Below are 144,179 nucleotides of genomic sequence, written 5' to 3' on the forward strand. Positions count from 1 at the left end.
TGTGGAAAATAACCGAGAAAAAATTTTCAGCATAATTTAGAAGCATAACTGAGACTTACCTGTTGTTTCAAGAGCGGAAGAAATAAGTGAAGAAAATAATGCACTGTGATGCTGCGTAGAAATATTTATTTCCCTCACTTTCTATCAAGAGACGTCAAATTTGGAACGCATTTGCGTAAAGTTTTTTTAAATTCCCACGCGACCTTCTAGCGCGTTATTGTAAATCTCCACCCGGGCATTAATATTAATGAAGGTGGGGGGGCCTCATATGCAGTGACGTCACGCACGCATTTAGCACTGTGCTTGCGTAGATTTACATTTTCCGTCACTTTCTGTTAAGAAACGTCACATTTGAAGCGACTGTGAGTAATAAATTATTTATTTCAGTTCGACCTTCTGCGTTAGTGTAAAATTTCACCCACTCATGAATATTAATGAGGGGGGGTTGGCCTCATGCGGAGTGACGTCACGCGTGGGACACACAGACATTATGGCTCATTATCGTAATAAATATCATGAATCTTATTTGTATTTGTTCTCTGATCCGTGTAATCCGTTTTCGGCATTTCAGGCTACTCCCGTGCATGTATCTCTCCAAGCTTCTTTGGGTACTTTTAATCTTATTTTGTATGTTTGACCATATTCATGTAATCTCAGTCTCTCTGCTCCATCTCTATAAGCGGTTTTGATGATTTCTATAAATGTTTAGTTAAGGCATCTCTGTGAGTGTTTGAGTGCATTTTTCTAGGCTATTTTAATGCATATGTAGATATTAAATTTTTCCCTTAACAAAAAAATGAGCATATGGATTTAAATGAAAGAAGACGTAATTATGCAAAGTGCCATGCCCAGAAGCAGAACGTTGTCTCTACGTACTGGTTATGCTCTCCCAACAGTGCCTTCAAAGGTTGGACCAAATCCAGCATTTAAGAGCATTTCTGCATTCCATTACACATTTAAATCTTGTGGTGCAGAATTAGCAAACTCCTGGTACTGTATACAACATAAAAAATATATCATACATAAATAGTATATACAAGCCATTCATATATATATATATTTTTGCCAAGCAAGCAGTGCGGTTTTCCATGATCGAGCTGGTGATATGGGGTGGGGAGAGGGCAGGGGATTCTTACGAATACGCCAGCACTTCTGTGGCATCATAGTTGTAAATTCCTGCTCTCACTCAACCAAATAGTATTTATAGGCGTTTTAGATAATTGTGTTTCCAAATAACTGTCCGCTCTGGACAGATTGATTGTACGCAGGCCGAGGTTGTAAATAAAGGTTGCACAGGGCAGTATAGGCCCAACTTGTTACAGAGATGGATCGCGTTTACAGAAAATTAACCTGTAACCCTCCGCCCTCAACCTGCCTCTTCCTCCTTTTTGAAAGGATTGGAATGTGTTCACACACCCCTGAAATGTTGAGGAGGAAAAGCAATTTCTGATCTGTAATGGCTGGCGAATGGGGCTTCTGTCTGTAGCAATTGCAAACTGGCAGAGGGATGGTCATATAAAAACAAATGCCCATCACTGTCAGTGCCAGCGGAGTGCAAATGACCAGCACCGGCAGTGCACATTGGAGCATTAAACACGCGTTTAAGGGGGTGCTGACTGTTTATAACTTGGGAGGTGACATTTTTTTTAGAAATTTACAAATTCCACCAAATCTTAAAAGCGTAGTTGTAACCCAAAGTCAAACTGATTTTCTGCTCAAATGAGCATTCCGACATTGGTAATCTCCTGCTACAACCCTGAAAAAGTTGTGGAAACTCTATATTCCGATAACGGGGGCCAATATTTTCATAGGACAACCACGGTTGACTTGCCCACACAGTGTGGCACTCCTTTAATGGACCCCCGTAGGGACGAAGGGCTGAGTTAACCTCCGACCAGGATTTGAACCGAGCTGATTGCTCTTCCACTGGGCCACCTTGGCCTCTATCTCTTCAGACCAAGACATGATTGGGTGAATCATCATTTAAAGTTCAATGTCAGCATATGAGCCTCTTTAAAAATACATAATAATGGTATAATTGAATAACTGAAATTAATTGAATGGGTTGTTTGTGTGTGTGCCTTTGATTTAGAATTAATATTGATGCTAATGCATTTACACAGTTTTCAGGAAAGAGATTCATAATGGGTGCTGTGGACAGCTCTTTCTGAATGTAATCCAAGTCTTTGTGCACATGGACTGGTGCAATCTTTCATTGTCTTGCATTTGTAAATGTTCCTTTTCGCCAATATAGGTACACGTGCATGATTAATACTTGCTCGCTGACAAAACTTGCCACAACAATCTAGAAGATAAAGCTAAACTCAGCCACTCAGAAAATCAAGTCAAAATCAAAATCTATCCCGGCTGAAACAAGCAATGGGGTAGCAAACATTTATGTTGGCAGCTCTTATCTAATGGCCAAATTATGCAATGCCATGGAGTGGGCCCATACACAAATAGAAAGATATGATCTCTCTCGCTGTCATACAGCATTTGAAGATCAATCGGTAAACACAATACAGCAGTTTTATTTCGGGTATGATAATCCATTCGGTGGCGTCAGGAGTCGCTCGATGTGCAGCTGTTTGCCCATCTTGTGTAAGCAGATAATGGACAATGGTTACTTATGGAATTAACAGATTGCACTTCAGCACATTGACAAGATGGTGACTATAGTTTGCCATGTGTGAAGGAAATATCAGCACCTACGGTGCGTGTGTTGTTCAAAAACGATTAAGTGCAGCCTCATTGCCATCTATACACAGGATGGGCACTGTCAAACACGTGACAAGGTAGCTAATAGTTGACCAACCCCGCTGAGATGAAAGGCCAAGTCAACCTTCACCTGAGATTTGAACTCATAACATCAGAATTTCTTGTCAATTGCTATCGCTTCGTTGCCACCTGGTCACCTACATAAAGAAAAGTCCTGCCTGCAAATGCGCAAAAACAGAAAAGCAATTAATTCAACCGCTGCCCATCAAGACAATGGCACGGATGGCACCAAAGCAATTTCTATCGACTTGCAACCAACCGCGGTCGAACGGCTAAAGATTCGAGACGTGACTTCATAACATTATTGCTGTTCAAAAAAAGTACATGCTTATCTCTGCAACACACCATCAATATCAATAAAGACCTTAATCTGTATGTATGTCTCAAAAACCTCTAGGGTACTTCCCGACAAGGTAGAAAGCTGAAATTTGGTTCATATGTAGCGTCTAGGAAACAAATAACAGCAACAATTTGAAAATCCGAGATTTTTCATTTTAAGGACCCCAAATCTCGATTTTAAGTGCTCCATGAAAATGTTTGTGCCTGGTGTCATTCAGAAACGGTTGAAAATGTGATTGCAATTTTTTTTCATTTGATAAAGCGTTACACACCAAAAAAATGAAAGCGAGGATCATTGTTCTGTATTTTATTGTTTTTGAGATATTTCGGATTAAAGCGGATTTGAATGAAAAAAAATCGCATTCTATGATGTTCAAATCTGAATAATTCGAAAACGGTAAAAGATAGGAGCTTCCCCTGATAGACTGTTAAGTTAATTAATTTTTTTCTTTCTAATAAAAAAAGAACAAAATGATTAAATAGAGCGGTTTCCGATAGTTACGTCTTTAAATGTAAGAAATTGAATCAAGTCGTCAACAAAAAATGTTTGCAGAAAAATACAAATTTGTTGGTATAGTTGTTATTGTATGACCGTAGATACAAATTGTAAAAAAACTATATCAGCTTAATTATTATATTTAATGAAAACTTTTGCCTGGAAAGACAGGCTTCATGAACTAGTATGTAAATAATATTTGTTTTTATATATTAACATTATTGTGCCATTTATGTATGAATTCATTTTTGCATGGGAGGAACCCTTTATTTTTCAGCTAAGATCATTTATCTTCGGTCAAACTTCTGCAAACCCATTTGCCGTCAATTGACACCCTGGATACCAACGCAAAATGAGGTGTTTCATGTCAAGGAGAGAGAGGGAATTTTCTAGGTGAAATGTTTTAATATCAAATAAAGTACATACATTCACGCAAGATGATGAGAATAAGATGGGCGTCCTCGATTTGACACCACTTTTTGCTGGAACCCCCAAGATTCCATACAAAAAAACCGACAAGAATGAGAACACACACGCTGTACAAAAAAAATCTGAAAAATAAGAAAGTCAGGAATCACACCATGTGGTAGGCAGTGAAATGGAATGGTCTCTCCAGGACATGAAGTATTGAATGTGTGTGCTGCATGTACACTCGCCTGTAGGCAGCGCTCCCTCATACTCGCGGATGAGAGACGCATGCAAAAGTAATGGTGGCACAATAAAACGAGTCGTAAAATAAGATGTGGAATATTCCAAAATGTTAAATAATTTACAAATCTGTTTCGCATTTGAGAAGGATGCTCTTTAGTAATATGCCTTGATAAAAAAGTTGAAACCAGCATGCTTTCCATCATAATGGTGCCAAGCAAGCAATGAGCCAGATTAACATAATGCAGTAGCTCGCTGCGTATCGCGTTTCCGTTGTGAGAATCATTGCACGCAAATTTTTACTCGCATTGCTCCTTGCCACACAAAAATAAAAAAACAAGAATGCACTAAATGTGCAATGTGGCCCAAAAAAATGTGACTTAATAATTGGAATCTGAAGTTGTAACTTTCTATAAATTAAAAACCAAGTTTCGATTTAAAGCTTTCGTGACTGCAGGGATTCATCTTGGTTCTTTCGGTAAAGTCACGTAGAAGGGAAGTAATAAAATAATAAAAATAAAACATAATAAAACAATTCTCACGACGTTTCGGCCACAATGCAAGCAGCCGTCCTCAGGCGGGGACGGCTGCTTGCGTTGTGGCCGAAACGTCGTGAGAATTGTTTTATTATGTTTTATTTTTATTATTTTATTACTTCCCTTCTACGTGACTTTACAGAAAGAACCAAGAAGATAAAAACCAAGTATGATTCGTGCAAGAAGTGCATAATGATCACGTGGGAATGACGAGTGTTCGAATTAATATATCATGCAAATGGGAAATGGTAATACATTAAATCTTGACTTAAAGATTTCGTGACTGTAGGAATTCATATTCTTTGGGTCTTTCCGTCAAGTCACGTAGATAGGTTAAAATTAATTAAAATAAACCAAAAACTACGAAGTTTCGATCACAACACAAGCGATCGTCATCAGGAGTAAAAAAGAGGGTAATACATTGTTTTATAATCCTATTAGGGTTGCCTTTGGAGAAATAAAGGTCAGAGAAGGAATCTGACTGTAAGCTTTGTTTTGCTGTTTAAGCCTGAAACAAAAAGGAAGGCAATATTGACTGGCAATATACCAACAGAGCTGGGAGATGTGCATCACAGAGGACACTGTCTTTATCTCATAGCTTCCTGCATAATCCAAAGTGTTGATCCCTTGTTCAGTGTAAGCCAAAGTGTTGATCCCTTGTTCAGTGTAAGAACGCAAATTAAAACCAAACCTTACACTCCCTGGCATGTGTCTGCCAGCGTGTGTTAGGCACGTGTCATTTCACGTAAACAGAAAAAAAAATGCACAAATGGGACAAGCCAAACTTGTGCTTAACATCTTCTTGACAGTAATAAGGGAGCTGTTTTGTCTGTCTCCCCAGGTAAGAGGCTTCGTAACGACCGTGGGCTAATGGTATTGTGGCTGTATCTCACCATTGCCATCCGAAAGGCTGTTTAGGCCTGTTTAATTGTACACAACAGATGGGTGTGATCACCTTTGGGACCTACTTGTTCATTACTGTGTGTGGTCACACTATCTATACTCTGGCCTCCGTTAAGACGCCGCGTTTCAGCAGCACCTGTGACTTGACAAATTGCAATATTTCACATGAACCAGGGAAACAACGTAGGAGAGTGGCTTTTCCCTCGATCGTGTCTGTGGCTCAATTATTTTTGTCTGTGTTCTAGAAGGAGTTCACGAACTCCAGGACCAGACAAGTGATTTTAGAAATTAGCGGTAGATTATCTCTAAATCGGATATTTGCGAGTTCAAATTACTGTCGGGAGATGACTCAGCCCATCATGCCTATGTGGTGAATACAATGTGCGCTTTTTTGCGGGGAAGTCAACAGTGGTTGTCATATGGAGAGATAAACCCCTGCCATAGGAACGTGGAATTTCCACCACTGGATCACAGCTGTAAATGGGAGCTGAGCACAGCCTCAATGCTCAGCCGTGTGACACCACCGTCTACCCAGCTCTTGACCTGCCCTCTTCACACCCCCCTCCTCCCACCAATTAGCAATTACATTTCCTTCCAATCTCAGAATTTGAGGTCCTAACCTGGCTTTCTATGGTAAAAAAAACGTCCTCCGGTGATGGTGCCAATGGCCTGCCCACCTTTACCTCCCACCTAGGGTGCCGTAGTGAGATATCAACTACCTCGTCTGGTATACAGGAGTTCGTGGGTTTGATTCTGACCCTCACGCCTGCATATTTGGAGTTTGCATTCTCTCTCCCCGTGGTCACGTGGATTTTTATCCGGGTCCTCCAGTTTTTCCCTCCACATTTAGAGTATTTGGCTGCTATACATTTCCACATGATAAGCCACTTCGTTGAGCTATCATATGTGGCCAAGTCGCTTCTGAAAAAGAGCTGCATAGCTTAGTGGGTCTTACCTGGTAAAATAAACAAGCTTAGTTTAGTTTCGTGGCGAGCTGCATTGCAAAACCGATAAGCCATATTATCAACATTGCCATTCTTGAGGTATCCAACCCTCCTAAATAGAAAACTGCCTTCATGTGCCCTCATCATAAAGGTGGCGCTACAGACAACCCTCATGATTACTGCCTTGTCTCAATCCTTTCCCCTCATCCAGATCTTTGAGAAGATCTTAAAATCGCAAATCACAAATTTCACCTCAGAATATGCCATATTCCATCCTCATCAAGAAATAGCGCAGCCTGTGGTACTTGATACTACTGACTTGATCTTCAAAAGTCTTGAATCTTGTCATAATTTTGCCATCCTATTCCTCAACATGTCTAAAGAATTTTACACTTTGGATCACGCAGTGATGTTGCAAAGGCTAAAATGCCTACATCTTTGGATTGTGCAATGAACTGGTTTTACAACAACTTATCTGACCGTTTTCATTTATTATCAATAATACATCATCTGACAGGACCCCCATTGTGAAGGGAATTCATCAGTGCTCTGTTCTTGGTCCAATCCTGTTTTCTCCGCACATCAACTATGTAGGCATCACTAAACTGCGCTCTGACATTAACCTTTTTGCTGATGACACAGCTCTGATGGCATCTGGAAATTCCATGGAGGAGTGTAACAACAACATTCACAACAGGACTTTCATAAACTTCAACTTAATGCCATAAAACTTTGCCTCAAAACTTGTCCTCCGCCTGCCTCAAACCTGTCTTGCCACCTTTGCATATTGTGGTTCTCGACTAAAACCCTGTTGAGGGAGTTGACAACTCTAATATCTTGACGTTCTACTGGACACAAAACTGTTTTTCAAGACTTACGTTGACGACATGGCCAAAAAGATGAAAGATAAAAATGGGTTCCTACACAGCAATGCTGGATTTTACATCGATTCCGCCAGAATATAGTTAAAGTCACCATCCTGCCCATATTTTATTATTTTGACACCATCTACCGCCTTGCTTCTGAATCTACCCTAAAACGTCTCATGCCATTATACCACTCAGCTCTCCGTTTTTCCCTTGACGCCCCCTATGGACTTCATTATTGCAACCTGTACGTTGACTCAAATCTGTCGACCCTGGATCTCCACAGGAACCATCATTGGGCTGTCTTCATCCTAAAGGTCCTCTTAAATAAATCCACCAATTGCCTAAAATACCACTTAGTTCCTCTAACTTCTTTAAGTAACCCCAGAAGTGCCTCCTTATTCTTATTGTGAATTAAATTTGTAAATACTTTGCGAAAAAGTATTTCTGCGTTGCTGCGCTATATTTCTGGAATACTCTTGCTGCTGCTCATCTGCAGCTTGGTTCCCTTCACTCCCCCTCTTTACGTCCCACATTAGACCAAAACACTAAGCTTACTTGCACCTGCACCAAACATTTCGCCGGTGCCTTTTGCTCCCACATTAAGCTTGCACTATTTTTTTTTCGATTCGCGTATCTCGATATCACTATTAAATTAAACTATGAATCTTACATGCACCTACATTTTTTTCTGGTGCCTCTTGATCTCAAAATGTATTTGCACCATTTTTCGTTGTATTCGCGTGCGTTTCGCTTACGATTGTTAAATACCTCATTCGTTGGTTGTGCAATGTTCCTTAGGGGCCCTGTTCTCTGCAAGCTTGACTTTTTTTTGTCATAATTTTTTTTTGTCGTTGCTGTGTTCACTCACCGCCACGGATTTCCTTGGGAAATATAGAGCATTGGTCAGTGGCCAAAACGGGATCATCTGTTTAACACACCAAAATAAACTTAAACTCATTTTGAGCAAGAAATCACTCTTGATGTACAGGAATGATCCAGTAATTGTCATAAATGTGGAGGCCAGAGTGGGTATCTTATTTAGAGGGTGGCTTTGGAGGAAACACACAGCACACAGCACGCTTTGCACACAGCTGATTAAATGCATAAACATCGTAGTTTAAAATACGATTCGTGTTAAATACCATGGAGATTTAAATTGCATTTTATACAAAGAAAAGACTTCGTTGTAATTGCCAAGTTAGGGAAATTATTATCATAGTTGCCTGCGTTGGTTCCACACTCTTTTCCCGTTTTATATTTTTTGTATCTGGCTATTGTTAGACACTTTCATGAATGGCTTTCTGTTTCTATAAAATGTGTATATATATAAAAGCACTCCATGCAGTGGCAGTCCAATGACTTTATATGTGATGAGGGTGCCAAGTAATGACATTGCAGCTGCTTCTGATCAATCAAATCTCCCAATGTTTCCCTCCACGGCATCCAGAAATCATAGGGCTTCATTTTATGCTGCATCAGGAACGTAAATATAAAACATTTTCTTGCTAGATAATTAGACGGCACTCGTTGTTGGCATCATCACTTGCCTTGTCAAAGGGCAGGTCAACTTGCAGCATTGCACTTAGGTCTTGCGTCAAAGTCATGAACCAATTATTTATTTTCAGCCTCTTTGATGCCTTTTTGCGAGCAGCCCATGAACCGATTGTCAACCAAACCCGTCGTCCGCCTCTTCATGAATCCCGTCGGTCCTGCATTAACTGCTTGCCCTGCCTCCCGGTGATTGGCCGGGTTCATTACGGTTCTCATCCCACCCAGGGTTCATTACCCAAGATTAGACCTTCGGCCTGGGAAGCTGTGTTTTATGTGGATCCCTGTGGAACTGGGCCACGTGCTTGGAGTAACCACGCCCTATGTTCTCATATCTGTCATTTGCCATAGTGGGTGATTTTGGAATCAGAATATTTATTTATACTGGAGGAATCCGATGAGCTATAAAGCAGGTCAGAACGTTACAACATCAAATATACAAACACAATAAGAATGAAAATTATAGACAAGGTGAACAAATAACTTTAAATTAATTTTAAACTGTTTATTTTTTTATTTACTAGGTAAGGCCCACTGAGCCATTAGCTTATTTTTCAGAAGCGACCTGGCCACAAGTGATCGCTCAACGAAGTGGCTTATCATATGGAAATCCACAGCAGCAAAATAATCTAAATAATATAGACCCATGTGCTGCCCTTTTGTCGATCCACTGCTGAATGAGGGCCTTTCCACACATTGTAGATCATGAGGGTTATTTTCCCAACCTCGCCACACTATGATTGCAGGTTGAATTTCGGTTTAAAGTTTTCGTGACTGCAGGGATTCATCTTCTTGGTTCTTTCGGTAAAGTCACGTAGAAGGGAAGTAATAAAATAATAAAAATAAAACATAATAAAATAATTCTCACGACGTTTCGGCCACAACGCAAGCAGCCGTCCTCAGGTGAAGAACAGGTCTGTCGAGAAGACAGAGTCTGAATGACACACCCCAAGCTTGGAGCGTCTATTTAAGCTGGGTTGGAGGGGGGGGGAGAGCGCCTTGACAAAATGATTTGCATATCAAGAGGAATTTAGCATATTAATGCGAAATGCAGATATGCGATTAGTACTACTTGTGAAATGCGTACGAGGTAGGCGGGGGGTTTAAGGTCATATTATGCCCGTGCATTATGAAGGATTAGCAGCATCAAAGGGAGGGGATAGGGGTAGCATTAATAAAGGGAAAGAATGTTAATAGTATGTAGCTGCAGTAACTAAACCACCACGTATACAACTAAAGTATAAACTACATAGTATCATTAGTATACTAAATATACTCTTCAATAAGCTGAGCTATTAACACTAAGTAATACATTACAACTTACCCTACATTGCTGGGGTCATAAAAAAGATCTCCAAAATCCTGATAAAACACAAGATCCAGCTCCGATTCAACACAGTACATAAAATCCGTGATTTGGTCCCGTCTGTAAAAGATGTGGGTCCAGACATACAGTACCCTGGCGTCTACAAACTAAGTTGCCTCTGTGGTAGCAGTTACATTGGAGAAACCAAACAACATGTCTCGGACCGCATCCGTGAACATAAAGCAGACTTGAAACACGGTAGGACAAACACCTCAGCCGTGGCAGATCACTGTTACAATTCAGTGGGCTCACATGATATTGACTTCTCCAAGACAGAGGTTCTCTGCAAGCCATCTGGCTACCATGAGAGATTCGTTCATGAGGCGATCCACATATACAAACACAGAGACATTTTCAACCGAGAAGATGGATTCTGGCTCAGCAATCATTGGAAGGACGTAATAAACCATTTCGGATCTTAACTGATTGTGTTCACGTTTACGGTGACTTTCAGACCGCAGTCCACTCACTGGCATTGACTATATATCTTGTATTCTCCGCAGGGAATGGATTCTTTGCTCCACTGCAAGTCTCCTACCACCACTCTCCCATTGACATATTTCGTTGCTTCCTCTTAGTATCTTTCACGCAACGGTCAATGTTATAGTGTATAGCGGATTGTATAATAATAAATAGTATAAAATTGTAATGTTTTATACAATGTATAAAGTAATATATAGTATCGTAATTGTACAGTGAATATACAGCAGTGTGATATACAGTAGGGTAGGTAGAATAATACATAGTGTAATATTACAATGTATAAGGTATAGGGTGGTGTATAGTAATACAGTATATAATGTAATGTTGGGTTTGTATATGGCAGTATATAGTACGGGGTATACCCGTGTGATGTAAGAGAATAAAGTTTAGCTGGAAGCATATTATTTTTTTTGCGACATAGAATTGTAATGTATTACTTACTGTTAGTAGCTCAGCTTATTGAAGAGTATATTTAGTTCTAGATTTGAAGCTTTCGTGACTGCAAGGATTCATATTCTTAGGTTTTTTCGGTAAAGTCACGTTGGTAAAAATTAAAATTAATAAAAGTAAAATAAAAAAATCAAAAAAAAATCACGATGTTTCGAAGGCAACACAAGCTTCCGTCTTCAGGTGGAACCGTCACAGCCCGACAGCTGTATCAAGTAAATGAGAGATTACAAGAGATACCACTCCGTATATATAATGGTTGGGGGGGGGGGGGCAGGAATGGCTCACTTTTCATATTCTTAGGTTTTTTCGGTAAAGTCACGTTGGTAAAAATTAAAATTAATAAAAGTAAAATTAAAAAATCAAAAAAAAATCACGATGTTTCGAAGGCAACACAAGCTTCCGTCTTCAGGTGGAACCGTCACAGCCCGGCAGCTGTATCAAGTCAATGAGAGATTACAAGAGATACCACTCCGTATATATAATGGCTGAGGGGGGGGGGAAGGGCCAGGAACGGCTCACTTTTCATTATTATGGTAAGGTGCAGCTTGAGACTATGAATAGACTACATAACAAATGACTGAGCCTTTATTATGGAGAGGTGCGGTTTGTGACTATGCCTAGCCTACATAACAAAATGCTGCATATGAGACAGAGCCTCTGCCATGTAGATGGTAATAGACTACATAACAAATGACTGAGCCTTTATTATGGAGAGGTTCGGTTTGTGACTACGCCTAGCCTACATAACAAAATGCTGCAAATGAGACCGAGTCTCTGCCGTGTAGATGGTAATAGCACAAAAGTGTAATATAGTATATTTAGTATACTGATGATACTATGTAGTTTATACTTTAGTTGTTTACGTGGTGGTTTAGTTACTGCAGCTACATACTATTAACATTCCTTCCCTTTATTAATGCTACCCCTATCCCCTCCCTTTGATGCTGCTAATCCTGCACAATGCACGGGCATAATATGACTTTAAACCCCCCGCCCACCTCCTACGCATTTCACGAGTAGTACTAATCGCATATCTGCATTTCCCATAAATATGCTAAATTCCTCTTGATATGCAAATTATTTTGTCAAGGCGCTCTCCCCCCCTCCAACCCAGCTTAAATAGACGCTCCAAGCCTGGGGTGTGTCATTCAGACTCTGTCTTCTCGACAGACCTGTTCTTCACCTGAGGACAGCTGCTTGCGTTGTGGCCGAAACGTCGTGAGAATTATTTTATTATGTTTTATTTGACCATATTTCACCTTGCTGGCATGTTTGGGTTTGTGAAGGTAGGGAGCATAAAACATGGCAGCATGGAAACACATAAACATACCACGTAACAACTGCAGACACCTCTCCAGTCATTTTGAAGGTTATGGGTTAGATCGCGTAAGTATTAATGTGTGGTAACCCTCCACCATCCGACACAGCCAGTAAGGTTTGTCACGTAAACAAAATGCGTCAATAAGTTGCTACTTCAGGCAACCGGTGTGTTGGAGAGTAAATCCACAACATTAACAATTTGGGTACTGTGACGTTTCAATGGTGTTGACATCGACCGGCATCATCAGGCGATTTGCCAGAATAGTGAAGCAATCCACCTGCTTCTGGTCTTAAATAGAGCAAGATGACGTCATCGCTGTGAACCAATCTCAATTCACTTCAGCTTCAAGAAAGAAGATTCCACTGGCCAGCCCTTGCCTTTGTCGCGATGTCTGAGACTCACTCGAAGCCATCTAGGACCTAATAACTGAACATTTAAATTAAGGATACTTTTGTTCAATAACCTCATGACCACGGGCAAGAGGTCATTCGATGTTGAAAACATGACATTCAACAAGCGTCGCAATTTAATGTTTTTAATTCCTACTGCCTTGGCTGGGTTTAAGCGTCAGACTCCAAGGGATGCAAGGATTTATCATACAGAGCCACTGAGCCACATAGCCACCCATTAGCTGATGTTTAGCTTCTTCCCTTAACAAATCTAATACTTCTGGAGATATTTTAGGTTTGATTTTAAGATGCAAAACCTTTGCCATAATACAATAGATGTGGAGTGTACAACATGTGTTGATTTAATTTAGCAAAATACAAAACACCGATGGCAATGAGTTTGATGTTGCAAAGGGAATAATGACGCAGCGAGGATGTGGAGTTATGAAAATTGGTTTGTGTGGGTGCCTGGGCGGATTGTTACGTCGCAAAACTGTGATAGATAGTGATCCTGTTAGGGAGCCCTTCATCCAACAGTGGATTAATCATGGCTGATGGCAATGATTTCGATACTTGGCGTTCAAAATAACTTAACCTTTTTTTAATGTAGCGCTGCAGTATATGTTTTACTTCTCGAGTATTTCATAATCATTCAACGTTACGTCTGTCACGCAAATTACACGACCAAAGACAACTTGAATTATGGTTGTAGTAGTAGCCATAAGAATATTAAAAGTCACCCGAATGCAAATTCAAAGTAAAGTTCAGTACTATCGCTCGAGAAGACCAGGAGACGTACGGCACTTGCACTCATTAACTCGCATCACGTGCGCAGGAATCATTAGAAGCTTCCTAGCTTATGCAGCTTGGCTGACATTTCCCGCATCCAGATGTCATTTTTTTCTTAGCAGACCTCAGATCACATTAGCGTTTCCTGATTGCATTGGGGGGGGGGGGGGGTTCTTTCTGCAAGTGACATAGAATACTGAGTCTCGCAGCAGATGCAGGGGCTCTGGGCGATCGGTTGCTTTTTCTGCAACAGCTGTTTGCTGTAGCTTAGACGGATGTGCACGGGCAAGTGCCAGGTCTTAACAAGTGTAATTTACCACAAGGTCAGATGCCTGCAGATACTTAGGGGTGGTGTGGGTGTGTGTGTGTAAAGAGGTTCATAGCTTACCTTAGCCAACATTGACCTTAACACCTTTGGCTAATGGTCTGAAATGAATGCTAATCGATGGGTATGGTGCGATTCGCAAGCCAATTGTTCTTGTGATAGCAACTTTTCAGCAATATGTTAAGAAACATATCGTCATATATCATCATCATCTGCCACTATTAATCTACTGCTGGATGAATGCATCTCCTAGTCACCGCCATCCTTCATGGTCTCACAATGCAACAGCAACAAAAATAACGGAAATTAAATTGAAAAAAAGAGTTATCGCGTGTCAAGGTAGTAAATGCAAATGGAATTGTAAATAAGGTGACGAGCAATTCACATTCGCTCGCGGAAAGGGTGGGGGGGGGGTTCGCGTGATGGCAGCCAGGCAAACAAATTGTGCACAGACGAATCTCTTGGAATAGTGTGGGGTTGGGTGCCATCTCCGAACACGGGCACGCGCATGGACGGGTGAGAGTGGCCACGTGGGCGGTGCCCGCTGGAGCGAAGGCTGCAACGCGATGGGCTGGGGCAGCTGCTGCTGCTGCTGCGGTGGATGAAAGCAATCGATAAACGTAATCCTTTCACCTCCAGCTCCTGGAATGGAAGAAATGGAATTAGGTTTGAACACTGCGTTGCCTTTGCGATTGTTTTTTTTCTTCCCCCTGCAGCCGATCTGTACAACAGAATGGTTATTGCGCGACTGAACGTGTGGTGGTGGTGATGAGCGAGAGTGAAATTGTAGGAGTGGGGGGGGGCAGTGGGGAGTGCGAGAGGGGTGGAGACAGACTTGTTAATGGGTTGCAGGCAGCTCTACCCTGCTGTGTTATGGATATTGCGGTGGTGGAGGAGACGTCCTCTGTAAGTACGTCAGTGTTCTTCAGTCATTTTCAGAGGGGGCCACTTTGGCGGATAAGACATCAGTGTGAGGGCCGCCACACCATTTAAAAACCATCGGGGTTTGACAGCAGCACGATGATGATGATGGGAGGTGTTTTCACGTGCCGTGTATTGTCCGGGACTGCATGTCAGGGGCTGCACTAAAGGCCATCAGTGGCCGCCAATCGCGCGCGGGCCCTGCAATTAAGACCGCTGACGAATGTTGAACTTTATTTGCACCGTACGTAGCCAACCGTGCTCATCGGAGGTGCGGAGGAAGGACAAGACAACCTACAATTGCTTGAAAAAGCAGTGGTTTCCCCATGTAACGTTTGAAAACCACCGCCGCCTCCCTTTTGTACGGGTCTGAGAGGTTCGTACAGTGAGGAGATGGAGCGATGGAATTAGCTCGTGTGCATGGGCTCAGTTGGATCGTCGCATTGCAGGATCCTGAGAGATGGCGTTGACTTGGGACGTCTTCGTCCAGCAAATGATTGATTGTGGCTTGTGAAAAAGATTATGATTTTCTTCCTACTCATGAATGCTATCTCGCCTGCAAGTTTGCAACCTTTTTCTATATTATACTACTGTACTTTGAAAGTACGAAGCATTTTACTATATCTCATTCAGCTGTAAAAGTCACTGTGTGAACTTAAACATAAAATAACAGTTTAAATAAAATATAATTATCGAATTTTTGTGTATTGTCACCAAGAGCAACGGAAGGTGTCAATGTTTCAGCCAACTGGCCTTCTTCAGGAAATACTGATGTGTACAGAAATGAAGTCATAAATATTGAAAAAGGTGTTACTAGGATTGCTGGTGGGGTTTAGTCATGGTGGGGCTTAGTGGCTGGGTGATGACAATCCATTTGGAATTCAAGTCACCAGAGTGTGAAAGGGTGAAATGTGTTTAGGCCTTTTGAAGATAGAATACTAAAACATGGCCAGGTATAATTTCTTGCATTCTTACATCAGAATTGGCAAGAACACGATGTTGAAGCTCAGGATTCATTTTCATGATGCTCTTTGTGTAAAACCACGAGTAATGCTGTGAGGAAATATGTCAGTACCGTTTTACAAATTTTAGCTGGAAAAAGAGCAATGGTGGAAATAAAACCCCACAAATTTCTAATCCAAACCTATCTCCTTTGATTGCTTTTCATGCTGAGAAGTAAATAAAAATATCGAAAGCCATAGGTCAAAGTTGATCACGATGTCTCTTTTGAACCATTGCAACATGAAATATCACCTGGCCAAACGGCCTCTTGCGAGCTCAGGTGCGATTTGTGGGATTGCCAAGCCCCATACTCTTTTTTTTACAGCTGGATCAGCCGAGCTGTGTATATATATTCCATCTGCATAGAATAGCGATGAGCGCAAGAAGTCGTTAATAAGAAAAAAACGTTTCCGATCTATTACGCGTAGACTACCGATATACTTCATCCTGAATATTTTGCAAGTGGGATGCAGCGATTTTTTATAATGTTGCATACTAATGTTGAGACACCATGTGATGCATTTGATAACCGTCCAACTTCAGACGTGTTTAGCTTCCCATGCCCTAACTCACAAATGCACTGTTTACAGTTTAAGTGATTTTGACTGTTATCTGCGACACTCGGCACTTTACACACTGAAACTGAAGAACCCGAACGGTGTTTAATTTATTTAACATGGCAAATCGCGTGGGTGCTTTGCAATGCTGAACGAACAACTGGTGACAAGATGGATTGTGCTTTCCTGACCTTGATGGATTACTTCGTGAAGTATTGCAAAGGCAACATTACTTCACAAACCTCAAACAATATGGTGGGATGGTGGTGGGTGGGTGGCGGAGTGTGACTTTATTTATTAATATCTCCAACAGCGATGCGTTAGTCAATTAAATCAACTTGGATTTTACCTTGCAGTGGTAGGAGGCGTCTCGTTTGTAATTTACATCTTTATTTTTCCACGTGTTGTGTCTCTTGTACAGGTACATGATCGGTCCGTGCAGTTAAGCTCTACATTTCGAATATATTTTTAGCATGTTTATGTTTAGTTCTACGTATGTGTATGCGCGTGTATATGTGTGCATGTGTGTGTGTTTGTGTGTAATAGGTACTCACTAGCAGCGCTTGCCCTCACAGCCTTTGTCGGTTTTTACAGCGGGATTGTTGCCTTAGTATTTATTTGTGTGGATCCTTTGTTGTCTGTGAGGCCACACCCGTAATAGCAAATATCGCTGTAAAAATGACCTCGGCATGCTGGGGGTTTTACACCAGAGAGCGTGTGCCAAACAGCGCCGGCAAGTACGGTGCAAATCGTGTGATTGATGATGTACTCGCAGTGCATTATGGGATGTGCTGCCCCGATCAATGATAAGTTCTTTTCTGCGAAGAAAAAAAAATGACTCGGAGTGGCCAACACAACTCGCATCGGCTTCTGGCAGATGAACCCACGATGGCTTTCAGAAAGGGACCGGGCCACACAATTCCAGTTCCTTTGTTTAATATGCAGTGAGTCCATGTACCACGAGAATCCAATAATAATAGCAAAAGGTGTCCTAAGAATGCGATGCCGGAGCAACAACGGTGACCCAACAGTTCAGAAAAAGAACAGCAAAACACCAAACAATGCACAAAGGACTTTCAGTGCAAATCTGTCATCATGAAGGACTTTTGAACTCACTGAAAATAAGAGGTGGCCAAACTGCAGAGTACCTAGAAAGTGTGTCACCTGGCGGGAAACGATCACTGTGGGAATTTAGCATTTGCGATAAAGATGTGACTACTGACAATGTTCAGAAAGAGGATTTGTTCAAGGGCATTAACTTTGGAATTGAACCCAGGTCACTCTTGCAAATTAGACTCTAATGGTATCTTGAGTTGTTCACTTGTTTAAACGTAAAAAAAAAACGTAAGCTATCTAAGTGCTTAACGAGTGAAATGACTCTACTACCGATTATCGGTTTTAATACTCGACGAAATTGGATGACAATAAAATATAGGGAAAGGAAATGCTTCACCTTTGTAACCACGTGTGCCGCTGGACGGGAGGTGATGCGTTGGAGGTTGGCTGTGTCGACATCAATGAAGTCATCAGCTTTATCACCCCGTGCGTGGCTCGTGAGGGGGGGGCGGGGTGGTCTTCGGGCTTCTGGTGGCAGGATGTGGGGCAGGCCTCCAATTTTTTTAAAAGGGGCTCGAGTGATTGTCCATTACAATGTTTAATTGAATAATCGACTTAATCCACTGATCATCCCAGCTGCAATTCACTTTCTCCTGCGTGCGTGCAGCTTGCGAGCTGATGGCCCAGGGGATCCTGGCGCTGGTGAGCAGCACGGGTTGCAGCCAGGCGGGCGCTCTGCGCGCCCTCACCGACTCGCTGCACATCCCGCACCTGTTCGTGCAGCGCGGGGCTGGGGGCTCCCCTCACAGCGACTGCCAGCGGCCCCGCGCGGGTCCCGGCTACACGCTGGTGCTGCGGCCGCCGGCCCTCGCCACGCAGGTGGCCCTGCGCGCCGTCACCGAGTTCCACTGGCAGCGATTCCTCGTCTTCTACGACTCGGCCTACGGTAACGTCGTCCGCGTGGTTGCTGCTTGTGACGCTGCTACTTACTTACTGGTGGTTGTGTATTGGGGAGGCGGAGGTGCATCGCTGACCCAAGTTCGATTCACGCTCACGGCCAACACCGGTGACGATTGTCTGAACCGGCCTTGGGCCTCCCCCCAGGTCGACTCAGCCCCACATGAGTACCTGGTGCGGTGTGTAAACATCACCACTGGGGAGACAAAGGCGGCCGGGCATGGTGCTGACCAACGACCCCTCGTGTGCCATAACGACCTTCATAGGTGCTACTCGCTTACGGCACTTGCACCAACATTCTGTCACAGGCTACACGGGTGGGATCTTTGTCTTTGGTGGTTGTGTGGCGTGCACGAACACAGCCACATGTGACACACACAACCCTAGGGGGCAAGAGGGTCGCCTCACATCATGTGGGTTTGTGGAGGTGCACCGAGCCTGGCACAAGCGCCGTGGCGACGTCACCGCCACTCAGTGGTGAACGGCTGGTTGTTGTTGTTGGAGGTTATTTGACCCCACACTTGGGTTTGACGATACGATGCCATGCGTTGAGAGCTGACATGGCCAAGCGGAAGCGCGTTCAATGTACTGCACCGTGCCCAGGATTGCGGTTCGAGTCCAGCGGCCGACCTGGCCAATGCTGCAAAGCAAATGTCTGCTTCACAGGAGGGGTGGGGGCTAAAGTTCTCGCGGTGATATGATTCAAAACAAAAAGGAGAAGGCCAACGCGTGCTCGCATCATGGTACAAATATGCCACATTTGCAAATAACTCACAAATGACCGAATTTCGTAAAGCCGCATAGCAACAATGGGCCTCCACTTGCGAATATACTGAAGGCAACAATAACTCATCTGTGCCACAGCGCCTCCGTGAAGGACCAAAGCGCTCACACCAAACGTATGAAGAATTCAATTCGATGTTTCACCATGGGAATTGGTGAAGGCAGGGACTGCATGATACAGTATAACAATAGATTTCGCTGCACTGCCGTCTGCCACTCACAACTTTAGCTGGGGAACACTGCCTGTGTGTGCACATGCAGAACGCACGCATTACGTTGCAACAACAACAACAAAATTAATTTTGCAAGAAGCCACGATGCACCACAGTTCCAACCGGCAATAATTCCCTTGCCCTTTTACACATCGACGACGGGTGAGCGGCTTCACTGAAGACCGCGCGGCACTCTTGTGCATCCATGCACGCATGTGCACGCTTGCCTGCGTGCGCATGCTCGTGATCACATCCTCGCATGCACGCGGTTTTCCACTTCACCTACTCCTTGTTTCCCACGATTATTTGCCCAAGGTGACTGGTCCCCACTCCCCCCCCCCCACATGTACATGCACCTCCACCCCCAACATCCCACACGCATCGTGCGCTATTCAAATTGTGCTTCGGCGGCCGTCTGGAATGCTCTCTGTTCCGATATTAGGAAGCCACAGGAGCGACGATGCACTTTTAAATCGCCTATATTGAACATTTTTTTGTTTAGAAACTGCTTTTGGTGTTTAGTTTGTTGCCTCCCCGCCCGCCCGCCCGCACCTATGGTTAACGAGGTTGACTATGTACGATGTGAAAGAAGTTCAACATACATACATAAATGCACCCTTCCCCCCCACCACACACACTTTAGGAGAATGTAAAAGCAAATACTGGAACACTATTCTGCATAGCTCCATTCTTTACATTCACATACAAATAAGCGTGTATATCAGTCCATCTGTCTTTTGATTTTCCAGATTGATGCTGATCCAGCAGCATTTGTTTAAGTACGCAATTACTTGACTGATTTTGACCTGTCTGGGTATCATCAGCCGGGTCAGGCTTGTTAAATGAATGCTGCTGTGTTTTACTCGGTGTTATCGGTAAGGGCACTCCAATGAAACTATGGGGGCTCATCGAAGTTAATCAACGCAAAAAGCCCATGACAATTGTATACACACAGCAAGAAACCCCTAATGTCACGCGCACACACATGCAAACACAAATGTGTGTACACTCTTTTTTCTCTCTCACAATTCCGACATTATGATTTTAATATCCTTCCTCAGCCTTTTATATTTTAAAATATTTATATTTTAACATTTATTTTCCAGCAGCTAACCTTGCTTTGATGGTAAACCTCCTGGTCCACCCTCCCCTAATTCCTGCTGCGATAAAGGGCAGCTGGACACACCAATTCCCCTGGCGATTCAGCTCTGGCGCTCGTTTAATAACTTTGCGAGAACTGACAGATTTAATAAACTGCCTCGTTTACTCTCTCTCTCACGTGCAATGCCACCAAGTGATCCATGCTGAGCCCATGGGAGCGCTGGGTGGGTGGGTGGCTGGAAGAGTTCTGCGAGGGTGATTGGGAATTGGCAGAGGTCATTCAGGTGGTTGTTGGCTCAGAGAAATTTTCAAAAAGGCCCAGACTGCTGACATTTGCGGAAGATTAATGGTCAGGGTTCACCTGTGGATTCTGCCTCTTTCCGAATCTAATGCCGCCCATACGGTTCACATTATTGGTGAGTATGTGAGCAAAGGGTGCGTGCTAGTGTGTGTGCACGCGCGAACAGAGTGCGCACGTGTTTGTGTTGGAAAAGGCACCGATATGAAATCAATTTTACAGAAGAACACTTAGGGTGGCGCGTATATTCTTAGCATCGTTGTTTTATTTAATCGGCAAAGCTCATATTTAAATTTGGTTAAGCGTAAGGCAGATATCTCATGAAGAAATTTATTTCATTTTTTTAATCAATGTTATAAATGTTTTCATACGTTACCTGTTGGTGGACATTTTAATGATAAATAATTACTGCTTGAAAGAAAACTGGAACAATTGCTGCGTTTTTAAAAAACAATTTTATACTTGTGAAATTTTTATTATACAATGGGAAAATGGATTCATAAATTGTAAAATATTAGAACAGTAACTCCACAGCAACACGTAATGAGTTTGTGTACCTACAATACTGCTTTTTTATGCATTGAACGAGGCCACATAGTTTAAATGGAGTGCTTTGACTATGAATTACTGGCAATTCAGCAGCATTTGTTTAACAAAACCTGGCTGTTGATGAGATCTAGAGAGGTCTCATCACAACAAGTACAGAGTTTTCGTAAAAAAATTGCTCAACAATATTGGTCTGGGACGCTAACCGAACAATACATTTAGTTTGTATGCAGAAGCATACAATGAAGTTTTGTTCCATTATATTATATTTGACAACAGTTAAGCATAGGGAGTGTACTCTTGTGACCTCTATGTCCAATCCACACACTGCCTTTTTTGCCAAACAAAATTCAGATTTCATAGCAGTATGCTTGATCTCCCGGGTAGAGATTACCCCGATTAGTGACTTTCAACACAGCCCACCCATGCACCTGGACCGCTTTCGAGATAGCAATCACATTGCAAGTCTTCTGATCTGAGAGATCGCCTGACAGGTGGGTAATGTACTGGGCCTGTCGCTTTTATATTTATTCAGGCGAGTGGCCCAATTAGCCACTGACAGTGTCAAGACAAGACACCATTGCCCTTTAACCCCTTGTGTGCTGTTAGTATTGCCACCGCGGGGGTCGTACACCCTGGCACTTAATCATCCTTGATATGGACAGAGGAGCCTGGTGTGGTTTCACATTTTATATTTTTTCTTAAACGCATCATCGGTTAAAATATAGTTCAATGCTAAAACGAGGTACATTTCATCGGCCGTTATCTATCCACTGCTGGATGGAAGCCTCCCCATGCCAATGCCATCCTCCATGGTTTTGCAATGCCGAAATCCATCTCGCTGCTGCACATGATCTGATATCATCACCCCACAGTTGTTATCATCTCAGGCGTGTACTCTAACTTTGGCTGCTATTCTCCCACCGTTCTCACCCATCAGCAATCGTCCCTTTTAGTCATGTATGTACAGTGAGGGAAAAAAGTATTTGATGCCCTGCTGATTTTGTACGTTTGCCCACTGACAAATAAATGATCAGTCTATAATTTTAATGATAGGTTTATTTGAACAGTGAGAGACAGAATAACAACAACAACATCCAGAAAAACGCATGTCAAAAATGTTATAAATTTATTTGCATTTTAATGAGGGAAATAAGTATTTGACCCCTCTGCAAAACATGACTTAGTACTTGGTGGCAAAACCCTTGTTGGCAATCACAGAGGTCAGACGTTTCTTGTAGTTGGCCACCAGGTTTGCACACATCTCAGGAGGAATTTTGTCCCACTCCTCTTTGCAGATCTTCTCCAAGTCATTAAGGTTTCGAGACTGACGTTTGGCAACTCGAACCTTCAGCTCCCTCCACAGATTTTCTATTGAATTAAGGTCTAGAGACTGGCTAGGCCACTCCAGGACCTTAATGTGCTTCTTCTTGAGCCACTCCTTTGTTGCCTTGGCCGTGTGTTTTGGGTCATTGTCATGCTGGAATACCCATCCACGACCCATTTTCAATGCCCTGGCTGAGGGAAGGAGGTTCTTACCCAAGATTTGACGGTACATGGCCCCGTCCATCGTCCCTTTGATGCGGTGAAGTTGTCCTGTCCCCTTAGCAGAAAAACACCCCCAAAACATAATGTTTCCACCTCCATGTTTGACGGTGGGGATGGTGTTCTTGGGGTCATAGGCAGCATTCCTCCTCCTCCAAACACGGCGAGTTGAGTTGATGCCAAAGAGCTCCATTTTGGTCTCATTTGACCACAACACTTTCACCCAGTTGTCCTCTGAATCATTCAGATGTTCATTGGCAAACTTCAGACGGGCTGTATATGTGCTTTCTTGAGCAGGGGGACCTTGCGGGTGCTGCAGGATTTCAGTTCTTCACGGCGTAGTGTGTTACCAACTGTTTTCTTGGTGACTATGGTCCCAGCTGCCTTGAGATCATTGACAAGATCCCCCCGGGTAGTTCTGGGCTGATTCCTCACCGTTCTCATGATCATTGCAACTCCACGAGGTGAGATCTTGCATGGAGCCCCAAGTCGAGGGAGATTTACAGTTCTTTTGTGTTTCTTCCATTTGCGAATAATCGCACCAACTATTGTCATCTTCTCACCAAGCTGCTTGGCCATGGTCTTGTAGCCCATTCCAGCCTTGTGTAGGTCTCCAATCTTGTCCCTGACATCCTTGGAGAGCTCTTTGGTCTTGGCCATGGTGGAGAGTTTGGAATCTGATTGATTGCTTCTGTGAACAGGTGTCTTTTATACCGGTAACAAGCTGAGATTAGGAGCACTCCCTTTAAGAGTGTGCTCCTAATCTCAGCTCGTTACCTGTATAAAAGGCACCTGGGAGCCATAAATCTTTCCGATTGAGAGGGGTTCAAATACTTATTTCCCTCATTAAAATGCCAATCAATTTATAACAATTTTGACATGCGTTTTTCTGGATTTTGTTGTTGTTATTCTGTCTCTCATTGTTCAAATAAACCTACCATTAAAATTATAGACTGATCATTTATTTTTCAGTGGGTAAACGTACAAAATCAGCAGGGGATCAAATATTTTTTCTCCCTCACTCTACATTGAACTTCTTTCGCACAGTACATAGCCAACCGTGCTAATTTAAGGTGCGGAGAAAGAACAACAATCTAAACACAAAAATGCAGTTCGAACGATATGAGTTTTCAATCTGGATTTAAAATCGCATAGCTTCAGTGGCTCCATAATATCGAAAGGAAGACCATTCCAGATGGCCGCAGAAGCGCATCTGAAAGCACGCGATGCAGTGAGCGTCCTTGTTCGATTGCTCGCTAAAAGCCGCTGTGAGGATTTCCGGAGTCCACATGTTGGTGTATGCTCCTTGACGAGTTCAGCAAGGTATTGTGGTTAACTTGTGACAAGCACTTGGTGTGCAATGAGCACGACCTCATAACGTATTCGTCCGGCAACAAGAAGCCAATGTAGCTCAGCAAGCACTGGACGGACATGGTAAGATCTTGCAGTACCCATCAAGACACGTGCCAAAGAGTGTTGTACACGCTGTAACTTCTTGCCAGACATCCCGTAGAGCCAGTGAGTTGCAATTATCGACCCTTGTCAATACTATGCTACTACATGCCACCGTGTTGGCTGTCAGGACTCAATAGTGGTCAAATGTGTCCTACAGCCCTGATATGAACATTGCAGGACCTCCACGTGGTGATCAAACGACACATTTTGGTCAAGTATGGTGCCGAAGCTCTTTAGACGAGGGGACCACTGGATCCTGGAGTGTGTGACAGCCACACCTGATCCTCTCACAATTTGTGTGTGCCAACCGGTAGAACCTCCGATTTTTTGGATTAAGCAGCATTTTGTTTCGTGCAAACCACACGTGCACCAATCTTCGAGGTTACCGAGGCTCTCCACGTCTAACTTTGACTTCACTGCAGTGTACAATTGTGTATCATCAGCATATTGATGGAAGTTGAGAGACGTATGTTGATAATATGAAGGGCCCGAGGACGGACCTCTGTGGTATCCCAACCCGGCATGGAATAAGCGACGACTGTTCGTCACCCAGCTTGAGGAGCTGCCAAAGGCCATTTGCTTTTTTAAACAATGCGAGGTTTCTCGCCTGGGTGTGTGCTTTAATCCGTGCGCTACTCTTCCCATCTCATTGTATTTTGAAAAACCAAATCTCTTGGTGCTTTCTGCATATGCTGACGTTTCTGTTTCATTTCCATTTTGGATTTTTTTAGCATTGTCCATGTTTGTGATCCCGGTATCAAATTCGGGCAATATGCACTGATTGTAAACGTTCCTTTCTCAGCCCATTGGTATGTTGTTGTTTTTATTCTTAAATGACACTCTCTAAATTCACTGCGACCTACTGTCACTCACCTCTCTCTCAGTATGTTGATCGTGGGTTCACGCGAGGGATTCACACTCTGCTCTCTTTCACCCCCCGCCGCCGCCGGAAATTTTTTTTATTTGACTCAATTAAATAAAATCTAAATGTTTGCTAAGCTAACTGTTTATTTTGAGCAGTTCTTTTAAAAAAAAAACATTTTTTTAAAATAAGTCCTTCTGGTAATCCACTTTGATCATAAGTTGCTCTTAATTTCCTCTGGTCTCTTGAGTCGTTTGGTTGGCCTAGCAAAGGGGTCCAATTTACAGACAAAATTTGCATTAAATCAATGTTTACACAGTCCAGGTGTTGAGTGCTTTAATCAGCCTCTCTTAGGCCCTGTACACACAGCATGCTAATGCAACTGTTATGTTACATTAAGTGCTCATTCATTTGCAATTCACACTCAGAACTCCTTTAAAGTGCCACAGAAACACATATGGCTCTGGGCAACAGAAGCCCTGTTGTTCGGTAGATTTGAAAATCATTCATCGCTGCTGGATTTGCACGATACTGGTCTGACTATATGGCACGTTGTCAAATCATAATAATAATTATGAATTACAGCCCGCTACGATCCACTGCTGGATGAAGGCCTGCCATGTCATGTTGTTCATGGGGTTCGTTTGTCCATATCTCACCATGCTGCTCAGTTAGGGCTGGTGGAGGGTGGGGCGATGCAGGACGGGATCAGATGTTGCTCGCAAAACCGCTGTTAGCCGTGGCAGGGAATCAAACTCATTGCGGTCATAATGGATGTTGCCACCCAATGCAGCAAAGCTCCCCTTGTGTATACTGTACAGCGAGACCAATTGAATGTGTGCATCGTATTGGCATTGAATTTGACATGAGGGGGGATGCTGCCACGGTGTAATGGTCAGCACGCTGGACTTGCGCCCCAAAGGTTGCCTGCTCGGCTCTACCTCTCGGCACGGCAGTTGAAACAATGGAGCAAAATTGTTAAATGCCCCCCACCGTCTTTGCCCATCATGCGGTACAAATGGATAGCGCCACAGTTCGTCGATCAGTGGGTTGCATGCGGTTGGGTAAAGTGTGGCTACTCCACACCCTCTCTCAACATGTCCGGCCAGCGTCGAAGAGAAGTCCAAATGCTTTGTCTCGTGGGTGCCCCGAGGGCTCCCCCGAGTGTTGGCCCTTCTGCCAGCAGTGACGTGAATGAGATAATTGCGGGGGCTGTGCCTTCGTTCCCCAATTTTAAATATCAACATTTAACATGCGGCATCTACTGCCGCCTTGGAATTGGTTGAAGGACCTTAACATTCAACTATGACATCGATAGAAACTGTTGCTTACATGCCGTACGAAAGGAAGACAAGAACGTCAATATCCTGCAATCTGCTTCCAGCGACATGAGTCCAAAATGTATTTAGCCACCCATTATAAGCTCAATGTATCGTGTAATACAACTACTAATTAATAATCATAATAATTACCAATTAGACATTGTATATAGTTGTTACATTATAGTAGTAATGATTCATTTTGACAACGCATATTTCCCAGTCCTTTTTTTTTCGTCCACTTCATGTATATTTATAGTGCGTGACTCATGAAGAGCTAAATTTGCCTTTGTGCTTTGTGCATCGCCCAAAGATAGATGAGGCACTAAAATAGACTGGCTCAGGTGTCTGTAATGAAGTGTACCGCCACATTTTTGTTCATAAGCACAATAGCTCCTGCAGCATTGACAGTTTCTGCACAGGTGTCAGATTTCAGGGGGTAATGCTGTTGCCATACCCGCTGAGCCTTTTGGATTCGCCCAATTTTAATCTATACCTCGTAGTCCACAACAATCATCAGCACGCACGGCTACAACAAAGTTTGCCAGGGTCAACAGATGTGAATTAAAATTGGGCAAATCCAAAAAGGCCAAGGGAGACCTGACGAAGCATCGCACCCAGCGTTTAACCCCCCCACCGTGCGTGCACAAATACGACGACGTTGTCAGCTGATCCTGGGTGCATGTTTGGTGACGAGCCAGGGGGGCTTTTTGTCGAGGGGGTGGTCGCCACAGCGGCCCCCCGGAGTTCACGAGCGGTGGTGGCATGCGCGCGCTGTCCCCCACCCCGCCCACTAGCGTCCCGATTCTCACGCACTGAGCGTGAAAGGGGTGGGGATGACATCGTTACAACTGGCACAGACATTACGCCTGCATACATAGGGGAACATGTTAATGGAAGCGCTCCATAATTAATGTGACCAATTGCATACCAGCCAGTGGGTTCGTGCGTTGATATATATATTCTTTTCTATTCTTGGGTATGGCAATATGTTCAGAGGCTAAATGGCAATGTCGAGGTCTGCTAGCCACGAGAGGGCTTCAGGAGATAGTTCGTGTCGTTTTTTTTCTCTTCCTCAGTTGAAGGAGCACAGACTACAGTGATATATATGTAACAAAAAAGAGATGAGTCCCGAGTGGACAGATTAATTGCCTCGCGAAGTAAAATGTGCCTCACTGCTATCTCTCCATCGAAGTGTAAAGTGGTTGTTATTTGGTTGAGGAGCGTTTTTTTTGCTTCTAAATAGGATACTCTGTGGGCAAAACCAGTTTGAGATAGAAAGGCATTATATCTGGGCTGGTCTGTGATGCTTGATACTTTAAATTATCCATCTTCGTGCCTGCGGCGCGAGAGCCAGGTAGGAACCAGGCAGGACGAGGGTGAATCTGATTTGGAGAAAACCGGTCACATTGTTATCGCCGTACGTTATACACAGATTTTGAACACATGCTCGGAATATAAATTTACCGAGGCTCTTTTTAAACCATTTGCGCTGCGTCTTTTAATCGCACGGCAATATTTTACGTGCTCTGTAGGAATTTACGTGCCGCGAGTTTATAGTAATCGCTGGCTAATGTATTCATGCGGTGATTTTTCCCCACCATTCTTTATGTGCACTGCAGAACTCATTAGGGCAGTAAATGTGCATACATTTGATTCATTGAATGTAAGCGTCGCTCCCCTGGGAAAGGTGTGTGTGGATCCTCCTGCTGCTCTCAGACAAACGTATTGATTTACTAAGAATATTGAATCAAAGATACGCACATCAACTCTCTCCTTTACGTTATTTTAATTTCATTACGCATTTGCATGTTAATGTTTTTATACATTTTGAAAAATAAATTTGGCGTAATGTTCGTTGTTCACTTGCATCATTTTCTAGCATTGGACGTTGCACTTTCCCCAAACCCTTTGATTTTGCTTTCATGAAAATAAATACCGTCGAGTGATGTGATTTGTAATCATGTGCCCATGTGTGAAAGCATGTATTCTTCTCCAGCTTGCAAGAGCCTTTGTCAGGACAAACACATTATTATTTGGCCGCAGCTATGCAGGTCACAGATATAAAGATGAGTGAGTGGCAAATGGAAGGAGTGGGTCAAAGTCTATTCGTCTTGACCCTGTAACTGGGTGGCATGTCAGAAAGATATTGCTCCTCTTGTTGACTGTTCACATTGGAATCATGCAGAGGGCAAAGAGCCCTCAGGACATGACGAGGAGGACACTGGAGCAAGAGGCAGCCGGCCAGATTGTTCGAGATGGCCAACTCACCTTTAAGGAGCTCATGCACACCCAACCCCTTGCACCAGGCACACATGCGTGTACATGCACTTATTTTTGCCCATAGATATAAGGATGCTCGCAGATACACGTGGAATCTGCAACGTGTGAATTTTAAGCAAAGCCAATTAATTGAGATTATTTGAAATGGACGCACCTTATTTTCGCACCTCCAATTAGTACGGTTGGCTACGTATGGTGTGAAAGAAGTGCAACATACATACACACATTTAAAATGCTACTGCAGTGGTTTTGTGATCGAATAATTACAGTCCCTACTTGGATGTCTATAAAGTTATATAATGTTACGATTAGTTTATTCAAGTATGAAGCTGAGCTTTGGGGTGAACAGGACACGTACTTTCGCACCTCTGATTAGCATGGTTGGCTACATACGGTGCAAAAGCAGTTAAAAATACATTAATATTTGCATAAGCTCAAGAAATCTGCAAGAAATTACATTTAACCGTACACAACAAAAAGTTAACACGGGTAAAATTTAATTAGCAAAACCCAGCGTCTGTGATTGACCATTAGCCAGAGTGGAGATTTGTCCAGGTGAGGCTTGTAGCGATGACCGCCGAGATGAAATGGAAAACACTGCGGTGCGAGCAGGTGAGCAGGCATGCTGGCGACCGCCTTTTAATAAATAGTGGGTCGCACGTAGCTCGGACCACGTCGAGGGTAGATTTCAAAGCGGAATGTATCAAACATTCGGTTGTTGTACTGTTTAATAAGAATATTGCATGAATATTTCAAGAGGAGGGTACAGAAACAGACACACATCTTGCTGAGTGTTATAATTAATCATTCAATGTATGGCCTGCATGCAATTAGCCAATAACCAAAAGCTCCCTGGCAGACGAATGCCCATTCGTGAAATGCCCCAGAGATGTGAAAATCAACACACAAATACAGCCATTTCCAACCTCGTAAAATTTCATGAATCGTCTGTTAAAATCGCAATTTTGGAAAGGTGTGGAAATTTGAAGTTTGTTCGAGTTTATCATAACCTTATATTTAATGCAAGCCTGTCAAAGCCCACAAGGCTGCAATATGTGTATTTGGTACACGCGTTTTCATGTGCAGACCATCGCCGCTAACACTCTTTGCTTGATTTGTATTTATGCCTGTCTGCTGTCCTATCCACTGTAATTGTATTCGTGTTGTTTTCTCATGTCTGTAATTCATGCATACACTTATGCATTGGCCTCTATATTACATACATTTGCCTGGTTGTCGTTATTTGCAGTATCTCTCTATCGATAATATTTAGTTTTAATATTTGTATTGCTATAAGATGCATTGGTGTAATCTGTGTCTTTAATATTATCTATGTAGCATGTTCCTATGTATCTAAGCCAGCCAGAACCATTGAGACTTTAAGTTACTGTTACATTTTATGGTCATCCAATATTTATTAAGGATAACTATGATAGTAATTTTAAGATCCTTGGCAGTCCACTGCTGTATGAACTTTTCCCCATTCCATCTCAGTCAAGGCGATCGTTTGACCATACGTCACCAGCCTGGGCAGTGTGGGTTGGTAACCGGAGGTCCAGGACTGGCCCCAGATATCACTCTTCTCTAATATGAGCCGTGGCCAGGAATATAACTCAGGTCACTGGATTCATAATGCAGCCAACCACAACACCACCACTTGTTCGCAAGCGCCGTGTGTTTGAACCACTGTGCCGCAACTACTCTCTAGCGTGTGTATGTATTTACATGCATGATATGTATTCTGTATGTACTGTACTGAATGCCAAGGATCTTACACAGAATGCAATTCTAGTAGCTATTCCCCAAGGCTCTCTGGTGTATTTGGTCATCATACTGGCCCAACGATCTCTTCTCTGCAATCAATGTTGTGGGATTTGGTGTGGGCAAGTAGATGGAGCCACTGACTTGATACTTTGTCAGAAGATTGACTCCATATCCTTTATTTACACCATTGAAATAACACTTCCTTTTCTTCAAGGCATATCTGGGGCTTAAATTACACAATAATGCCGTGGCACTCTTACATCAGAACAACTCTCAATGTTATTAGTTGGCATTGGAAGCAAAATGCAAAAATCCACAAGTACAATCATCGATTTATTTTTATCTCAAAATATTCACGCAATTGATACGGGCATGAATACTTAATTAATTACTATGTTAGGAACTACAACTGAAGATGTAGGTTTAGTTGCAATGTTTGTATGGCTGTAACAGTTAAATGTGTGAGTGATGCATTTATTCCACTGCCAAATAAAAAATACAAGCTGACAAACTGACAAGCCAGAACATTGAGTGAGCCTCCATGTTGTGTTGGGGTATCTTAGGCTTTATCCTTATTTCCAACATAAGTATGATATAAAGATACCTTACATGCAAAGGCATGGAGAGGTTCACAGTAATATTTGTTACAAGTGGAGAAATGTGGACAAGCAAATGCACAGGCAAACAGATGCACACAGACAACACGTAATCTTCATCGTCAGTAAATGTCTATCCACCGCTGCAATGAAGGTCTTCCCACGCCATCGCCATCCCCAATCAGTCTTCCAATGCCACAATCCATCTCAATTCTGCACATTCGCTAATCCCATTATGTTGGTAAGCTGCAGTAAGTTCCATAACAATTGGTTCCGGGGTTTATATAGTTTTTTGTTTTCGCATATAAGTGTCCTTCGATTGACAGACATACAGCAATACCATTGGACCATCAGTTTGGGTCTGTTCACTGGATGAAAGCTGCCCCAAGCTACTGCTATCTCTCACGATACTGTGATGTTGTAAACTACCTTGATTAAAAAACAAAAATACAGAGAGTAAGCCAAGCACCGCTCACTGATACGTGGAATAATTTAACCCAATATTATGAGATGCCGATGTAATAATATAATATGTTAAAACATTTCTTGATCAAGCATGGAGTGAGAATAATTAACATAAATTTTACTCCGAAAATACAACGCCTACCTATTCTGCATTATTTTAATGGCCTGCCGATACAAATGACGAACGATGAGACGTACCAATACAATTCTGACACGTATCCCTTCAACAACCCTTCGGGGGCAGATTCATTGTCCCAAGATGATCCAACAGCTTCAAAGGATGACAATGGTTATTTGCACTTATTCACTAGCACATGCAGTGCCTCTCTGCATGGGGCTTCTCTAGCAGTGGAATGGAGCAGCTGGGAGCATCTGTCTCGCGGGGTAGCAAAGCACACAAAACACAAACGCACAATTAAGAGACCATCTGAGATTTTTTTTTTAATCCCATCATTTCCTGATCACATTCTGCCCCTCACTCCGGGCTACTGCGGCGGAGACGGGGTTGCGATTGTTGGCAAGCACTTCTCATTTCACACGGCGCAGCGCAGGCAATGGTTCGCAAATATGCGGTGACATTTTCACGGTTTGATTGACTTTTCCAGTAAGGCAATTTGCAGCTGTTCAACAGTTAATGAATCATGTTCTTTTCCCTGATTCTGAACAACAAAAAGGCTATAAAGAAACCCATTAAATATGCCCAAGATTGTGCAGGTAGAATCGTATCTTCGTCCTGTTTTCTTCATTCTTCTTTTCACTCGAATGCATGTTTCACTCTTCTGATTTTGCGCGTGCCCGTAGGCAATTTCCTTTTCCAAGAATTGAGGAAATTCATTTGTTTTTGACAAGATGAACAAGCCCGCCTGTCCCATGAACACTACGTTGTGTTAATTAAGCCACGACTGCCAGTGTTCGACCTCAAAACGCACCCTGACACATTGTGAAATAGAAAATGTAGCCTAAGGCTATGCTGGCCCTGTTCCATTAACATACAAAATCTTCCATTTGACTAATTTTCTTATAATAACCACGACACTGGTTTGGCATTTAGTGAGAGAGTATGAACAAGCCTCCTCATTATGGGGCACGTGCAGGCAGGTGTGCAATAGTGTAAGTGCACTACAGGTGAGCAGCTATATCATAGGACCGGCAAAACAACCCCCTATCTCCTCGGTGGTGCCAAACAGTAATGCTGCGGTGAGCAGTGCCATGGAGGGAAGGCCAATTTCAATTGGCCATTCCCCTCATGGCTTTTGTCGCCACCACAGCGGCCAAAGGGGGCTCTGGACGGGTGTGAGGGGCAGGTAACCCCTCAACTTTCAACCTAAGTACCACTCAACTACGTGGAAAAAATCTAACTAAGTTCGTGCGGGAGGCCCCGAGGGGACAGGCATCTGTGACATCTCCTGGCCAAACCCCAATTTTCAGGGTTCCTCCAGAAACATCAAAAAGCCATTGCATGTGGCCACGTGGAATGTTCGAACCCTCACTCCTGAGGAGAGGCTCCCTACTCCTCTGTCAGGAGCTGGACCGGTACTGCCTGGATCTCTGTGGTATTCAGGATGTCCGGTGGACTGGCTCTGGCCCCAGTCACCATGAGGGGTGGACAGTCCTCTACTTGGGGCAGGAGATTGCCAAGCAACAGGGAGTGTCTCTTCCACTTAACAAAATAATTAAGGGGGCGTGGGAGCATGGCGATGAGGTGTGGAAAGTTGTAAGCCCCAAGCTACTGTAGGCTCGCCTTCCCATAAACCAGAGGCAAGCAATGGTGTTGGTGGTTACTTATGCCCCCACCAAAGATGAACATCAGTGGAGAGATGCAGGCAAGGCCGATGGGTCAAATGCCTTCTATGACCTCCTGTCACAGGTGCAAGCTAACGTGGCCCTTCAACATAGAGTCATCCTGTTGGATGACTTTAATGCCCGAGTGGGTCATGATGCTGGCTCCTGGGCTGGAGTGATTGGAAGGCATGTGCCAGATCAGCTCAATAACAATGATAGGCGGCTGCTAGACTTCTATGCAGCCCATGGGCTTGTAATTACCAACACGCTGTTGTGGCATCGGCGCATCCACATAACCTCATGGATGCATGCCAAGTCCGAACAAGAACATCTGCTGGACTATATAGTGACGGAACAGTGGATGCAAGCCCATGTCTTTGACACCAGGACCTACAGTGGAGATGATCTGCCCACTGACCATTGGCTTGTCATCTGTAAGATGCACCTGCCATTCCTCCACTCCAGTAGTGGGTGCATATCTAGAACTCCATTCAAACCCACAGTGGCCTGGTCCCAGCTAGCTGATGAAGGTTGCAAACGAGAATTTAATCATCTCTTGGGTTGGTATCACCCCCCCCCATATCCTGATGCCGAGGGGAAATGGGTGAGGTTGAGTACTGTGGCTCATGCAGCTGCAATGGCTGCTTTGGGTACATGATCCAAACTTCCCCAGAGACCTTGGGTGATGGAGGAGGTGTTCCAGCTGGCTGAGAAAAACCGACAGGCCCACTCCCACTGCCTACAGCATCCCACGTCGGAGAATGAGGAGGTGAACCTCAGCTTTCGCTCGGAGGTTCGGAGAGCTGTGTGGTGCTGCAAGGATGGGTGATGGTCACGGGTTGCTTAGGAGATGGAGTCTGCCTCAGTAGCCTGCAATCACATGTCACTCTTAACTCCATCAAACACCTATCAACATCATTTGGGGAAAGAAAGGTGATCCAATCTTCAACCCCCAGGAACAGGTTTGCAGATTTGCATAGCATTTCTGTGAGGTCTTGGGAGAGGGGAAATCCCTCAGCCTGGAAAACATCATGGGGCAAAATAGGGATGACTCTGCTGAGGCTGTGGTTCCTCATATATTGGAAGAAGTAGTCACCCCCTGTGAGTAGCTGGCTGAGGTGCCATTTGTTGAGGAAGTATGAAAGGCAATCCAGAGTCTGAGACCAGGAAAAGCACCGGGCAGAGATGATCTCCCAAGCGAAATGCTGAGGGATAGTGGCGTTTCTGCACTGACTGCTCTATATTATATTATAATAACAGTCTGGACAACTGAACGGGTCCTGCTGGATTGAAAGGATGCCCCGGTGGTCCCCCTCTTTAAGAAGGGGCCCGCACAGACTGTAACAACTACAGGGGCATATCCCTCCTGAGTGTGCCGGGAAAGGTCCTGGCAATGATTATTTAACATCGCTTTGCCAGGCACGCTGAGGAGAGGCTTGCAGAGCCCCATGTGGTTTCAGTCTAGGGTGGTCCTCCACGGATGCCACATTTTCTGTCCATCTGCTACAGCAGAGGTATAGGGAATTCCAACAGGACCTACATATCTGCTTTATTGACCTGGTCAAAGCCTATGATACCATCAATAGGTCTGGGCTATGGGTTGTTTTGTGTGCTTTCGGAGTCCCTGACACTCTGCTCACGTGTAAACTATGTGTCAGGGAGTCAGAGCTATTCTCTGTTCACCTTGGAGTACGACACAGATGTCCTCTGGCTCCCACATTATTTAACAACTTTTTCGAAGATGTAGTTCATGAAGCTTTCCATGTCTGTACCAGAGGAATCTCCATTTGGTACAGATGTTGTGACATCAGGGATGTCACTGTATGGTGCCGGCCCAGAAGGGCCACGCCATCGTGGACAGCACCGTGTGGGTGGCTGTGTGTAATACCAGCCCTAGCGGGGCTTGGCGAGCACTGGGATAGTGCGGGCACCACGCACAGTGTATGGTGGGGGCTCCCACGAGGGGGAGTGGGTGAGCGTCAGCTCAGGGGCAGGGTTGCCCCATACCATGGCACTCTGGTTGACCCCATAGACACGTGATCCGGAGTGTCCACACAATGGGCCCCAGGTGGGGGGGGCTAGTGGGTGATCACGTGTCCGGGGAGAGCTCGTGAGCGGGATCGAGAGAGAATGAGAATGCTCGAGAAGGCGGGCGGGGCCGAGGGCAGAGCGGCCCTGTCCGTAGGGGGATATAAGGCGGGTCCCTGAGAGGGACGGGGTCGCTTTCTTATAAAAGCTGGAAGCTCTTCGTCCTACGAGGAACCACGTGGTCGGAGACCCGAGTGAGGGTCCGATCCTTCGTAGCAGTAACTCCGCTGTATAGTGTAGTTAGCTGGGTGGTCACCACCGTAGGTTGTATCTGGTAAAGGGGCAGTTACCCCTTCGTGTTACGGTGTTACAAATAAATATATTGCCTCTAAAAGGAACAACGTCTGCGACTCAGTTGGACTCACTACACAAATAGAGTGGGAGGCTGATCAATGCCTGGGTGCGGTCAAGGGATGGCTCCCTATTGGTCAACCATGTTATGTATGCTGATGATCTGGTGATTGCTGCTCACTCAGAGGAGGATTTGGAAGTGCGGTTGCTGAACCTGGAACGTGCCACTAAGAGGCGGGGCCTTACCATCAGCTCCACCAAAACAAAGCACCTACCTGGGTATTTTGTGCCATCAAATGCTCCACCCTCTCAATTCCCCATTGTTGATGGGGCAGTTGGGGAGAGAGTGGAGCGTTTTCCATACCTGGGCAGTGTGCTTATGACCAACTGCGGTTTGACAGCAGAGTTCTCACTCCGAATCAGTCGAGTGACATTATCTTTTTAACGGCTGCATAACGCGGTCGAGAAGCAACCTGGTCTGTCACTCCGGCCGAATCTCCGGGTCTTCTCGGCCACGGTCATGCCCTCCCTACTCTATGTTTGCGAAACATGGACCCCCCTAAAGGAACATCTTCACTGGTTAGAAACATTTAGGCTGGCCTGCCTATGATCCATCCTAGGTTTAACCAGGCTGGAATGTGTGAAGAGCTCACAAATCCTTGAAAGATCAGGATAAAGTCCCATCGATGACCTCCTCCGGCAGGCAAGGTTGTGTTGGCTGGTTAATGTAGCCCGCATGCACAGCCACCACATGCCTAAACAGCTTTTGTTCGGCCGAATAGAGGGGGATAAATGGGCGCGGCCGGGGCTAGAGAAGAGGTGGGGTGATGTGGTACAATAGGATGTGGAGCTGAGTGGATTTACCAATGATAGGTACCAGTGGTGTCAAGATCAGCCTTTGTGGAGGAGGCTTGTGAAGGAAGCTACTGGGCATTTGGAGGCAGTCGCCCTCCAGCAACAACAGATGACAGAGGAGCGATGCTCACAACAATGAGCGGAGTGCCGGGTGACTAAAACAAAGCAAGTTGGCACATTAGGGGGCACAGATGGTGCATCGGCTAGTCATCTTAGTCAGTCAACCCATGGCACATGGGTTTGTCTCGTGAGCTCCTGCCAGTGGGCGTTTGATACTTTAAAGTGCACTTAGCCTGCCACAAGCGCTGTGGTGACATCACCGCCACTTAGTGGTGATTGGCGGTTGTTGTTGCATTACAGGTAAAGATATTCATCTTGTGCATCGGTACTTATTATGCATATCAATGGCTGTTTGAGCAAACTCGTTTGCATGAATGCAGGTGTTTTTTCCTGCCTCTGGGTTATTAGTTCAGGCCCACGTAATCTGTGGCTGCGTGAGTCCGACTGCGTGTGTGTGTGTTAGGGAGCAGTAGCGTAGCGGTTAGTGTACTGTGGTACGAACCCGGTAACCTGAGTTTGATTCCCATTCGTGGTTAACATAAGTGACGAAATTATGGAGCTTTCTCAAGGTTGACTCAGCCTTAAATGATTACCTGGTGTCGGATCTAAAAAATCAGCAATGGCAAGACAAAGTTGGCCAGGAGCGGTTCTGGCCACGCTGTGCCAGCATTCATAGGTGCATTGCTATCATCACTCGCACCCGGAACGCTGCATGGCGACAGGAGGTATCTTTTTCTGGCCGTGCATCCCTGCTTGTGCGTATCTGGGTGTGCGTGTGCATCTAGCCATGTGCAACCGGCTGTTTGTCCATTTTGCCAGCTTGTGACACCTGCGTGCGTGTGCGTGTGCACCGCCGGGTATCTGCAGACCTGCGGGGCTTGCAGTCATTCCTGGACCAAGCGACGCGGCAGGGCCTCAGCGTGTCGCTGCAGCGCGTCGACGCTAATGTCAGCTCCCTGCTGGCCGGCCTCTTCTCCTCACTGCCCATTGAGGAGCTCAACCGATTCCGCGACCTGCTGCGTCGTACCGTGCTACTGCTCAGCCCACGCAATGCCAAGGTGTTCATCGCCGAGGTGAGGTCACGTTATTCAGAGGCCGTGTTTCCTCTGAGCCTGTGTGTGCGTGTGTAATTGGGCACGTGTCTTCGTTCATTTGAGTACATCCAATCGAGTCTTATTCTGGTCTCGTGCAGGCTTTCATAGAGCGACCGTGAGAGCAGCAATTTTAAATCCACGTGGCATCACTATTCAGGGTACGCGAATGCCTTTCAGGTTGGGCGCAGCCTGCAGATTAGAAACCGTGCAGGCGAAATTTATACAGTGCAGGAGAAAACAACGTGACAGAACACGAATACAAAGAGTTGATGAATTGCAGATACACCACCACATTTTTATTTGGGGCAGCGCTACGTAATGTGGTCCACGGTTAGGAGTTTGCAACTGGATTCTCGTACAGGAGCGACCCTCTGATTACCTGAATAAGTAGAGGACCTGCTCTATACAAATGACACATGCAATTACAATGGTGAGCAGGTAAAATAAGTATAAGCACAAAGACACCAATTACACCTCGCATTTAATTAAAAACCACACCCCTTGCTTCTTTGAACGCTCGAGAAATAAAAGCCCAAGACTTTTTCATTTTTCCCCCCATTAACAAAAACTGGTTCACGTTAATCATCAGGTACTTAATCATTTCCGCGGCAATGTGGTGGAGCGAAGGGTTTTGCCAGTGGTGAAATTAAGGCGATGAAAGGTGTCCTTCACTTTACCGGGTAAAAAAAAATCAAGGTCTCCATCACGGAGGGGGGTGAATCACGTGTTTTTGCACATGCCACACACACACACCGGGCACGGGGTGTAAAAATAACACGACACGAGGACAATTGGGGCGCGTCCTTTGTGATGTGCCCCCCCCCTCCCGCGACGCCACGGCATGATTTGCTGATTTGGAGGAAACCACGCTTGACCTTGTTACAGATTTAATGTTTGGGTTTTTGCGAGATGATGGACACTGTAAGTATTTTTTTTAAAAAGATTGCACACTGCGATCACTCTCCCCGCTAAATGCTGACCCTGTAAAGTCTGGTATGAACGTATGTGCATTTATTGTGGAATGAATGAGCCCTTGTTGACGTTTTAAAATCGCAGCATCGTCGTATTTTAAAATGGGCATAAATATAATGTCTTATGGAGTTTTTTTGTATAAATACCTCGGTGGCGAGATGTTAACTACCTCACCTGGTATACAGGGGGTCGTGGGTTCGATCCTGACCCTGACACCTATATTTGGAGTTTGCATGTTCTCCCCCTGGTGGTGTAAAATTTTCTCCGGGTCCTCTGGTTTTTTCCACCAGATTTACAATCAACATTTCAAAATAGAGTCATTGCTGTAAATGCACTGAAAATCCTTATCTTTAAAATCTTTATTATAAGTAATAGATCGATGTAAAAAAAGAATGTTGATTCCACTTCGGCTCCATTTACAAGAATCCTAGTATTTGTAATCTGGGGTATGAAGTCATCAAGTCGGACCATACCTCTGCTCCGAACACAAACTAAAATCTCACCATTATCTGACGTCACATTGCTAATATTTCCGGCCTCCAGCCATTTACACTCATGAGGTGGAGTTTGCGTGTTCACCAGCGATATTGTCTCGGTTTCCCCGCATCCCAATCTGGTGGATCTCTGGAACTGGATCTTCTCTCCCTTCCTCTACTAAATTCATTTTGATGTGTTTACCACTCACCGAATGTAGATATTCACTCAAAAGTCTTCTCCACCTCAACTACTGGAATTGAATTAATGTATGTTAAACTTCTTTCGCACCATACATAGCCAAGCGTGTTAATCAGAGGTGCGGGGAAGGAACAACAAACTTAACACAAAAAGCAGTTCGAAAGAAATTAGTTTTCAATCAAGATTTGAAATTGCATAGCTCCAGTGGCTTCTTAATATCGGAAGGAAGAGCATTCCAGATGGCTTGCGAATCATATCTGAAAGCTCGTGATGCAGTGACCGTCTTTGTTCAATGGTTAACCAAAAGCTGCTTCTGCGAGGATGACTGAAGTTTGTGGGATTATGTATGCTCCTTGACGAGATCAGCAAGGCATTGTGGTTCTTTTGTGGCAAACACTTTTGTGCAATGAGTACGACCTTATAATGTATTAGTTCAGTAACCAGAAGCCAATGCAGCTCAGTGAGCAACTGGACGAACATGATCGGATCTTGCAGAACCCGTCAAAACATGTGCCAAAGAATATTGTACATGCTGCTGCTTGGTAATGTTTTTGCCAGACGTCCCATAGAGTAGTGAGTTGCAATAATCGAGCCTTGTTGATACTATGCTACTAGACACCACCGTTTTTACACGCGACCGTTTTGGCTATTGTGGTCAAATTGCAGGACCTGAATATATTCTGCACGTGGTAATCAAATGACACATTCTGGTCGAGTATGGTGCTGAAGGCTCTTGAAATGAGTAGAAAACTGAATCCTTGAGCCAGTGACAGCCACGCCTGATCCTTCCACGATTTTTTTTCGCCTGAGCCTGAGTGTCAACCAGCAGAAGCTCTGATTTTTGTTTCATTAAGCAGCATTTCATTTCGTGCAAACCACACTTGCACCACTCGCATGCAATCTTCGATGTTACCGAGGCTCTCCATATCTAACTTTGACTTTACTGCGGTGTACAATTGTGTATCATCAGCATATTGATGGAACTTGCTGTCACGCCACGACATGAGAGACGTATGTTGATAATAGGAAGGGCCCGAGGACGGGCCCCTGTGGTACGCCAACTCGGCATGGGCATAGGAGAGCCAACTCATTGAAGTGCAAACGATCTTAATGAGTCGGTTGGCAAATCTGCAGGAGGCTCCGTAAGCGAGTCGGACAGTCTCGAAGCACGTTTTCTTCCAAGGATGCTCCAGACTGCTCCGCGTCTGCTTCAGACTGCTCCGCGTCTGCTTCAGAGTGATCACCTTGGGTTTCAGCCAGTTACTGTGTGCCGTCCCTGTGCTTGCTAACGTGTCACCGAGAAACAAAATCTGGACTTCTCAATTGCAAATGCAAGAAAAATTGTGGCATCCTCTCCGATCGGCTCTCTTCCTTTCTGGTCTCTTTCCAAAGCTGTTTTAAAACACATTCTGCATTTTCCACGAATAAATGATGGATTCAGGTCCTTATTGACACAAAAGACAAGGCAAATGTCTCTTGATAACAACAATTAAGTACCACCTTCAGCAATTCCTTTTCAGCAGTCAGATTAAGCACCTTTGGATTCACGGTGCAATACGTACGACGGCTAGTCATCCAAACTTAACACGACTAGGTGCGTGTGGTCCAAGATGGTTATGTTAGATATTGTGCTTAACATGTGTGCTCCAGAACTTGCATTGGTTTTCTTTTTTGTAAGGCTCTGCAAGCTCGAAAATAACACCCCACTCTCTACCAACAACTGGGAAATTATTTCAGGCCCTGCCAGTCCCAAAGGAAAAGGGGTGAAGAAGCAGAGGCAGAAGCGTGTTGTTGTGAGCCGTAGTGTATCGAGCGGGTGAGTGTTCGAGCGAGCAAGTGAGTTGTGGCTTGCAGTGTCGTGGTCGAAGTCGGTCCGCTAGGCCAAGTCCTTAACATGTGTGGAGGAATCAAGCTCATGGCAACAGTAACCATGGTAATAGCAATAGAAGAAGGACAAGAAGGTGACTTACTGATTCTTCCCAGTGAACAGAGTGAAACGGTGAGTGCTGGTTCACCAGTCACTCTGACCGCTTTACGTGTCATAATATCAGTGAGGTAGTAACTGGGTGCTGCCCATAATAGTTTTTCTTTTGGGGTTAGATGGCGTGAATATAAATGTGTCGTTATACCCGTAAGGTTTGTCACCTAAACAGAACGTGGCCAATTCGTTACTAAATGAGCACACCGGTTGTGTGTTGGAGAGTAAATCAACAACAATTCGAGGACGACGTTTAGCCGGCAATTACAAGCAGCCTCATCAGGCGACAGCCAGAATTGGGGAGAATTTATCCTGTCATATCTGCACCCCAGATGTGATCAAAGCAGGATTCCAACTTTTACTTATTTCATGCTAATTGTAGCAGCAAGAGTTGAAGAGCCTTTGGTACGTAAAAAAAACAAGCATCTCTGATATCTCCTCAGCCAGATTAGTAATATAGGCATTCCACGGCAGCTCAGATGAGATTGTTGTGCCGAGCAGATTAATGCTTTTATCATGGATAACAATGCCATTGTTAAATATGATGGGAAGAGATGTGCAATTGCCATTATTATTGGCTGTGGCTTTTTTAAAATTAAGGTGACGAAAGGTTTTGTAACCTCCATCAAGAATGGTTTTCAAATCGGTGGCGATTTATAGTGAAGCATCTGCACTGCTCCACTTTTAAATCCCCTCCAATTGTATATTTCCCCCCAAGTTCTTATGTTATAACCTTCCCCGATTAAAGAAACGTGTTATCTCGTATCTATTGTCGGTCGCTTGATATGTTGAGCCTTTTGCACCGGTGCTCAATAACCGTGTTTACAGGGAAATGTCATTAAAGTACCATGACTGAAGAGATGCTGCCGTCACGTGAGGTTCAGCGCTCTCGACTTACAAAACAAAGCTCGCCGCTTTGACCTCCTGGCGGTGGGAACGACTGGCACGTTTATTAACACTCCCACCCACTGCCTCTCGCCGCCCAGCAGTATAAATGGGTACACCGCAGCCAATCTATCAGCAGGTCATCTGTGATGGGGTCAAGTGTGCCTCCTCCCACCTTTTTCAAGACACTTGGCAAGTTTCGGAAGAGTAGGCCAACATACCATGTAGAGGTGCTCTATGAGACGCTACCTCTATTGGATGTGCTTCCACTGGTGGTGGCGTTTGAGCAAAGCATTTGCAGGGTTGCACTTTTACCCTGGACCTTAACTCGGTATCAGGCGGTGGTGGCGCCCGACTGTTGAGGCGAGGGTTGGTGGATCACGCAAATGTTGGCAAACTCCATTGCCGTGGGCGTCGAGGACATGCAATACCTTCGTTTGCCAAAATGCAGTAGAGAAAATGTGTAGTCTACCTCTTCTATCTGTTCGTGATAGAATATTTGCCCCCCTTGCACACATTGGTTTTCTCCGGGTGCTCCGGTTTCTTGCCACGTGTAAACACTCTAAACTATCTTTTTTAATTTTACCAGGTAAGACCCACTGAGCTATAGAGCTCTTTTTTCAGAAGCGACCTGGCCACAAATGATAGCTTAACAAAGTGGCTTATCATGTGAACATTTCTAGCAGCCATATATTCTAAATGCATGTTTCTAAATGTGGAGGGAACAACCAGAGGACCCGGAGAAACATCCACGCGACCACGCGGAGAGAGACATGCAAACTCCAAATATACAGGTGTCAGGGTCGGGATCGAACTCACAACCTCATATATACCATGCGAGGGAGTTAACATCTCACCACCGTGGCGCCCGTCACTCATAAATTGGCTGAAAACATCTCCATATGTAGAACACCACAGAGCTTGGGCAATTATTGTCGCTGGCTCACTGCCCGGTTGCTGCCTCACTGCTCGTCTGTGGTTTCTCGTGCTTGGGAGTCGTCCTCTCCCTTGCAGATTGAGCGAATGCCGTGCGGCGCATGACGAGTGAAATTATTATTCCTGTCGATCTCTCACCAGTCTCCAGCGTTGAATTCAGTGCTGAATATCGGTCACCATGTGCAGCTATCACAGTTGGCAGCGCTTTCTCCATCAACACAATCCGCATCTGTAGGAGACTTTGTGACTGAGCGGAGCCCCCAAGTGACTCTACCACTGGCATGGCTTAACTAGTAGGTCATTCCTTTATAAATGTTTTATTGATGGGAATTTCCACGACGATACAAAATCACACAAAGCGACTTGGAGGGCGTCCTGTGCTGGTTCCCACTAAAGACCCCGGCAAGTATTAATGCCGCTGCTGTTTGCGTTATTTTAGTTTTAAATTAATTTGCAGCCAAGAATTAATTAAGTGAACACGTGATCAAAGGGATGCTGATGCCAGTGGCTTGCTGCACGAGCAGCCTGTAAGTGTAGAGCCTGTGATGATCTGTGAGTCTCTACATTTCTTATACTCATAACGCAATGTGCTTTCTGCGAAGTGAACACACGCACAATGTCATACAAACAATAATAAGAAATAATGTCCCCCGTGTTAAAGTGTTTCTTTTTTTGACCACTTAACTTTAACGTTCATTATTCTGAAGGAGGAACAAAACAGGATATTCAAACCCACCTTATGAGTGCACATGTTGGGCGACCGTTGGTCAAGTTTTCTCGGAAAGAGTCCAGACGGTGGTGATAATGAAATATGACTGATGTACGGGTGGCTTTAGCGACATCAGCGTGTCGCTAACTACGGTTGGCTTTTTATTTTTAATGACAAAGTGCACAGGTGGTGTATTTTGTACTTAATGTATTTGTTTCTGTCCAATGCCGTGCACTGTGCTCACTGTTGACTTGTGCGAGCACATACCGACGATAACAGGACTGTCAAAAAAGGGCCGGAACTATGATGATCAAAATTCAAATTCGGTGGTCGCGAAGAGCCATTATTTTACACTTTTAAACGGTGACTCAACGTTTTCGATTCGAGATCCATTTGTGTTGCTGCTGCTGCAAATAAACGCTAAATCCTGAGATGGTGCCGTTTAATCGTCTCCATGGTGACACGCTGGAGCGAATTGCCCCAGCAAATGACTTCCCCCTAAGCCTGGGCGTGTGAATGCGTGGCATTATTGGTTGGCAGAAGTTAATCATGCAGAAGAAAAAAAAAACTGTAATACAAAATCATGTTTCAAAAAGTCTGCTAAGCAGGAATATAAATAAATAACATTTTAAACTGATTTCAACATTCTGAGTCTGCAAATTGGAAAGGGCGGGCATGCTGAGCTTTGTAAGGCCATTACTTCGATGCTGTGTTAACTTCTTAATTACGGGTGATAAATCACACTCCGTGAATTGTAAATAATAGATAAGCAAGCCTACGTCGTAACTGGTACAGCGTGGAGGAGAGCTCCACTGGTTGCTGCGACGATGCGCTAATCCGTTATAGCGCCGGGCTCTTCGGGTTAATGCAGATGGCAAGAGAAATGAGCGTGATGGAGAGGGCGCTCAGTGGCCTGGAAAACGGGAGACCGATCTACATTATATATAGCGTTTGGTTTTCCATCGCCTCGTTTGATAATGTTCCCTTCACACAAATCACGTCGAAGCTTCCATAATTTCTCACCTTTGGGGCACAGAGGTAGTGCCCGCATATTGTATACATCGGTCACACTATCAAATAAGCCCTGCCCCCGATGAACAGGCATGCGCATTGCATAGGTCTACATTTGCATTATCCGGACAGAGACGAGCGGGCCGGTGTTTTTGCGCGTGAATGTTTGTCATGGGAATGACTCGCTTCTACTTGCCCTTTGGGCATTATTGCCCTCTTACCGTCATCTCGTGCAGTTTAGTTTCATTGTTTGTGCAGGTGAGGAGGAAGGATAGGAGCCGCTGGGGGAGAGAGATTTCCAAAAGATTTAGCTCGGGCCAATAACCTGCCACGAGTCTCCACAATTAAAGTGAACCCCGATAGATAAATAAAAACGGCCGAGTGTGAATTTAAAGGGGTTGTGCATGGATTCGGGTGTTGCCGAGGTGGATGGAGCGCCAGCAATTCTCTGATCTTGCCCAGCGTGCGTTTGGTGACTGCGTTATGCCATCGTTTGCTTGCTTAAATATTCCTTTGAAAGTATATGGGTACGTTTCTGCGCGTGAGAAATACAAATATCGTGATATTCAAATGGTTCACTATTCGAATGTGTGGTAATTCTTTTAAATTGGCAGTTAAAATGAAAGTGGCTGCTGATATATTATTGAAAGTGTTTTTCTTACATGTTTCCCAACATTTTTACGTTTTGTCATTGCACTTGTGACAAAATTCGTATTGTCCATACATATGGATGCGTACGTTTGTGAGTTTGATTATACATTTTTTGTTAAAAGCCACCCTTATCACTCGATGAAAAGTTTAATATTTGTTTCGCCTAATTTTACATCGTCTTGTACTATGCAGACATGAGGAATGAGAAAGATCATGACAGATGTGGAGAGAGAAAAATACAATTTATATCCTCCCTCCAATCAAATTGAACACATTAAACAAAGATTACGTGATTAAGACATAACAATAACACATCTGGCGCCTAATCTATGTAAATTATGTGCGTATGCTTCCATATTGCTAAGTATGCATTGGAGAATGTCCTGCATCACCTTCCCCTCATTACAAAAATGCTGTGTTTAAACACGCGAACATATCATTTTGTATTCTACCGCGTTCGTTTCAGCGTTGCTTGTCGTGAAATATTTTGGCCATGCTCAGAATAGCTTAGCATCGATCACGATTCGCAGTGGAACAACGTCCACACGTCAGGTTTGAATGATTCGTCTTCTTGCTCGCGAATGAGTCGTGGCACCGGATTTAGAGCAAAGCCGCGCTACGAATTCGCCCGCTTGAGTTCAAATTCTCGACTGTGGTTAACGTCCGCAGGTGCCGAGTGACATTCGAAACCAATTCTGTCCCTCCTCTCTGCACTCATCCAACTCATGGACAAGCCATGCACTCACCAGCGTGATAAACTAATGGGCAAACAACCCTAATGAGCGAAATGCATGGGGGGGGGCTTCATCTGTCAGTGGATTGACAAAGAGCTGATCGTGATTGTTATAGTACCCTTGCACACATTCCCATCAAGGACATTGCGATACTTTCTAGCCCGAGTCAGATGCCTCTTCACCAATAGGCCTGCCCCCCTCCTCCTAGGGGATGTTTCGCCTGAACTGTATATAACTTAAAACGCTTGAAATAGGGGAATGGGTACCATCAATTCTATGTTTTATCACCCCATGGCAGATAATCAATAGTGTAAGCTGTGATATGTTAAGGCCGGCGTCATAAAACTAAATGGAAAAGAGGCTAGAGGGATAAACACGCAAAGCTAAAAATGGAGCATCCCAATAAATCATGATTGCGTTTACAAAAAAAAGATACTAATGCTAAATAATACGTAGTCACTGCAGCAAAGGTTACAACACGATTACAAGTTTTAGTCAGTGTAAAAACGAGTCAAACCTACTATTCTGAACAAGTAGCATTGCCAAGATTGTTTGACTATCATATATTTGTTTACATTTTAAGGCAGTGTTGATGATGATGACGCTTGATGATAAAATATTTCCAGCTCATGCTGGTCTAGTGCAGCGAGGAACGTCTAATGTGCTCTTTGGACCTGAAACTGATCGCGTATGGATCCTGTAGCCTGGCATATTTATTTGCAGTACATTAAACACGTTTATGTGATTCTGTTGACTTGCAGGCTTTATTATTAGATATCGCGCCTGTAAAATGTTATTAGTAATGCCACTAAAAGTCGTGCTTTTTAAGATCGTAAGAAATTTACATTTTTAGAGTATTTTTAGGTTTAATTTTAAATTGTTCCTTGGCTTTTTATATTCATTTCCAGATAATATGCAATTCACTGTTGTATATACTGACCCGCTACATTGTTTAAGTTGTAGACTAATTAGGATCTAGTTTGAATATAAAATGTGCAAATTGTCACCATAATCAAAAACATTACATCACAATCGATAGATTTATACCAACGTTTACGTGGTCATGATTAAGAACGACGATGCACAATTGTTTATTACAAATGTGAAACTATGGCTTTAATTAGGAGGTAAAACTGATTGCTAATGTGCATATTAACCCATTTACTTTGGGTTCGGAGTTTATTTGATCTCAGAATGTTTACATGTTTGCACATACACAGTTTAATACTCGCATTTTCGTAAGTGGCAACCCGTAAAATATTGTTGCTCAATCTGACAACATCCAGTGTTACATAACCACAATATATATGAAGATTGCCACTTCCATTTAAGTTTTTCAATTTGAAGATATCATTATAATGATACACTACTCAAGACTAACTTTACAAAAATACATCATTTTACTAATGGTTTTAAACAGCTTCAATCATGCTGGCTTGTATCAAGCAACTGAGCTGTCATTCATACGATGTTGACTTTCAGTGCTTTCCTGACTTTTTTTGTATTCCTTCCCAATTGTGTAAATCCTTCTCTCTCTGCGTGCCCGTGTATCCATCCCTTCCTATGCCGTTTCCCCATCTCACCACCCATCCCTCATAAAAGCACGAGCTCTCATTTTTCCACCTGCCTATGCAATGCGTTGCGGGATTACTCATTAGCATGTTTGAACCCACTCCTGGAGCTATTATGCAGCATATCAGCATTTCATATGGCTGAAAATCCTCAGATCCACTCACTCTTTTCTCTCCTCATACCCAGCCAAACCTGTGTCTTGCTACTCCCGAATATTTAACAGTGACAATTATCAAATTACGTTGAGCTCTCTTTCCAATTACTAGGATTTTTCGTCTTATTCCATTGTTTGCATCATTGTCCAATGGATTTCTAAAAATATCGCATGTGTTTAACAGTTTACGTAAAAGTACATTCTGCATACAGTTTTGTGTATTTGTTTACGTTTATTTGGGGTTATTAGGGTATATATATATAGTTTACAAATTTAAGCAAATCCAAAGAAACTACTGAATTGAGTTTGCTTTTTAAATCCTGTATTAAGTGTCAGCATTGATTTGTTTTCTCCTATTCTGTTCCTTCAACCTAAATCTATGGTGTTGAACAATGTATTATTATATTGGACTTTAGTCCGCTAAAATATCTGATTGATATTTTCTTTAAGAATATTGATTTTGCAATGAGTTGTGACCATACTGTGAAAACATTTCTGCAATTTAATACGACTGCATTCCCACGCGGGATTGGTCGCATACAGTGTTTTTTTGCCAAAACAACAACAATTTCAATGCATTTAGTGTCGAAATTCAACCGCATCTCATCACACTTTATGAAAGTGAGGGACAACATTCGAAGGTGAAAGTAGAAGGGCAGGAGGGGGAAGTTAAGGGCAGGGAGAGGAGAGAGAGAGCAGCACCAATGCCACAACTTTGGGCCAACAAGGCCAAGTACAGAGACGGTCACCACATCGCGCACTTTCGGATGCACTTCTGGAACGCTCTTCCTCCCGATATTAGGAAACCACTGGAGCTATGCACTTTTAATTCTAGATATAAATTTTTTTCGTGTGTTTAGTTTATTGTCCTTCTCTCGCACCTTCGATTAGCACGGTTGGCTATGTACGGTGCAAAGGAAGTTCAATATACATACATATAAATACAGAGGCGTGAAGCAATCGGGGCCCAGTGAGTTCTCGGGCAGTCCCAGATGAGTCGGAACCTATTACCAACGAGTTACGGGGCCAGCCAAAGCAGCACCAACGAGTCCCAGCATAGGCTCGAGAAGGCTGGGACTCATCACCGAAGAAGTCTAGGGGCAGCCAGGGCAGTATCAACGAGCCTCAGGGCAGCTTCACGGGCAAATGGAGTTTGGGAAACAGAAGGGAGGCAAGAGGGAGGAGTCAGCGTGAGGGTTAGGCCAAGCAATGGGCAGGAACAAACCCGGACGAGGTCAAGGAGAAACATACAAAGTAGAGTGGCAGGGAGGCAGAGAGTTTGGCCTGGGCAAAGGTTGGGTTGGGCAGCAGCAACATCACCACTGCACGGCCACCTTTAAACCAAGAGGAAGTTGGAGCACCATGCTAAATATGAAAAGCCACCTAATAATGATAGTGTTATCAATTTAGCCACACATTACATAGCATTAACATTGCGCTTGCTGAAAGTCAATGTTGTAGTCCAGTCGTCTCGGTGGGCGCAAGATTGAAGATCAATTTTTTTAAATTACATTTTTACATACATTATTATGAACATCCCACACTTCCATCTGCGATTTGTATGCACATCTAACAAAGTGACTGTAAAATTACGCTGGAAAAAAAACGCTTCCGAATGGAAGAGCATCGGGCTATTACGCTTCTCAAAGTCCCGATTGACGGTCCTTAATATCCTGCCATATGTTTTTGCTCGAAAAATAAAAATCAGCGGTCAGGTAGGTCAACGCAAATTGCCTGTCGTTTTACTTTTCGAGAGTCGTGGGCACGGTCCGTGCCGCTCGCGATGGGCGCTGCTGCCTTGCTGCAGCCTCGCGCTGGCTGGCCCGCTCCTCGTGCCACCCGTGGGTAGGGGGGGGGGGTGTGATCAGTGCCGGATTATCCCAGTAGCAAAAGTAACTACAGTACATATGCTACGGGCCCCGCACTTTCAACGGCCCCGCGCTCAATACTTTCAAGCTATCAATTCCCCTTCAGTGATTCTGCACTTGCTCTATTACTATAGTACTATACTGCCTTCAACTTTTATGAACGGCAAGGTGTTTAAGGTGAGCGATTTGTCGTAATATCTGGCTGTATATCAAATGAAAAAATGTAATTACTTTACTCTCCAAGTAAAAAATGTGTGTTTAATTTGTAGGTGTTTTTTTTTATTTAGGGCCCCTTCATAACATATGCTACAGGCCCCGCACTAGCTTAATCCGGCACTGTGTGTGATGGGAGGCACACGGGGGCGGCGGGTTTAGATCCTCTGACAAGAGAGTTCTCAACATCCGCTCCGGGAATTCGGTGTCTTTTGCAATTTTTACCAGTGCACAGAGAGAAAAAAGAATGAGGTTGGGCGCGAGTGCGCATGCAAGCTGGGTGTTTTGCAAGGGGCTATTTTGCTCGCTGGTCAAACATGATTTTGGCTTCGAATGAGGAAAACAAGTCTGGTGCTCAAATATACTTTAAAAAAAAATTCTGATCATAAAAGTCTCCACTGTTTTATAGTTGTTAAATGTGGCTCCTTTTAAAACCGTACATTTTATATACAATCTTTTTAATTGCAGCTCATACATTGCAGGTTAATAAATGTCTCTAGCTTTTTTCACAACTTAAATTTATAACTTCTTTAAACTTATGAGTACAATTAAAGTTTTAGTTTTATAAAGTTGCAATTATCATACAATTTTGAAATGCTGCAGTGATGTCATATTTAACACTCTGGACTCACTATCTATATTACCTCCCGGCGAGGCAGCTGATAACAGGCTGCAAATCCCTGGCGTGAGCAAGCAAACAATTTCAAGGCTGCACCTTTATCTGTCACTGTAACGTATTCAAGCAGGCTTCTTATACCTGTACTCAAATACTCCCAATTGACTTTGAAACCTGGAAAACCATTGACGTAAAGTTGCCTGTGGAAACCGCCATTATTAATGCAAGTATTTTTTTCCTGCCTTTGCCAGACTTGTCTGTCTGTTTTTTTTTGCAGGCTATTGAAGCCAACCTGGCTGCAATGGACAGCCACTGGATATTTGTTAATGAGGTAAGGTGACCTTTGTTAATGCGTTTTGTTGAATTTTGCCATATTAATAAGTGGCTTGTCGCATTAAAATGCAAGCTTTGTCGTGAGAAAATCAAGCAATTTTGGATTTCCGATACTTCGTTGACAATGGTGCATCATCACAGTAAAAAAATACACGGAGGTAAAGAAGGACCATCTTGTGCTATGTAAAAGGGCCATTGATCAAAACCTCGCCCATTATATATATTTCACTTTAAGACAGTGTCAGTGATGAATTTGTTTGGTTCAGATATGAATGTTAAAGAAAAATATATAGTTACGCTGTTATACATCTTAAGGTAACCATGATGAAAACGTCATCGCATTGCTTTTTGTTCAGCGCCGTGACTTTGAAAGTTTCTCTGGTCAGTGCCAGGATGATATTAATGATGCAGCGGATTCCCCAAGTGGGTCTAAATGGAGTGTTAACAATAAACACAATCGGTGCGTGGGTCGGACAGGTCACGCGAGCCATCTGTCGGGTGTCCGTGACATCTGCTCCCCTCCCTGCAGGAGATCAACGACGCCGAGATCCAGGAGCTGGCCAGCACGGCCATCGGGAGGCTCACCGTCATCCGGCAGAGCTTCCCGGTCGCGCGCAACGCCAGCCAGCGCTGCATACGCAACAACCATCGCATCTCTGAGTCCCTGTGTGGCACGGGCGACGCCAAGTCCCTCGAGGTGCGAGGCGATCGCCGGCGCGCCGGCGCGGCGAGCTCTTCCCACGTTAGCCCCACGGGCATGGGGCAGCTCCCGGCTATCTCAAAAGCCCTTGATTTGCGACTCTGCCAGACGTCGACAAATTTGAGGTTACTGCTGAAAATGAGGCGGGGGGGGGGGGGGGGGGAATTGCCCGATATTTTGAAGCACTGAATTTGCTCTGATTCCGGGCATCGGTCGTCCAATTTGTGCAGCCTGAAAACCGCGCACCTAATGGCATTTTGTGCGCCTTGTGAAGAAACCCTGATGACCCCCATTGACAGCAGGGCCGAGGGAGCTGGGTCGGTATTGATAGGGTTTGTTAGTATAATAATTGATGCTGTCCTTTAGAGGCTTGTTATAGCGTCATTGTCGGCGACAATGACACTCTGGGGCTGAGTCAAGTGATCGTTTGTAATCCTGTAGTTCACCTTAACAGATATAATACATCGTAGCATCTTAAGAATACAGGTAGATAATCCCTTAAGTGTATCATTTGTATTATTGACACAGTTACGTATCTATTCTAATCAACAATCATTTGTTATTATTATGATTCTTGTCTTGAGCCTTTTTGTACAGAGTCATGTTCAGTAATAGATCTTGCACTCACCAATCTAAAAAAAATCACCGATGTCAAGTCAATTTACTTTTGGTTAATACGTGGTGCCTTTATGCCATAAATCTGCCACCAAAAGCGCCATCACATAAATTTTCGTATATTTCATTATACAATTTGTGTTCTCATATCATATTGTAACGTGCTAAGTCGCAGTTGTTGTTTTTTCTCCAGAATATATAGTTCAGTGCAAACAATTTTTTTTTGTTCGTCATCACACACCTCCAATTAGCACGGTAGTCTACGTACGGTGTGTAAGAAGTTCAACATACATAAACTCTGCCCTTCCCCCCACCAATCCAGCCCACTCTATCTCCTTTAAAGCATAAAGCGGATTTGGAACATAAGCAATTCATCAACCGTCTCGGCAGTGCTGCCAAAGCCACGAGTTCCTCCGGGGGCCGTGCCCATTAAACATTTTGTCATTTTTTATTTAGCTGGCCTCTTTTTGAGGTGGTGCGCACGTGAGGCCAGTTTGACCTATCTGACGGCGCGACAACACAGCGGAGGAAGAGAGGCTTCGGAGTCCCCACGGAATCTGTATTTATGCCCTGCTGAGAATGATTTTAAGAGTCGGTACAATTGGAAACAATATGGCTAATACAGAGGAGGGTGCTGGAAGATCAAAATGGCCAGATGTCACCATCACCACCATCATGTTTATTTATATATTAATAATAAGAGAGTAGTTTAACAAATCATTGGTGAGCATCTCAGTGAAAATCAACTAAACTAAACTTTTTATGTCTCCAGGTGAGGCCCACTGAGCTATATCATTCTTTTTCAGAAGCGAACTGGCCACAAATGATAGCTCAATGAAGTGGCTTATCATGTGGACATTTATAGCAGCCAAGTACTCTAAATTCATGTTTCTGAAAAACCGGAGGACCCAGAGAAAATGTTACGCAACCACAGGGAGAACATGCAAACTCCAAATATACAGGTGTCAGGATTGGGATGGAAGCCACGACCTGCTGCATATCAGACGAGGTAGTTAACATCTGGCCAGCGCCTCTCTCACTGATGAAGATGATGTAAGCGTATTTACAAAAATAGCTTGGAACAAAACGTATTGGAGATGTGGTACACATGGCTGCTGTCGTTCTATGGCGGCGACGTCATCTCGAGCGTTCTGAAAGATGTTGTCTTAGATATTCCTCAAGTTTCCCGAAGGAATATCATGCTGGGGTATTTTTTGTATTTCTGGTTTGGTAAAGATCACAGCAAAAACAATTAATGTTCCATAAAATAAACAAGTTGTGATAATGCTTTCAGCATGAATACGATTGGAGAATGCAGTTAAATAATTAAACACAACGAGTGGGTTGTGAGGCACTTTTAAGAGTGTGAATTCACGAAACTTTTAATTAAAGGAATGGATTTTGTTGAACTGATGTCTGTGCAAGAGAGGTGATTTTCTAGAAAAAAAGCTTGCATTTTTGCTCGATAATTTTCACTATTCTTCCTCAGCTCATCCGAAGTGCACTAATTTTCACTCGATTCAGTAGACAAAATTCAATCTTTACCGCCGTGCGAAGATTGCACTCCGATTGAGAGCACTCGGTGGAAGCACTGCAGTCAAAAGTCATCTTCCTATTCTTGGTTCTTTCGGCAATCTTCCTCTTCATATACCATAAGACATATGAAGCACTGTACAGTATCTCTTATCACTCTCCGGTCAATGAATTTCCCTCAAACCCAAATACTGCGGAGGAGCATTGCCAACCTTTATGTTGTTATCAGTAAGTAACATGCTATCCACACATTGCAGCGATCCAATATAAAAAATTGGCCCGTTTCTTTTATGTTCCACACCGATATGTTTATCACGGCAGAATATATCTCAATCATATCTCTTTTTCCCCCTCCCTTTGTCTACGTTCCCACGAATGTCCTTTTCTTTTTTTAAATGTATATTAACTTTTTTTTTTAAAGCGTTGTATTCGTCTCTTGAGTGGCTTCATGAAGTTGTGGCACATCTCCGATGGCTTATGTTGATTTCCTCTCCGAGCAAAATATTGCCACAATTTCATCAGAAAAAATGGCTGTTAAATTTGAGGAAAGTCAACTGCGGTTTTAATATTTCGTATTCATAATTCGTTAGGCTCGTCGATAAAGTAAACGTTTTCTGAACTTGCACGGTCACAGATCTGAAAATAATTTAGATTCATGTCACGAAACATTATACAATATAATTGTAATGTTTCGTATCCTATCGGGTGAATGTAAACTGTGTAATCAGGAATTGAAATCTCTCCAGAATTTCTGGTGGTTAGAAGACTACAGGATACTTGAGACTTAGAGGGTGGGAAATCTGTAGATAGAGTGTGTCAATAATTGCAGCAAGCTTAGCTTTGATGATGTGTTTATAATCCACGAGGCAGGGTGGTATTTTGTTATCATCAATCAAAGGACCTAAAAAACTAAATGCAGAGGATTTCGGGCCCCCTATGAATTGCCAGAGTGTGTTTGTGTACGTCTGGTTTATATAAATTGACAGAGTGTACGTCTGGTTTATATGTGCCGTCGTGCTTGTGTGATACATGTTGCATATTAAGCAATTCATCATACGCTGTTTTTTATTAAACATTTTCTGGCACGGACACTAGACGCAGAAGGTACTGTCATTATATGCGATAGCCTGAAAGGGTAGAGAGATTAAGATCATTAAGCACCATTACATACACTACGCAAGTGAAATCCGCCAAATGCGAGGTGTATGACATTAACTTTGATTTTCATATAAATATAAATTATGCCATCCCTTCCTTTTTTCATATTATCCAGCCACAGTGGGTTTTATCGTGTTAACCCGCTTATCTGTATTCTCCGGGGTGTCTCTCGAGCGGCTTTACCAGTCGGCCTGCGAGCGCATGAGTGTGCAAACCGACGCCATTGACATTGCACGCGCACCGCTCCACCAACATCGCTCTGTCTCCCCCTGTTGTGTGTGCGGAATGCGTGGAATGCGTGCAGGTGTCGAGCCGCTACGTGTACGACAGCGTGCTGCTGCTCGCCAACGCTTTCCACCGCAAGCTGGAAGACCGCAAGTGGCACAGCATGGCCAGCCTGAGCTGCCTGCGCAAGAGCTCCAAGCCGTGGAACGGAGGCCGATCGATGCTGGACACCATACGCAAGGTGCGATCTGCGTCGGCATGTGGCCTTCCCCCGCAGGGCTTGCGAGATGTGAACTACCTCACCTGGTATGCAGGAGGTCGTGGGTTCCATCCCGACCCTGACGCCTGCTGTATATTTGGAGTTTGCATGTTTTCGCCATGGTCGCGTGTTTTTTTATTTATTCCGGGCCTTCCGGTTTTTCCCTCCACATTTAGATTCACGCGTTTAGAGTATTTGGCCATGACAAATTTCCACGTGATGATAAGCCACTTCGTTGAGCTATCATTTGTGGCCAGGTCGCTTCTGAAAAAAATAGTTATATAGCTCAGTGGGCCTTACCTGGTAAAATTTAAATAGTTTAGTTCATTGCTTCATTCTGGCCGGAGAAATAGCAAAATCAACGACGACGACTCACTTTTGTAATGCGCCCGCCCGTACCCTAACAAACGTGTGAAAGCACAGAAGCAGAAAAGGAGCAGACGGGAGGGGAATGAGATGGACCGATGAAAGGGATGGAGGGAAAAGAAGCAATTCATGGGGTCTGAACGCCACGGATGAAAAGGAAAGTCTGAAGGAGAGACTTGAAAACAGGGAGAGGGGACCAAGCGGAGTTGACTGCGGAGGCAGTCACACACGCAGGTCCGAGAATAATTTTGGAACTTCACAACGATCCTTTGAATACATATATATTTTAATCTTAATTTAAAGCTTTCGTGACTGCAGGAATCCATTCTCTTTAGTTCTTTCGGTAAAGTCACGTAGGTAGAAAAATAATAAATCACGACGTTTCGATCGCCACACAAGCAACCGTCTTCAGGTTGCTTGTGATCTATTATTTTTTCTACCTACGTGACTTTACCGAAAGAACTAAAGAGTACATTTATATTTTCTTTACATAAACCTGGTCATAGAATTTAAAGAATATCAGGTACAGCAGAATAGTATTATGGGTAGGTGTACTTCTTACTCTCGTGGTAGTGCCTTACACCGACAAACCCGCCTCCAAGCTAGCTGACCTGTGTTTAGGAAACAATTGAATGAGGAATGAATCTGCGCTTACTTAGCAAGGAGCGTCTCACCGCAAGACATTAAACTATTTAAAAACTATTTTATTTTATTTTACTAGGTAACGCCCACTGAGCTCCATAGCTCTTTTTCAGAAGCGGCATGGTCACAAATTATAGCTCAACGAATCGGCTTATGATGGGGACATTTATAACAGCCAAATACTGGAAGCCCACGTTTCTAAATGTGGAGGGAGAAACCAAAGGACCTAGAAAAAAATGCCACACCACCACGGGAAGAACATTTTAACTCCAAATATACAGGTGTCAGGGTCATGATCGAACCCACGACCTCCTGCATACCAGGCGAGGTAGTGAACATCTCGCTACCGCGGCACCCCATCATGGATTCATCTGGCAGTGTAATTGTTTTAAGGCAAAGAGAGAGAGAGAAACAAACGTAAGTGTTCGTCATGTTCGTCATTGTTTAATTTTAAAAATGAATGTGTGCAGGTGTTCTAAGTGACAAAATAATTAAAAAGTTGTACTGTTGAAAAAAATGTTGGCTCAAAAACTAGGAATGTTTGACACTATCATTTGAATTATTAAACAATTTTGTGAATAAGATAGTGTTTGCTTTCAATTTGTTGGATTAATTGGAGAAATCATACTTTTTTTCATTTAGCAAAAAAAATAAGTTTATATTACATTAATATATATTTTAATTAATTAACCAAAATACTTTAGCAATCGTGATCTAACGTGACAGCCTTGCTTGCTGCTGACATGAACCAGATAATATACCAGCTTATACTACAGCTGAGAGCACGGGCTATTCCAATAAGTTATTGAAATTACATGGTTGTTAAGGGATATATAAAGTATGTCTATATTTTAATTTATCATGGATTAGTATCATAATTAAATTATCTGTCGAATGGTAAGTCTTTGGCTCAAACTCCCTCCATCATGTCCAATGTTGACCTTCCTTAGTTTCATTTTGTGGAAAGTATGATCATGTGGCGGGATTAATAAGACGATATATATAAATCCTCGATAAGATAACAACATACGTATTTTAATACTTTGTGAATGTTTCTCACTTTTCCACATTTTAACATTTCCACAGCACAACCACTCTCCTGTCCCTGTCCCGTCTCCCCACCAACAGGGCCGAGTGAGTGGCCTGACAGGCATCCTCGACTTTGGAGACGATGCTCTCAACCACAACGTTCAGTTCGAGATCCTGGGCACGAGCTACAGCGAGCTCTTTGGCCGCGACGTCCGGCGGGTATGTTGTTATCTGTCGCGAGAGTGGTGGGATGGAGGATAGGTAGATCTCTCACTGGCTGGGCGATCTAGAGGCTGGAACTGAAGGCCTACGCAGACGAGCTAACTATTAACTAACACATTTTTTTTTTTTTTTACCAGGTAAGGCCCCCTGAGCTATGTAGCTCTTTTTCAGAAGCTACCTAGCCACAAATGAGAGCTCAACTGAGTGTCTTATCATGTGGAAATTTATAGCAGCCAAATACTCTAAACGCATGTTTCTAAATGTGGAGGGAAAAACCGGAGGAACCGGAGAAAAATCCATGCGACCATGGGGGGAGAGACACGCTAACTCCAAATATACAGGCGTCAGTGTCGGGATCAAACCCATGACCTCCTGTATACCACACGAGGTAGTTAACATCTCGCCACTATGGCACTTATACCAAAAACCTCATAAAACATTACTATTAATCTGTATACGCTGTGCATACTTTGCTGTGCTTGGACAACACAATCTCCATTTTAAAATACACCGATACTACGATTTCAAAATTTCAACAAGGTATGTAACATCTCACCACCGTGGCGCCCCAGCCTGTCACGTGGGGGCCCCTTGTTAATTGGCAACAACAACGAACAAAAAGGCCCCGAAGTGAGGCCCTGTTTTGTTTTAGGTCCCACGGCAAATTGCCCATTATGCCCCACCCCCCCCCCCTGCGGGCTGGCTTTGCTTGCCGGTTCCATGTCTCGATGCTTGCCGTGCCGCCGCAAGGCATCTTATCATCTCACAAACCCTGTCTTTCTGAAGCGGATTCGCGAGTCGGGCAATCCCACGGCATTTCTTTCACGGGCTAGATCAAATTGCGCTTGTGTCATGGCCATGCTCGCCCCATCAGCAATGCATTCACCTGTCATAAATCGGTAACTTTGAAATTCCAACAATGCGTCCCGACTAAGGACCGTTGAAAAGTTGAAAAATAAATTACCCTCAACTACGGTGTTATGATGTTGAAATCTAAGCGGCGTTCATATAAAAGATCTGCTCACACTCTCATTCTGATATGATCTAGCATGAGCGGAGGACGCAGGAGCCTCATTGAGCTGCCAATCAAATTCACCGTTAGCAAATGGCGAAAACACCGCAAATCACTTGACAATCCCGAGCGCTAACCACGAGCGTTACCATGGTCTCACAACATTCGTCTCTGCATGTAATGGGTCTCGCAGGCAGCTTTTCTCGGCAAATATAGACATCACATCAGCACACAGCGGTCTGCTCTAACCCAGCACACCATACATTAGCGCCGGGCAGCTCACTCATTGTTAATGGTAATGTCACTGAAATGCATTATTAAGGAGCCTGTGAGATGCAGACCAACACCCACCACTACATCCCCCGGCCAATGAAAATGTTTGTCTCTGTTGGATTTTAGGTATGCTCTGAAACTGCCATGAACGATCTACCTTTGGTGTTATTTGAAAGCTCACCTATACACATTTGAATTACTCGATTAGTAGATGTGTTCCTCCTGTGGAACGGAGACAATTTTAACCCAAGTGCCCCAATGCAACACTACGTCGTTGTGCGGAATGAATCAAAGTGGATTTCCGAGTGTGAACAACAGCTTAGATTTGCACAGCCTCCAAAGCGAATATTATTATTAACGCAAAAAACTAATACAGTCATAGAAATGAAAAAAAAATAGAAAAGCTTTTGAATCTGCAAAGGGGGGGGGGGGGGGGGTCTGTAAATGTTTGCCTTGAGACGCCCGTTACTTTGAGCTGAGTCAGCACACGGGAGGGAGTGCTTGCCAGAGGAATCTTGCTATGTGTTCAATGCCAAAAGGCAATCGTGTCGAGTCGTGGCACTCGCCTGCCAAGAAAGAGAACGGTCTTGGGATTGTATTACTCATGGTGTAAATGTAATTATGAGTTGAACAATGAACATGCCTTTGTCAATCCACTGCTGGATGAAGGTATATATCCGGGGACCGTATTGGTTACAGGGGTTGTTTGACTGTCACGTCAGCACACTGGCCAGGGTGGGTGGTTAGAGGGGTGAGTCAGGAGTTGTTCAGGCGTCACTCACCACTGATGTTGGCTGTGGCTCGGAATTAAACTCAAGTTGGCAGGTTCATAGCGTAGTTTGCTAACCACTGCGCCACCACTGTACTTTACACAATTGTCCATGTGAGTTATTTCGTCATTATTGTTCACATCCTGATTAAATACTTGACATATCAATGGTTACAATGTCTAAACGTGTTGAAGTGCCTTATATGTCCTGTATTGTCAACTTGACATTTTACCCTATTTTAGTCATTAAGACTCCGGTAGACACACTGACACTGCCATTAAACTAATTTGCAGACAGGATTTCTTTCTTTCTTTCTAGTAGAGCAGTCGGAGTAGACATGGGGTGAGAGAGTGCACAGTTTGAAGAGTCTGGCTAGACAGATGTTGTTGTCTAGTTTTGCTAAGCACCACATTCGATAAAGAGCATCTGACAAGGTTATTGAAGCGTTTTACCAGCTAATTAATTTCAGATTTAATTATGCACAGTTTGCATCGCTTTGATGGAAGAAACAGTAGGTTTTGTTTTTTTGCATTTTGTTAAATGTTGGATGAGTTTAGGAAAGTTTGAATTATTGTCATTGAGGCAAAGTTAGCTGTACTATACTATCTCCTATTAAAACTGTTGGCGACCGAAGGTGCACAAGAAGTTAAACATGCATGCATACTACTCTCGTTCAAACGAGTACCGAGATTATAACTTGAAACCATCTTTATCCTCAGCAATCGGCCATCATTCCTTGTTGCGACACGTCCTGCCCAAGCCCACGCACTTGTATTCACGAAACAAGGATTGGAACGTGTACGATAACAAGTCCACCTAAGCAGATTTAGCGCCGAAACTATCTCACGTGCTGGTGCTTGGCGAATTGTTGCATTGCAGAACCGTGAGAGATGGCGATGGCTTGGGTGGAGGCCCTCATCCAGCAGTCGAATGATCACGGTTGATGGTGAAGATTGTAATTGTATTAAGACTATCGGTAAACAAAAAATATGCTGCAAAGCCAGCAAATGACATCAGCACGAGTTTTGACACCGACATATACATATATCGTGGAGCAAAAACAAAACCCATAAACTGAAGGATCTACGCATGAAAGGTGCCTTACGAATGTAAACGATTGTTTTTAATGTGAGAAATGGTGCCCACTAACGCGCCGTCGTTCAGTGCAGAAATGCGCGCTGTTCGTGTGTGGTGGGGAAAAGGTTGCCGTTGCATGGCCGGCTGTTTAGTATTCTCCGCGACCTGCGGTTCACTCTGAAGGAAGGAGCAGAGAATTTGGTACGTGTGAATGGTGCCCTTTATTAACTGTGTTTGCCGAGGCTCCGGGGAAATGATTTGGTGTCGTCTTGTGAGGGCTTCAACAACATTCTTGTGAAGCAATAAAACACAGCTTTATAAAATATGAACAAATGTGGGCAAAATTTTTGTTGAAGGCTTTGCTTCACAATATAACTAAAATATTCATGTTAATGTCAGGAACAAAAACTTCATTGGAAAGTCGTACGGCTAATCCCTTCCCAATTAAGCAGCGATTCATTAATTTTCAAAGAGAGTCGTAGCCTTTAAAGACGGTGTGAATTAAACACTAAAAAAGTGTTTTCTAGATCCTGGAAACAAGGGCTGGATAAGATGTATCTAAGGACAAAAACGCAACGGTTCTTTAACGTCTTGCTGTGCTCGAGTCCAACAAGACGCACAACTGCTTTTGCTGCTTAGACTTAACGTAAGGGTTCAATTTGTGCACCCTTCGATAAATTACATTCCCAGCCTCCACGTTCACATCATTCTAAACATCCATCCCTCTGCTACTGCTGTATTTATGCTTCCAGGCTTCAGTATAACAAAGCACTGTGTCATGTCAAGGAGGAGTAAGTAGACCACTATTTTTTTCCCAAGTTTTGCATCATTCCATAATGTTGGAACAATGCATAGAGGTTATTAAAGAATGCACTTGAGAATTCATGTTATTAGAATTTACAAATCAATAGAATCAGTTTTGATGCATTCACCTGTCATATTTAAGTCAGAATTGGAGCCCAATTCACGTGTAATTTGCTTTCATGCAGTTCTCCAGCCTCGGCTGGGCAATACCACACAAGCGATTGCACCAAATGTATACAATAATTCCGAGCAAGATTCGTCTGGCAGAATGGGTGGAGGCCCAATCTGCCAAAAAAAAACCTCTCAAAACACAGCCAATTGGTGGGTGTCGGAGTTCCTTAGATAATCCAATCAGAGCGCCTTCCCCTGCCAGTTATACCGAGCCAACCAATCAGCTTCCATTCATCTCGCACACAAGCTCGTGCATGTGAGGGTTGCTCAACACGAAAAGCTCATGCATTTCAGGAACTGTAGCGCTCAGCCACAGGCGGCTTAGGGCCACTTAAAAACAAAGTCGATGATCGCAGAGGCGATGCCCAAGATGAGTGTGAAGACAATGAAGATGACAGCGATGATTACAATTACAATGTCAAGGATGATTTTAATACTTGACGTCGAAACGTTTTCGCAATCGGGCAGAAACTTTCACCATTGTTTACACCGCCCTAACCCCATCCTCAAATCAACTACCTGCCATGGGGGAGGATTATTTGATTAATCATGCCCACATGGATTTCAAGATGTGAAATTGGACTAATTTTATGCTAAAACTGCTGTCATTCTGCCAAAAAGTGGGAATGTGACCCCTTGATATTGTGGCTGTTTAGCCCTCCTTGGGAAAGCAACAATAATGAAACGTTGAGGTTTTTTTTTCTCTGCTAAAAGTGAAACTAATATTCATATTAAGTAAAAATTCACACGTACATCCCACCGTGTGCATTCTTTGTAACGAATAAAGATGTTACACTTTCCTTCATATTCTGCACGTCAACCGCAATCAAAGCCACTATTTCGTACTGTGGGCATTTCAAGTTACACTTCAGTCATTCAAAATCTATGCACTTAAAATTCCAAATACTTGTATGTCACGAGTAACAGATACTGTGAGCACCGTGGCCCTTGCCTTTTACATTCTCGTAACTTTATTGAAACACTCGTCCACATTGATCGAGCATTTAAAGAGATGGCACACTTCCAGACACAAACACACATGGCCTTTTGGTGGGGAAAGAATACAATCGAATTACATATACCCAAGATCACATTTAATGTACAGCTATTGTGTTAAGGTTGCATTAGGTTAGTCCTTTAATAGTTTTGTGCCGTGTATTTAGAATAGCACGCCTTTATACCGCAGTATGTCAAGCAGGTATCTATAGTGCACTTCACACATTTGTAAATAAATATCTTAACATATCGATAAACAAATATTGTCCGTATTTGTGAAATACTCGTGTCTGGGTGGGTTCTTAAAAAGACGTAAGGCGTCCGTAATGTGACGTTACAATCAAATGTGCATGTTTGCACGGTTATTAACACTGCAGGGTGGCACAGTGGCAACACTTGTACATCGCAGCATGGAGTTTGTTTATTCTCTTCCTCTGTTTTGCATGGGTTCCCTCTGGGTTCTCCAGTTTCCTCTCGTATTTAATAACGTAAAATTCCATTGATGTTGGCCGAATGTCCCAAAAAAGAGTCTTTGGGCTCGGTATGGATTTCTCGAGTATGCAAGTAATTATTATCGTATTATAAACGCCACGCTTTGCCTCCAAGCGGAGTCTGTGGACCCGCTGTTAAGAAGCCCTGAAATGTCCCCGTTGAATCGTATCAGCTACCATTAGGATGCCACCTGATTTACTCCGAGCATCTCAGCTACCCACCCGGGCAGAATCCCATAAACTCTTGGCAAAAAATGTACAAACACTGAAACACTCCCATGGGAAATCATGGCAATGGGAGAAGCATGATTGACACTGTGCCGATTTCCCACGCTAATTTGCGCCTTCCCCCTGCGAGGCACTGTGCGTCCACATTCTTCCCGCTGCGCAACCTCTTCGCTCTCCCTGTGCAACATTAACATACCGTGCGTGTAGATGCTTTCACGCGGGGCACATTGGAGCTCCTCGTCGGCAACAGTCACCCAGGAATACACTTCACAGCCGAGATATAATAAATACATCACCGCTCACCTTCCGCAGGGATTCTCCGTCAGGGATCCTCCGACGTACGGCACTAAATATCCCTCCAGGTTCCTGAAGTGTGTTGCGGATTTTTTTTGCATTCGTTCTTTCACGCGTGCAAGTGAGGGGAATGCAAGAGTAAAAAAGACAAAATACATCCCTCTTTGTTGAGGCACGTTTGTATGTTTCGTCCCAAAGTCATATTTTCTGGAAAAATCTTGCCCAAATAGTCACGACACGAGTGTGCGGTTGTTATTGAAGGAGCGTGTGCAATTGCCGCGCACGTGGAAGTATTTTTTTTCAAGGATCAAGATTTCTCTCTCTGATATCTCAAGAGATGAATGTCCTTGAATGAATTGAATACGACTTACATCCGTCTAAACAGCTGCAAGGTAATATTGTATGCTAGTGTAGTGTCTGTCATTGCAAAGGCTCACCCTGCTGTCGCGTGTCAAGTCGCTGAAACGGAGTCATAGTCAAGATGTGAACCAAATTATTGTTCAGCTCATGATGAATCTGCATGGACGAAATAACACATGATGGGCTTTTTTTCGGCGTACTTTCATTAACCACACAATGACTTGAGTGGCCTGGAGGAGCCTTCACGGACCCTTACCCATCCTTTCTTTCACCAAAGTTCACCGCATGCCAATACCATGTTCAACCTAATTGTGTTCTTGCACAGAACGAAGAGGAAAACTTAAATTATCAGGGGATATTAAGGGATTCTCATGGAATTACGATGAGGAACCCCTAAATTGCATCAATATACTGAGGATTAGATGCATTTAAGTGTCAGAAGTTTGGCAATCACTTGGTATGAATATAGAAATTGGAGAACGATTTAATTTTATTAAAACCCAAAGGTTATGCGGAAGGATGTTCTCTAATACCCACGAATGGTAATCTCCCTGACTTTCTGCTTTAATCACACGGCAGGCAGGCTTCTCACCGACGACGCGTTATTCACGCGTGGACCTTACATTTGTGCATGAAATCGGATTCATTTGGTCCCCAGGTTAAATGTATACTTATGTTTTTTTTAAGTTGTATTTCCGTGCATCGCATGCAACATTTGTTATTCTGCACAACTGCCATTCGGAACTATCAGCCTTTAATTTGTCCCCATTCTTTTTGTTGCCTCTTGGACAGCCCTTTTAATGGGTCATCCCAGCTCTGGACATTCATCACCTTTTAACTCTGATGATCTATATTTACTTTTGCCCCATTTTGCCCAAAAGTTATCGAGCCTCGTAGCCAATAGATTAAACATGTTTAAAACCTGTCACGTTTCTAGATTCACTCAAATGTTTCGTAGACTGTGTAAAACTTTCCCATTACCATATATATGGGATGCAAGGAAGATATGCCACAGAGGGTGGCTGCCTAAATCGCAACAGATGCACACTGTGATGCGTGCAAGCTGAAGAAGCTATTATTGCTATTGAAGGAGGTTTTCTTTTTTATTAATCAGATATATTTAAAATGTTGTTGTCATTTTTGCTATTTATACTGTGCCAGAGGCATTGAAACATGCTAATTTAGCCACAACACATGAAGTAATGATGCACACAAATAAAATGACACGAACTAATATAGCACATTACATGCTTCCACTGGGAGACTTTAAGACGGAATAATAACATAGCTCTCACTTGAAGACGATTGCTTGTGTTGCGATCGAAACGTCGCGATATTTTTATTATTATTTTTCTATCTACGTGACTTTACCGAAAAACCCATAGAATATAAAATATAGAACACCTAAATGTATAATTTGGAGATACATATTAGTGTAAGATACTCGTAGTTGCTAATACATAGTTGACCATCGGCTTGATGAACAAAAAGCTTTTAAAACGTTTGTTTTAATCTTATCAATTTATTACATGAAACGTATTCCCTTTGACAATAGCTGTGAACCCGTGACACACGTCAGATGCACTGTGCACGTAGGCACGTAGTGTAAGACGCCTCTGATGAGCTCAATAAAAACACTTTAGATGCAATTAATTCATAATTGGCAGCTCTTTGTCAATCCACTGCTGGATGAAGGCCTCCCCTATGCTGTGACGGTCATGGCGGTTATTTGTCCATACTTCACTGTGAACGGTAGCATAATGATACATATTCACTAAAATTAGGGGGCGCAAGGTTAATAATTTGCAAATCCTCCATATCTAAAACAAAAAATTAGCGGAATGGTCGCAAGGAAAGAGCCCGTTACCAAGCGTACAATTTTTATGGAATAGGTTTTAATTTGTCTTTGGACCAACCAAACAAAGAAACCCGTGTTGCAATGAACTCGTAAAATTCACTCGGGAGTGTTTTTTTTTATTCCGATGAATGAGGGGATGGGGGGGGGTTAACTCGACGCACCGCAACTCCGTCCGCCATCCCCGCTTCCACACGCGCCTCGCGGGTGTCCCCAAGACAGCCCCCGCCAGCCGGCGCACCGTCAGCTATCATCACCGTTGAGCTTGTTTGTTTTTTGCCCACAGCCACAGGCGTTGTAAAGATAGCTAAAATAAAAAGCATCCGCCGTAATGAGGTTCAATTTAGCTTCAATAGAATGTTTGCACATTTTGTATTATTCTGTATAATAAGTTATGGATGGATTACTTTTTGCTGTTGTTGTATTAGGCACGGAGACGAACTCATTTTGTAACACTTGGCAAAAAAGTAACATTACGATGATTCTGTACAATTTCAAAGTTAAAGTATGTCATCTGCAGGTCAGCAAACTAATACCAAAAAAAAACTAAATATTAAAACCGAGAATAGAGTAAGAACGATGGAGTTGATTAAATGTAGCCTCTCTGGGTGACATTCAACTCCCAAATGAAAACTTGAGTTGAAATCTTGACGTCGGGGCCACTATCGCGTTATTCGTCCAGGTTTAACATAATCAGTACTCATTCATGAGACGTCAATCATCTGTGTATTCAGGCCCTTGTTTAGCATGTTAGGGTGCCAGTAAAGAAAATCTAGTTTTTTATTCTCAGGGTCTACGCCGCCAGATTGTATTCATCGCCTATTAAACTGAAGCACTGTAACTTTTAAAGGCAATCAACTCCATATTTTCCCGGTTGCTCAGCAGAGTTGAATGACGTGTTGCAGTCAATACACAGAGTCAGAGTGTATGCAGGGCCACAGGTGCAGGGAAGAAGTTGAGAGGATCCCAAGCAACATCCCGAGCAACCTGTAAATACTGACAGAGTAGAGTGGCATCCTCATCGGGTGACCTTTACACAAAAAGTAACAAATTGAATTGAGTGGGTTTGATCCAAGGAAACTGAAACTTCACTTTTCCACATGCACAAAGTGGCACTCTAAATATCTCTCGCTTTCCACATTTATTTTGTGGTCTCAGATTATTTGTTCCCTTTTTGCTGCTATGTATTATATCAACCAACTTTCAATGCGATATCCATTACTTTACTAGTTATGGCGTATAATTGAAAGTGTTAACATACCTTTAATAATGTTGCTCCTGTAGGCATTTTTATATTGTATTCGTGTTCGTGTAAATTTGGCTGCAACCTAACGTAGATTTTGCATGTCATCTATCTTGGTTTGGTCTGCAATTAGCTTTGCCATCTCTTTCATTTAGTTAATGTGCAATAGCCTGTGGTGGCTTCCTGTGTTCAATATGTTGACGACTTCACTAATATTGAGCCTGCCTGTTAGAATCAAGTACATTTTATTTATTATTTCACCGTTTTAGTTCATCTTCCTTCATTTTACTTTAACACGTAGGCTTTCGCGACCAATATCATCCATAATAGAGTTTGTTTTGGGTTAGATCGCGTAAATATATAAATGTGTCGTTACAACCCACCACCACTCGACACAGCCAACTAGTAAGGGTTGTCACGTAAACAGAACGTGCCAATTCGTCACTAGTACAGCACATCAGTGTGTTGGAGAGCCAAGCCACAACATTTATAATATGAGTAAGACGTTTCACCAGCAATTACAACTAGCTTCATCAGGCGACAGCCAGATTTGTGGAGAAGTCCACCTGTTTCGTTCCTTATATAGAGGCGTAAATGTGGTGACCACACTTCTGCGTTCTTGCACAAAGTGGGTGGGGGGATTACTGAGTAAACGTACATTATGCATGTACATTATGCGAGCCCTTTGATCTTGTCCTTCCTGTCTATTGTGTGTATTAAAATAGCCCTACCAACGGTATTCCCTATTGAAATATGCTGCCCTTTATAGGCAAGCATTTAAACAATGTATTATTTGATTATTCACTTCCACGTAGCACTAAGGCAGTAGCTATCCGAACGGTTAAAATAATTTATATTTCTTTAATTTTCTATAGATTATCTAATTAGTCTTGGCCAGGAGTAGCATGTTTTGCACAGAACTTCAACATTATCAAAATCAATTGAGTGTCTTTGTTGGCACGTGTGTTCTGCCACTGCCGACAGTTGTATTTGGGAGAATTTAATCTTTTTCTGATATTCTTTTAGTCTCGTGCTGATCATTCGTCCTGTTCTCCCAACATAACATTTACCACACGTGCAGTTAATCATGTACACACCTTCTGTTGATTGCTTCAGTAATACATCTTTTGTACCAGATATTAATTTCTGTATTTTATGTACCGTGCCAAATCTGACTCGGATGTTTTGTTTTTTCCAAACATCTGGCTAGTTTATCAGTTACTCCCGCAATGTACAGTGATTGATCGTTTTTATTACTTGGGCAGTTTCAATGCTCATGTTATTTGATTTGGTTTTGGTATTCAATGCCCAGTTGATTTGTACATCATTGTAACCGTTCATTTGCAGCGCTTCTTTAACATGTTGAATTTCACTTCTCAGACTGTCACCATCTGACACTTTCTTAGCTCGATGAATGAGCGTCTTGATAAGAGCAAATTTCTGTGCAGGGTGATGGTGTGACTCTCCCAAATGCAACTGTCAGCAGTAGGAGAACACGCGTGCCAACAAAGACACTTAATTGATTTTGATAATGTTGAAGTTATGTGCAAAACTAGCTACTACTGGCAAAGACTAATTAGAGAATATATCGAAATTGAAAGAAATAAAAATAATTTTAACCGTTCAGATAGCTACCGCCTTAGTGCTGCTTGGAAGCGAATCATCAAATAATACATTATTTAAATGCATGCCTATAAAGGGCAGCATTCTTCAAAAGGGATTACCGTTGGTACGGCTATTTTAATACACACAATAGACAGGAAGGACACGATCAAAGGGCTCGCATACTGCACATGCATAATGTACGTTGCCTCACTAATCCCCCCGCCAACCACTTTGCTCAAGAGCGCAGGAGCGTGGTCACCACATCTATGCCTCTGTATAAGGAACGAAACAGGTGGGCTTCTCCACAAATCTGGCTGTCGCCTGATCAAGCTAGTTGTAATTACTGGCGAAAAGTCGTACTCAGATTGTAAATGTTGTGGCATGGTTCTCCAACACACCGGTGTGCTGTACTAGTGACAAATTGGCCACGTTCTGTTTACGTGACAACCCTTACTAGTTGGCTGTCGGGTGGTGGCGGGATTTAACGACACATTAATATTTTTACGAGATCTAACCCAAAAAAACCCCTATATTTATTCATTTCCTCCTATTTTTAAAAAAAAAGGGTCTTTATCATTTCCACGTTTGCTGGCTGTATAATTTCTGTATAATTTCCTCGCTCCTATGCCAAACGTTCATTCTCCTGCCTGTACCTTACACGGTACCTGCTTTTGTATTAAAGTCACCGATAATGATCACGCTTCTTATTTTGTATGGAGTTTGAAAACAGCAGCAGCATGCTACAATTCTACTTATTATATTGTTAGCCATTCCACGGCATCTGGGGTAGCTGAGTGGAGTGAGTCCACTTGTTCCACTAAGATGCGTGTGTTGCATTAGGCAGTCGTCATCAGTGATGCGCTTGATGGTTTGCACCTCACCAAATTCGCACTTTGGTGAGTTCTTGATCTTCCATCTATGGACAAAATATCCACCCACACATTCCATGCTGAAATGCACGTTACGCTCAAGGGGCAGACCTGCGATTCCTCGCTGACGCCACTGTAGTGGGTATTTTGCCTACTCTTCCATGCTGGGCAGACGTCTCAGTAAAGGTGTGAGTACCCACACTTTTCTCCACCACACGCAAACGTCCCATTAACGAATCATTCGATTAGCAGGTACTAAACCAACTACTCAATTAGAAGTTGATTAATTTCGTCAATTGATTATTTCGGATGTCAGTTTGTATGTATATATGTTGAACTTCTTTTGCACCGTACGTAGCCAACCGCACTAGCAGTTGGCATCCTATGGAGAGATTGGCCACGCGTTAGGCCTGTGGAGCTTCTACTGGCAATTCAGGGCCTCCAGTCGAGATGTTATAGCCCTTTATTCATCGGCGCATAAAGACGCCGAGTTTGACTTGCGAATCGTGTGGAATGCACACCACAACATGGAGGTCTTAATTTAAGAAAGACGTGCTTCAAAAAAAATAATGGGGAAGTAGTTGAATTTCCTGTCTACGTTCATAAACTTGTGCAATAATGCGCATTTGTTCGCAGACTACCTCCTTATTTGAAATGTAGACGCAGGTGTTGCTGGGAGATGTGTCTGCTGCGCTGCTCGTTAAGTGGGTGAGCATTATTGATGACACTTGGCCGACAGTGCATGTTAGAGAATGCCAAGGAAGATTACGTCAATATCTTACTTTTCAATGGTTTATTTCCCTTAACAGGCTTGGGTTTTGTTTGCCTGGCGCAAACATGGACTGTCAAACGGCGGGATCATACGTTAGTCTCTTCACAATTATTTTAGAGCTCAACTCATTTGGCATTGACAGAGCATGTATTAACATTGCGACTTCATTGTAGACTCTCCGACGTGAAAGCCTCACCACAAGGCAGCGACCGCATTGCGCAGAAGCTCAATGCATTGCTAGAATAACAACAAAAACAGTCCTCAATACATTGGTCAATAACACTGCCCTTAAAGGGAAATATATATGAATGAGATAATATTTCGAGAATGCATGGCCCTCGTTCACAACACGTAGATAAGGGCATAGATGTAGAGTGAATGCATCGCTATAATCCATTTGTACGCCATTGTGATGATAAACCCAGACAGTGTTCGTAATTGCCATGCCAGTGTTTCATAATGAGGAATTTCATTGTTGGTATTGCTGTTGTTGCTGCTGCTGCTGTTGTTGATCACAGTAATGGAAATGGTGGTCAGTGAAATGGTGGCTTGTAGATGCTAAATTGAACTTTGTGCGTGAATACAAATGCAACTTCAGTCTTTCCCCCCACCCAACCCATCCCCGCATTGTTTCTGCGGTTTAGCCTTCACCTGATTCCATCAATATATTCAGCAAGATTATTAATCATTATTTGCCAGAGCCATGTTGCGTGAGCTGAATGTGTAGGGCCGATTACAAACGTAGCATTATGGCTGACAGCCTGCTGTCTCTTGGAGAGAGTGGCTGCTCGTTACCACATTATTTAGCTGTCTGTCCACATGTCACGCGGTGGTATATATGCCTCTTTTATAGCCAGGTATAGCCGGGGTAATAATAGCACGCTCTGTCTCAATGGCGCATCACCAGCATTCACGACTGGAGTCCATGAAAATACCAGCGATGATCAGAAAAGCAGTTGGAAACTGTACACACACAGAACGAATAACGCCGGTTCTAACTGATCATTATTTTTTATAGAATAACACAAAAAGGGTTTTAAAAAAAGTGCAGCCATGCAATTACTTGCCAAATTGCCGGTAGCAAGGCCTTGGCCAGAGGGCTCTGGAGAGCCCCTCGAGAAAAATAGCTTGGTCTTCTCTTCCACACCGCCAGACATCTAGGTAAGGTGGGAATACTCACACTTTATCGTACTGCGGTGTTGCCATTGATCGGGTGGACAGAGGCAAGGGGGAGAAGGGATTTAAGAAATAAACTGCCTCACCTACAGCTTGAAACGACAGTGTACTGACCATTAACACCATTGCAGCATCCCCACTCTCATGGAAAGTGGAATTCTAAATGTACCTGATGGAGTTGAACAATTATGTGCATTGAATGCCTTAGCCGTTTTCCACTGTTACAGACATTTTTTATTTAGTCTAGTCTCTGAGGAGGGCCAATGAAAGAAAACAAGAAAAAAAGGGTTTTGCGTCGTCGATAAACTGGCAAAATAATTATTATAATCGTGCATATAAGTTATATCTATTTTTGTGCGTGTTTTCTATTAACATAAAACATGTGCCTGTGTGTGCGTTTGTGTACACTTTTACATGACATTCACCCAAGTTTAAACCATCGCTCCACTGAATTTGCAGGCTTTGATCTATTATTGTGGAGCCACTGGTCTTGCTTCCATTTTACATCAACTTATCAAAGGAAGTAATCAATACCATTTTACACAAGCATAAGCCGTGAAATGTGAAATGTCACTTTTATTTAAAATGAGAACTAAACACTTCAACAAAAATGCAAATAACCCAGTTTTTCTTGCTATAGTGCACATTTTAGTGGTGTATGTATCTGTGTGTGTGAAGTGGGGAACGGTAGTGTAGTGGTTGCATGCTGCCCTACGAACCTGCCGTCCCGAGTTCGATTCCTCACGGCCAACAGCAGTGACGATTATCTGAACCGGTCCTGGGCCACCCCTAGGCCAACTCAGCCTCAAATGAGTATTGAGTGCAATGTCTAAACATTTCCACGAGGGAGACAAAGGCGGCCGGGTGTGGTGCTGGCCACCCACCCCCTCGTGTACCATTTTGACCTTCATAGGTGTTGACAGCACTTGCCCCAACAGTTTGTTGAAGGCTATAGGGGAATCTTTGTCTTTGTGAAGTGGGGGCACTGTTGTTAGCGCACTTTGCTACAAAACTGGCGACCAGAGTTCGATTCCTGCTCGCAGCCGATCTCAGTGACATATATCTTAACTGGTCCTGAGCAACATCTGGATTGACTCAATTGAGGTCCTGGTGTTGTATGTGTAGTGTCGTCTGTGCGTGCGTGCGGGTGGCGTGCATCACACACAAAGTCAGGTGCAGGAGGCACCGCTCTGCCCTCTTTATTCGTTGTTTTTGCCGAGCTTACGCCACCACTCGGGCCCCCTCTCTCTCCCACACACGACCCCGCTGCCGCGTGCCCTGTCCGCGTTGCACCGACAGCGTCGACCGAGACAGCCAAGTATCTTTGAGAGAGAGCTAGAACGTGAACTGTAAGTTCAGATCTGTGTTGCAGTTGCAGCTGCTGTCCAACAGTCAGCGCGATGTCACTACATCTATAAAAATGTTGGCCACCCAACATGTTAACAGATGCAATAGGTGCTGAAGGCTACATGATAGATCTTTATAGTTTCTGCACTGCACTATGAACCCAGGAAACTGGATTTGATTGCTCATTCCTAACGAGCAGTATACGAACTGGTTCTGGTCTTCCGTGAGGTCAATTCAGCCTTGAATTAATGCGTCAACATCAACCACATGACCCCGTTTTTCGCCAATGAGCGAGAAGGGTTAGTTGGTACCACGTGCAGTGACAAATACTACCCGTATCAACTACATTGGCAAATGTCCACTGCTTGCATGAAGCTTTGCATACATACTGTGTGATTTACAAGACTCGTGTTTATAATACCTGTCAAACGTGCAACACATACTCTTGTTTCATTACCTTTTTAATTACCTTTTTAATTACCTTTTCCCCAAATGCAGTTACCATAGTGGACTTGCTATCTATCATACGTGTGCGTGAATTAAAATGCCTCAAGAAAATCACTGTTAGCATGTGCCACCCATTTTTTAGGGGCCAATAGCTCAAGGACTATGCATGTGGTGAACTGTAACACGCTCGCCATCGTCAATAGCCTGTACGACTGTGCAAAGAATCTCTGTCTCTATGTGAGCTCTTTGTATTCTCTTGCCTGTTGCAGCTCGCAGTGTGGGACCCGGTGCGAGGACTCAATGGCACTTTGCGAGACCGTCGCCTCGAGAACAACATGAATGGCATTTCCCTGCGTGTCATCGCTGTGCTGGTGAGTCACGTATAAATGGAGGACCCAAAGTGCACTTCATCAGTACCCCATTAACGTACATGGATTTTACCATTCATTTGCTGCAGTTGGTTTCGATTTCAAATCCTGGTACGGGGTTGACTCAGCCCATGATCCCTCTGGGATCGATACAATTAATTGTCCTATACAGAGACTAGCCCCCAGCATGGAAACGTGGAGTTTCCACCACTGGATCAAGGCTCTTAATAGTTGAGTAACGTCTCAATGCTCATTTTGAGCACGAAATAACTTTGATAATTTATCGTGTAGGTTCGTTTACATTTGGCCTCTGTATGTTCCCTGGAACAAGATTTAAGTTGTTTAAAAAAAATAATTGACAGCGGACGAAAGCACGTCCTCCAAACTGCGACGCACGAGAGTTCTTGACCCGGCCGTTGTGCCCATCAGGGGGGGGGAGGGAGCCTTTCCGGCATCGTCCAGTGAAGTCGGCGGTCTAGTGAGAGGTGTGTCGTCCTGAAGGACCCTTGTCTGGGTCGCGAACACGTATTTGCATTCATTCAGAGAGCAGCTCCGTTCATTGAGTAAAGGTTAACAAATCGTGTTCGCAAATGGAAGTTTTGACTTCGGCAACAGTTGACACAGGAATTGATTTACAGACATATTTGACTGTGACTGCTCTACAATACGGGGCTGGGTATATTGATAGGCAACTTAGCGATAAGCGCACTTTACAGCTGAAGCAATTTACATGAATTCAACGGTTTAGATTCACCCAGCGATGCCTGCATGGATTTCTTTTAAAGCACGGCGTCTGCTCCAAAGCATATTGTGCGAACCTGTGACACAATTGACAACAGTAACGCTTTCCGCGCCTATGTAACAGCGCAAATAATTACGAGTTTTAAAATGTGTCCAGGAAAGGAAAACCACATCACACTAGGCTCCAACGTGATTTAATAAGGGACATGCCACTATTCTTGGTTCTTTTGGTAAAGTCACGTAGAAGGGAAATAATAAAATAATAAAAACAAAACTATCAAATTCTCACGACGTTTCGATTGCAACACCAGCAATCACCATCAGGTGTGAAAACCACAGCAAGAAAATGTTCTGCTTGTGTTGCAATCGAAACGTCGTGAGAATTGTATCGTTTATTTTTTATTATTTTATTATTTCCCTTCTACGTGACTTTACCGAAAGAAGCAATAATATGAATCCCTGCAGTCACGAACGCTTTAAATCGAAATTGAACATGCCACTGTTAATAATAATAATAGCTATGATGTCATGTTTATATGCAGAAAGGCTTCACTGAGTCTCACGGCTCTTGTTCAGGAGGGTTCTGCATTGGTATCTTTAGCATACTGGTGAATACAACTCAAAAAGTCCCACATAGATGGTTAAGTAGGCGTTGCTGTGTCCAAAATGTGCTTGATGAAGCGGCGCTCACCTCTAAAGTGTGGGATCACGGCTGTGCACCATCACACCCAGCTGCAACCAATGGAGCACCACGTTACATGTGAATATGCACATGCTCAGATATTGTTCTTTGTGCATACATTAGTCATCAAGTTCCTATATGTTATATGTAAAAAAAAATCTACCTAAAGATATATCACGAAAGTATATAATCAAGAGGATTTAATTTGAACTGATCTAAAGATATGTTAAAAATGTATCTGCATTGTGAAATTCGTTTTATTATAATTATAAACCAATTCATCAATTCATCCCACTCAAGAACAACAAAGAATTGATAGGTTCATTATAGAATGTTTCCCATTATGCATTTTTTTTATTTTTATACATTCAAACTAATTGTAATGTTGCATCAATGTATATAGTACAAGATATTCAAAGATATTTCATCATGCCATTCAAGCAGAACATTAAAAAAGCATGCCTGAACACTTCATGTTGGCATTACATAAAATGGTAATGGCAGTGGATAATCATAATATACTCAGTCAGGTATAAAAACACATTGTCATCATGTTAAGGAATGGATTTGACATGAATCATCGTCGCCCGATTAACCTAGCTGAAATATCTCAGAGCTCAGTGCTTTGCACACTTTTTTAAAGCGTGGCAAGGTATGTGAATACGAGCATACAATGCGGTTTCAGGAAAGGGCGGTCCTGCACAGATGCCATATTTTCTGTCCGTCTGCTTCAGCAGAGGTGTAGGGAATTCCAACAACACCTACATCTCGACTTTATTGACCTGGTCAAGGCCTATGATACCATCTGTAGGCCTGGGCTCTGGGTTGTTCTTCGTGCTTTCGGAATCCCTGACCCTCTGCTCACTATCATTAAGGACCTTCATTATTGTGAGCGGGCCCGGGTAAAACTATGTGGCCAGGAGTCAGAGCCATTCCCTATACACCTTGGGGTGTGACAGGGATGTCCTCTTGCTCCCACATTATTTAACATCTATTTTGACCATGTAGTTTATGAAGCCTTCAATAGCTGTACCGAGGAATTTCCATCTGGTACAGATATAATAGGAGGCTGATCGATGCCCGGGTGCGGTCAAGGGATGGCTCCCTATTGCTCAACCATGTTATGTATGCCGATGATCTGGTAATTGCTGCTCACTCAAAGGAGGAGTTGGAGGCGCTGCTGCTGAACCTGGAGCTTGCCACTAAGAGGTGGGGCCTTACCATCAGCCCCACCAAAACTAAGCACATGCCTGGGTATTTTGTACCATCGGACACTCCACCCCCACAACTCCCAATTGGTGATGGGGCAGTTGTGGAGAGAGTGGAGAGTTTCCCATACCTGGGCGGTGTGTGTGCTCATGGCCGGCTCCGGGTTTAACAGCAGAGGTCTCACTCCGAATCAGTCGAGCAGCATTATCTTTTCATCGGTTGCGTAACGCTGTATGGAAGCTACCTGGTCTGTCGCTCCGCACGAAGGTTCAGGTCTTCTCGGCCACAGTCATTCCCTCCCTTCTCTATGCTTGCAAAACGTGGACCCCCCTAATGGAACATCTTTGCCAGTTAGAAACATTTAGGCTGACTTGCCTATGATCCATTCTGGGTTTAACCAGGCTGGATTGTATGAGGCGCTCACAAATCCTTGAAAGATCTGGACAAAGTCCCATTGGTGAGCTCCTCCGGCAGGCAAGGCTGCGTTGGCTTAGCCATGTAGCCCGCATGCCTAGCCACCGCATGCCTAAACAGCTTTTGTTCGGCCGGATCGAGGGGGCTAGATGGGCACGGCATGGGCTAGGGAAGAGATGGAGTGATGTGGTACAAGAGGATGTGAAGCTTAGTGGACTTGCCGATGACTGGTCAAGATTGGCCTCTGGAGGAGGCTCGTGAAGGACGCTACTGGGCAGTTGGAGGCAGCCCCCCTCCAACAACAACGGAGGGCGGAGGAGCGACACTTACAACAACGAGCGGAGTGCCGGGTGGCTGAAGCATAGCAAGTTGTCACAGTAGGGGGCACAGGTGGTGCATCAGCGAGTCGTCTCAGTCAGTCGACCTGTGGCATCTTGGTCTGCCCCATGACCTCCTGCCAGCGGGCGTTGGACACTTCACGTGGCATCAAGGTGCACATAGCCTGGCACAAGCATCGTGGTGACGTCACCGCCACTTAGTGGCGAATGGCGGTTGTTGTTATTGCAAAGAGTTTGGCCAAAATGTCAATGAAAATGTTCCCTATGAAACAAAGTACATTCGCATGTTATTTAAACATTTTTTGTTTTAAATCTAGGTCTGCTGTGACTATCAACAAATTATTATGAGTATGTAAGCTTGTTTAACTATGGAAGCCTTGCTGAGTTTTAACTTTTTTGAGAGGGTCCCGCTAAGTTTTTCACAGTAGGGGGCGACAGTTGCTTTGTTTCCCAATGAAGTAATTGACGAGTAATTTAGGACATTTTGCAATTTCGGCCATAGAGTCGGCACACGTGGCCTTCTTTTATTTATCGCATAGTGTTGAGAGGATCTTGAACTGCGGTTCGTGTTTACATTTCTGTCCTTACCCCCGCGCCCACGATGAACACAGTTGGCTACGTACGGTGCGAAAGAAGTTAAACACACACTGTACGTGTACGTGCAATGTCTACTTGTGACGCTGATGGCGCGTAGTGTTTATGGTAGACACTCGGCGGAGTATTAACCACGTCAGCCGTAGGCTGGAACCGCGAACGTCTACAACAGGCGGCAATTGCGTTACCGCTGGGCAATGTCGTGGCCAGCAAACAACCTGGGAGCCAATGCACCTTTTTTAAATTGTCTTGCTGCTTCTGTGCATGTGGCTCGGTAATATAAACGTGCCCCTAAAACTCCTCGCCATGCCACCAGCGGACGCACAGGTGTGTAGCTGTCAGCACAGAGCTGTAAATCAAGCCGAGTGTGCCGTAAACACACATTCATAAGGCAGGACCTGCCCTCAGAGTTGCTGCTGGCAGAGTAATTTCTGCTCAATAAATATTCATGAAGGTCTGATGTCTGCCTCGAGACCCCTTTTTTGTTGCCGACTATGGCAGATCCGCGCGTCCAATTGAGTCGCGACTCTTGAGCGAACGGCATTAGATGGGGAGAAATAGAGAGCGAGTGAGCGGGCTATGGTTGTGAGCAAATGTATTTTTGGACAAGTTTTCAAGATTATTTGTAAAATGTTTTTGTTAAGTGTTATCGTTAAATGTATTCTTCTTGCACCTACGGCCTGTATTGAATTTATCTCAAATTCGTCATTTATACGAATCTTTATTTGAGCAAACAGCATTTTCCGTGTGCTTAAAATAGGCCTTATTTTATAATTGTGTAGTGAGTTCAACTGAGTCGCAGACGTAGACTTGGAGGCAACACATTTATTCAAGTCCAACACACGGGGTAACTTTCCCCTTAACAGAATAACAACCTATGATGGTGACCACCAGGCTAACTACACTAATTACAACGTAACTGCTACTACGGACCGGGACCAACAGCTTGGGTCCAGGTCCACGTGTTGGAGACTCGTTCAACGGAGAACATAGACGAAGATTTCTTCCAGGATGAACAGCAACCCTTGTCCCTCTCGGGACCCGGCTTATATTCTCTGCGGCGTGGCTGGCTGCACCCTTGGCCACGCCCACCTTCCATAATCTTCGGGAAGGATCTGGATCCCAACCACGTGACCACCCCTAGTCCCACTTGGGGCCCCTTTGTAGACTTAACTGGTCACGTGTCCTCACGGGTCAACCAGAGTGCCATGGTCTTTAGTAACCTCATCCTTCAGCCGGCACTCACACACCCTGTCCTGTCAGGTTGGCACTGCACGCCAAGCGTGGTGCCATCTTGCGCTATAAATCAGCGCTCACCGGGCCCCTCTAGGGCCGGTACTACGCCCACAACACCCTCGTGGTGTCCGCGATGTGGTGACATCGCACGTCGTGTCTCTCTAGGGCCGGCACTGTACGTTGACATCCCGCGATGTCACTACAATTGTAAAAAGAAAAGTGTTCACTTAAGAAGTTATGCATTCATGGTTACTGATAGGGAGTCAAAGCAATATTTGCCACATTTATTTGTTATAATACAATTAGTATAATTTCACTATGTATTTAATTTGAAACAAACTGCTGTCGTGAGTTTATACATTTCTATGATTTACATTTCATATTTTTTTCTCAAGAGTAATTTCAACCTTGGCACATTCAAATCAACTTGTGCGTTTTGAGGAAAGAAAGCATATGCAGTACACCAGGAATACATTTCAAAAGCAATTATATGTGGATATTTATACTTACATCAAATGAGGATTGCTTTCTTGGTAAAAATTTGCCCATCTGCTCCTCCACAGTTAAACTCTGTATTGCAGGCACTTGACACTCATGTGAGTGTCACACTTGTCTTCCTTAATAGGCTTGAGAGGGCCAATGTTTAGAGCATTGTGTATATTATTAGGTATGCCGTGTGAAAACTTGTAGAGAGGAATGACGTTAAAAGCAGCTTAAATGCTCATTAGATTTCCTCATCTTTATAGAGTAACACAGCTTGCCACCTTCTCGGCATTTGATATTCGCGAGATTGTAGCTGGCATAAGTGGCAGTGGCATAAAATATCCTCGTGAATTGCAAAGCTTAACATGAAATTACCCATGTGGTAAATCACAAAGGCAGCAGCACATCTTTGGCATGAAAATGTAAAGAAGTAGTGTGGGCTTTGTGCTCGGAATGGGAAGTGTATGCATGAGGAATTTTGCGAGTTTTATTAAAAATTCTCAGTAGGAAGGCACCGTGGAATACTACTTGCGACTACGAATATAGCTTTCTCGCGACGCTCCCCCACCCTACCCTCCCACTTTCCCATCCAAAGGCCCTCTCTTTGCTGTGCATAAAATCTGATCGTATTAATATTTATTGCTATTACAAGTGCACTGCCGTAATGCGTTTTCTTTTTTTGCAGGAGGAGCCCTTTGTGATGCTCGCTGAAAACGTGCTCGGCAAGCCCAAGAAGTTCCAGGGATTCTCGGTGGACGTGATGGACGCCCTCTCCAAGTCGCTTGGCTTCTCCTACGAGATCTTCATGCCAGCCGACCTCAGCTACGGCCTTCCCCAGGCTGACGGCACGTGGAGCGGCATGATTGGAGAGCTCCTCAACAAGGTGATAAAGTTGGTGATAAGCATATGTAATGACAGTCATCTGGTCATAATTTCAACTTGCAATGTGCCGCACAGTATTCGCTCACTCTCAAAGAGAACGACTCAGAGGGGTGAAGAATTACAGACAAGCAGAAAAGGCAGCCAGGCGGTGAGCCCATGCCAAATTCACCCCTAAGCTCTGTGGTCCTCTATATAGTAAGGTCAATTAATGGGTCTTTTCATGTTGGAGCAAACTAAAGCACCCAGAAAAAAACCATGCATGAAAAAAACCCATTTTTGATGTGTTTGGGGTTTTACTGGATGTCATTTGGTATGATGTCCGACGCTGCATTCACTGCACATGCTCGGAGCGACTTCAGGAAATTTACAATTAAACAAAAAAAATCAGTTGCTTAACAAACTCCCCGCACATGGAGCAATATGTTGAACATTATGCCGGAGAACACGCGATACAACCCGAGCTACAGCATAACTGCGAAAACCTACATAGTAAGAGATATTACGGTTTTTGAGTCACAAATCAACCTTCATGTAGAAATACATATTCCGTGCACACACACACACAAGTACAAAGCTCGATATGAGTGTCACAAACCACAAGGGCCTGTATGTACGTGTATAGTTTCAATGGCTAGCTCAAGCTGCTCTGTATTTTTCTTTAAAAATGAACGGTGCTGGATGGGCCACCCTGTAGTATGGCTGAGGTCATGTCCTAAAAAAAAGTCCTTATTATGTGACGGTCCTTTCAGCCACGGGTTACATTTCGTACAGCATTGTTCGGAATAATGAGGCAAATACAGATAAACCGATAACCCACAAATCAATGTGTGCAGAGAGGAAACTAAACCCAGACAGAAAGAGAATCCAACTTGTTATATCTTCCTGAGACTCGACAGGATTATGTCAATAGTGTAGCTGAAGCTTTTGGAGAGAGTTTCCCCTAATTTCCTATTGAGTAGTATGATCTACAAAAGTGATAACATTATAATGACTTTTTCCCTTTAAGTGGAGATATCCTTCTGAGGCAAAGTTGTAGCAGGAATTGGCCTATGGGGTATTTGCACGTCTGCAGTTTGTTGATAAGCAGTACAACTTTAGGGCTTATAAAGTGGATATGTTTGAAACTGTCTCAAGGTGAACATTTTAATTATGAAACATTTGGTGTAGTCCCATCTAAATGTAGCCGTGGTAGAATATTAAAAACATGACGATAATGTCCTGCTACACCAACGTGTTTGTTTTAGCTGTGGCGGCTTGGGGGAAGCCTTCATCAGACAGTGGATTGACGATGGCTGATGAGGGCGATGATGCATTTATTTCAACACGGTAGAATGTAAAATGCAGTATTTATGCCTTGTATTTGATAAATGTGAGATTCATATGCAATTCGGAATATCCTGCTGACTGAAACATGTTTTTAATTACCATTCATTTGATGTTAAAGTACTTCAATCAAATCAGGCAAATTTGTGGAAAATTAACTTCAAATTAATGACAAAACAACTCTTAACATATGAATGGTTTTAAATTTACCACTCTTAATATAAATGCAACTTTCCGTATAAAGGCAGCATATATATTTGTTTTTATCTTCTAAATGCCATATGGAGAGCTTGAGACACATTTCCACATCGGTATGTTTAATACAACTTGGGTTTTTAAAGAGTCTTAATGTGGTCACTTTTCAAAGCCCTGCACAATTCGTAAGAGGTGCACATCATGAGCAGGTGAAGAGGAGGGGTTTTTAAGCCTATAATGATCCACACCTCCAATTCAATGAATTGTCACAATTCAGAGTTTCGATTTCATTTAAGAATAATATATATTTTTTGCATTTTTACGAATGAAGTACCATCGGTGGCTGCGAGGTTTAAATTTACCAATTGCGTAAGAATCGGATGCGGATTGATTGTAATATATGAATCGTTGCGTTGTTGCGAGCATCTATTTATTTATTTATTTTGGGTGCCAAAGGAAAGTCGATCACTGCATGACAAAGGACATAAAATTTAAAATTGCAGCTTTCTCAGTGGCTCAATGAGTGGCTCGCAATCGGAAAGTTGCGACTTAAGCTCCTGATTGGGGTGCTGACTTAGCCCATCATCCCTCCGGGGTAAATGAAATGACTACCACTTTGCGGGGAAGTCAACAGAGGTTGTCCTATAGAGAGACTCACACCCCACCCAAAGGGATGTGGAATTTCCACCACCAGTGGCTCAGGGCTTTAAACAGGAGATGAACACCAATGCCTCAGTGCTCACTGGAGCAGGACATGATTGACTTATTTTACTTTGACATATTGGAGGGACAGCGTAGTACTCATTGGCAGAATACGGAAAGTCTCAAGCATGGACTTAATTTAAACAGGCGCACTGTTAATGGCCAGGGAATTGGGATTCCAGAATACGGGGATAGCAGCAAAAATGAGAACTCTCCTATTGAGTGGAAGTTGACTGGAGGGGTTGGTTTTTTGCAGTGGTGAGCATGCGAATAGGGAGTAGATAGACACAAGATGTAGGAGATAACATCGGGGTGATGTGTGAGTGCAGTTTCTTTGTGTGTGTGTATATAACAAAAACATTCTACCTGACACAGCTGGGGGTGGGGGGCTGTAGGATGTGTTTCAAAGCATGTGCTGTCTCGGGAGGTAGGGTCATGTATAAACATGTATAAACATGTATAAACACGTGTCAGCCCGATTTACTCTGCCTCCCGTGGTACAGCCATTTTGTCACTTGCTTCAGTGAACTGCAACCTGCCTAGTTTGCTGACTCACTTCCATAACTTATATTTTTTTGCTCATTCTGAATATCAAAATGATTAGAAACGTAGGCTTACTTATAACTGCATGAGATGCTTTTTATAAATTAAAAGTGTTTTATTTTCTAAAGGAGACCCGGTATAATAATTCTATTTGCAGAAGTCAGAGGTTATATCATATGAAAAAAAGGAAAACATTTCAAAAGAACTTGCAAGATTTATACCAAGTGACGTCTCCCATCTACTTACGTACGGCCAGATAAATATCAACTTTTAAGTATCTGTCCAGTTTAGTTAGCAAGTAGATGGCTTCACTCGGTGAGTGGCAAATTGCTTCATTGCCTCTGGAGTTTACAGTGGTTCACTGTGTGGTCAATGACCTGGTCAGTGTTTCTGCAATCAAATGTCGTAATTCGTTTGAAATTTGTCTTTGAAGGTAGTGGGTGGATGTGTCATGAGATGTGCATATTTTATGAGACGTGGACTATTTCTTTCAAGGTGGATTAAAAACGTTTTTAAATCCTTTATATTAAGTTCGCGTGCTTGCTTGCTTGCGTGCTTGCTTGCTTGCGTGCTTGCTTGCTTACGACCGTGCAAATGTTTCGGTCGTTTTTTAACCCACTTCCCGTGATCCAATCGAGCTGACATTTTCCACACAGACTCGTTGTGCGAGACAATTAATGTTCGTGAAAAAAAATTCCCAAAATTTTACACTTTTTAGGCAAAAAAAATGTATTTTACATATATTCAAATATAACTCATTCAGTGTAAGAGCCCAGAGCGTAACCCCTCCAAAGGCCGTGGCGGAGTAGCGCAGTTGGTAGCGCCCTCGCTTCCCATGCCAAAGGTCGCGGGATCGATCCCCGCGTCCTCCACAGGCGAATATATTTTTAAATCCTTTATATTAAGTTCGCTGCCACGCATATAAAGGATTTATAGTGAAAAACTTTGTTTTTACGGGTTATACTTATTCATAATCAACCAAGACAATAATTCTCTGATGTTTTCAGATTGTTCCGTATCTTCTTCCGCACGATGTCTGACGTTTCACTCCATGTGCTGGGTACTTCGTCAAGAGCTGAATTCAGATCCTGGACCATGTAATTCAGCTTTTAGCATGGAGAGAAACATGGGACATCATGCTGAAGAAAGCACGGTCTAATCCGAAATGCTTCAATGAACAATACAGCAACAATAGCAACAGCCACCATTCATCATGTAGTGATGGAGATATCACCACAGCGCTTCTGGCAGACTAGGTGCACTTTTAGGCAACTATGAAGTGTCAAAGGCTTGCTGAGGAGGCCACAGGACAGACCCAAGTGTTATGGGTTAACTGACTGAGATGATTGACAGATGCACCATACAACACAACCGATAAAACATACGCCATGGTATAGCCAAAACAACAAGCCAAAAAAAACGTACGTGCCTTTCATTATTATCCACCAATATGTCCACTCGTTTGACCACATCCAACTTCTCGGCATGCTTGCCACCCTGTGACGCCACCATTGTGGGGTCTGCCGGTGACGCGTGCAGAGGGCGGACGTGGCGATCTCGGCGCTCACCATCACTCCGGAGCGCGAGAGCGTCGTGGACTTCACCAAGCGCTACATGGACTACTCGGTGGGGGTGGCGGCGAGGCGCCCGACCGACTCGGCGGGGCTCTTCGCGCTGCTCAGCCCACTGGAGCCGGCCACATGGGCATGCCTGGGCCTTGCCGTGGGGCTCGTGGGCCTCCTCGTCTACCTGTTGAACCGCGTGACCCCGCGCCGCGAGCCGCGCCACAGCCCCTCGCTCCCCGCCTCGCTCTGGCTCGTCTATGGCTCCTTCATGCAGCAGGGTGAGCACGCGCGTCCCTTGTGGTGGCGGTGGGTGGTGTGGGTGGTGTCGGGGTTCATGGCCATCGGCTTTGGCAACGAAATGCCAAGCGGCCATCACGGTTGCTGAGCACAGGCCTCGTGGCCCAAATTGTCAAAGAAAAAAAGCAACAGCAGCACTATAGAAGATGTAATAGATCTTGAATTAAAGCTTTCCTGACTGCAGGAATTCATACTCTTTGGGTCTTTTGGTAAAGTCAGGTAGATAGAACAATTATATAAAATCACGACTTTTCAATCGCAACACGAGCAATCGTCTTCAGGTGAACAAATACAGCAGGCGAACTACTGAGGTAGGAGAAATATAGCGAGAGAATAACTGCAGCCATAGGCTATAAAGGTTTGAGATGGGTACAACCCAAGGGTAAGTGGGCGGGGCTAGAGATGGAATTTACAAGTAAATGTAAGATCGCAGAGCTAGGTATACCTCGGCCATTGTATTGCTAGAGATTAGCATGTCAATCTGTTAATGTAACCCCATGACTACGGTGCTGAAGAACCCATTGTATTGCTAGAAATTAGAGATTTGCATGTCAATGTGAGATGGCTCCCGCAGCAGCGGCTGTGTTAATGAGACACATTCAGCCTATTAAACAACAATAGCCACCACCACGTCGAGGAAAAGGGAAGCAGCGGCTATGTTAGTGAGACATTTAGCCTGTTAATGTAAAGACATATAACAAGGTAATGTAACTCAGAGAGTCGGAAATAACTGTTAACATCGGCAGGTAGGATGGAAGCATCACAGCCAGTTATGACTTTACCTGGTTAATAACATCCTTCCAATTATTTCTCAGTTTGTACCCATCTTCTCGGTTGAAATTGTGTCTGCGTCTGAAATTGTGTCTGGGACACTCTGTCTACAGGAAAGCCACCCACACGGATGCCTATCCAGCCCAGAAGAATTCCCTCATCAAAACTCTACACCACACGGCTCATTGCATTTCCGTTTTTGTGTGTAAAAAAAACATTACATTCATCAGGAGATATGTTCTGTAATTTATCAGCAACGTATATGTGAAACAATGAATAATGCAGCAACTTATACCGGTGGATTCCTGTACGTGCATGCACACGTGCACACACGAGCTTCGGAACATAAATTATATATTTGGAAGAACGTAATCAACCAGGTGGGGTGGTGACTGTTTTGTTGGCCTGCTCTCTGTGTTGTATTGCATTATATTTCCAAGTTTACTATGTTTGTTTTCTCATTCATTTGTACCTGATGATGGTTGCTTGTGTTGCAATCGAAACGTCGTATTCTGTTATTATTTAATTTAATTTTTTTCTACGTGACTTTACCGCAAGAACCAAAGAGTAATAAATTATATCCAAGCGTGTGCTCAACAAAAACTCGAATATCCTGCTCCTTTTTAACATACTGTGTACATATTAAAACAAATAAATGCAAATGTAACAGAAAATTAAATCACTAAAGTTTTATTTTCTTCAAAAAGAATCCTCAACTTGCCATATTTTTACTGCTGCATCCTCCAGTTGAAGGAGCTTATGAATGTTTTAAAAGGGATTGCAGTGAATTTGCTACTTTTGAAATCACAAATGCAATTCACTGAAACAGCAACGTTCACTCGAGACTATGGAGGGGGCTTAAGGGATTTACTATTTTTCATATTAAAGTAAAATACCGCGCACATAACCCAGTCTTCCAGCAAGGTTGAAACAAATTACTTTATTTTGTGTTGGAAGGAAGAAATATCTCACATGCATCACTCGCCTGCCAAAGTCGAAAGCTTCGTTCTCACATCCAAACACTTTATTAAGGATTATGCCATAAAATCACCCATCAGTAACTTGTGACCTATGCCTACAGAAGGGCAAATCCACTTTGTGCTGTTTTCAGGGAAACTCCCTCCTCATCCGTACGTGATTCTCCGCGCCAGATCCGCTGCAGCAAAACCGCATTACGTTTTCATTTGGGTTTCACGAAATATTGTTTTTTTTCTTTGGCAGTATAACCAAGATGACTCATCTGCCAAAAAGTAACATGCACACAGGAGAAATGCTCTCTACCTTTTCTGCTCCGTGCTTTTGGAGACGCATTTCGATAGCGCCAGACTAATTTTTTTTGCTATATATGCGTGTATAAAAGCCGCTATGAGTTTATTTTAAGCAGTTTTTTGTTATTATGTATGTATGGACTCAGGTGCTTACACAGTATAACATATTCATGGGCATCCTGGGGTTTATGTAACTCCTTTCATTAAAATTATCTAATTCCAGCTCGACTCTACCCACAGCTATGAGTATTATGTAGAATCGTCGGATTATTTTTCCTCAGAAATCTTCAAACATAGACTTATTTATCTTTAATTCCAGCTAAATGGGCTGCTTTTGTTTTACCATGCACGTACAATATTACTCATAATAAACACGATGTTTATAATTTGACAAGGGACCACAGGAAGATGTGATAGGTCATTAAATGAGACAATGAAAGTATGTGTTCTGTAACCATCAGTTGCAGCCAGTATTTAAATCACAACTATTTGTGTTTACCAGCAGTTTCTATTTGTATTGTGTCCGTGTAGTACATGGAGGGGCCAAATTAGAAATTGTATGTACATGATCCCCTGAACCAGATGGAACTACTACAACAGGCAACGACGGGAGGAGGCCTTCATCCAGCAGTGGCTAGATCACGGCTCATGCTGATGATAATTATTTATAACAGTTTATATATGTGCAATTAGAAACCAGTTGTGACATTTCAAACATCGAAGTGCTGTGACAAAAACACAAAGCTACCTGCCAGGGTTGCACGTTGGCTATGACATTTCAGTTAACGATTAGAAAACTCAGAAGATCGATTTATTTGAGATAAATACGTGAATGTGTACTTTGTTTACGACTGAACCAGTTTGTGGTTGCAGCATTACATGGCGTGGAGAGAGAGTGGCCACATCACCTCAGTGCCAAACCTAGACTGCCATTGCAAAACGTTGATGTTTTTTTGTTTAATTTATAAATCTATTTTTTTATTTAGGGCTCAAATGTCACATAACGTGCTGAATAGGTATTTAATTTGTTAATGTGTCTTAGAGAGATAAAAAAAAAGTTCGATGGATGCATATTGTAATAAAGCAAAGTGGAAATAATGCATCAGGTAAAAGGGGTGATTACAAGACCAAAAGGTCACAAGGTAGAACACCCGTCGATAAACATTCACTTTTGTGTGAAGTTTTCTCAGAAATTAATTTAATAGAAGATTGTACTTTTAATTATGGTCAGCATGATTGCTTCGTTATTGTTATATGTGATTTCTAATGACCCCACTCTGGCGACCTGAAAACACCTCGCGCTAATATGCATGGTCATTACAATGAGCCATGCTTATTTGTAATTAAACTTTGTAGAAATTACATTACGTTAGGTGTTTATGTTTTATGTGCTTTTATTTATTTCCAGAATGCAATTACAATAATGATAATTACGTGTACAATGTGAATGTGGTGTATATTATTCTTGCCATTGCGCTGTGTAGCTCTCCGATGTGTTTTTAAATCCTTTATATTAAGTTCGCGTGCTTGCTTGCGTGCTTGCTTGCTTTGGACCGTGCAAATCTTTCGGTCGTTTTTTAACCCACTTCCCGTGATCCAATCGAGCTGACATTTTTCACACAGACTCGTTGTGCCAGACAATTATTGTTCGTGAAAAAAAATTCCCTAAATTTTACACTTTTTAGGCAAATTTTTTTTATTTTACATATATTCAAATAGAACGCATTCATGGCTTTGGCTGAACGTCAGAGTGTAAGAGCCCAGAGCGTAACCCCTCCACAGGCCGTGGCGGAGTAGCGCAGTTGGTAGCGCCCTCGCTTCCCATGCCAAAGGTCGCGGGATCGATCCCCGCGTCCTCCACAGGCGAATATATTTTTAAATCCTTTATATTAAGTTCGCTGCCACGCATATAAAGGATTTATAGTGAAAAACTTTGTTTTTACGGGTTATACTTATTAGGGTTGTGCCTTTTGCTGTTTGACATGATGTTCAACGCTATATAATCGAGGATGAAAATGGAGCTGCTCAATCAGTTCCTAAATAAGCTTCCAGCACGCAGACATCGTTCTGGGGAGCACATGGCACACTTGAAGACACTAACTAAACTAAGCAATTATTTTATTTCCCAGGTAAGGCCCACGGAGCTATAGAGCTCTTTTTCAAAAGCGACCTGGCCACAAATTATATAATTTGGAAATGTGTAGCAGCCAACAAATACTCAAAACGCATGCTTCTAACTGTGGAGGGAAAACCTGGTCGACCCGGAGAAAAATCCACGCGAAACATACAGACTCCAAAACAAACGGGCATCAGGGTCGGGATCGAACCCACGAGCTCCTGCATACCAGGCAAAGTAGTTAACATCTCCTAGCCACCGGGGCGGCCCCACAACGCGGAGCTACACGCGATGGTTTGTTGCGTTGGTCTCTCATATCTGTGCGCTTTGTGTTCTCGGCATTGCAGGTCCAGAACTATCGAGCAGCTCCCTGTCTGCCCGCCTGGTAATGGGCGTCTGGTGGCTCTTTGCGTTCATCGTCGTGTCCTCCTACACAGCAAGCCTCACTGCGCTGCTCACTATCAACCGGATGGACCCTCCCATCAGGCAAGGAGATTGCTGTGTAGCGCCCATACACAGATGTGCACGGCACGGAGGGTGGGTATCCAGCACCACATGGAGCCAGTGGGAACGTAATGTGAAAATTGCCCCTGCAGTTCCAGTTTTGATAACAGGTGAAGTGCTTTGTTGGCTTTATCCTGGAAGGTGCTTTATTAATGTAACGCTGTTGTTGTCGTAGGGGTTTATGAGTACCTATGACATACAGCATGATTGAACATGATATTCAAATTACTTGAGTTAGAAAGCAAATATGTATTTATATAAATAGTTAAAAAATCATAATTATCAGCAGTGAACACAATGGGCTGCACATAAAACACACGGCTTCAAGAGATGGTGATGCTTTTGGAAGGCCTGAATCAAGCAGTGGATTGATCATAGCTGCTGCTGATGATGATGACGACATTATTGCACCACCACTATTACTACAACAATATTTTAATTGTGTATCTACCTGTGCGCAAGCCCTCCTGCTATAGCCAGTATCTTAGAGCCAGCGTCTTGCCCTTTGGCGACAGCATATGAGGAATTTGTTCATGGTGCACACGCTGAAAATAAACTGCTGCTACACTTGGAAAATTGGAAAATGGCTTTAAGGCCTTTTGAATTGTCAAACTACATCCTCCAACCGTAACTACTTTGCTGTTGATCAAAAGAAGCAAAATGTCCTGTTAGCGACTGATAGCCGTAACCACATGAGGCCGCCAATTGTTCTACCACCAAGGAAGTAATCCCATCTGCCATGTATGCATTATGCCCCCCATTCAAATCGGTTGTTTCTGTTGGCGTTCGAGTTTATTCCTAACAAGGTGTGACTGTAGGGACCACCTGCTGGGCCGGTTTTAACGGTGAAAGCAACTTGTCATCTCCCGTGTCGTGCCATCACACACCCTTGCGTGGAGAAAAAGTGCGCATCGGTAACCAAAGCGGAATGTTGAGGCACGAGCAAAACATTTACTGCAACGTTGGCACACGCACGGGGATGGGGTGGATTAGCTCCATTGCTGACAGCGTGCCCTCACTCAATTTTGCATGACTAATCCCGTACCTCAATCCCAGGCCTGTAAGATCGGTGCTGTCAGCAAAATCCACAGCGGCTCCACAGCGTCCATATTGCCCCGTACCCCGCGAGCGCAAAAACCCGCCCTGCCTCGGCCCGCTGTCAAGTTTCAGCGTCCATGCAGGGATTGCATACATGCTACAATGTGGAAATTCTCTGGAACTTCCAATTATAATAAATCCAGTGCTTGGTGGCAGGGGCTGCCTTCAGACAGGGAGATAACTTGTAATGTTTTTTAGTAATTTTTGCCCCCACTCTACATTGTATGTTGTGTTTATTGACAACTTTTTATTTTGGAGGGGGCTGCATGTATGTATGTTGAACTTATTTCGCACCGTACGTAGCCAACTGTGCTAATAGAAGGTGCGGGGGAAGAACAACAAACTAAACAGGAAAAAAAACATAAAATCAGTTTTCAATTATTCGTAAGTGGAGGCATCTTGTGGTCTTATTTATTCTGTTACTTATATTCTTCACAATCGTGATTGTGCGTACACGAGTTTAGGGGGGCGTCTTAGCCTTCAGTCGGGGGGGGGGGGCGGTGAGGTTGGGGGGAAGGAAGGAAGGGGTTGGTTGATAGCTATTGGTGGGGGGGGGGGGGTGTCGCTGGTGTGGTGCAACGGTCAGCATACTGGACTCGCAATCCAGGGATCGCCGGTTCGAATCCAACCTCCCGGCGAGGCGGTTGAAACAACAGTAAAAAAGTGTCTCAAATCCGCCCCCCCACACTGTCTTCGTCCACCCAGCAGTGTCAATGGGGTAAAGTGGAGGTACGTACGTGTGGAAGACTATAGACCAAATGCCCTCGAAGGCTTCTGCCTCTGAAAGCCCTTCCCCCAGCAGTGGCGTGATCCAAGACATTGCAGGCCGTGACGCTTTTTTAGCCTCGATTATTGGAGCTCAAGTTTATCAACCCCCAAAATGTAATTTTGTTCATTCCTTCCTAAAAAAAAATGTATTCGAGAAATTGAAATGGTCTTCAATTTGTAAAGAACACATAGGTAATACGTCTCGGGTAGTGCATATTATTCAAATCAATAATATATATTGTATAACCAAAACATTATATATTTTGCATTGTTTAAGTCAACATAAAATGTTTATATTGATACTAAGATGTTGTTGGACTGTCAATTATATGTAATCATCAGCTGAGTAGTTTTATTTAAATTTATTCAAGTTATGAAACTGTCCAGTTATTTTTAGAGAAAATGTAAGACTGTATATAGTTACAAAATTTGCCTACTTTTATTACCCATTTCTACTTAGTTCTTTTTTTTGTTCAAATCTTGGGCAGAGTTTTTTTTTTTTTGCCAATGTTGAGTTTTTGTTGTTTTCCTTTTGCTCTATTTGTTCCATATGCCTGGCTAATGCAGGCTCTTGGCAGTCATATTCATCCTAAATACTTGACACTTCAGGGACGCTGTCGCGGTGTGTAATGCTCACTACACTTGCAATCTAGAGGGCACTGGTTTGATCTTATGTGGTGGCAGTTAAAACAGAGGGGGGGAGTTTATTCAATGGCCTCGCCTCCGTCCACCCAGCAGCATAAATAATCGCACCACAGTTAGTCGATTTGGCAGGTCGCGTGGGATGGAGTAAAGTGTGAGTATTCTCACCTCCTTCAAGATGTCTGACCAGCACCCAAATACTCTCTTGAGGTGCTCTCACGGGCTTCCTCTAGTTGAGGCCCTTCCTCCAGCAATGGTGTGAGGTAAGCAATTTTGCAGGGCTCCTCATTTTCACTTCACACTTTAGCTACAATTCACATTTGACAATGTATCATTATTATTTTTATGTTAACGAGTGTAAGAGTGATGTCAGTTGTCAGTTGCAGTTGAACAGAGCAGCGGTTAAACGCATTAAACTCAGACTTCAGAACGCCGCAGCGTGCTCTCTGCGTGAGTCGACATGCTCCCGCTCATGCTGCACGCATCACGCGGCGGTGTAGCTGCCACACTTGCACCGGCTCAAACACGGGCACGGGTAGGGACTTGGCAACGGTGGGCAACGCCGTCTGACTCATTCAGAGAGGCATCTTTGCCTCGCTTGGGGTAACCTTTCCCTCTGGACGTGTCCATCTGTCACCATGCGGGCTGAGGTACTGAAAGGCTGTTCTCAAACGCAGACATCTGGACTCCTCTATTACCTCCTCATGGCGGGCCACACCGCGATGCTGATTACGGTAAAATTGTTTATGTCCCATATGGCACATGCTTCTCGATGTGCATTAATGGGTCGCAAGCGCCGAAAGCACATGCCCTCGCACATAAGGAGGTCTTGCGCACGCGTTAAATATATATTTATTTTAAACAATACCTTCGTGCAACACATTGTGCATAGCCGCAAGATCATTTGCTGGCTAGAACATGTTTACACTTGTAAAATGAATGTTCACAGGATGGGAACTTTCAGCAGCGTGTGGAATATCATAACTATGGTTATCTCTCCACGGGGTGCCTTGACTGCAGTAGCTTGTGTAGATTTAGTGATGTCTCTGGGTTTTTATATTAGAGTCTACACACTGTTTAGCAAAAAGCAGGATATGCTATAAAAATCCAGTGGATTTCCAGACAGTATGGGAAATCAACGGACACTTGTAAATGGCTTTACAAAAAAAAGCAAGAGCCAGAAAAAAATGTGCAAGCTGGCAGGGTTTTAAAGAGGGAAAATTAAAGGGAAGGTAAAGGTAATTTTTAAGTTGATTATTTTGTATGGCCCGCGAAGGATGTTATAAATATCAAAATGGTCCTTGGCAGAAAAAAGGTTCCCCACCCCTGTTCTAGAGGGTTGTTTGGCCTACTCATCCACGCTGGTCAGACATGTTAGAAGGGGTGGGAGTACCAACAGTTTAGCGCACAGCGCACGCGGCCTGCCGACCGACGGTGGCGTGCCAATTTATACTGCAGGGTGGAGGAGGCGGCGGGGGGGGGGTAATTAAGAAATTTGCACTTTTGTTTAAACTCCCCATTGTTTAAACTTCCCAATGTTTCAACTGCCACGCTGGGAGATCAATACAGTGATCTTTTGGATTGCAAGTCCTCACACCACGGCAGCGAGACCTTTTTTGAAATAAAAATAACCTGCTGAAAATAAACCACAACAAACATTTTTGACATCCGTCGTGCATTCCTCTGATACTCGCGCAGATTATACACGAATCTCATTTGCTCCTTGTGTTGCGTTCTCTTCACATGCGCAAACACGCACACATACACACAGGTCCATGCAGGACCTGGTGAGGCAGTCCGATCTGCAGTACGGCACAGTGCTGGATTCCGCAGTGTTCGAGCACATCAAGATGAAAGGGTTAAATCCACTGGTTCAAGATGGACTGTTCGCGGAGATGTGGAAAGTGATTGGGCGAAACAATGGAACGGAGAACTGCGTGCGTGACCCCTGGGATGGGATTCGCAGGGTGAGTGCTCGCGTGTGATGCCTTGGTGCGGAGCGCACGGAATTCCTCGAAATAGCTCTGCCGCAATAAGAGTGTTCTGTCTTGAAGGCGGACAAATTTGCAAAATCATAAACATGCATCGTTTGATGAGTTCATTCATGAAATGATAGTCAATTCGACAAAGTAAAGAGAAAGTTCAACATACGTACACAATGTTGTCTTCATCATCATCATGATCATTGCCATCTTACCATTTTCTCAACTCATCAGTGACGATGGTACAAACGAATTTCCACCATGGTTGTCTTCAGCTAATCTGGTAAAACGTATTCATTAAATTCCTATTCTTCTAGATTATTTACCACTACATCTATCCAACCCCACCCCCCTCTAGTTTCCACTCCTTACCCCTGTCTCCCCCCACGTGTGCGTTGCATCACGGTCAAGTGCAGGATCATGTCCGGGCTCATTCCCATGATGTGCCAGAGCCACAGTAGTTCACTGCTCTTCATTTTGTTTAAAATATTCCTAAACGAACACTGAAGTACTGTCGGATTGTAAACCATGTAACTTCACAAACCGATGTGCAATCAAAGTTATATTAAGTAAGGAAATCCAAATTACAATAAGAAATAGGGTTGATTTTAGTTGACAGGCCTATTTTGTAATACAAAGTACAGAGAAAAACACATTGGGCGAAAGAAGAATATGGATGCTATTTTGTATTCTGCATAATTCCTTGTTCTGGAGGCTTGTAGTTATACTAACTCAAACATTTAGCAAGTATGTTTTGAGAAAAAACGGTTAAAAGTAGATATTTTTCACTCTTTTTTATTCTAAAAGTCAATTTCTCATACCTGCAGCCCTGCAGATATGTTTAAACAGTTTTTTTTTTTACTTTCAGCGGTCGGTGTATCAGTGTAAGTCATACTGTTTTCAACTTATGCTAATGAGCAGAAGTGCAATTGCATGACGAAAGTGTGATTGGTCCGTGAGGTCCTTGAGGGTGACTTTCACTAACATTTCCAGGAGTAGCACGCACTCCTACTCGAGGTAAATTTCCATTTCAGCTTGCGCGGAGGAATGATCAGTCGTGAGGCTTATCTTTGTAATGCACAAGAGACTTGAGTCACCAGATTATTGTGTAAGCAGGCTTATTCAAATGTTAACTACACTCGTTTACCACTGTGGACATTTAACATTTAATTCCACGTAAGCAGGATTGGAGCGAGCGGTGGCTCGGTGGTTTTCGCACTGGCGCAACGAACCTGGCGACCCGGTTTCGATTCCGTGCCACGGCTAACATTGTTGGCGAATGATATCCACCTTCACCGGGTCGCACTGACAGCGTGATGAAGGGGGAAGGCCTTCTCACTCGCAGCGTGAGAAGTCATTCATCCAGCAATGAAATTGACAAGGGCTGTAAATTATTAGCATTATTGTTCATAATAAAGGTTTTTGGGTTCGATCGCGTTAAGTATAAATGTGTCGTAACTCTCCACCACCCGACACAGTCAGTAAGGTTTTTCACGTAAACAAAACGTGCCAATTAGTTTACAACTTCAGCCCACCGATGTGTTGAAGAGTGAATCCACAACATTTACAATTTTTGAGTACGACGTTTCGCTGGCAATTACATCCAGAAACATTCTGGATGTGTGACACTTTTTTACTGATTGGTCGTGTTGGGTGGTGGAGGGTTACAACACATCTATAAATAACGCGATCTAACCCAAAAACCTTTATTATGAATGAATAATATTGGTCGTGAAAGCTTACATGTTAAACTAGCATTATCATATTAGACATACATAAGTCATAATAACCTATTTTATGTAATGTTAGTGCTTTTTGCGTCTGTGTGTGTTTGTAAGTTTTATTATGTGTAAAATGTGACATTTCTTTGAACATTGAGTAATGCACCATATCCCTGAATATGTTATGCTGGTACGTGAGATTGTATGTTAACGTATTTCTCATACAGTCAGACAACTTGACACGTGAAATTTATCAAGTTCACCGCACCCCCCCCCCAGCCATTACCAATTGGTGCCCACACGTAAAAAGTTGTGCCGTTGAAAACAAATCGGAAACACTTAAAACTTCGGTGCCATCAAAAAAATGTCGGCATGAAGCATTTCCAGCATCACACGGCTCTCTTGACTCGCCTGCGCTCTCGCAAGTGCTGCAGCATGCTTGGGTCAGCAGGTGGCATGCCTTCAAAAAGCCATTATAAGATGTCCCTCCCCCCTCCCATGGTCAGAGAGAAGGTAAACTCCACAATGAGGGTTCTCCATCACCGGTGCAATGCTGTTATGAAAAACGGCAAGGTCTCGAAAAAAATGTCATGCCGTGAATCTTGAAATGCCGGGACTTCACGCCACCGTGTGTCTATGCGATCGGCGATTCATTTGCCACACTTACTGAGGTCTTCACAACATCTTGACGGGGGGGGGGGGGGTAATCTCCCTTGCAGGTATCTCAATTGGGACACAGGGTGCAAGGGAATTCTTGCCATGCTTTTAAATAGTCAGCAACCTTGAATTAGCGATCCATTTGTCACCGGTCAAATCTGATCTCCCAGAGCGCAAGTTGAAACAATGGGGCGAGTTTATTGAGTTCATTTCGCCCCCCCACCCACTCTCTCCCAGCACTGTCAATCAATCAATATATCTTAATTTTAAGTGCCAATATCGCCCTCAATAAAGTATGTGCATCGATGCGCATTGCAACAGAACGGGAACGGTACGGGGGTGGGAGGGGGCACAGAGCAACAGGAATGAAACAAGTAACCCGTCACGACCTCAGCGGCTAACACGGACTGAGCAAGGTGAAGGTTTACCTCCAGCAGGCATGCGTGTGTCACTCCTGGAATTAGTCAGTCAGTATCACCCTCAAAGACCTCACAGACCAACCTTACATTCGTCATGCGCATGCACTTTTGCTCATTCATAAAAGTTGCAAACAGTATCAATCACACAGGCTCCTGACTATGTCCCCGCAGCAGCATGAATGGGTGCAACCACAGTTAGTCGCGTGTGGTCGGTACTCCCACCGCCTCCAAGATACCCTGCGCAGCGCAGAAGAGTAGGCCAAAATAGCCTCTCGAGGGGCTCTCTCGTGGGAGGCACTCCCACCAACATTGGGATGGCCCGAGCACTTGCAGGGCTGCACCGATGCCTCTTTACAGGGTGCGTGTTGGTTTGTTTACTCGGTTCTCCCGTGCCATGGGGAATTCGCAGGCTGCAGTGGCTGCGCGGGAACGATCAAAGTGGTGCAGCTTTGTTGCGACGCGCCATCGCATGCCCGCAGCCTGCAGATAAGAGGCCCCATGAAGTGATTTTGTAAACTCGACACCATCACACGCGCAGATAAACTTTTGTATCACTTGCCTTTGCTCTGCACTATGCATATCACAAGAATCTATGTCGTGGTGATGAGAAATTATTATCATCTACATGACATTTATGAAAATATAAGGTAAAATAATTAAAATATATCAAAGTAATTATAAGAATTTTTTTTTTTACACATAATATATATGATCCGTTATCAAACAAACATTAGACGCGTTTTTCATGAACGATAACCTTACCACAGTTGTTGGAACTGTATAGTTATTGTATGTGCACATCAAAACAGTCAGATACAACAATAGCAAGGATAATCGTAAGGCTAATATCTGATTAGCATTAAATAAGAATAATAGTTTAGCAAAAATTATTTTGATTAGAGGGTGGTACTTCACGGGAGAGGAACACTCTCCGATTGTACAGGGTGCAGTGGTTTCCTACCACGTGGGATTAAGATGCATTTCAAATCGTAATGCGCATTTCAAATAGTAATGCACATACTGCTTGAGAAATATCAGATAACAAATACAATTATATACCCTTTCCAGTCCAATGAAATCACGTTTAATAAATTTAGCGTTTGCAATGTTTTAATGGCGGTCTTTAATTAACTGTAACCATAAAGGATTGTTATGTGCATTACATTTACAGAACACTAAATAGTGACAAAATTCGTTCACATATCTTACACAGTTTGCTACAGTTGTATTCCACTTTGGAGTGTATGAACGTTGGTGTCTTTGGAGAGCGGTGGTTTCAGTGGTTAGCAAACTCCGTTACGGACCTCACAACTGGGGTTCCATTATTGATCATGCCTTTCATCAATGGGTGGTGATGTTTGAACCAGTCATGGGTCTCTCCTAGTTCGATGCAGCCATACAATTTGTATCTATTTGGGTTGCCAACTGTCCTGGTAATCAGTTTGGTCCATTGCATGATAAGTTGTTATCTCCTCTTCTGGCCTCGTGATATATTCCTCTTCACCTGATATGGCATTTGTATTTTTGCATCTCAGAAGTGCGAGACAAAGGCAACTGAGCGCGGTTTCTGGCCCACACCAACGTTCTCTTGTGCCTTGCAGGCCTTAACATGCGCTTTCTAACAGGCATTGCCTCTACAGTCTTCAAGGCCACCATATGAGCTCTTTGTGTGATTGGGTGCACACACGCATGTTCTCTACCTGCACTTGGGTAGTGCTGCGCTCTCAGCAGCGTGTGTCTCATTGCTGCCCTTAAACAGCACCCGTCGCAATCCGTATCTAACTCTGGCCCAGATCTTCCCGTAGGTTGACTCGCCCTAGACTTCATAGGATGGGGTTGTATGACCGTCAGCAATGGGGAAAGGCCATGAGTTTGGCATGGTGCTTTTGGAAAGCCACATTGTCGCACTGCGGTGGCTTTAATAGGCGTTTCTGAATAGCACTTTTCCTGGAAAGGTCATACAGCTAAATGGGCATCCACGTCCTACATATATTGACACCTATATATGTTTATGGTTGGTGGCAGTGTTTATTGTTTACAGCTGGAGTAAGATGTTTGAATTTGCTTTGTATATGAGTATTAATGTAAGTGCTTGAATTGCTCACTGTCGTGGGATATTTTGATTCTTTATATTAAGTTGTCTTGCAAACATTTATTTACATGTCATTAATTATGCGTTCCATTAAGGTGGCAATGTGATTTCCAATTTCATGAAGGCAGGTTGCCAATGCCGCCCCCTATAGAAAGTGCCGTCTCTTTCTACAGTACTGTGTTCCATGCTGCAATGCGTTACGGATTTGATTCCTTGTTTAAATGCAATATAGCTGTGCCTAAAGACATTGCACATCAAAGGAAGGGGATGAGATTCCGAATACAAATTGGGGAAATAATAAACAATCCTCGGATCTTTAATTCATAATGCAGCATCTAGATGCATATTTTCTAGTCCAGTTTTCTAACCCTCAATTTTTTTAGCTGTTCCTTGCATTGCAGTAACCTAGGTTCAAGGGCACTTGGCCATTAAATTTATCATAACTTGGGGGATTGAAGAAACAAATTTACTGAACCATTACTAAAGCTGATAGAGGGAATTGACAGGTAAGATATAAAAGCACATACTAATAATGAGAGCAGAGCAATGCATTCACATTCTAAATATATCTCGATTGCTTGAGTGTATATTGTCCTACATTTAGAAGCAGCATTTTGATGGAGTGTTATCCTTACTTTGGAATGGTTATACACAACAAAATTTAGGTGATGGTTGCCAGCATGATGCCTTAATTTTATATCTCATTGTAGAATTCATATGGCATAAATATATGTCTTTGGTACAATTGAAATATAATTAAAAGAGGCAGTTTATGATATGGCACAGACATACAGAGCCATTACTAGCCTCCACTTACACATCAATGTGTGATGTGCAATGGTTATTCAATCTATTCACAGCAGGTCTGGCCACTAAAATTGGCTTCCATTATTAATGGAAAAGACATACACAACACACTTGTAAGTTAACAAGGCCACAAAATTCGTGATAAATTTCAACACATAGCATTAAATCTATATATATAAAATCGCAAATCTGTCTGTCTGTCTGTGTGTCGCCGGACCATACGCAGTTTCATTGGACGAAATGTGAGGGATTTGCGAGACACGATTGGTCCGTTTGGTTTTCCACGGCGGTTGCCTCTGGCAACGGGTAGCGACGCATTCGCTGCGGGGTGGACGCCATTTTTAATTCCCGTTAAAAATATGCGCACGCATTAACACGCGACTCTGAGGTAAATTTATCAAAGTTTCACGTCCTCTTTTATCTACCGACCCTATAATTACTATTATAGGGTCGGTAGATAATACAATTATAGCGATTAGACAGTATTATTGTAGCGCGGGGGGGGGGGGGGGGGGGTAATGGCCCCAGTACCCAGCCTCAGCCGGGTGGGCAATCTAGGCGAGGCCGGAGGCTCTGCACGGTACTAGGCCTCGACACCCCACCCGTGTCAAGCGACGACTTTGTGGTATAAACTCGATATACCCAGCGTTGCCCGGGGGGAAAATACATTTAAAATCTTCTGAAAACTTTCAAACATTACATAACAATGAAATCTGTGTATATATGTAAGGTTATTAAGAAATATATTTTTCACCCGGGCAACGCCGGGTACTTCTGCTAGTTATAAATATAAATCTGAGCTGCAAACGGGATTGTTGACTTGATAATTTTGTCTGTTCTTTTTACAGTTCTTTTCATCATATACAAATTAGTATTTTGTCAGATGTCCGATGTGATATTGGGTTGCACCAGGTGTTGTTCAGAATGCCGTCCAACATTTTGCTCTATGTGCTGGGGGCTTCTTCAGAGCTCAAATTACGTCTGAAACGTCAGGCATCATGCCGAACAACACGCAGTGCAAAGCAAGACACGTATCGGAGGGCTGTATAGCACCAACTGTCAAAACCTATGCTGTGGTTTATATTTTATTACATTAAATAAAGTAAAAATTTTGGTAAATGAGAAATGTGTGCGCAGAAATCATCCCCATTGCCTGGTAAGTGCCAATGCAATATTTCTCAAGAGTCATACAAATAATGTTTATTATGCCCCCTTTGTTGCATGTGAAATCACATAGGGATAATGGGCAAAGGCTATGAATGGGATTGGAATCAGGTGGCTGAGATTTTAGAATATAGTAGTTCTACCAGCAGCCAATATACACCGATTAGCACTTTTTTGGCACATTTGTATATTGCTCTTGCGTCATGTCGTTAATTCCTTGAGCAACATTCCACCCAGCTCTTTTCCTTTTTGTAATAATTGCCCCTAAAACACACACTCTACGCCTTGATGTCCTCAATTGAAAACAGAGACGTTAACAGAGAAAATGCAACAAGCTGAAAAGTGCGTAAAGAAGCGTGAAGATGCGCATGTGTTGAAATTTCACTGTGAGAAGGGAAGAGGAACGTGTGGACGGAGATAGCACAAACAATTTTGCCTACAGTGAGGAAAAAAAGTATTTGATCCCCTGCTGATTTTGTACGTTTGCCCACTGACGAAGAAATGATCAGTCTAGAATTTTAATGGTAGGTTTATTTGAACAGTGAGAGACAGAATAAAAACAACAAAATCCAGAAAAATGCATGTCAAAAATGTTATAGATTGATTTGCATTTTAATGAGGGAAATAAGTATTTGACCCCCCCTCAATCAGAAAGATTTCTGGCTTCCAGGTGTCTTTTATACAGGTAACGAGCTGAGATTAGGAGCACACTCTTAAAGGGAGTGCTCCTAATCTCAGCTTGTTACCTGTATAAAAGACACCTGTTCACAGAAGAAATCCATCAATCAGATTCCAAACTCTCTACCATGGCCAAGACCAAAGAGCTCTCCAAGGATGTCAGGGACAAGATTGTAGACCTACACAAGGCTGGAATGGGCTACAAGACCATCGCCAAGCAGCTTGGTGAGAAGGTGACAACAGTTGGTGTGATTATTCACAAATGGAAGAAACACAAAATAACTGTCAATCTCCCTCGGCCTGGGGCTCCATGCAAGATCTCACCTCGTGGAGTTGCAATGATCATGAGAATGGTGAGGAATCAGCCCAGAACTACACGGGAGGATCTTGTCAATGATCTCAAGGCAGCTGGGATCATAGTCACCAAGAAAACAGTTGGTAACACACTACGCCGTGAAGGACTGAAATCCTGCAGCGCCTGCAAGGTCCCCCTGTTCAAGAAAGCACATATACATGCCCGTCTGAAGTTTGCCAATGAACATCTGAATGATTCAGAGGACAACTGGGTGAAAGTGTTGTGGTCAGATGAGACCAAAATGGAGCTCTTTGGCATCAACTCAACTCGCCGTGTTTGGAGGAGGAGGAATGCTGCCTATGACCCCAAGAACACCATCCCCACCGTCAAACATGGAGGTGGAAACATTATGCTTTGGGGGTGTTTTTCTGCTAAGGGGACAGGATAAATTCACCGCATCAAAGGGACGATGGACGGGGCCATGTACCGTCAAATCTTGGGTGAGAACCTCCTTCCCTCAGCCAGGGCATTGAAAATGGGTCGTGTATGGGTATTCCAGCATGACAATAACCCAAAACACACGGCCAAGGCAACAAAGTAGTGGCTCAAGAAGAAGCATATTAAGGTCCTGGAGTGGCCTACGCAGTCTCCAGACCTTAATCCTATAGACAATCTGTGGAGGGAGCTGAAGGTTCGAGTTGCCAAACGTCAGCCTCGAAACCTTAATGACTTGGAGAAGATCTGCAAAGAGGAGTGGGACAAAATCCCTCCTGAGATGTGTGCAAACCTGGTGGCCAACTACAAGAAACGTCTGACCTCTGTGATTGCCAATAAGGGTTTTGCCACCAAGTAATAAGTCATGTTTTGCAGAGGGGTCAAATACTTATTTCCTTCATTAAAATGCAAACCAATTTATAACATTTTTGACATGCGTCTTTCTGGATTGTTTTGCTGTTATTCTGTATCTCACTGTTCAAATAAACTACCGTTAAATTTTAGTCAGTGGGCAAATGTACAAAATCAGCAGGGGATCAAATACTTTTTTTCCCTCACTGTATATCGTTTTTAATAGTTAAGAAATGTTCGAGGTCTTGTGCAGAATACGTCGCGATGAGGGATGATGGCCAATGCTCGAGACTGATGACGGAGTTTGCCCTCAGAGGAGGGAACACACCCAAGGTGGACGTCCACCTTAGAGGTGGAGCGATCTAATCGGCTTGTGTGCAGGAGCTGGATGGATCGCTGCATCGCGATACTGTGAGGGATGACAACGACTCGTGGAAGCCAACAGCAAACAGATCATTGCTGTTCCCCATCATTGTTGCCACTGTGCAAATGTTTAATGTGAACGGTCCCGGGTAGCCATGCACGTTTGCCACTATTTTGCTTTATCGGAACCTCTTGTACGACAGGAAAACCTTGCCGAACGCGAGGGTTACGTTGCTGAAATATGCCGTGTTGGGAAAAAACCACGTTCAATAAATATTGGACCTCATAGGAAAAATATGGTTGTGTTCCTGGATCCCAAATTATCACCCGCTCCTTCATTTAACTTACAATTCTCCACGATTTCCCCCATTATCACACGTCAAAATACACGTAACATACATGGTGAATAAAATACAATTGGGACGTGAATTTGTTTGAAAAGTTAAAGTACATTTTATTTTATGTACTATGAACGTTGACGATGAAGGTGGAGATGATGTGGGTGGGGGTGTTGGAGGGGGGGCTCGTAACGCATGGAGTGAGACTGCGTGAGAGTGTTGGGGAGGGAAGATAGCGACCAGATATTCATCCGCAGCATATACTGTATGCTGCTGTACAAAGGGACCACTCCACTGCTTGTCGATGCGGAGGTGATAATTTTTGCAGTGGCAAAACGCGTTTCGTCGCAACATCAACCCCGTGTTCATGACCTCGGCAAGTAACCCGTGTGTAGCCGAAATCGGCGCGTTCGATAATACAGCGTTGGGCAAGCTATGACTATTATTTTTATGGGCATAATTAAAAATGTCCTTTAACATATTCGAAGTGTGACAGTTCGTATGAACCGGGCATTTTTATCACGAGAATACATTTTAGGAAAAGACCCACGTGGATCTGATTAAATTATGCAAGGCAAGTGACGTGTGAGAAGTCAGCCCAGGACACTCATCGAGTAACGGACGTTGCTCATCTGTGGCAAAATCTTAAAATTATGTCGTCTCAGTAAAAAATAAAAAGGCACCTCCGGTGAGGATGTAATGAGAAGAAAGTCAGCTGGTGTTGGTATGTTGACTCCTGGATACGGGAGACACTGCGCATTTTGCTTCATTCACAAAAGGAAATGCGTGCTCAGAGCAGTGTGCTTCTCTGAAGTGTGTGTTGACCTATGTCAATTGTGGAAAATGTCCACAAAATATGTCCCACCTTTTGTCGGAGAGCATTTGGCACTCATAGGTTATCTTCCACGCACTTGAATAGCTGAGTAGCATCGGTTTAAATGCCTTGTGGAAAGCGAAAAAAAAATACTCGAATCCATGAACATTCATGAAGGGATTACGAACCCCCAGGCCTCAAGAAGTGGAGGGATAAGTGCTGGGGGCAATAACTTGTTTCTTGACCTTGTGCAGAAAGGCAATGAGCAGCCAGCGCCAGCCCTAGATCAGCATTTACAGCGGCTTATTATCCGTGCTCCGTCACGTGCCAAGTAACACAAATAGTGAACAGACTGAAAGGGTGAGATGACAGTGTTTATGGCAAAAAGCCTCGTTTAGGCTCACCGAAGAGATGGGACATTGATGCGCTTTGAATATCTGATCCGATCATGTACTATCATAACTGCCTGATGTGTATTTACGAGAAAGCTTTATATAGATTTAATGTTTAAAAATCTGGATGGCAATGTGTCCCTAAACCCCGAACACATGTCCTTGATATATCCACGGTGAATCCTTTCATGCTTTGGAAGTAGTGCGAACTTTTTGCAGGCAGCAGCGTCATGTGGTGTGACTTGCTGGTTCAAACGTTCCTTCTTCTCCACAAGCCTCTCTGTCTCAAGCGTAGGAATTAAGAAGAATACAAAATCCATACACAGAGTCTGATTAAATTGTGCTTTACCCACAGCGGTTTAAGCAGCCGCAGGGTATACCACTGTCACATGCTGATTTTTACATTTTATGCCACCACGCACATTGGTATTTATTCAGGCCCAAATAATTTCCATAGATATCAAATTATTCATCTTACATCATCATATTTATCTTAGGAAATGCTCTACAGGCAGGTCATGCATTAGTATTATTATTAGAGGGATGCTGCCATGGTATGATTGTTAGCACACTGGACTTCCAATCCAGAGGTCACTGGTTCAATTGAATCACAGGGCATGCAATTGAAAGGATGGACACGTTTCCTAAATCCCTCTGACTGTCCACCCAGAAATATAAGTGGGTACACCACAGTTAGCCAATCAGCAAGTGCAATTTCGTGGAGTAGAGTGTGGCGGCTACTCCAACCTCTTCCAAAAGCATCGGGCCAGCATGGAAAAGTAGGCCAAATACCTATCGGATGGACTCTACAGAGCCAACAGTGGCGTGAGCAGCAAGCACTTACAACGTTGCCCCTTCATGTAATTATCAGTATCAGCCAAAGCACTTATTTTATTTCTGTCCTCATGTGGTTACCAACGATACTAGCACTGATGTCTTTCCAATTGTGAATTTTCCTCCCGGTGAAAAATGCCTGCAGCAGTCTACCACGGTGGTTTTACAAAGTCAGGCTGCTGCGGACACCTGCAGTGCAGATATAGCACTCGTGCAGATTCTGCCTTCGGGGCGTTATGCATACATCTGGTACATTTTGAATCGCCGTCTTTTTCGAGAAAATTCGATTCACTGTATGCATGTGTGTATGTATGTTGAACTTCTTTCGCGCCGTACATAGCCAACTGTGCTAACTGGAGGTGCGGTATCAACTTGTCGGAGTATTTTTGATTTAGCATCTGCCTTGATACCATTCTGATAGTCATGCATTTTGCTTGGACTGCCCACAAGCGCAGGACGACTACTTTACGTGAATGTATTTTTTCCCCTCCGACGCTAAATGGTGCATAAAAGCTTCGCTGATATAAATTACATTAACACTAAATTGCGGTTATATTCCTTGATTTAGTCTGAAGCAATCGGCCAGAATGATGCATCATCCCTTTCATAATTAATAACAAAGTAGTGCGTTTGCTTGGTATACGATGTTGGATTTTGAGACCTTTTTTGCTCTGAAATATTACCCTGTCATATATGATCAAACAACTGTGAAGCCACTTCATCATTTTCAACCCCAACAGATTTTTATCGTGCCTGACATTTGCGATGCAATTTTTTGTTACGAGTACACACTATGCTTTGTTGGAACACTTTGGGAAGGTTTTAAGGTTCAAAAGTGGATTTTTTTTTACGAGCCACCAATTGCACCTGCGGATTGAATAGTCATGCAAAAAACGCCTAAAATGCATTTGCTTAATGCATTAGACGCATGCATAGAAAGCAGACATTTCACAAATTAATTTGGAAAATACATTCAATTCTATACCGCCGAATATTCAGTTTAAACGGGCATTGCATTATATTGTCCGCGTTCTTATTTCTATTATTTTGTATTATTGTCACATTTATGTATATGCTTTGTTTTTATCGTATATGCCTTTGTGTCGGGGTTTATTGTTGTTGCTGTTACTGCATTTTTATCGTTATAAATTGTTTTGGTGCTACAAGTTTTCGAGGACATTTAAGATATATGTTGAAGGGAAACAGCTGAAAAACTCAATATGAATGCACGTGTAAGGCAGTTGTTGGAGGCATTCCGAGGGTGAAAATGATGAGATAAAGAGGTGGAGTGCATTTTGAAAACTGAACTTGATCATCAAAAGCAACATGCCAGTGTGGCTAAGGAGGAGCGCTTGTGATCCATATGTACTACCTGCTATAAGATACCAATCAGAAACAGGGACATTGACAAATACAGTGGGACAAGATGCCATGCAATGGAAGCACGGAGTGATGCACGCTCGATAGTACACGGAGACCAGAGGAAGAACACGGGGATCACAGAACATACCGCATTTCTCATGAGACCTTGTGAAAAAGGCAACCGCTCGGGCAGGTCTTCACCTACCAGTGGATAGATCATGGCTGATGACGATGGCATTGAGAATGTATCGGTCGCAATTTTCAAAATTCAATATAAGTTACGAATGAATTTCTGAAGAAGTAAATGTGTTCATATTGCCATACCGCTCAAATTACAGGTGCAATATCTCCACTGCTTAAATTTAATTAAAACAATCCATTTTGTTTGAGATGGGCTTCGTGATGGAGGTGAATGAGGGTAAGATTTGACAATGAAAGAGTGAAGAAAACTGTACGGAAAAAATTACGACACCTAAGTTTTTGCGGAACCCCATTAATGTGATACATTACTCCATTACAGCGCGGCAGTGTTGTGTGTGCAATTACTCGGAATTAGTGAGCTCCCCCTGGTTACATAAGTCTGTTAATATCCATCCTCTGCGCGTGAGAATGATTCAGCCTGGCGGGTGAAGTCCGGCCATATGTCGCTGGATAAATCGGCACTGCCGCGAGACATGTTAATAATAATTTACATTTCTCTGTAAGGCGCCTTTACGCTAATGTCTCAAGGCGTTGTGTGGCCTCGCGACGGCTCGCCATCCGGTCCTCACGCCGGGAGACGGTGGCAGGGAGTGACGAGCCGGAGACATTATTTAACAACCAGCGTTCGTGATGCCTCTCTCGCTTATACTTTTTGACAAAACAAAAACAACAGCAACAAAAAAATCATAAAGAAGCGTTTGAGCAGAAGTCAATTTCCGATGACCATTCTCAGCATCGCCCTCCGTATAATTGTTAATGGCGCGCTGGAAGTTGCGACAATTGAGAGCAACACGGCGTGGCCCGGCCGCTAAACGCTCACTCCATCGCACGTTTCACCGACACGTTAACTACGAGAACGGCTCGCACCTTCCGCTATCTATTGTTTTTATTCGCGTCGATAAATCGTGATCCCTGACTCGCTGGCTTACACCCCCCCCCCCTACTATCCCCCCACCGTCATGTGTTTTCATCGCAGGTGAAGGCCGGCAGCTTCGCCTTCCTGTGGGACTCAGCAGTGCTGGAGTACGCGGCGCTGAACGACCCAGAGTGCAGCATCGTCACCTTTCCCAGCACGATGTACACCAAGGGCTACGGCATGGCGCTGCAGCACGGCAGCCCCTACCGTGATGTCTTCTCCCAGCGGTTAGGCACCGCACTCACGGTTCAGTCCGACGCAAAACACAATGATGCGATTCCAATAGTTACGCAACCACCCGTCAGACACCCACTCGTCAGACACCTACCCGTTAGACACCCACCCCTCACACACCCACCCGTCAGACACCCACTCGTCAGACACCCACCTGCCACCTGTCAGACACCCACCCATCACACACCCACCCATCACGCACCCACCCCCGACCAGTTGCGTGCCAACACCCGAAGCGGTGTCTGTGCGTGTTGCAATTTTGTGGAGATGCGTTCACAAATTGCACCTTTTCACGGGGAGTTCCTGTCGACGGTATTTTGGCCTCGACTTCCACACTGTTCAGACGTGGTGGAAGTGTAAGTGGTAATACCCACACTTGTGAGTATTATCAGTGGTCTCCACGTGTTATGACCGACTTCATTATTATGCTGTAAACTGCTTCAAATGGTGTTTTCCACATTAGAAACACTGTAAAAATGTGTTGCTGTTTTGTGAATATTTTAAACCACATCTCTGTTGTAAAATAGACTCATAGACTCAATGGGCCCTTAACTTGTAATAAAGCTAATCTCTCTAACTGCATATCAGTCACTGGAGATATGCACTTTCATATCTAGATTGGAAACTCTTTTCTGTAGAACTGTTTTGTGTTTAGTTTGATTTCCTTCCCCCGCACCTCCGATTAGCACGGCTGGCCACGTCCGTTGCAAAATAAGTTCAAAATACATTGTCTATAAATAGCAGTCCTGAATACAACATTTTAAGTAGCGTCCAAGACAATCTACCAGAACCATGGTGTGAGCAAGCTTTTGCAGGGCTGAACCTTTACGTTTTGCCTCCTCACAGCGTCGAACTGCAGCCGAATTTCAAGACCGTACAAATGGCGAGGCACGCGACCCACGGGGAACAGGGAGAGAGAGAGATATTTGTTTATATTGAAGACACTTCATAGATAAGAGACAGTCATAGGCAGGAGAGAGGAGCAAGGTCGTGGCCCTTGGCTTGCAGAGGGGGCAGCGAATCAGCAGAACGGATGGCTGGGGTGGAGGCGGGAGGGCAAATCCCAGACTTCAGAGCTGACGCATGACGCATGGACGGAGCTTCCCCCTCACATCCCCCTGCCCCCCGCCTATCGAACAGAGATTGACAGACGGTTTTGAGAGAAGGCCTTGCTTACCCGAGCAGAGAGCACGCAGATGGGGATTATAGCGAGATGAGGCGCGAGAGGCCGGCGGCAGGGGGCGACTACCGTGGACGATGTTGAAGGTGTCGAGGGGGCGATGCCATCGTTGACTCGGGATCGTATCGGGGGCCGTTGGAGCGACGTGGCCACGCTTTGCCGGCGTGGCCACGCGTCGTGGATATTTTGGAGGTGAGGGATTTTCGAGGGGTCCTCTGGACGAGAGGTGACGGGTCAGGGGTCTCGGCAGGGCCAATGGGACAATGAAGGTGTCGGACAGAAAGTCCTACGAAGTTGATAGATGTATGAGGAGAATTGAGATATGTAATCAGCAGGCATAAAATATTTGTTACATTTTTTGTATGAAAGGTGATATAAGCACATTGGTGCTTTTACGGTAATATGTTCACACTTACAGTATGATAGATCAACACAGGCATGCATGCGTTTTATGTATACCGCACTTTGGCCCATGCGGTGATGTCGTAAAAACTGCCAGGAAAATGTGAGTGGCTCCACTCCCATCACACGATGCAATCTTTATATGACGCCGCGTTTTTATCTCTCAACCTGCACCGAGAGGGCAACATATATGGGCAAAATATATGAACGCTCAGTCATGCTCCTTAACGTGCCCTCATTTAAAAGCAATCCCTGATGATGCAGCTCTTTCCCATTATCAGGCAAGTTTAACATGCCCCCGTGTTTCATTGATAGCTGTTTGTGACATTTCAGCGCGAAAAACGATGGGTGTTATAATCTCGGCGACGTCCGTTTTTATTTCAGCGCAAACATTATTTTAATTTCCTTGACATATATGCATTGTTGCATAACACCGCGTTGATACTTTAGGCAAAATGTCAAATTATTTGTCATGTATGTTCCCGCCTTTCACCCACGTTGCTGCGCTCATCATTAGTAAAATTGATGGATACTTTGCTTTCTCAGCATTGCTTTAAATTAATTTCCCTTCCACTTAATCACATTTGTCAGAAAGTGTCCATTGCATATTTTGGGCCCACTCTCGTCATTTAGAGTTATGTGCAGAATTAAATTTCGCAGTTTGGCTTAGCTTGCCGCCATGCCGGCTCACGGACATGTCGTGGGTTCTCGGTACAACATACTCATAGATGAGATATTGGTAACGATAATTATAATTATTGTTACCAATATCGATGAGTTTGTTATCAATGTATTATTGATGATCATCGACGACAACAACGACAATGGTGTTATCTGTGTTCTGGAACTGGATGAGACTGATGAGCTGGAGGCTGTGTGCTTCAGTGATGGTTTTAATCATTGATGATGATGAAATGATGATGATGCCGATACATTGATAATAACTCATTGATCATGGTGATAATTGTGATAAATTGCTGGTAGTAATGAAGTGATGACGATGATAAGTTGATATTGATGATCTAATAATAAACTGATGATGATGACGATAGTGACAATCGACGTTCATCATTGTGAATTGATGATGACCGTGATGATCCCGCAGCATCTTGGAGCTGCACGAGACCGGTGAACTGGAGGCCATGCGCCAGCGCTGGTGGCCCCGCGCAGGGAAGTGCGACCCCATGGGGCACACGAGAGAGCCGAGCAGCGGCCCAGACGGTGGCCCCATGAGCCGGGCCCTGGGCCTACGCAGCTTTGCCGGAGTCTTCTGCCTGCTCGCCATGGGCCTGCTGCTCGCCTGCCTCGTAGCCGTGCTCGAGATCTGGTGGAATCGGCGCAAGAGGCACCGTGGGCCCAACAACCAGGCAAAGAACTGATATTTTTTTCTTTCATCACATGCGTTGTGCGCACACAATCGTGAACACACCCGCAGGTGCATGAGCCAGACAATGTTCAAGAACCAGGCAAAGATTCACGGTACATTTTTTTGGGTCAGGTAGCATAAGTAAAATGTTGTGTTGTAAAGCCTCTTCCACCCGACACAGCAAATTAATGAAGTTGTCCCGTGATGGAAAAAATCGTGCCAATTTATTGCTGCTTCAGCAGCACCACTTCTGTTTGGGAGAGCAATCTTACAGCATTTCACAACTGGATTTGACGTTTCACCGGTAGTCACGGCCAGCATCATCAGGCAGTTGCCAGCATTTTCGAGTGGAAGAGGTTTGACAATACACATTTTGACGACACATTTTACCTAATAAATTATGGTTCTTGATATTGGTTGCAAAAAAAACTGATGTTTTCTCATATGCATTCATGTTTATTTCTATACTTAAAGCCATTGAGGTTGTAGTTCTGTGTACTAACCTTGTCACTGTTCGCTGCAATAGACACCCAATCTCACAATTGGTAACTGAAAACAAATAATAATAATAAGTGTTGAGCGTCATTCAAATGTGTTGTACACTGTGGATATCAAACGGTGTTGATTTTTTTTTTCTCAGAGGTTCTTTTAAGCTTCCAAAAATTTTAATGTGCATTATTTGTATCCTGCATGGGTGTAATTTAGAGCAACAAAGCATTTGTCCTTCAATAAAACGTCATGGGCCACAGTTAGGATGCAGATTGCAGGTGCATAATCTGTGAACGTTTATGCAACACACGCATTTGAACAGCCAAATTAATTGTATTAATTGTGCGTATAATGATTATATTTCCAGAAGCATAACTACATTTGATTAAACGTTCTGCCCTGGGCAATGCACGAGGACAGAGATGTGGGTTGAGGAGCAGAGCGGCATGCGAGGCACGCTCTCTTCCAGACCCCTAGTGTGCAACGTTAGACGTGCCCTTTAGCGCTGTCATTAGAGTCGTGGCTAATAGGTGCATACGAATGTCACCAGAGGGTAAAACAAATTAACTGGGGCTCTTGATTCAACACTTAATGAAAATCTATTATTAATGGATGATTTAGATCGGCATGAATAATTCTTCTTTTGGGGGTTAAACACACTTAATATTTTGTTGCTTGAAAGGCACGCGTATTAAACCGAGCCAAAAATCAAACAAATGCAGCATCAGGAGCACCAAACTCTCCCTGTAGCGCCGCTCCTTTGATTGGATACTGTGTTTTGTTAAAAAGGATGACAAGGAGATGGACATGCAGCAGTTTCACCGGCGGCTCAACAGCCTGAGCCTGGATGACGAAGCCGCTCACAAGCAAATTCCAAGCGCCTCGGGCCCCGCGGGCGACCCCCAGTCGCACGAGATGATGGGCGGCGGCGGCGGAGGTGGGGGCGGCCCAGGGGGTGGCCGCAACATTCCCTCCGGCTCCATGCGGTCGGCTCACGTCTCCATGGAGCAGCCCGGTGACTACCCGCACGCTCACACCCACGTGCACGCCCACGGCCACGGCCACTCGCACGTCCACGCGCATGGCCACCTGTCGCTGCCGCCTCCGCCATCCTCCACCTGCGGGTTCCTGCCCGATCAGGCGGGCATGGGCCCCGCCGTTGTGGCCGTGGCCGGCAGCCGCCCCCTGCCCTCCAAGCTGAGCATCAACCTGCCACTGGGCGGCGGCGGCTGTGGCGTCGGGATGATCGGTGGAGGGAGCATCGGAGGGCCTGGGGGGAGCGTGGGAGAGCACATGTCCGTGGGGACGTTCAAGCACCGCGCACCCAATGGCGGGATGTTCCGTCAGAGTCCTATGAAGCCCGCCACGCCTGTGCCCTTCCAGTCGCTGTCTGCCACCATCCCGGAGGATCCGGAAGAAACCAACCATGGCACCTCCATATAGAGTTAGGTCGTAGTGGCCCGAGGCCTGGGTGGTGCTGCGGGCTGCTCGGGTGAGATCTAGAGAGGGGATGAAGAGCATCATAGTTGTGGAGAAAATCAGGGTCGAGGTGCGCATATCCACATGTTATAATAGAAGCAAATTTGGGAAAACATGCGTAGGAAATTACTCGATTCTCTCGCTTGTCCAGTGACAAAAAACGCACTTTTAGTATATTTGGATTTTTTACATCATCAAAGTGGAAATTATTTCATATCAACCAAGAAAAGCTGTAAATTCACATCCAATACCAATTGAGCACACTCAGTAGGGTGATTTAAGAGTCATTGGGAAAACCTAGATTACAAAAATAATCTTCAAAGATTTTTGTTTCTGTTTTTAGGTGGAATTAAGTCAATCACATGGTATTCTGAAATGCTCTAAACGGCAAACAGAATGAACATGAAAAGGAAGATTCTTGTGCCACTCACTGGTGAGATATTTCATTCCTTTCATTTTAGATTAGAATTATATAATTTAAATCCATGAAAATATGCTGTATCTAGCATATAGCCTGGCTGTTTCCAAGTGACAAAATATTTCATTTATACGTTTTTAATATGGCAACTGCCATCACATTTTATTGGAGATCCCTTGTCATATTTTTTTGGAACACAATCTTAACTGGAAATATTGCAGAAATATTATTTACCCATTTATACCTCGGGCTGATAGTAAATATTCTACGATATGCTTTAGAAAATGTTGCATTCAGTGCCAGCCGCATAACTTACCCGATGTTTGTGATAATCCTATATCACGTAAAGCGTGTAATAAAGTAACAGAATAGTCAACATCACTGTCCTAAAATGTAATCTAAAGCCATCACTATGAGGCAACACGGTGTTTCATGAGCGATGATATTCTAATTATAAATGACGTCACTAATACCATCACTGAATTGTCGGGTCACTTGCATGTTGTCCACATCGTAGAGCCTATGGATTTACCATTTGTGTTGGCAAATCCCACAGCTTTATATATGTCTGCATGGACTATTTATCTTCACACTGTTACTAAATTACATTTTTAAGCATAGGTTATTTATGTTTTTGGATACTCCGGAGGTAATTATGCTGCATTTAATTGCATTTTAGGACACGATTTGATTCCGGCTGAAATACAATGCTCAATGAAGGATCTGAATTTGTATTCCACAGACATACAACGTTCAATAAAAAGGCCATTCTCTCAGCAAGATAATACACAGTTGCAGTGTCAAACAGCTGTGTATGTGAGATCCTCATGTTGAGACATACCAATGAAACCGTATTGTTTTATTAGCTAGCGTCTGCATAAACTGGCTCGGAGGCTGAGACATAATCTCACGATGCAGATGAATGTTGTTATTTTTTTAAGAAACGTGCAGGAGAAAAAATGAACGACAGATTTAGCATGTCCATCGCGGTGCCCTCTGTTGTGCTTTGAGAAACAGAGGGCAAGAACATTATGAATATAATGGCCGCAAGTGAAGTCGTGATGAGTGTTATTGTTTCACGTCTACTGGATGTTAGTTGTCACATCTAATGATTTCACGCATTTTCTCGAATGCCAAGGCTGCCGTTCTGCTCATAAAACACATCGTTCGCTGGCAGACTACTTTGAAGTGTTCATGCTCTAGAAGGTAGCTGATTGAATATTCACTATTGAAGATGTTCAAAGATGCTTTGTGAAAAATGTTGACAAAATATGCTCACTTTCTCGGACACTTATTTTAGCATTATTTTGTTTTAAGTTGCTGAAGATCCTCCTAAAAAGTTACATTGTTGGACAAAGTCGCCAAACGGCGATGGTAGCAGACCTTACCAAAGGTACCCGTGGATACGTCATGAAGAGCAGCGGCGTTCGTTGGTGGGAGACGACGACAAGCACCGAAAAGGATCACTTGGCATTCTGAAGCTCACAGCATCTGTATTGATGTGACACACCAACAGCATACCAGTGTTCTAGGGTCAACATTTAGAGTGTTTGAAAAGCTTAATTTAATAACCGCCGAAAGGCCCCGTCCATTCTTTACACAGAAGAACATTTGACTCACACAACAAATGTCAATTGCAAGAGGTCATTGCATGGATCTGTGCCTGCATATTGCAGTGTTATTCAAGGTGTGTTTTGAGATTCGATCAACCTTGCTTTAAGGACTGCAAAGCTGCAGGGCTGCACTCGTACACACGTGTTCACGTGAAGCACTTTGGGCACGGACTGTATAATGGAGGTCACTTTTCAAGGACAATAGATCACTCCGCCCAGCAGGAAAAACAAACATTTTTTTTAACTCACACAATGTAACGAAACAACGAGGAGTTAAATTTCACAATATCACGAAAGAACATTTATTTTAAAAGTAACTTGTAAACGTCTATATTGAGAAATTAAAATGTCGTAAGTCTGTGAGCCACTGAACACAATAGCCTGGCAAACAAGAAGATAGAGAATAGTGGAGATGACATACTCGATTTCCAATCACTTTGCAACCATAGGAATTCATTGAAATTCAGATTTGCTTTGCTGTACTCAAATACATTTCTAACAGACACCACTGACTTCTCCATGTGCCAAGAATGTCTATAAAAGTCTTTATTAAACTGTACATTTTTATGACTGCTCTTGAAGAAAATGAATTGTGAGATGTTGCAGAAACCTGCTATAAAGCTGTCTCTTTTTATGATATTTTCTCTTTCTCTTGTGTGTATGTGTGTGCGCGTGTGCGTGAAGTGTACATGTGCGTCATGCCACAGCATAAGAAGCTGCCATTTAAATTAACCAGATTATTTTACCTACAGTGTTTGTTTTGAGCTCAGTGGATTTTCTTGAAAGGAACGGAAAGCTCACAAGCGGCCTTTGTACAGAATATGTTCTAGATAAACCATGTACTATAAAGTGACTAATTTTGCCCTCCCGCTTCGGTAACACTTTTGTTTTTTGCTTGCGTAAAAATGTACGTCCAGATTAACTTTTAACACCCGTGGAAAATAGTGTTTAATGATTGGATTAAAACGTGAAACACATCGTTTGTTTATTTTCTGTCTTAACGGTATGGTTGGCAAAATAAGTGATATTTGAATTGCCGTAGGTAGCTGTGGATATAATTCACAATGTACAGTATGTTTTTATAAAGTATATTTTGCTCTGTGTAAGTTTTTCTGTGTGCATTGAATAATTTTAAGACTTTACGAAATGCTTTTAGGTCATTCGTGTGCCAATCGGTGAAGGGAAAAAAACATACCTTTGTAGCATTTTGTGTGCTGGTGCTTCAAATTAAATGTTAATACATCAAGAAGAGTGCAGATCTTTTAAATTGTTAAAACCTACTTGGATAACATGTGCTGTGTAGACAGAAGGCTGCAGTGACATATCAGCAGCCATTAAAGTGCAATGAGCTCCGCCTGGAGGCAAGTTCACACAGAGGTCTCAGAGGTATACCGTCGGATGTTCAGTTACGTGGTGGCTTTAGCTTGAAGCATGTATGTATGTTGAACTTGTATGTACGTTGAACTTCTTTTGCGCCGTACATAGCCAACCGTGCTAATCGGAGGTGCGGGGGAAGGACAACGAGCTAAACACAAAAAGCAGTTTCAAAGGAATGAGTTTTCACATATAGATGTAGAAGTGCATAGCTTCCAGTGGCTTCGTAGTATCGGAAGGAAGAGCGTTCCAGACGGCCGCAGAAGCGCACCTGAAAGCGCCGTGATGCAGTGTCCGTCTTTGTTCGATTCGCGAGCCAAAAGCCGCTGCTGCTGCTGTGAGGTATTTTTGGAGCCGGCCACCAAAATGTTCGCACATAAAATGTCTATTTAGGTGATTCTTGCACGATCCCGGATTTGAGAATGTGTTGGATTTCGTGAAAGACAACAATGACATTACCTGGCCAGGTTGCCCAAAAGTGACATAAACCATCCATCGTGTCACGTGGAATTCGGCCGTTGTACGTTGTTCGCGTCTGGTTAACTACGTACTACGATTCTCTTTCAAACTTAATTGAGGAGGACGTTGACAACTTAATTCCCGATAGTAAAAAAAAATACAAATGTAATGAAATAAAGCACAAATCAACGCACCAATATAGTATTCTACAAGGGTTTTAATTATTCTACAAGGGTTTGCATGCATTTTAGCGAACAGGACGACCTCACAGTGCAAAACTTGCGAGCAAAAGTGTTCATGCCAGTATCAAATAGGGTTGTGACTGTGAATACGGTAACGTTGCGAATTGACGCAATGCCTCCCGTAGAAACGCCAATGTTAAAAGCCACGCTTTGATGACGGTAATTAACACATTTTAGACGCGTTACCCAGTCCGTTGATCATACTGCCATCGATAAAAAAAAAGATTAATGAAAACACCAATTTCATAACTTGACTTTCCGTTTCTCATTTTCACATGCATTGACATTTGTATACGCGCTTGGTGTCTCATGTTTCGTAGATTATGCTGTTTAAGTCACCAAAGCTTTTTCATATACATTTGTAAGTAATGACCAATGAGTGGGGGTTTTAATTAACAAATGCTGTGTAGCATTTAAAGAATATAGTAGTGTATTACGGTAGAGTACAAAAAAATATATTTTGAATTGAAAATTGAATGTGGTGCAGAAGCAAATGACTTGCGTGCTTATGCCGCATACATAAACTTTTGACGAAACAAATGAATTCCTAAGTACCGTACACTTGTGTAGAGATTGAATACGATTGCGAGGATTGATGGGCGGTAATGGCATCATGCAATGATCCAGCAAGAATTATAATAAATCAGGGCAGGCAGCTCTGGGTCCTTGTTTAATAAGAAGTGCTGATGCGTGAGATAAAGTAAAGAACCAGGCTACGAGGATAATACTGGGCCTTCAGCACTGGAGCTGGAAGTGATGGTCATGACGGACAATGACAAATGACGCTTTCGCATTATCGAAGGAAATTAATAAGCAGGGACATAATTCACATTTAAATTCCTAGGGTTGGGTAGAGTACGAGATGATTAAAATCCAAAAGCAACACACATTTTATGGGACGATATAATTAGGCATAAATACAGAGGAAAAATGCTGCATTCTAAATTGAAAACAATACAATTTAGGTCCCTATGATGGCAACCCATGCAGTGAATGTAATTATGAGTTACGGTTTAGTCTTTGGATGATCAAGTATAAATGTAATATGTTACCAATGAACCGTTTGCGGTGCATGTGTGCGTGTATTAATACACTAATATTTTGTTTCTTATTCTTAACGTATCATTAATTTGAGGGATATGCGTTGTTTCTTAACCAGATCATAGGTCATATGACACAAAAGACGCAACTAAAGAAGCTAAATAAAATAAAAATGCACTGCATAATTGTAGCATTGTGACTTTGCAGACCGATTGCTGATAATATTCATCAGTGTTCTCAATCAATTGAAAAACACTTTTAAAGAATCATGGTCCGTGATTTATATAAAAAAAATTCCCTAAAATTCCACTTGAGTTTCTGTCCTTTCCAGAGCATTTTAAAGTAATACTTTCTCTGTGGCTGTCAGTCCTGCTGTCTGTCACTCTGTGCCCACGATAACACTTGAACCCTTGACCAATCATGATGACATTTTTGAAAATGGGCTGCGACCACAATACCTCACAATTGCCTTTTTTGGTCAAAAGTTCAAAGATGTGAGGTCATAGTGTTTCACCAACATGTTTTAGGCCGTGTGTTTGTCAAACCCACAATATTCTTTCGACTGTTCTGTTGTCAGCTTTCAAAAAGAGAAAAAAACTGAGACAATTCCTGTCGACACTACATCGCTCGGTGAGGATTGCTTTTCAAAGTAAAAAAAGAAGGCCCTGTGTGTTGAGGTCACGGGTCTGTCTGGAGCAGTGACAGGGAAAGCACTTAACCACAGTGGTACGTGGAAGCTCAATAGCCAACGGTTTAGTTACAACTGCATTTGCCTTGTAATATTGCTATGCCCATGTCTTGCTATGAGTATATGTGAGCATACGTGAATAAGCAGACATTTTATAGTGAAAAGAATATGTATTTTAGAAGTGAAATCAGCTAGGACACACACCCAGTAGAGGAGACATACTGTGCATAATCATCTTTGTTGCCTACCTTTGTTCTTATTGAATTTCAATAATTGTTCTGAGTTTAGTAATAGAAAAGAGGAATAGCAGCTTGCACCTTGTCAACTTTATTTTCAAACATTTAACAGCCACACAAAAGGTGAAAACAATTTCGCTGTGGATATGCATTCTAAAAAGTATAATAGTTTTTTTTATTTGCTCTGTTTTTAATGTTCTATTATTGTCGAAGGAATTATATTTCCACTGCTTGTGTGCCATTTCAATTCACAGACACTAAGATTACCACTATAAGTATTTCTTTTTCAACTTTAAAAATCGGTTTTGCAAATTACAAAACACAACTGTTCACAATTTGAACTGACAGTGTCGTGATGAATCCACTCGGATGACCTTGGAAGGCCTCACTTTTTTGATAGAATTTCTGTACAAAGCGGCCCACTGCTTAAGCATCCGCGCTTTTTTTGCAGCTGCTGCCGATCAATGAGTGTGGGTTGGGAACACCGTGGCAGGTGGTATGGATAATTGTTGGTTGTTTCAAAGGCGGAGGTTTCAGTGGGAGGAGGGGGTCGCGTAAAAGGGGAGACGGCATACGTGGTGACGATTTTTTTGTTCATTGGCTCCCATGACTCGCAACATTTTGCCTCGGGCCTGCTATCAATTTGGAAATCATTGTTTCTGTGAAAATACCTTTCTATCAATAAAACCATCACCATTTTGCAATGATCGATCTTTTGAGATGTCTAATTTCTCCATTTACAGATGAATAAGGAAATAAATGCAACTTGTCAGAATATACCTTCGGTCTTTATATTTTGTATGTGTGTGGGGGGCGGGGGGTGTAAACTTGACAATTATGTGCAATGTTACAAGGTTTACTTTTTTACCATGAGGAACAGTGATGTAGTGATGTACTTCATGAGAGTACAACGCCACGTTTCAGTTGATAATGTGTAAGCTAAGCAATTTCATGTCTTAAGCTGGACAATTTTACGTCTAAGCTGGGTAATTTAATGTCGAAGTTGGATAATTTAATTCTGGGTTGTGAGCTCTCCAATGTGTCTTAGGTTTGCTCCGTGAGTTGTTCGCCATGATGTCCGACGTTTCACTACGTGTGCTGGGAGCTTCTTCAGGAACCGAATTTTCAGTTCCTACAGAACCTCCCTTAACAACCTGAAACCACACTTTAGAGCTATACACCACAATGTAAACTCTACATTGCCATTGGAGCGTTATTACTCATGTTTATGCAGCGTATCATAGAAATGTGTTCACCCCGAGTACTGCAGGTTACTGCCACAAACCAAACACTTTCATGGAATAGTCAAACATCCAAAGGAAGGACCCTCCTCAAAAACGGTACTGAGACTCAAGAATCCCCTTGGTAAATCGATTACATTATCAATATTGATCCTAGTTATGAATTTACATTCTTATTATTTGACAGCACACCTGCAGGTAGTAGGGCCTTTTCATTTTTATTCTAGTCGATTGAAAGTCGTTATGGCAGTTTTTGCTCATGCAGATATAAATATGGTGCATTATATTCATCATCACCTTCAGTAGCCAGTAAATTTTCCTCTGGATGAAGGACTTCCACATAGACGCAACCACCCCTCACGACCCCACGATGTGACAATCCGCCGAGTGACCGCGTAAGAACGGTTCTGTACTCGCGTATGGCAGCAACGTGTTGACGAGTCAACTGCCAACGGCCCAGTTCTGGGGGGAGACCATGAGGATTCGGATGTCGCGTATGCAATGTTGCTATTCCTCCTGTGTTGAAGGAGCACAGGCTACTACAGTGGTTGACAATAGGGTCTACGCACTAATTTCACATATACAGTTGTAATGACGAATTCGACGCCCTCATCCTGGGAAGGTTTTCTTTTATTAAGGAGTCACGTGCTGACACTCGGACAGGCGGAGACCCCCACTGCAACAGCCCCAAGTCTCCCGCGCATCTCCCTTATATACGGTCCGAGGCCACGCCCCCATTCCCGAATCTTCTCGCTGGTTCTAGACGCTCACTCCACCAGCAGGCTCCACCGTCCTCATCCTTCACCTGGCCACGCTCATTCCCATATCCACCAGTCCCTTCGCACTACAGGCTGACTCCCCTGTCATTACCTCCTGTAGCCACCAGTCCCTTCACACTGCAGGCTGACTCCCCTGTCATTACCTCCCGTGACCACCAGTCCATTCACACTGCAGGCTGACTCCCCTGTCATTACCTCCCGTAGCCACCAGTCCCTTCGCACTGCAGGCTGACTCCGCTGTCATTACCTCCCGTGGCCACTAGTCCACTCACACCGTATGTTGACTCCCCTGTTATTACCTCCCGTGGCCACTAATCTACTCACACAGTAGGTTGACTCTACTGTCATTACACAGGTATATAAACACTCCATAAACATGCTGATGTTGTGGTCTCCTATGCCATTGTCACAAGTCACAGGTGTTACCTTTAACTATGCTTGGTACTGGAGAGTAATTAACAACAGCCAACCGGCCGTATTGCAGCATTACTCCGGCTTTGACCAAACTGGTTGTGACGAGGTGAAACTCAACTCTTCATTCGACTGCTCATCAACAGCCACACTCGCCTTGTTTGCACTCTTACTGAAAAGGGTACACAGACTTACATTTTTATTTTTGTAATTACCTTTTCTCCTATTCATATTCTTTGGGTCTTTCGGTAAAGCCACGTAGATAGAAAAAATTAACAAAAATCTAAATCACGACGTTTCGATCGCAACACAAGCAATCGTCTTCAGGTGAAAAAGAGGGAAATCTGCTGAGGCAGGCTGTTTATAAAGGTTTAGAGATGGGTGGGGCAGCTAATGTTAGTGAGTTGGAGAGAGCGAGTAGGAGAGAGAAATTTGCTTTTAAATGTAAGCTCGGCGAGGGAAAAAGCTCGGCTAGAGCCCAGAAATTTGGGATGTGAGTGTAAAGGCGATCAGTATTACCTTAGTGTCGTGGAATCTCTTCAGAAAAGTGATCAGATGAGCCTTCTTGTCTCGAAGTTTGTTGAAATTGAATAGTTGTATGGAAACCCTCCTCGTAAAGGCGGTTCAATTGTCATGCCGTCGCCGCAAAGCCGCTCGGCGGGTGCCCCATCTACGACCTCGCCACCACAAAGCGATAGGGCCGACCCCGCTTCCCCCTCACCGTCCCCCACATAAACACACCCTCACACATTTCCCCCCATAGAGCTCCGAGGGGAGGTCTCCTGGCCGGCAGGTTTTTACCCGAAAGCCCTCATAGGGATAATTTTCACGGTTTCCTGCGGCCAAGGAATTTGGCGACCTCCCCCGATGCTGGTTCGCACCGCGGTGCTGTGACTCGGGTTGAGATTGCATGGTCACGGCGGGGGCTGTCCAGCCACCACAATTGAAACGCACCCCCCACACACACGTATCGGCAAGGCAGGCAGGGGTCCACAATCCACAAACGAACGGCGGGAAAACGGGGTCCAATCCACAAACCAACGGCGGGAAAACGGGGTCCCGCCCACTGTTCGATGAGACAACGCAATCCGTCGCGCTAACCGGATTCTAACCGCCCGAAGCCAGCGAGAGGACAGATGAAGCGCTCTGATTGGCCAGAGGAGCGGCACCCCCTGTGAGGTGAGGGGAATAAAGAGAGGGGTGAAGGAGGCATAGGGGACTTCTTCTCAGGTCAGCTCCCGGGCCGTCAACTCCCTAGTCCAGCCACTCGAACGTCCGTGCGACGTGTCGACGTGCTGCGAGGACAAGCCGACAAGAGCGTCTAACCGTGAGTGGGAGAGAGAGAGAGAGAGGGAGGTGGAACTTCGCTTAAACAACCTGGGAAGTTTAAGTTCAGAGGTATAAGATAAAGTAAGATTCCCGACAACCGAGAGATAGAGTGGCCCTGTCTTGTCAATCCTTACTGACTTAACAGCGAATCGCAGTCGGACGGGAATAAATCATTAATAACTAATCGTAGCCTCGTGTGGTTTCGACGAGAGTGTGAAAGCGCGTGATGCTGTGTGTACGTACGCTCACAGCGTGTGAGTGCTGCGCGGGGCTGTGTGAGGGGAGGTGTCGTGTTTGATTGAAGGAGAGGCAACGCAGTGTTAACAGGCGTACGGGAGCCGGCGACGAGCCATGCCTCTCTCGCGAACCCGAGGTGGGGCGACCCAGGGAGGGGAACCGTCAGGTGACAGTCCCTGCCCCGCGAGCGATGAGCCCAGCGGCAGCAGCGGCTGTTCGCGAAACAGCGAGGGGTCGGGAAGCGGCGGGACCCCTGCAGTCAGAACACAGCAGGGAGAGATCTCGGGGGCTAGCGACCCCCACACAATCTTTAAACCCTCGCCGTAGAAGCTTTAAGTCAAGATTTAACCGCCTTGACTGAAAGCTTTAAGTCAAGATTTAACCGCCTTGACATAAAGCTTTAAGTCCACACAACTATTAGATTTCAATAAATTTCGAGACAAGAAGGCTCATCTGATTGAGTCGCTCACCTTTCTGAAGAGATGCCACGACACTAAGGTAATACCGATCGCCTTTACACTCACATTTTCTGGTTTCACTTCTCAAATTTCTGGGCCCTAGCCGAGCTTTGCCCTTGCCAAGCTTACATTTACATTTACAAGCACATTTCTCTCTCCTACTCGCTCTCACCTACTCGCTCCTACATTAATATTAGCTACCCCGCCCATCTCTAAACCTTTAGAAACAACCTGCCTCAGCAAATTTCTCTCTTTTTCACCTGAAGACGATTGCTTTTCTTGCGATTAAGATTTTTGCTATTTTTTCTATCTACGTGATTTTACCGAAAGACCCAAAGAATATTAATTCCTGCAGTCACGAAAGCTTTAAGTCAAAATTTACCTTTTTTCCCCCGACCAGGAATGAAAAGGGACACACAGTACTGTAGCAGACCACGTTATTTCGCCATTTGCTTGAAACTGTAGGTGTGTTTTCTCAAAGTTGTATCAGGAAAATGGATTCAAGCGGCATTCTTTGCTGCAATTAAGAACTATTCAACTGCAATGAGCTTGAAAACCCAGAATTTAAAGATGTCACGGTGTAATGATGACCATACTTTAACACTAATTTAAATGTAACAATGTGAACTTGAGCGAAATAATAATAAATGTATTGATTATTTTATTCCTATTTGCATATTTGACATTTGCATATTAAGTAAATATATTTTGTACAAAGTTGCAAAATTAGTTTTTTTATAAGCACTAAGCTCATTATCTTCCAGGATTAGTAGCTAAGTGAATGCAAAAGTGTACATGGGTACAGCTCCCTTAATTTTGGATATTAAATATTCCAAAGTTGGACCCGATCTTACACTTTACATAAAAGAGAAGAAAAATCCCCAATTTGTTTATTGGAATATTCAACTGAAAACTTTTGGAGGAAATCATTTCCAAAGTGAGTTTTTTTTTCCCAGACTCCCTTGAGGGAAACTCGTTTAATGAGTAAATAATTAAAAAATCATTTTTCAACTTTAGCTATTTCAACATCAGTTCATGTCATTTAAGGTTACCGTGAGCTTGGCTTATAATTGCTTTCCTAATTGCCAAACTTTGAATATCCAAGTTGGACACGCTCAGGTTTAGTTAAATAATTTTATTTTCTATTATGAATGTAGATGGGAACCCTGATGCATACGTGTGCATATAAATAACGGAATTTGTGCCAACTTTATTGCATTGTATCCTGCACAATTATGTGTTTTAGCCAGGTTTGGTGGCATTGTCAGCGTGTAATCTAGCGGTTCGGATGCAAAAAGTTGGTGGATCACAGAGAGATTTGTGAAACTCACAAACTCGCTGAGGGGAAATGTGGTAAAGAGATGCTATAGTACAGCAAGTGGGTTGCTATGAATCCATCTGTGCAGACCTTTGAGCTTCATGCCTTCATATGAATTTATCTTCTCCGGGTTTTCTCCAATTGCAAAACACTCTTTTTACTATTCATTTAAATAAGCCAACCATTCCAATACAAGACCTTCCTGAAAGAGGGACCTGAGATTCGGTAAGACTTTCATGAATAAATATATTCATTAGTATTATTATTCCAGAGTTAAGAGCACATGCTTTTGTGCCACGTGTAAATCAGCCATAGCCAAGGTTAAAATCAATTGCAGTACCTTAACGCTGTGTTAAAGTATACATTATTTTCAATGTTTAAGCGGTAAACCAAACATTGGACATCGACTTTGAAAATGCAGTATGTTGTCGCGATGTAAACTCACGTAGTTATTCATGACATAATAGCGAGCATGCTATTGTAGTACCGTTGAGGATGCGTGGACACCGGAGTAGAGGCACACGTATTTATTTCACAACAGTCACTGGGGACATACAGTACTGGAGGGGGTATCGACCCCCTCACCCGAATAGCTGGGAACACACGGCTAGCTACCCCTAGCCTGCCTCCTAATCCTCCAAATACTGGGCTAGGGGAGGCTGTCTGGCCCGACACTGGTCAGTCAGGCTACGGTACCCGGAGTCCCAGAGTCCTGGCTCTGGTTCACGGGACCACGCCGCTGGCTCGGTCCTGCGCGGCCCTGACAAGGGCGGCTTCCCAGGGGAGTCCAGGGCTCTAGCTAGGCAGTCTTCGGTCTTCAAGAGTTTACTTAAACATTCTGCCCCGAGCCCTCTGACACATCCCCCTTTATACTCCACCCCCGCTGAGGGGTGGGGCCCCGGGCTGCCTGGTGCGGACGTCGTTGAGAGCACCCCCCCCGTGCACTCACGTAGCCCCCGCCCACTGTGTTTGTTTCCCATAAGCTGCCATGCATAACGGCTCTCTTTCTAACACCCCTACACTAGTTTCCCGTGTGATCCCATACATGCAGCTCCTCCGTAACACCCCTACATCACCCCCCCCTGTACAGCTCGCAGCCGTCCCGGCTGCAACCTTGACAATAAAAGTTTATTCACCCCTCGATCCCCCAGCGTGTGCCTCATTTTTACAACAATAACGCAACGAGAAGAACAACAGGAAGGGAAAATAACCCGACGCACCCCACCCCCGAATAAATACGAAATCCGTACAACCAACGTATATACATTTTTTTCCAGGAAACCCCCCAGCACACACACAACACACAGCGAACACAACATTCGTACAATGCAATGTGCCAGGAACACACCACCGACGCCGCACACAGTGAGCATAACATGTGAACGTACACAGGAAAAAAAAAAATATTTCAAAAAAAAATTTCTTCTTCTTTTTTTTCTTTTTTTTTTCCCATTGTCACTCCGTGCATCACAAGAGTCTGCGCATTTTTGCGCGCGTCCTCGCCGCAGGCCCGTCACACGGGATAACCCCGGCCGGCAGGCCGTCGGGTGGCAAGTGTTCATCTCCGAGTGAGTCTGTTGTTGACGTCGCAAGACCCTCGGCATCCCCCGTGGGGGTCGGCGGGCGTGAGCCCGTCACTCCCGGTGCACCTGGGGGCGGGACAGCCGGCAACACGTCAGGCGAGAGCAGCGGAGACGAACTCTTTGAGTCGGTCGCCCCCCCACATGTTCGGCCACGCGCGTGTGTAGTGGGACCTCGCACCGCAACGAAGGGTTTGAGCCTGGAGGGGTGTACAAACCACCAGCGCTTCCCCCATTTAATGCGTACGCACTGAGGTCTCAGGACCTCAACCACCTCGACGGGGCCCCGCCACGGCCGCACCAGTTTTGAGGAGGTCGCGAGTGGTACCTGGGGACAGTGCAGCCATGCCCTGTCCCCCGGCTTCCACTGTAGCACATGCACGCGACCCAGTCTGAGGCGCTCATTAGCCCTCTGCCGCATGTCAGAATTCTGCATGGCAGCATCCCGCGCCTCTGTCAATTTTTGCAGGTTAAATTTAACATGTTCGGCCAATTGAGTTTTTCCCTGTGGCGTTGGGATCTGCAGCTGGGCCCGAACAGGTGGGTCAGGTTCGCGGCCATACATGAGGAAGAAGGGGGAAAATCCCGTCGCAGCATGGGGGGCCAATCTGTATGCTGCCAGGACCCCCTGAATTTTCAAGTCCCAATCTGTCTGTGAGTCCGAAACCTGCTGTGACAACATCGACGTGATGGTACGATGCAACCGCTCGACCATCCCGTCGGTTTGTGGGTGATATGGAGAGGTACGAATCTTTTTCATGCCCAGGATCTCACAGACCTGTTGGAGCAATTTGCCAGAAACATTTTTACCCTGGTCGGTCAGCAGCCGCTCGGGAGCACCTTTGTCAAGGACATATCCCTGGACAAAGGCCTCCACGATGGCTGCTGCCGACTGGTTGGCCAGGGGCCAGGCCATAGGCCAGCGCGTGAAGTACTCCACCCCGGTTAACAAATATCTATTTCCCCTGGGGGTGGCGGGGAACGGTCCCAGAATATCCAGCGCGACAAGTTCGTTCACTCGGGAGACCCTGATAGACTGCAGGGGCGGGTTCGACTCCCTCGCTGGTGGTTTCCGCTGCGCACACCTAGGGCACGACCCTAACAGATCCCCGACATCCCTTGTCATGCCCGGCCAAAAAAAATCAAGTTGGAGCAAGGCCAGGGTCTTTTGGGTTCCCAGGTGGAGGAGGCGCTCGTGAGCGGCCCACACCACCCTACCCCGTAACCCCGAAGGGACCACCAGCCGGTGTCGATGGGATTTCCCGTCCCAATGCATTAACAACCCACCGAGCATTTCCCATGCGTCGGCATCACCCCTCCCCCGCCCCCGGTCCCCGACGCGGCGGCGCAACGCAAGGAGGGAGGTATCTTGCATCTGCAAACGCCCCCATTCCGTGGCAGGCAACCCCAACAGGGAATCAGATCCCTGCTGTGCGATGGAATTCGTCATTGACGCTGCGTCGTCAGCAGCCGCCAAGACCGGAACAGGCATTTCACCAGGATGCCTGCACCGACCCGACCCCAGGAGGCATGCGCATTCGGGGGGGGTTGGCATGCGCGACAGAGCGTCCGCGTTGGTGTGGCGAACGCCCTTACGGTACGTGGTCTCAAAATCAAAATCCTGGAGAACCTCCAGCCATCGAGACAATTGTCCCGATGGTTGTTGGACTCGCAGGGCGTACTGTAGCGCCGCATGGTCTGTACGGACGGTGAAACGCTGCCCGTACAGATATGGCCAGTACTGCTGGATGAAATAGACAATTGCCAGCAGTTCCCGACGGGTGACACAATATCGTTGCTCCGCTGGAGACAACACTCGACTACCGTACGCGACCACCCGTTCCACGCCCTCAACCACCTGGGAAAGCACGCCCCCAATACCTGTGTTGCTCCCGTCGGTATCGAGCACAAAGGGTTTTGAAAAATCGGGATAAACCAGGGGAGGGGCATTAACCAGAGCGTCCCGAAGGGAGCGGAACGCAGCCTCCTCCTCCTGTCCCCAATGGAAGCGGACCCCCTTTGACGTCAAAGCGTGCAGGGGCTTAGCAATGGTGGCAAAGTCCGCGACAAAGCGTCGGTAATATGACGCGAAACCAACGAAGCTCCTGACCTCTCCCACCGAGGTGGGAGTCGGCCAGGAGGTGACGCACTGCGTTTTGGCGGGATCGGTAGCAATACCCGAGCGTCCAACGATGTGCCCCAAATAACGTACCGATTCGCGCAATAAATGACACTTTTGGGGTCTAAATTTCAAATTAGCAGCCCACATTTTGAGGAAAACGGCCCGCAACCTCTGGAGATGCTCGTCAAATGTTCTGCTAAAGACGATAACGTCATCCAAATAGATTAAACACGAATCCCACTGCAATCCAGCCAAAACCAATTCCATCAATCGCTGGAAAGTCGCCGGCGCCGAGTGTAATCCCATCGGCAACCGGTTAAATTGGAAGAGACCATGTGTTGTACGGAATGCAGTTTTAGGCTTAGATTCATCGTCCAGAGGAAGCTGCCAGAATCCCGAAAGCAAATCCAATGTGGAGAAGAATCGCGCCCCCGCCAAGGCGTCCAGCGATTCGTCAATACGGGGAAGCGGGTATGCGTCAGCAACGGAAATTTTGTTGAGGCGGCGAAAATCGACGCAAAACCGCAACGATCCATCCTGTTTCTTAACCAGAACGATCGGCGCTCCCCACGGGCTGGTAGATGGAGAAATGATGTCGGCAGCTAACATGTCATCAACAGCCGATTTGACATGGTCCTTTTCGGCGGGACTCAGCCGGAAGGGATTTTGGCGTATGGGCGCGCTGTCATCCGTATCAATATGGTGACGCAGCAAATGGGTACAGCCTAAATCGAATTTGTTCTGACTGAACACGTCGGCAAATTCGCGCAGGAGTGTCCTAAGTTTTTGACGCTCTACATCTGACAGGTCCGTCGATCCTGCACAAAGCGCCTCAAGCCACCCTTCATCGGTGTCCGAATGTGGAAGCGGCAGAATGGCAGTGCCAACGTGATTGGCGACAGGTTCCTCGCAGGGCACCGGCGTTGTGTGAGCAAGCACGGTCCCTTGAGGAATTACCACGGCCTGCGACCCCACATTGAGGACCGCGATGAAAGGGTCCCCGTCCCCCCTTACGATGGTCTGGGCGGGAATTAAATGCGGCCCGCTAACCCCGGCCCTAGATGGCCCCAGCAGGACACCCTGGTCCCCAACACCCTTAGCGAAGGGCCTGCGAAGTTTTAGGGGCACCAACATTTGTGCCCCCGGCGGCACGCGAACCGTTTGAACGACAAACGCCGGTACCGTCGCGAACGCCGACCGAGCCGCAGTAGGGGAAGGCAAAAACACCATCCGTCATCCCGACGGGAGCTCAATGCAACCTTGATCAATCAAAATCCGAATTGGCATTTTGCCCAAGAAGTCCGTCCCCAGCAGGCACGGAACCGCCAGCGAGGAGGAAACAAAAATCGGGCCGGACAATTTAATATCACCGATCGAAATTTGTGCGCGAATCTGACCCATGATACCCAATGAGCCCCCGTTAGCAGCGTAGAATGGGACATTAACCGGTAGCAAAGGACGACTCTGGACAGGGAGAATGTTGTATATGAGTTCCGAAATGATAGTCGCCGACGCTCCTGTATCGACGAGGATACGCACTTCGACCCCGTCAATGTGCCCTACTACGGCCGACGACCCCGACGACGCAGCCACAATGCGATGGGCCAACACGGACCACTGCCTGGGTTCGATTTGGGTCCCCATAGTGGTGCGTGTTGGCCCGACGGTGCGCAATGTTGGCCCCCCGTTCGTTGCGGTGTGCTTGTGTGTAACGGGTGTGTGCTTTGGCCAAACATGTGGGGTGCCGCGACTCGCCGGGTCATGTTGATGGAGCTTGGAAGGAGGAGGAGGGCCGGCGTCCTGGCGAGGCGTCGTCCCCCGCTGTCGAGGAGAGCGGCACCCCGAGGCGACGTGGCCCCGGATGCCGCAGTTATAGCAGCGCGGGAGCGCAGGCGGTGATGACGGACGGTCGGAGCGGCCCGACCCATCCCGGCCCGCCCGTACTCCCACCCTCTGCTGCTGTCGGAAGTCGGCGGCGTAGACCTCCTCCGTCAGGGGGGTGACGGCAGCCACCGTACACCCGGCCGCTGCCCTGCTGGCCTTCCGTCGCTGTGACAGGTTAGCGTGGAGGAGCCGCGCCGCCTGGAGGGAACCCATCTCCGTGTCCTCCTGTGCGACGATGGCGATGTCCAGGTCGTCCGCCAGCAGAAGAATTTTCTCAGTGACCATCGTGTCCACGCCTTGGTCATCCATACGAGGGAAGGCCGTCTTTGCCAATGCCAGAAGGCTCGTACGGTAGGCGAGGGGCGACTCCTTTGCACCTCGCTGGCGATCGTAAAATCGCTGTCTGCATTCCGCCGAAGGTCTGTAGACCCCAGCCAGCAACTGCAGCGCCATCTGAAGAGTGGAGCGCTTGTCCCTCGGTGCCGACGTAAGAGCGGCGAGGGCGTCGCCGTCGAGGAGCGCCGGCAGCGCGCAGAGGGCTTCGGCGTCCGACCACCCCGCCATTTCTTGGTGCGCGAGGAAGCGCCGCTGGAACCCCCCCCAGTCGCCCTCCTCAGCTACAAACTCTTTCAGCGGAGGCAGCCTTTGGTGTAGCGCAGCGATCGCCGTGGAGGCCCGCGCTTTGCTGTCCCCGCAACTCGGCTGAGCGTCGGCACGAACGACAGATGGAATCGCCTGTCGCGCTGATGGTGACGCTCCGTCCATTGGTGGTGACGCGGCAGCCCCTGCGAGGCCAATGTCGGACCCCAGGTTGAGGCTGGCCACGCCCTCGGCAGCTGCTGCGGCGATGGCGGAAGATTCGAAGTTGTAGTCAGTAGAAATGGCGGGAAGGCGCAACGGTCGTCGGCCGTCCTCGCCCCGCGGCGGTCCAGCAGCCCCCAGCCGAGTGATGCTCTCGAGTGTGGCGGCAGCAGCATACAGCAGCTCCGCCAGCCTCGCGTGCGCCAGCCAAAGTCCGTCGGATGGCGACTCCCCTTCCTCCCGATGCCCCGGTAAGGATGCATTCGGCCCCCTCACCCGGATAGCTGGGAACACACGGCTAGCTACCCCTAGCCTGCCTCCTAATCCTCCAAATACTGGGCTAGGGGAGGCTGTCTGGCCCGACACTGGTCAGTCGGGCTACGGTACCCGGAGTCCCAGAGTCCTGGCTCTGGTTCATGGGACCACGCCGCTGGCTCGGTCCTGCGCGGCCCTGACAAGGGCGGCGTCCCAGGGGAGTCCAGGGCTCTAGCTAGGCAGTCTTCGGTCTTCAAGAGTTTACTTAAACATTCTGCCCCGAGCCCTCTGACACATCCCCCTTTATACTCCACCCCCGCTGAGGGGTGGGGCCCCGGGCTGCCTGGTGCGGACGTCTTTGAGAGCACCCCCCCCGTGCACTCACGTAGCCCCGCCCACTGTGTTTGTTTCCCATAAGCTGCCATGCATAACGGCTCTCTCTCTAACACCCCTACACTAGTTTCCCGTGTGATCCCATACATGCAGCTCCTCCGTAACACCCCTACACTATCATACAGTGCCAGCATACGTTCCACTTGGTGGAAACAAAAGTAGTTTATGCTCATGACGTTTAACACGTAGCAGGCTTTCGCGACCAATATCATCCATGATAGAGGGTTTTTAGGGTTAGATCACATAAACATATGAATGTTTCGTTAAAACCCGCCACCACCCGACACAGCCAACTAGTAAGGCTTGTCATAAACAGAACATGGCATGTTCTGTTTATGTGACAACCCTTACTAGTCGGCTGTGTCGGGTGGTGGCGGGTTTTAACAACACATTCATATATATTTATGCAATCTAACCCAAAAACCTCTATTATGGCTCATGACATTATTGGTGAATCAGTGAAGGTTACGGTGAATAGCGCATACACACCATGTTTATGTCTTTAGTAAGTTGTCCTGTTCCTCCGTTATCATTAATAACACTTTGGTTTTCTAATTGTGTAAATGAGCTTCAGTAATGGTAAAAAATATCCCTTTCATGTCCGTCCACTAAAGGAGAAAACTGACTGATGCGATTATATGAAATATAAATTTGGACATATTGGTATCTGACTTGCTTCGATTTGGATGTTATATAGGCTGACAAATGTGTTGCGTAATGTTAATGAACGCAAAGTAAATGTTATTTGTATTTATGAGAAGAATGTTGCAAAATTAGAGAGACAATTGCACGGTGTAATTGTACACACTTTCTTCAGTATAAATGGACATGAATGTTAAGAAGGCTCGATTGAGCGTGTCTGCACTTCCTTCCATGCTGATTCATGTAATTAATGCATTACGGAATGTGCACTATATAGTCCTTTAATCAAATAAGTCTGCGGACAATTTCTGATTCAACAAAATATGTGAAGTGCAGAACAATTTATAAACACCTCGGGGTGTACTATTTGTGATGATTATAATTGTTCCAGAAAGTAATGCGTTATGTTGTTTTGCTAGCAAACAGTCATATATATGTTTAATGCTTGAAGGCATGGTTTTTTTTTCAAGGTAAGTTGTTTGTACATGTATTTGTTCCTGGTTCAAATTGTAGAATAATTCTAACATTCTGCGAAAGATATTCCATTTTAGCTTCATATCACTTAAACCACGTGTGTTCGTGGCTGTTTAATTGCGTTTGCTCATTGGTTCAATGTCAACTTGTATACGCTATAGCTCAAGATTATTTCCACGGCTAATATGAGGAGATTATTTAATAGACTTTGGTAGGGGTACGGTGGCCCACATCGTAAGCAGCAACCACGCTATAACCTAGACACCAGCACTTGATTAGCGGCCACAACCAACATTATTGGCAAGCGATCTATAACCGGTGCAACCTCATTATCCCTTCACAAATTCGCACTGATCAGAGTGGGGAAGTAACGTTAATCAGCTCCCAGTGATGCCTTCATCCAACAATACATATACTGAGTTATCTATTCATGGTGAGAGATGTTACCACTGTAATAGGTATGCGAATGAAAAACTGCAAAGGACCACGAATAATATTATTCCCGACCATTGGCAAAATTTACGGCTGTGTGGGGCACCTTGTTAATGTGGGACCCTCTAGAGTGATGCAGAGGGCCCATACTGGCTCGTTTACTGCTGCCGAAACATAGGCAAATCAAGTTACGAGGTTGGCACGGGTTCTCACAGGGATCCCTCCGAACGGGCAAAACACCCTCCCCTGACTGCAGGGGGGCAAATCTCCCTTAGCTGCTCGAGCACGCAGCTCAAAGTGGGTTGGGTTTGGAGAACCACGCAAAGCCTGCGGCGATTCCTCTCTCAGAACCATCGCAGCGCAGCTGCCGCAAACTCACTTTGGGCAAAGTTGATTGATGGAAGTGCTCGTTGCACGCGGAAGCCGGGATTGAGTCCCCGAGTGATTATGACGGGAGTAATGTACCAGATACGACACCGCTGTGCCAGCCCATCATAGGGTTTACACGGCCAAGCAATCCCATATTATTTACATTTTTATGGGTTTGAAAACGAACGGCCCCGTCCATGTCTGATCTCATCACGTTCACAAAGCTCCTTTGTCTCCGCGACGTATTGGAAACTGTGGAATGGACATCAATAATGCAGCGTGATTGAAGGCATATGTCATTTAAATGCAAATTCAAGTATTGCTGTCACGACAATTAGCAAAGCAATTTAGGCATTCGGAGTAATGGGTAGTTGAGCTCTTATGGTTTTAAAATTAGCTGCGTATAACATACACAGATGAGAGAGCCAGCAAGGACCTCGTTAGAATGAGTCACTGCGCTCTCCCTTGGCTTAAGGCTGAATTTGACAGAGGTACTTTTCAATGCAAATGACTGCCGGTGAGGAGTGCACAGGTAGCTTCTCCCTTTATTATGTTAAATAGAACGTGGGGGCGGGGGCGAAATGACACATTACCCACCGTTATGGATGACAAATTGGTGGGGATGCATACACTTGAAATGTGATGAAAAACAAATTAAAAGGTACAATGGAGTGAGAATGGCGTCTCGTGCTATTCACGCTCAGCACACGAGAATCACTTCCATGCGCTAACGCGTGGCCATGGAGGCTCTGTGGAAATTGATGGCACACTTCGCTGTGAACCCAGCAAGCCAGCTGGGTTCCATTCCTGGCCACGGTAAACGTAAACTCTGCGACTGATGTCCTGAACCGGCCCTCGGTGCTTTCTTTAGCAAAACCAGCACTGATCGGTGTGGTGAAATATGGTCAAACAACCCCAAATGTCTGTCCATGGCACGAAGAGACCATTATTCAGCAGGAGAAGACAAGAGGCGTGCAATGAGTGTGTGCGGTCTTATTAAATCGTCGACTACTTGAATGAGAAAGTGTTACAAAGTCACAGCGTTCATCAAGGCACGTGGGCACATTATGAGGCACTTTTTTAATCAGAAGCGTTTTTAATCAGTGTTAATGGAGGTATTTCAGTTCGCTTGCATTTATAGCCAACGGACATTTAGAGCCTGTGGGAAGTGCGCGTGTGATCACTTTCAACATTGATGATTAAAAGCCACAGTGTGCGGTGTGAGAAATAAGCATGACACGAGGTGCCAGAGAAGCGGCCCTTCAAGTTTTAAGTGGGCGAGTTGTGGAAAATGTATTCAATGATTACATGAGTATTATTCACACATTAAAATAACCTTAGATACATTATAAGTTGGCAGAGTGTGGCAACGAGCTTCCAATTTATAGTTTGTAGTGGCAAAAATACATGTATTGTCTCAATGTCTCTAGGCAAAATAAAGGCAACCACCTGCCAAATGCACTTATGTTTGTTTGAAGAGCAGATGTTCAGTTTTCATTGCACAACCCCATATTTGCGAACTGTCAGATTGTAACTCAACCACCGCGCAGCTTTAAGCGAACATTTGCCAGCGCGGTGTGGTAGGTAGCGTGGCATACCTTTTAGCGGACAAGTGCACTTTGCAAGCATTTCATGGCAAGTCCTCTGTGTTGCATAGCATTACATTTCCAAAACATTTTCTAAGTTTGTCTTCTCAAATGGCCTATTTCTCTTTCTAAAATTTACCAGGGTCTCATAGGTCCATTCGTTCTTTCTCTCCCCCGGCCGCTTCGGGATGGATTTCCACACATCTCTCTGTGTGTCTCTGTTTGTCAAATTTCACACTTCTAATTTGAGCAATCTTTAGAGATCGTAATCAACCAGGCTATGCGTTAACTGTGTGTTAGCCGACTCTCTGTGTTGCATTACATTACATTTCCAAAAGATTTGCTAAATTTTGTTTTCTCAAACTATTTCTCTCTCTAAAATTTAACAGGCTATCATAGGGCCATTCGATCTTCTTTCCCTGGGTCGCTTCGGGGTGGATTCATTGACATGCTAATTTCTCTGCTCCAGCAGCTGCTCCAGCAGCTGCCCCAGCAGACCCTCCAGCAGCTGCCCCAGCAGACCCTCGACACAGAGGCATTGGGTCTCTGTTTGTCTATGTTGTGTGTGTCTCTATGCTTGTGTCTCCGTGTCTGTGTTTTGTCTCTCTCTCAAATTTAGTTTTACCCGATGACGGTTGCTTGTGTTGCAATCTAAACGTCATATTCTATTATTTAATATATTTTCTTTCTACGTGACTTTACCGAAAGAACCAAGGAGGAAGTCCTCTTTGTTTATTTTTTCTCAGCGTTGGTGGCCGCCCTGTGACGGCATCGCGCGAGAGGGCACCCCGAACTCTTGCTCCGGGTTATCAGATTGCCCGTGACACGTGCAGGTGGTACGATTAATTGGTATGGGGCTGCTTCGTATAATCTACCCAGTGCCCGTGCATTCGCGAGAGACACTTCTCCCAGGCAGCTGCCTGGCTTTCAATTAAGGGCCCAATCCAGCGGAGCCAGGCCTGATGATAGCGGCGCCTGCCACCGCATCCCAATTAACCACACCACCTGCACATAGAGCAGCAAGAGCTGCATAAAAGTTCCCGCGCAGTCTCGGGGCCCTTCCCAACAAACTGGAGTTTACACTCGTTATAGTGCAGGGAGGTAAATGTGACTTCTTGGCAGCGATATGCGCATTTTTATTTGAAATACCAAATACCACAATTTTTTGTAAAGTCCCCCCCTCCCCATCATGAGAGTGAGAGTTCTGGGACTTTAGCACAAATCCACCGCTATTGATCCCGTGGTCACTGCATGGGTATCTTCGATGTGTTTTTGAAGATGTCTTAATTTCAGTGACCTCCACCACCCCCGGGGTCGTGGCATTGTCTTGCGTCATCACTGCTGCATTACATTTAGGCAGAAGGGCAGTTTTTTTTAAATCTAGGAGACAATGTTTGATGGCGGTAAGGCATGTACAAGGTACTCCCATCTCTTTAACCTTGCGGTCACAGAGTGAGTCCTATTTTTCACAGTAAAATGTGTTCGTGTGCACAAGATAGGAAAGCGAATAATAGGTCTGCAGAAGGGCTTGGTTTATGTGATTGTTTTGTTTGTACGTTAAAGTTAATTCACACCATGCGTAGACAATCATGCTCATTGGAGGTGCCAGGGAAGGGACAGCAAACTAAACTAAAAAAACTGTTCTATTGCAGGTACTTTACCACTCTAGCCTCATTGAAGTGTGTAATGTATCCAGGTGCTAATGGTACTCGACCAAAATTGAGAGACAGCAAAAAACCTTTAAACTAGCAAAAACATCCACGCGTCTGTTCATATTTTGTGTATTTGCATCTTGCTGACGCTTTACAAGTGCATACACGGCATTTGTATTTTTTCGAAACCCTCAGCACTCAATGGCAATACAGTATCTTCTTTCTGAAACACTTTCAATGACATTCGGGACAGTTTTTCAGTTGTGCTTGCATTTTGCTAAGGGCAGCATAAGCTAAAAAAACGTCACCTATCAGCCTGGAGCTCAAATAGCCGTTCACAGGCTATCAGTCTCTGCGCAGGATTATTTTTTTGCAAAGTGTGTATATTAAACTAGTGCTTGGAGTTGGCAGACGATCGAGAGGAATGTGCTCCACAAAAACGTGTTTTTCGAGACATCAAGGCAGGACAAGAGAACACATTTGATCAGTACAGGGGATATCGTTCCGACTGACATTGATGTATGGTAGCCAGTCCTGGTTAGGCAGTAGAGACCTTGACAAGGGGTGAGCTTCAGAAGATATTGGGCTAGTTTTAAATGCCGTGGAAAGTGGAAAGTCAGAACATGTGACAGCACTGATGGGGAAGATTAAGCACTAAAGAAAAAATCTAATTGAGGTTTGGAGGCTATCCCACTAAAGGTAGGTGAATGCATTGACATTGAAAGGGCTGTATGGGCCCGGGCATGAAGTCATGTACGTATACCTTTCTATACCTAATGCGACTTCGTAGCCAGTCTCGCAATTTTCTCATGCAAATTCCGACGACAGGAAGATGCATGTACGGAGCACACTTTGGGCGGAGGGGAAAAGTCATAGCGCAAAGAGTGTCCATGACGGACGCCACGTTTGAAGGTAAACATCACAGGAGCCTTAATGTAAGCATCATGAGCAAAGGCGGCAGAAGGTTGGGCTGCATCGGCAGTACCCCCCCTCCCCCATTAGAGATACAAAAAGATTTTGCCGACGTTTGCACAGACTAGCAAACCATTGACATAACTCATGCTGCTGGCTGAGACTAATCCAAGTAATGCTCGCTTCCCTCAAGGCGGATGAGCTCACCTTCTGCGATGGCCTCATCCCATACTCGTGCTGTTTCACGCGGGGGCATTTAGGAAATTGCACAAAAGTAGGCCATCATAATTTTAGTGTTTGATTGTTAACGATTGCTTATGGTCCACGATAGAGTTGTGTAGAAAATCTTCCCGTTTCTGGCCTTCGCCTGATGAGGCCAGTTGTAATTACCGGCAAAGCGTCATACACGAACTGCAAATGCTGTCGGTTTGCTCTGGTGCCTGAACTAGTAATGAATTGGCATGTTTGGTCACCGTGACAAAACTTATTAATTGGCTATGTCGGGTGGTAGTGGGTTTAAGGACACATTAATATTTACGCGATCGAACCCCCCAAAAAAACCTGTTATGAATAACATTGGCCGCGAAAGCCTACTACTACGCGTTACACGTGATTTGTTGATGGTATGTGTAACTGTCTTTGGACATTGCCAACGATCTCAACGGCGCTGGGAGATCTTTTTGGAAGAATACGGCACACGTGGGGTCGGTGTGGCAGCTGCCTAAGCGGCATTGTTTCAACTGTGCCTCCACAGTGGCTTGTCGCGTAATGATTTTTATCACACGCAGCACTGCACCCAGTGTGTGCTTTTCCCGTGAAAGACCAAGCGCTCCCATTGCCCGCAGAGTGTTTGTGCTGCCAAGTACAAGCGCGAACGCTGTACACGACTAGATATCAATTGCTGCAAAGCTAAACAACAAATACATGAATGCTAAATTTAATAAACATCCAATTACATTTTTCATTAAAGGTATTTTAACATTTATCCTAAGATGCACATCATGCCCAGCAAGGCTGTTCCGTACCGAAGGAGTGCCCAGTCATATGCGAGCTTGTGTCGGCCGGTGCTTTGAGCCTAAGTGATGCTTCTCATAATTAAAGTTTATAGACTATGTATGCGTCCTCGTGTACCCTCAACGCCAAAGCTGCAATGGGTTATATGTGTTACAGTGAACATGGCAGTATGCATTGACTGCAATGATCGGGTTTTACAACTGCAACACATTACAAACAATTAATTCACGTAAATTCTGTGCTCGCAGAGACAACATTGAGAGCAAGAATTATTTTTCAAAATAATTATTTGTATTCATTCTAATGCCCAAAGGACGTTTTGCATGTACTGTAGATTAATCATACTGTGTGTGTGTGCTTTGTATATTTATTTATATAAAATATAATTATGTTTAATGGCTCTTGCATTAATTATTTAAAAACACGGGGTTGTAATTTGTCTACGCTTTTGCTCAAGAGCAAAGCTGACACATTGCTGTAGACTTGTTCCAAGGGCACAAATGCGCAATTCACCTTTGTTTTGCGAGAACACGACCAATAAAATCTTGTTGTTGCATGCTCGCATACGCACCGCGTGAAACGTTGAGAACGAGACACATTTTACAATTGAGAATGATCAATTATTTTATTATTTTATCATTGAATTCGTTTAAATTTTAGTTATAATTTTACAATTAATTTTACATATTTTTACAACTTTAAAATATAAACCTACATTTTAGAATTTAGACGGATGATTTGAGAATGAGCCGTATTGGATAACCTAAACATGGGTAAACTATAGATAGCAGCTACTGTCACATGGAACTGAATGAATGCAGATGTAACTAAACTACTACAAAACTAAACAATTGTTATTTTACCAGGTAAGGCTCACTGAACTATGTAGCTCTTATTCAGAAGCGACCTGGCCACAAATGATAGCTCAACCAAGTAGCTTATCATGTGGACATTTATAGCATGGGAAATCATTTCACACATTGTGCAGCAAAGCATTTCGCTCAGTCTTTTCCATGATGGCAGCCTTCGAACTTTTTTTTCGTATGGATATTAATTGAGTGGCAACTAGAAATCGATGTCTATGTTGTACATCCAGCTGCTGGCTTCAGAGGACAGCGAGTAAGTCCCACTCGTTCCCTTGCAGACCGCTCATAGTGGACCCGAGTCGCACAGGGACACACAGACGCACACAGAGACCCCCATAGATTTACACAAACACTTAAAGGCTCAACCAGAGACCCATAGACTCACAGTGGACCCGAGTTCACACAGAGACACGCAGACTCATACAGAGACACATAGATTCACACAGACACTCATAGACTCAGCCGGAGACCCATAGATTCGCAGTGGGAACGAGTTCATACAAGATAACCCAGTGACTCACGCAGAGACCCATCCCACAGGCTCAAACAGTCCCTTAGGCTCACAGTGGGCATGAGTTCACTATGCCCTCCACTCTTTGTTGTGGTGCATCACAGTCGCATTTGGGTGACTCATTTAAGTTCCATCTGTGGAAGAGGATGATTGCACTTGCCTTGACCAGTGCCCATTCGGTGTTAGGACGAGTCCACTGCTTGCGGGATAGTGTGAGCCTCCTGATGGCTGGACGGTGGGACCCTCGATTAAGTGCTTAAGTGGGATGATGGCTCTCTTACACCGAGCCCCATAGGTGTGCGCAGACGTGAAGATTGTTGTTACAGGGGAACCGCAGCAGTCTATTTTGAAAACGAATGCGGCTCAAGAACTCTTGGCTTGCCAGCACTGGTCAGTCGGTCTCGCATCAATCAAGTTGATCAATTCCTTCATTTAGAAGCGGGAGGAAGGCTCGTTGAAATACAGAATCCTAATGCGGGTAAGTGCACGTCCTAATGCATGTAAACAAGATGATGCATGTTTGGAGAGTGCAATGTGTTGCATGGAATCGCGAAGGAATATGAAATCCCCTATTGGAAATTCCAGGGGTCCCTTGGCTGAGCTGAGGGCTTCACTTCTTGTAACGTTCGGACCCTTAGCTGCGGTGCAGGAGTAAACACGTCACACACAAAAAGCCGTACACTCGAGCTGAGAAATGGCCCATAACGTGTTGTGCATTCCGGGGGTTAATATTTAATGTTTACTGTTAACGTACACGCAGTTTTAAGCTCGTGTTTGTACGAAAACGTGTCAATTGAATGATGGCCACAGTGGTGAAGTATGGTCAAAATCCCCACGTGACTGACAGTGTGGGGGAGGCTTTCATACAGCAGTGGATTTTAAATTATTCATTATTGATGTCAAAAGGTTGCCAGTTTGAATTTCCACAGTAGGTAGATGTTAAGTGTGATCCACAGAACATTAATCATGAGATAAGTCAAGTGGGGGGGGGGGGGGTTTAAGGAAGTAAGCTGACAATAGAGATTTCTTGTAAATACGGAGAGAAATTAGTATTCTGCTTTTGTATTGTTTTTATAAATCTACACTTGCTTGTTAATATATATGTATGGCATTTATCCGGTGTATCATGCCTGCCAATTAAGAACAGATGAGGCAATTTCAAAACATGCACCAAATATTGTTTTAATTTCCAAAGGAAGATGAGTAGATAATGAGTGAACGTGTTTCTTTTTTTTTTAAATGCACACAGCCCAAACATCCTTTCATTATATGTATTTGTTAAATATAAAAAACTGTACACTTTACAAATATTGCAAAATATAATTTATAGTAAAGATTTACTGAACTCCCTGAAAGCATATTGACAATTTATTTCCAGCAATTTATCCACAAGCACATCATTTGGCTGAGAAAAAAAACCTCACAAAACAGAACACGATTAAGTTCAATCCATTGTTGACCGATTCGCAAAAAGTTAAAGACATTGCACCATTGCGTTTGCACGAGAGCCGCGTTGCGATCTTGCGCTCTCCATACGCTTGCGCATCTGTGATTGCGGTGAGCTGTATGGAACAGGACGAGATGACCGTGTCTTGCCCTTGACCCCTGCAATGGAGAGTGTTCGAGCATTGCCCCCTCACACGCGTGGGTTTTCTCCGGCTGCTCCAATTTCCTCCCACGTGTACAAACGCTTACGAAGTGGCTGAAAACGTCTCAAATATATGGAGAACTGCAAAGTCGTTGGCGCGGGCTCACCGCCTGGCAGCCAAGCCAGCTTGGGTCTGTGGTCCATCAACGATTGCGAGATGCAATCTGCATGAACGACGCGATGTTAAATGATTCGTTCGATTGTTGTTTCTTATTGTCAGACAGCATTATGAGAACCTATCCCTTGCTGGTTCCAAATCCATCGCTTTCACCTACCTCCCATCTCTACCTTCAATTTGCAAATGAAAGCTGCTGATCATGTTTTTTTTTCCCCGCCCGTTATTTTAAATGCAAATACGTCTCCACTCGAGTGGCTCACATTTCCATGTATTTTTTTTACTGTAATATAAAAAATATGCTTCATCGTTTGTACCATGAATATAAATCCGTTTGTAATTGTAATGGCATGTCCAGAGCCATCGTTTTAAATAATTGTCCGACTAAAGGAAATAGAGCATGCTGGCTACCTGCCTATGACAATTTAAATTTCACCTGACTAACTAAAACGTTTATGCAGTCACTGATACGTGCCAACGTGGGGATCGTAATCGCGCGAGCATCATCTGCGGGGATACAAAGAAGTGGTTCATGGCAACTCCGTTTACTCCTCTCAAAGTTTAATTTGTGCTCGTTATTAATTTGACTGATTACTCGTTTTGAACACGCATGAATTGATACGCTCGTAATGAAACTGCAACAAAATAATGAACTCGCTCTTTTCATCATAACTTCACTGTATCATTCATAAAAGGCTGCTTTGTATTGTGCCAAGCAAATGTTAGAAGCAAAGTAATGCACCCCCTCCCCCCCCTAGTCCTATAGGACTGGGATCTTCCCGCAACCCAATGGAGCCGTTTGAATCGTGCCATCTCTATGCATTACCATAAATTATGTCAATTCAGTACATTGAGCTTTAAAAGTGCATTAATAATTTTGAACACGACGTTCAATCGTGCTGTTAAATACTGTAATGTATTTACATAGCAAGTATTTATTGCCCTATATGTTGGACTGCTTTGTTCATGTTTTTTTGTTGTTGCTGTAACCAGGTTTCTGTTACCAGGTCCCCAATGAGAATGAGAATCTGTTGCCTAATTAGTTTTCCCTGTGCCAATGCAAAAAAAAACCCAAATCTGAATCCCAGGTTTTGTTACAGGTGGTAGCATATGTCTTTTTGTCTTCATTAGTTTTCTCTGTAAACTAATTTTCAAATATAGGTTGACAATCTTGACTTTAAATTATAGGTTTTAATTAAAATTATCTTTCATTGCATTGCGTTGTTAGAATGGACGACTTTCCCCGATGGTCAAGAACAATGATGTGAGTGGCATGCAAGATATGTAAAGCATCTGAAGGGGATATCCGCAGAGTAGATGGAGCAATGGAATCAGCTCAAGAGCAGGCGCTAGGTGAGGAATGGGGGGCGGTTTTGGGAGGTCTTCA

General features: G+C 44.2%; 1 protein-coding gene across 1 annotated transcript; it reads left to right on the forward strand.

The window, feature by feature from the left end:
• The first annotated feature begins 18,391 nt into the window (after positions 1-18,391).
• Positions 18,392-116,362, forward strand: LOC144720775 (glutamate receptor ionotropic, delta-1-like). Its single transcript, XM_078597801.1, has 15 exons — positions 18,392-18,666; positions 37,850-38,055; positions 51,328-51,381; positions 51,913-52,080; positions 55,694-55,855; positions 58,010-58,129; positions 74,192-74,293; positions 80,673-80,870; positions 85,172-85,475; positions 89,997-90,135; positions 94,433-94,628; positions 108,603-108,769; positions 111,464-111,725; positions 112,964-114,125; positions 114,853-116,362. The coding sequence occupies exons 1-14, from the start codon at positions 18,399-18,401 to the stop codon at positions 113,654-113,656; spliced, it is 3,039 nt and encodes a 1,012-aa protein (XP_078453927.1). The 5' UTR covers positions 18,392-18,398; the 3' UTR covers positions 113,657-114,125; positions 114,853-116,362.
• Positions 116,363-144,179: the final 27,817 nt, after the last annotated feature.

This window comes from Lampetra planeri, chromosome 9 (genome assembly GCF_965212315.1).
Source record: "Lampetra planeri chromosome 9, kcLamPlan1.2.h2, whole genome shotgun sequence".
Lineage (NCBI taxonomy): Eukaryota > Metazoa > Chordata > Hyperoartia > Petromyzontiformes > Petromyzontidae > Lampetra > Lampetra planeri.

Bases quoted from the DNA above. Each gene is read 5' to 3' on its own strand.
- LOC144720775 (XM_078597801.1), top strand. From the start codon at position 18,399: ATGGCCCAGGGGATCCTGGCGCTGGTGAGCAGCACGGGTTGCAGCCAG. The intron at 38,056-51,327 runs GTGAGGTCACGT...TTTTTTTTGCAG, and splicing joins CCAAGGTGTTCATCGCCGAG to GCTATTGAAGCCAACCTGGC. The intron at 74,294-80,672 runs GTGAGTCACGTA...CTTTTTTTGCAG, and splicing joins TGCGTGTCATCGCTGTGCTG to GAGGAGCCCTTTGTGATGCT.